Source organism: Bubalus kerabau, chromosome 17 (genome assembly GCF_029407905.1).
Source record: "Bubalus kerabau isolate K-KA32 ecotype Philippines breed swamp buffalo chromosome 17, PCC_UOA_SB_1v2, whole genome shotgun sequence".
Classification (NCBI taxonomy): Eukaryota; Metazoa; Chordata; class Mammalia; order Artiodactyla; family Bovidae; genus Bubalus; species Bubalus kerabau.
Genome location: NC_073640.1, coordinates 55,045,935 through 55,168,644, shown reverse-complemented (window position 1 = coordinate 55,168,644; position 122,710 = coordinate 55,045,935). Strand labels below are relative to the sequence as shown.

The following is a 122,710-nucleotide window of genomic DNA, read 5'->3' as shown; positions in this document are numbered from 1 at the left end:
ATGTTTTTCTGGAACCCTCTTGCTTTTTCCATGATCCAGCGGATGTTGGCAATTTGATCTCTGGTTCCTCTGCCTTTTCTAAAACCAGCTTGAACATCAGGAATTTCATGGTTCACATATTGCTGAAGCCTGGCTTGGAGAATTTTGAGCATTACTTTACTAGCATGTGAGATGAGTGCATTTGTGCGGTAGTTTGAGCATTCTTTGGCATTGCCTTTCTTTAATATCCACAAATCAATCAATGTAATATACCACATTAACAAATTGAAAAATAAAAGCCATATGATTATCTCAATAGATGCAGAGAAAGCCTTTGAGAAAATTCAGCATCCATTTATGATAAAAACTCTCCAGAAAGCAGGAATAGAAGGAACATACCTCAACATAATAAAAGCTATATATGACAAACCCACAGCAAACATTATCCTCAATGGTGAAAAATTGAAAGCATTTCCCCTAAAGTCAGGAACAAGACAAAGGTGCCCACTTTCACCACTACTATTCAACATAGTTTTGGAAGTTTTGGTCACAGCAATCAGAGAAGAAAAAGAAATAAAAGGAATCCAAATTGGAAAAGAAGAAGTAAAACTCTCACTGTTTGCAGATGACATGATCCTCTTCATAGAAAACCCTAAAGACTCCACCAGAAAATTACTAGAGCTAATTAATGAATATAGTAAAGGTGCAGGATATAAAATCAACACACAGAAATCCCTTGCATTCCTATACACTAATAATGAGAAAATAGAAAGAGAAATTAAGGAAACAATTCCATTCACCACTGCAACGAAAAGAATAAAATACTTAGGAATATATCTACCTAAAGAAACTAAAGACCTATATATAGAAAACTGTAATAAAACACTGGTGAAAGAAATCAAAGAGGACACTAATAGATGAGAAATATACCATGTTCATGGATCGGAAGAATCAATGTAGTGAAAATGAGTATACTACCCAAAGCAATCTATAGATTCAATGCAATCCCTATCAAGCTACCAACGGTATTTTTCACAGAGCTAGAACAAATAATTTCACAATTTGTATGGAAATACAAAAAACTTCGAATAGCCAAAGCAATCTTCAGAAAGAAGAATGGAACTGGAGGAATCAACCTGCCTGACTTCAGGCTCTACTACAAAGCCACAGTCATCAAGACAGTATGGTACTGGCACAAAGACAGAAATATAGATCAATGGAACAAAATAGAAAGCCCAGAGATAAACCCACACACCTATGGACACCTTATCTTTGACAAAGGAGCAAGAATATACAATGGAGAAAAGACAATCTCTTTAACAAGTGGTGCTGGGAAAACTGGAAAACCACTTGTGAAAGAATGAAACTAGAACACTTTCTAACACTTTCTAACACCATACACAAAAATAAACTCAAAATGGATTAAAGATCTAAATGTCAGACCAGAAACTATAAAACTCCTAGAGGAGAACATAAGCAAAACACTCTCCGACATAAATCACAGCAGGATCCTCTATGACCCACCTCCCAGAATATTGGAAATAAAAGCAAAAATAAACAAATGGGACCTAATTAAGCTTAAAAGCTTCTGCACAACAAAGGAAACTATAAGCAAGGTGAAAAGACAGCCTTCAGAATGGGAGAAAATAATAGCAAATGAAGCAACTGACAAGCAACTAATCTCAAAAATATAAAGCAACTCCTGCAGCTCAATTCCAGAAAAATAAACGACCCAATCAAAAAATGGGCCAAAGAACTAAATAGACATTTCTCCAAAGAAGATATACAGATGGCTAAAAAACACATGAAAAGATGCTCAACATCACTCACTATCAGAGAAATGCAAATCAAAACCACAATGAGGTACCATTTCACACCAGTCAGAATGGCTGCGATCCAAAAGTCTACAAGCAATAAATGCTGGAGAGGGTGTGGAGAAAAGGGAACCCTCTTACACTGTTGGTGGGAATGCAAACTAGTACAGCCACTATGGAGAACAGTGTGGAGATTCCTTAAAAAACTGGAAATAGAACTGCCATATGACCCAGCAATCCCACTGCTGGGCATACACATCGAGGAATCCAGAATTGAAAGAGAAACGTGTACCCCAATGTTCATTGCAGCACCGTTTATAATAGCCAGGACATGGAAGCAACCTAGATGCCCATCAGCAGATGAATGGATAAGAAAGCTGTGGTCAATATACAGAATGGAATACTACTCAGCCATTAAAAAGAATACATTTGAATCAGTTCTAATGAGGTGGATGAAACTGGAGCCTATTATACAGAGTGAAGTAAGCCAGAAAGAAAAACACGAATACAGTATACTAATGCATATATATGGAATTTAGAAAGATGGTAATGATAACCCTTGTAAGCGAGACAGCAAAAGAGACACAGATGTATAGAACAGTCTTTTGGACTCTGTGGGAGAGGGATGGGGGGGGGGATGATTTGGGAGAATGGCATTGAAACATGCATAATATCATATAAGAAACAAATCGCCAGTCCAGGTTTGATGCAGGATACAGGAAGCTTGGGGCTGGTGCACTGCGATTGCCCAGAGGGATGGTATGGGGAGGGAGGTGGGACGGGGTTCAGCATGGGGAACACGTGTACACCCATGGCGGATGCATGTTGATGTATGGCAAAACCAATACAATATTGTAAAGTAAAAAAAATAATAAAAATTAAAATTAAAAAAAATAATTGTAGTGAGCGTGAACTTTTAAAATTAATCAATTTTATTGGGATATAGTTCCTTTATAATATTGTGTTAGTCTCCACTGTGCAGCAAAGTGAATCAGCTGCATGTACACACCTATCTCCTCCCTCCTGGATTTCCTCCCCATTTAGGTCAGCACAGAGCCCTGAGTGCAGCGCCCCGTGCTGTACAGTAGGTTCTCATCAGCTGTCTCTGCTGGACAGGGTATCAGGAGGATACACGTTTCAGTCCCAATGTCCCAGTCCACCCCACCTCCCTGGACCTTAAACGATTTTCTTACTTGGGAAAATCGAGGGACTTGGCTGTTCATGATTAGTTGATTTCATTTTCTTAGATTGCTGCTGCTGCTGCTGCTAAGTCGCTTCAGTCTTGTCTGACTCTGTGCAACCCCATAGATGGCAGCCCACCAGGCTTCCCCGTCCCTGGGATTCTCCAGGCAAGAACACTGGAGTGGGTTGCCATTTCCTTCTCCAACGCATGAAAGTGAAAAGTGAAAGTGAAGTCGCTCAGTCGTGTCTGACTCTTTGCGACCCCATGGACTGCAGCCTACCAGGCTCCTCCGTTCATGGTATTTGCCGGGCAAGAGTACTGGAGTGGGGTGCCATTGCCTTCATCAACTCTGGCTTAAATTTTGATTGGTTCACTAAAGCTACCTAAGGCGTTAGAGTCACCCAGTCTAATGGCTTCCTTGATTAAAATTTTACATAAAATCAAACATCTTGGGGCAATTAAAAAAAAAAACTTATTGGCAAACAGATTCAGATCCAAATTCCACCTTTAAATTATGAAAAGAGTCAATGCATTTTTGGCTAAAACTGTATCTAATCTGGTATGTGGATCTTTATTATTCATCTCTTATCTACCTAGAAAAGTGGAATGGTCAGCTCAGGACTTTATGTTTGCAGAGGGAGGAAACGCTTATGTCAGTAGTCTCTCATTCCCTTGAGGTTTTTTTTAAATTATTATTACTACAATTTATTTGTCAGTTTTGGCTGCCCAGGTCTTCATTGCTGAGCATGTGCTTTCTCTAGTGTCAGCGAGTGGAGTTTACTCTCGTTGCGGTGTGCGGGCTTCTCATACAAAGGCTTTGCTTATTGCGGAGCACAGGCTTTTGGTGCCTGGAGTCAGTAGTTGTGCTGCTCGGGCTCAGTTAGTTGCCCTGAGGCATGTGGGATCTTCCCAGACCTGGGATGGAAACTGAGAGCCCTGCACTGGCAGGTGGATTCTTACCCACTTACTTGTATATTGTGTGTTTCGTAATATCAGTTTGTTGTAGTTCAGTACCTTAGTCGTGCCCGGCTCTTGTGACCCCATGGAGCACAGCATGCCAGGCTTCCCTGTCCTTCACCGGCTCCTGGAGTTTGCTCAGACTCATGTCCATTGAGTCAGTGAGTCCACAATGCCATCTAAACTCTCACCCTCTGCTGCCCTGTTTGTGTTTTGCCGTCACTCTTTCCCAGCATCAGTGAAAGTGGAAGTCACTCAGTTGTGTATGACGCTTTCCAAGCCCATTGACTGTGGAATTCTCCAGGCCAGAATACTGGAGTGGGCAGCTATGCCCTTCTGCACAGGATCTTCCCACCCCAGGGATCGAACCCATTGTGGGTGGATTCTTTATCATCTGAGGCACCAAGGACGCCCTCCTAACATCAGGGTCTTTTCCAATGAGTCAGCTCTTCACATCAGGTGGCCATAGTATTGGCACTTCAGCATCAGTCCTTCCAATGAATATTCAGGGGTGATTTACTTTAGGATTGACTGGATTAATCTCCTTGCAGTCCAAGGGACTCTCAAGAGTCTTCCCCAGCACCACAGTTTGAAAGCATCAACTCTTTGCTGCTCAGCCTTCTTTATGGTCCAAAGCTCACGTCCATACATGACTACTGGAAAAACCATAGCTTTCACTATATGGACCTTTGTCAGCAAAGTGATGTCTCTGCTTCTGAATACGATGTGTAGGTGTGTCATTGCTTTTCTTCCAAGGAGCAAGCATCTTTTAATTTCATGGCTGCAGTTACTGTCCCAGCAATTTTGAAGCCCAAGAAAATACAGTCTGTCACTCTTTCCAGTTTTCCCCCATCAATATATGCAATCTTTGTGTGTCTGAGTCTGGGTAATTCCACTCTTGGGTAATATATTGGTGGAAATTCTTTGAGGGGCTGGTTTGAAGTACATTCCTCCAAAGACGATCTGCCCCAGCACCAGGTGATACTACATATATGGCACCACTTAGAGTTTTCAACTTGGGTCTTTCCGCACTGACAACTAGTTAGGATTTTTGCTCCAAATCGTTGACAGTAAAAATCATGGATGAGAATACTGCAGTGTGTTGCCATTTCCTTCTCTGGGGGGTCTTCTGGACCTAGGGATTGAATCCGGGTCTCCTGCATTGCAGGCAGATTCTTTACCATCAGAGCCCCGAGGGAAGCCATTATTGGCTAGGAGTCTGCAGAGAGGCAGAGAGAAGTTTTCATGTTTTGTCTCCTGTCTGCCCAGAGCGAAGGCCTCCCACGGACTCCCCCCACAAGGCACATTTCTCCTTCATTTACCCACAGCAGGAGAGCTCAGCTCTCTGCACTCCTGAGAGTTCAGGGGTGTCTCCTGAGAGGCCTGTCTTCCTGAGTGGGTGCTCAGGCTTTGTTTCCCGTCCTCTCCTGCTCCCGCCACATTGTCGTTCAGTCGCTAAGTCCTGTCCGCCTCTTTGAGACCCCATGGACTGGAGTGTCCCAGGCTTCCCTCTTCTTCACTATATCCGAGAGTCTGCTCAAATTCATGTCTGTTGAGTCGGTGATTCCATCCAACCATCTCATCCTCTGTCACCCGCTTCTCCTCCTGCCCTCAACCTTTCCCAGCATCAGGAGCTTTCCCAGTGAGTCAGCTCTTCACATCTGATCGCCAAAGTATTCCTACCACCTAGAGCCCTTTGAAAATCAAGCTCTGTGCCACTTGAATCAGTGACAAGGCAGACACCAACTCAGTGCCACCCATTGCATCAGTCAGGGTCCCAGCAGAAGGCTGAAACCACAGCAGTTAGTTTACCAGAGAATTAATATAAAGAATTAGTCAGGAGGTGGCTCAGTCAGTAAGAATCTGCCTTCAATGTAGGGGACACAAGTTGGATTCCGGGTGTGGGAAGATGTCCTGGAGGAGGAAAGGGCAGCCCAGTCCAGTATAATTGTGTGGAGAATTCCATGGACTGAGGAGCCTGGCAGGCTATATTCCATGGGGTCGCAGAGTCGGACACGACTTCGTGACTAAAGCACCACCATTGACTAAAGAGGACAGAAGACGCAGGTAGAACACAGAAGCAAGTGCTGGGAGCAGCCACCACCCTCAGGGTTGGAGGAAGAAAAGGAAGCGGTACAATTACATAAAAGTGGGTGTTTTGAAGCTTGAAGGTGAACCCTTGGGGCTGAAACTCAGATCCTGAGGAGGGGGTGATCCCCAGCTGATTCTGGTCTTACCCTGAGAACGTGTGGTGAGGCTAGTTCTGCAGGTCCTGGGACACTGCAAACTGGATTCACCTGCGCGACCCCGCCCCGACCCCCCTCACCCCCGCTACCAAAGCAGCCTCAAAGCACACCTGGGGTGCTGAACACGTGACCTGCAGGATTCCCGCCTCCCTTCACCAGCCATGCAGCAGCCCAGGCTCTCTCTCTGGCTCCCCCTGCTGGCGGAGCCTGTCGAGGAGCAGCTGGGGATTAGTGCTGTGCCAGCATCCCAAGCATCCAGGGCGCGCGGCACTCGCCGTCCTGGTGCAGGCGCTGGTCGAGATGCGCGCAGACGCCAAGGCAGTGCTGGCGCTGCAGGTGCCTGTGCAGTGAGAGCTGGGCTAAGGGCCTGGGCTTCCGCGTGTGCCCAGGGCCCTAGGTGCCTGGCTCTGCCAGGGGCTGAGGTCTCAAGACCTGGTGAGAGGGAGAGGGCACGGGGCCCAGACTCTAGCATGGGATGTCTGGGCCTGAGACATCACAGCGAGGGGTCGGCCGTCTGAATCCTGGGTGCTTGAAGGGAATGAGGGCCCTGACTAAGGGCTGAAGTGGGTGACATCTGGTCACCAGGATTCCTGGGTCATGAAGGGAAATAGAGTTTTAGGGACGGGATTCCTTATTTCTCTGGGTACCATCAGACTATGGAACTCCTCAAGGGAGTTGAGGGTTTGGACTCCTGGAATGGGGCTATCTTGGTCTTTCAAGAGTAGAAAGTAGGTTTAATAGGTGTCTAGTCCCTCTGTGGAGGAGGAGATGCATGCCCTAATTGCTGATGAAGGTGGTCTCCTTCACACTGGGGATTCTGACATGAAGGAGGGGGCTCTGGGTTCCCCAGGGAGCTGGAATCCTTGGGCTTCTGAGCCACAAAGGGTATACGATGTAGGTTTCTAGGGTTAGGGGATAGGCCTGTATCCAAAGAAGGCTTTAAATCTTCTTTGGGGGACAGGGAATCTCAGAACTCCTGGCTCCCCAGAGGGCTGTGCACCTTGCTTCATGATTCATGGCTGCTGAAAGGTCTCCATGGAGAGGAGGGAATTGGGGTCCGTGTGGGAGAACTGGGGGCCCTTTGGTCCCTTTTGGGGAATAGGAATTCCACCTGCAAGTTGGTAGTGATGCATCTCTCTCTGGGAGCACCCAAACAGAAAAGACTGAAGACTCCCTTGTGGAGGGATCACTAGCTGACCTCAGGGTGAGTCTACGCGGCACCTGCAGGCTGGCAGGCCCTTGAAGGCAGAAATTCAAGGAAAGAAATTCAGTGTTGCCACTGGCAGAAGCAGAGGAGGTCCAAAAGCCTCATCAGCTTAGCTGAATTTCCTCCTTCTCTGGATAACGATAAATGTGTGTCCATTGAGGTGAGGAACCATGAAGCCCAGAGAATCAAGGGGGTGCTTTGCCTGTGGGATTTTTTTTTGGAGGAGTGAATAAAAAAGTAGAAATTCTGTTGTGGGTCTGTCTTTGGGGTTTCAGGGGGGTGGAAGGTGCTTGGGATTCTCTCAACTGGAAGCCTAGACATCTGGGTCTGAGGGAGGAGAGATCCAGGGTGAGGAGTCCTGGGTCTCTGGAGAGGAGGGATGCTGGGGTTGTGTGCAGGATAGAACTCCTGCTCACCCCCAAACCTCCGCAGGGACCTTTGGTGCACCTGGGTTCTGTGCCCCTGTGCCATGAGAAGGACGTTAACCACGGAGTCACAATCCCAGAAGGCTCTGGAACCCACGGAGAAGAACTAGAGTCCACCTCCCAAACTGGAGCCAAACCCACCAGCCCACAGCCAGAAACAGAGCCACCCCAGATACCTACAAACCCTTAGGAAGAAGAATGTTTCCTTTTATAAGTCTCAAATTGGGCTTGGTTTGTTACAGACATTTGTACAGCATGAACAGACTAATAGAACTTTGTTGTTTGAAACCACTGAGTTTAGGGACTTGTTTGTTCCTGTAGCATAATCCAGACTATCCTGATAGATGCCAAGATCTAGCAGCTGCCAAACATGGCTACTGAGTAAGTAGTGGCTATTAGGGTCGTTAAGTATTTGGCCAGACACATTGTCTCCAGAGCCCACAGTGTCTTAAAGGTGCTAGTGCAGCGTGCTCAGCCACTCAGTGGGGTCTGACTCTGTGACTCCATGGACTGGAGCCTGTTAGACTCCTCTGTCCATGGGATTTTCCAGTCAAAAATAATGGAGTGGGTTGCCAGGCCCTTCTCCAGAGGATCTTACACACCCAGGCATGGAACCCACGTCTCCCACATTGGCAGGCAGATTCTTTCCTGTCTGAGCCACCAGGGAAGCCCCTGAAAGGTGCTAGGCACTGCACTAAGGCCTTTTTCCTTTTCCTTTCATTTGACTCTTAAGACAGCCCTTTGAGGTTATAGCTATTATATCCACATTTTACGAACATGAACTCTGGGGCAAAAACAGGTTAACTAGGAGAGGTGATTGTGGACTCCGGAGTCTGACCCTCCCAGCTCTTTGACTGAAGGCAAGTGACACCACAATCCGTGCCTCAGTGTGTTCCTCTGTAAAATGGGGGCAATACTTTCAGTGTCATAGAGTTGTGATTATGAAATGAGGTACCGCATGGAAAACACTTAGCATGGGGACTAGGCAGGAAGTAACCCCTTAAGAAAAGGTAGCATCTCCCCTTTCTTTCTTCCGAAGAGAGGGTTCCCAAGGGTTCAGACCCCTGCTTTTTGCATCCCATCTCCCCGAAATTCAGCACATCACAGACTCAGGATAGTTCTGTTAACTTGTTTAATTTATAGACCCATGGGAACCATAGGAATTTCTAGAACCGTAGCTGAGAAGGAATGGAGGCCAAACACCACATGGGCCTCAGTTCTTCACTCAGCCTTGCCAGAAGCCTGGGGGCTTCAAAGACAGCTGGTCTTGTTGATGGTGAACAAACGAGCGCCTGAGGGCACCAGGGTCCCGGGCTTGGTGTGGCAGGCGGTCTTGGTACCACAGCCCTGGATGGCAAATTTGTCACCTGCTGGAGGGGATTTTAGACTACAGTCAGGATCGCCAATGCCTCCCCACTCCTAGTCCAGGGTCATATGGCCCAGCCACCTTCTCCCCCAGATCTTTGGAGCCACTCTCTCCCTTAGAATCTGGAAGCATGAGGCTCCAGTTCTGGGCCTGTCTGGAACCCCTGTGCCCTCCCCCCGAATTCCAGGTGCCCCTTACCAGGCCGCACGAGGCCAGACACGGCGACACAGTGGGTTTCCTCGCCAACGCAGAGCGCTTCCGCAGTCGCAGTGCATGTTTCCGTAAAGGCAGCGATGCAGGAAGGACATCGAAGGCCATTCTCTGTATGGTTTCTCACGAACGCTGAAGAGGAGGGTGGAGGGTAAGGTAATCGGAGACAAGAGTCCCTTTCCCAACCTCCCAACCACTCAGGGGACAGCTGTTGGTAACGGACACTGCATTTTCAGAAAACAATCTTTATTTGGCTGTGTTGGATCTTAATTGTGGCCTGTGGAATCGAGTTCCCTGACCAGGGATCCAACCCCTGCATAGGGAGCATGGAGGCTTCGTCAGTGGACCACCAGGGACGTCCCTGGATGCTGCAGTTTACAGGAGAAGAAACCGAGGCTCAGCGCAAGGAAGACGCTTGCCCCGGTGACAGCGCAGGTCAGTGACAGGTGCTCACAGCTGGCTCTGGTGGGGGAGGGGCGGGCAGGGAGGGACTCCAGCATGGGGCTCAGCTGGGGCTTACCGGGCAGGGGGTCCTGGTTGCAGCCATCCTTCTGGCAGCAGCGCCTCTTGGAGCCCATGTAGTTCTCAGGGTTCACGGTGATACCGAAGAATCCGGACTCACACTGGCTGGATTTCGCACACCCCTTGTAGCTGGTCACCGCCAAGGAGGCCTCTGCAGGATGGCCGTGGGCAGAGGGCCCAGTGGGCCTTGGTCCTCCCCACCTAAGAGTTGCCCCAGCCACTACTGTCTAGAGAGGTCTCTTCCACCTCCCCAAATTCAGATCCCTTTTCTGTCTGGGGTATCATCTGAATGGTTCATTACTTATGCAACCCATCCTCCCCTAGCCCCCAGGCTGTGCTGGACTCTCCAGGGTAGCCCTTTCAGCCCCAAGGCCACCCCACTGCCATCCTTCAGGGGTTGCACCTGGAATGGTCTTTTCCAGACCACCTGTGACTACCCCCATGCCTGTATGAATGGTCTGTTCCAGTCTTCAGCCTTCCCCTGACCCCTGGAATTCCTTCCACCAAATGCTGGGATTGGGCTGCCATCCCCACCTGCTGTAACACCCATTTCCTTCTCCATCTAAGGTAGACACTTCCAGATTTCCCAGGGTCACTCCCCAGACTTCCTAGCTATGATCTCTTGCTGCCCTCCTTGGCTACTCTCAGGTCTTCCTAAAGTGGTCTCTTCCAGTCTCCCTGGCCTTACCCTTCCTGACCATAGACGGGGTGTGCTCCTCCAAGCCTAGGGATTCTGCTCTTTACCACCCGTGCTTGGGTGTGTGGGTGCTCAGTTGTGCCTGATTCTTTGCAACTTCATGGAGTGTGCCCAGGGCTCATCTGTCCTTATACGTCTCTCTCTCTATGACAATATTGGGACTTCCCTGGTGGTGCAGTGGTAAAGAACTGCCCTGCCAATGTAGGAGATGCGAGAAACATGAGTTCCATCCCCGGGTGGGGAAGATCCCCTGGAGAAGGAAATGGCAAGCCTCTCCAGTATTCTTGCCTGGAAAATCCCAAGGACAGAGGAGCCTGGCGGGTTACACTCCAGGGGGTCACAAAGAGTCAGACACAACTGAGCTTGCACCCAACTCAACCAGCCCCAGTAGCACCCGCTTTCTCTTGTCAGGAACAGTCTCTTCCAGCCCGCATCTCTGGGAGACCCCTCGCAGCCCCTGAGAATCAACCTGATCACATTCTTTCCAACTCACCCAAGTCTCTTTTACACCCATCCCTTCACCTTTGACATGTTAGATTTCCCCCTTCTCTGGATTTCACTCTTCTCCCATGTCCTTTGCTTTCCTAATTCCTTCTTTGGAAAGAAAGTCTGTATCTGCACTTCCCTATCCTCTCTTTGGAGTCTCATCTTCAGAAATCCTTGGCAAGAGTGGTTTCTGTCATTCCACCGGATTCTCTGTCCACCACCCACCTCGAGATTGCCTTTCCCTCTTTCCTGACATAATCATCACTCAAGGTCCCTCCCAGCGCCTGGCGGTACCTGCCACCGTGAAGGCGCCCCCACCTCCCAGCATGTGATACCAGCCCCTGCCCTCTTACTTCTGTTGGTCTCAGTCTGGACAACTATGCAGGAGTCCTCATCCGGGGCTCAAGTCTGCAGTTTTCTTCTGCAACTGGGACTGTCACCAACACACACCTCACAGCTCAGTGGGTACCCTGCAATTAGAGAGCGGGGCTCTAGTGAAAGGTGCCGTAGTCTGTGGGCCATGACTCCCGGATCCAGACGGGGATGGGGTGGAGGGGTCTGCAGGAAGAAGGACTGCTGTCTCCTTGGTTTTCATGGGTGGGACACTGGCCGCTGAATAGGGATCTGTCTGAAGCTCGGCAGGGATGCCAAGGTGCTGTGAGCAAAGCTGCTTTCTGGGGCAGGGCAGAAAGCAACTCCGATCAGGGAGCAAGTTTATCTAATTACAAGGCTGGGAACTTTGGATGCTAGACCCCATGATAAACCTTGAGGGATTCTACTGAAGATACCATGGACTTTAAAAATATTCTTTATATTATTAATTTTCTTTTTTCTATTGTTGGCTCTGCTGGGTGCCTGCTTCCTGTTGGTTTTTCTCTAGCTGTAGTGAGTAGATGCTACTTCCTACTTGCGGTTTTGGGGTTTCTCATTTGTGCTGGTTTCTCCGGTTGCAGAGCACAGGCTCTAGGGCATGAGCTCAGTAGTTGTGGTGAAGGGTCTTATTTGCCCCAGTGCACGTGAAAGCTTCCTGGACCAGGGATCGCACCCCTGTCCCCCACTTTGGCAGGCAGATTGTGCCCTGAACCAGTGGGCAAGTCCTTCATGGACTTTTGTGAACCTTCAGGTGCAGCTGGTTCTCGGAAGTGGGATCACCTTCCTTGTGGGGACCAGGCTGTCTATGTCTGGTAGGCAGTGGGCGCTCAGGCAGGGGTACCTGAGAGGAGATCTGCATCCCAGGTCAAGAAGAAAGATCGAGGACTAAGAGGATAAGGGCCTGGACTCCTTGGTCCTGAGACAGGAGGCAACTGCGGGCCCAGACACAAGGCATCTGGGTCCTGGAGAAAGTCGAGCTGCCTGAACTCCTACATCTAAGGAAGAAAACACCGGGGACCTGAACTGCTTAGAGTCCTGGGAGAAAGGAAATGTCTTGACCTCGCCTCATTTTTTTTCATACTAATTAAAAATCCTAATCATACTCTCATGTGATTTTCTAGAATTCAGGTGTCTTATTTTGAGACACTACCTGGGATACAGGGAGCAGAGCCCATCCAAACCCCTCTTTTCTCAGAGATTTAAACCCACATGTTTTTTAGCTCTTCCTCCCTTGGGGACCCAGGCTTTCTCTCCTTTACACTCTGCCTTCTCCATGAATTTCAATTCCCAAGATACCTCCTCTTTCCCTTTTCCCTTGAGGACCTGGCAGAATGTTCTCTCATACTCCTTGTATTAAGGGTCCCAGGAGTCCGGAGCCCTAGTCACTTATCCAGACCCAGGAGGGTGCAGAGCAGAGAGGAGGCCACCAGGAAGGTCTCAGGTTTCATGGAAGGCTTCATGATGGATGGATAGTGACCCTGCAGGCCTGGGTCCCCAGCTGTTCTTATAGGAAGCTGAGAAGGGGCGGGTCTGGACCTCCCTTACCCCTAGGCTAAGAAATGATGATGTAAGCCCTGGGGGTAGGTCTCTGCAGCTCTGAGTGGGGGAGTTGGAACCAGATTCCAAAAGGAGCAGTGGCATCTTGTGCCCACCCCCCTCCTCCATGCAGCCCCAGGCATCTGGGCTTCCAACCCTCTCTTCTATCAGGTTCCACTGCCCTAACCCTAACCCCCTTTTTTTCCAACATGAAGCCCAAGATGAGAATCAGGTCATTTTTTTTTCTGTAGGGTAGAGCAGCTGCTAGGACTCAGGTGTCCTCTCCCTTCTCTCCGTCCCCAAGAGGTGCCCAGTGTGGGTGAGGCCCTTCCTGTGAGTGCCCAGCAAGGCCAGGCTTGTTTTGCAGGGGCAGGCATAGCTCATACTCCCTTTTCTGTGTTTGGTCTCTCTCCATTTCCGACGCCACCCCACGATGCACTTGGGTCTCTCAGAGACTGAACAGAGGGGTGCTTGTTCAAGGCATGGGGATGGTAGTGGTCAGATGGAAAAGTGACGTATGGTTGGAAGCAGTCAAGTCTGGGTGTGTGTCTGGTTCGGGCACATACTTTGTGTTTTATTGAGGCCCTTTACACACTGTCTCTGCCTCAGGCCTGATCTTCAGGGATCAGAGATTTTCTCGTGTGTGCGTGTCCGTGTGTGTGTCTGTGTGTGTTGGGCGTGGGGAGGGTAGCCAGCCAGCCAGCCATGGAGGGGATCCTGTTGCGGTAGGCTCCCGGCTTCCTGAAAAAATCCACTCAAAATTGCTGGCCTCTTGCTTTCCAGGCTTCAGTTGGGGCGCTGAGGATGGGGAATTTCTGCTGGGGACCAATCCTGCGGGCCAAGCCGGTTGCTAGGAAGTGACCGGGAGGAGGGGCGAGAGAGCGGTTGGCCAGAGCGAGGCGGGAAAAGCGCGTTGCTAGGGAACTCGGCGCCTCTCGCCGCTCTCCGGGGAGATGAACTAGGCATGCGCCGTGGTGACGTAACCGCCGGCGCGCCGCGGTTTGAAAGGCCCGAGCTTCGTGCGCTTGCGCAGTAAAGGCCGCCCGGGGCGCACCCCCTCTGAGCCCCACAAACTCAGACCTTCGTGCATCTCTTGGGTCAGGCGAAGCCCACACGACGTTGACATGCCGGAGATCCGCCTCCGCCATGTGGTGTCCTGCAGTAGCCAGGACTCGGTGAGGGACTGGCGTGGGGGAGGGTGGAAGAAGTAAAGGAATTCGTCAGCGGGCTCTAGAACTTTTGGAATCTCAAAGGTGTTGAAAAATATTCCGTATGCGGGGTGCTAAGAAAGAGCGTTATTGGGGTTCTTAAGAATTGCAGTTTGGGAGACACAGATTCCAGTAAACGGAGTGTTGGCAGAGGGAATCAGGGGCTTGTGAGGACAGAGGTCAGCAGGTTGTTAAAGCCGTGTGGAGAGAATTCTAATTGACTGTGATACACGGAAAGAAATATTTGGCTTTAAAGAAGAAGCTGTCCTGAGTTACCAGAGGGTAAGGGTCTGATAAGTACCTTGAGTTTCTGGCACATATTCTGGATGCCTGTGTGAATACAATAAGTGGTTAAAAGGTCAGATTCCACTGCAGCTGTGACCCGCTTGGTCAGAATTCCTCAGTGGCCCCCCGGTCAATTTTAGAGAACACTTTTAGCAATACGGCCTTCATTTTGGTTTTCCTTTCACAAAGTGGACTTTGTGGAATTCTAGGAGAGTCATGGGAGAATTTCTGGGAGGCCATAGGGAATTCTGGAGAAATGTGGATAGAGGAATTTGCTGAGAGAAAAGGAGGGTGTTTTGCCCCCTGGGAAGGAGCAGAGGTGAATTTCTAGGGGAGAATGTTGGAGGGGGCTCAAGGTAGAGTGTGGGGGATTTATTATTTTAACACTAGAAGGTTTTGTATTGGGGTACAGCCAGATAACAATGTTGTAAGTTTCAGGTGAACACCAAAGGGACTCACATACATATACATGTATCCATTCTTCCTGAAACCCCAGAGTGTGGGGGGATTAATAAGGAAACTGAAACCTGGGTGATGTCAGAGGGCTTGGGAGAACTCTCAGACTAATCTGAGAGCTGGGGACATAGCTCTCATCTCTGAACCCTAACGTTCCCTTTTCTACTCTTCTCTCCAGACTTACTGTGCAGAAAACCTTCTCAAGGCAGACACTTACCGTAAATGGCGGGCAGCCAAGGCGGGTGAGAAGACCATCTCTGTGGTGCTCCAGGTGATTCTTCCAACCGCCCCCTACCATCTTTCCCGCCCCCCCCCCCTTGCTGGGTGGTCTGTGGGATCTTAGTTCTCTGACCAGGAACGGAACTGGAGCCCCCTGCCCTGGAAGCTCAGAGTCTTAACTAGTGGACCCCCAGAGAAGTCTCCCTCCCTCCATCTCCTTAATAGAAATCTGTAGGTCCAGGGTCCAGACTCTACTCTGGAGTTAACTGGCAGTGAGTTGAGGCACTGTCTTTTTGGTCCCCACCACCTCACCTGGACAATGAGCAGTGTGGTCCCTGTGCCCTTAGCAGAGGAGATGGGTGATGCAAGGACTAGGCCAGGAATGAATCCGTGTGTGGTCCAGGCAGGTTGCTGCTCTTTTCAGAGCCTTATCATCCTCAGTTGGAAGAAAGTAAACCATTGCCACGCATTCTGCTTCTCAAGGCCCTGGGCTTAGGACTGGAAGGTGTCTCATATCATCTAAGGCAATCAACCTCATTTTAAAGATGGGGAAACTGAGGCCTAGGAAGGGCCAAAGTGAAGTGGCCAGTCTTAGTGACCATTGTGGAATGCAGAGTGCTTTGGTACATGCTTGGTGAAGTGGAAGGAGCAAAGGGAAAAGGGGACCTTGACCCAGGATGGTGACAGACTTCCCAACAGGCTGTTCCCATCAGGCATGAGGAACTGGTGGGAGAAGCGAGCTGGCGTGTTCCCAGGGGCTGCCTGGGTGTTGCCCTGCGGGATCTGCGCTCCAGGGAGTCGGGCGGTGGTGGGGCTGTCATCACCCCTTATACATGGCGGTGCTGAGAGCTGAACCCAGTGTGGGCGCTCTAGCCACCTTTTTCTTGCTTCTTTGTGTCCGTATGTTGACTTCTTTTCTCTTTTATATTTATTCATATTTGGCTGCATTGGGTCTTAGTTATGGCATGTGGGATCTAGTTAGCTGGCCAGGGTTGGGAACCTGGGCGCCCTGCATTGGGAGCATGGAGTCGTATCAACTGAACCTCCTGGGAAGTCACTGTCTTTTTTTTTTTTTTTTTTTAAATTTTTGGCCATACCACATGACACTTTGGAGCCTTAGTTCCTCAGCCGCGGATTGAACCTGCCCCCAGACCCCTGCCCTGTTGGAGGCATGGATTATTAACCGCTGGACCACCAGGGAAGTCCTCCACTTCTTGATTTTGGCTACATTCATCCCTCCAATATAAGGGTGTTTGGGGAGTGATGCTGGGGGCAAGGCCTACCAGATTGTGTTAAATATATTATTGTCTGTCTTACCCTGTGGCTCTGCAAATGTTTTGGTTCATAAAGCTTTTTGCAAATTAGAGAGAAACTGAGAATTCTCCTCCCAGGAATTATACTCAAAGTCACAAGATTTTGTGAGTTATTTTTGGACTTTTAATATTTCATAGTTCCCTAAGGTAGTATAGTCAGAATTATGAGAGCTAAGAATTTATTCAGAGTTACTACTGTTTGGGAATACCCTGGTGGCCAGTGCTTAGGATTCCACTCCATGCCACGAGGCCCAGGTTCAATGCCCAACTTGGGAAAATGCCCCCCACCCCAGAATAAAAAAAACCCTGGCAGTTACCATTCTAAATGCCTCATATGGGTTAGTTCATTGAATCCTCATAAAAATCCCATCACCTCCAATCTATTATTATCCCGTTGAATGATGAAGAAACTAGGCCCAGAGAGATTATACAATTTGCCTAGAGCCGGTATTTTCAACTGAGAGAGAGATGCAGGCGGCTGACAAGTTAATCTCAGGTGGAATTCAAGTCCCCATCTCTCCCTCTTACTCTCCCTGTGACCTCAGGCAAATGGTTTCATTTCTCAGAAGCTGTTTTCTCATCTGTCCGTGGAAGATAATGTGATGGGAGCCCAAGGTTACCGTGAAAATCTGGTGACATAATGTTTGCAGAAGTGCCGTGTCACCACGCAGGTGTTTGTTTGTAAAGGGGGGGATTCATGTGTGTATTCCTGGATGATCTTGCTGGGCTCTTTTATGATCAAGAACATCTCGTTTAATTCTGTACCGCTGTTGCAGTGGGAGCAGGAAGAGACAGGAAGTGGGGAGTGAGAGCCAGAGGAACCAGATGAGGCTCAGGCTTCTCTGGCCTGGGAGACCGACGGGGACATGGCAGGACCTAGAGCAGGGGGGCAGCCTTAGAAGGTCATCCGCTGGTTGGGATGCCAGCTTTGCCATGGCTTTGGATTTCTAGTCCACCGCCTTAACCGCTCGGCCACGACTACTGCTTGCCATGGCTTTGGGACACACAAGGAACAGTATCCAAGGGACAGTTAGGGATTGGGCCTGGAGCCGGAGACAGAGCTGTGGGAGTTGTCAGCGCAGATCAGGCCCTGGAGGCCTGAGAGTGGATGGACTCATGCGTTGCTGCATTCATCGCAGCGCCTTCTGCAGGCCCAGTGCTGTTGTGGGCACACAGTGCCGCAGACATCACAAGACAAACGTCTGACCTGTGGAGAGTTTACATTTGCAAGGAAAGACTGACAGAGCAGTAAGTCAAACGTATGTCAGATGACGAGTGCTGGGGAGGATATTACACAGTCAGGAGGAATGAGGAATGTCTCCAGTGGGAGAGGAGGCAGTGGCAAGGAGTTTTTTGACTTTAAACATATATATATCTATTTATTTATTTGGCTGAGTTGGGTCTTACTGGTGGCATGCAGTATCCTTTAGTTGTGGGATGTGGGATGTTCCCTGACCAGGGATGGAACTTGGGTCCCCTGTGTTGGGAGGGTGGGAGTCCAAGCCCCTGGACCACCAAGCAAGTTCCAAGATGTTGAGGTTTTACCACAAGGATTGAAACTGTGGAGTTGGAAAGCACTGTTGGCGTGTAGTCTGGCAGTTGGTCTGAATTTCTCTGCCGGTCATTACCTGTGTGTGACACGTGAGGCATTGATTTTCCTGTCTGCATCTCGGTTTCCCCATCTGTAAGGCTGGGGGAGTTAGCTGACCCTTCCTCCCCGTGTGGTCGTGAGGATTCAGTGATGCCCGGCCCAGGAAGAGCTTTGCTCAGCGTGGTAGACAGAATAACAGCCCCCTAAAGGTATCACAGTCTTCGCTGGTGACTCAGTGGTAAAGAATCTGCCTGCTGATGCAGGAAACACAGGTTTAATCCCTGGGTTGGGAAGATCCCCTGGAGAAGGAAAGAGCAACCCACTCCAGTATTCTTGCCAGGGACGTTGCATGGACAGAGGAGCCCAGTGGGCTACAGTCCCTGGGGTGGCAAAGAGCTGGACATGACTGGGCAGCTGAGTGCGCACACACACAAAGTTGTCTGCATCCTAACCCCCAGAACCTGTGCATGTGTCCTTTACATGGAGAAAGAGACTTTGGGAGCATTTTTAAAAATACTTACTTATTTGGCGGCATCGAGTCTTAGCTGGGGCATGCGGGATCTTCCGTCTTCGTTGTGGTGTGCGCAGTCCTTTAGCTGGAGCCTGTGAACTCTTAGCTGCAGCTTGCGGGATGTGGTTCCCCGACCAGGGTTCAAACCCAGACCCTCTGCATTGGGAGGGCAGAGTGTTAGCCACTGCACCACCAGGGAAGTCCCTGGAAGGGTCTCGAGGAGGGGGATGGGCCTGGATGAACTGGGGGAAGCAGTGTCTTCACAAGGGTCCTTATCAGGGAAGGAGGGCGACAGGAGAACCGGAGAGGAGCTGTGGGGATGGAAGCAGAGGCTGGAGCGATGCCACTGCTGGCTCTGGAGCTGGAGGAAGGGGCCGCCACCGAGGAGGGCAGGGGGCTCTAGAAGCTCAGACAAGAGGAGGAAACGATTCTCCCCCAGAACGTCTAGAAGGAACGCAGCCCAGCTGTCACTGGCTTTAGCCCAGCCTCGTGACCTCTGGGAAGTTACACAGCTGCCTCCTGTCTCAGTGGCTCGCCTATGAAGTGGAGATCAAGATAGATCCTGGCTCCAGAGGTGTTGGCGGTCTTACAGGTACTGCAGGGCTGCCACACTGTTCACACTTAGATGCCGCCACAGTGGCTGTGCGTTGTGATGATTAGCATTCCGTGTCCTGTCAACTCCTTTCAGAAGTGGGGAGGCCCCCTTCCCTCATGAGGAAACTGCAGCTCAGAGAGGTTTTATGTTACCCAGGGCTGCACAGCTTGGCAGTGGCAGGGCTGGGTTTGAACTCGGGCTGGCCTCCTCACAAGCCCAGGCTCCTTCCTCTGATGTAGGGACGTTCCTGTCTGTAGCAGGGTGCCAGCAGAGTCTCCAGGCCACCTCCCGGCTGGGAGGTGACATTGCAAATTGGGCCATCACATGTTCCTGGCTGTGTGGGGTGGTGGACTAGGAACTTTTGGGGGGTCACAGTCACTTCTAATTCTGTGAGCCAAATCAAACAACCCCAGAAACTTTCCAGGTAGTCCAGTGGTTAAGAATCCTTGCAATACAGGGGCTACAGGTGTGATCCCTAGTCCGGGATCTAAGATCCCATGTGCCTTGGAGTAACTAAACTCAGTCATCCAAACAAAGGATCCTACAGTGAAGATCCCCAGTGTCGCAACTGAGACCCGAGTTAGCCAAATAAATAAATAATAATATTAAAAGCCCCAGGATGGAAAGTAGGAGATCGCTTCAGCCCCTGTAGCTGCCTCAACGCCCACATGACTTTCTATGCGTTTACATCAGACGGGACTGTCAGAGACTTTGGGGGAAGACCTCCTACAGTCAGTTCTTGTTTTTGGCTGTGCCAGGTCTTCATTGCTTTAGCGTGGCCTTCCTCTAGTTGCATCGAGCAGGGGCTACTCTCTAGTTGCAGTGCGTGGGCTTCTTACTGCAGCGGCTTCTCTTGTTTCGGAGCACGGGACACAGGCTTCAGTAGTTACGGCACATGGGTCAGCAGTTGCACCTCACGGGCTCTAGAGCACAGGCTCAGTAGTTTTGGCTCATGGGCTTAGTTGCTCTGTGACATGTGGAATCTTCCCGAGCCAGGGGTCAAACCCCTACACTGGCAAGCGGACTCTTATCCCCCGAGCCACCAGGGAAATTCAGTTCTTTCCTTCTTTCAACAAATAATCATTGAGCAGTGACTAATAACACTTCCTGACTGGTAGCTACAGGGTGCCTGCTGCATGCCATGCCCTGTGAATGTGGTATTTATGTGCATAATCCTACATAGGATGATCATCCCCACTTTACAGATGAGGAAACTGAGGCTCCAAAAGCTGAGCTGACAAGGCCCTATAGCTAGGGAGTGGCAGAGATGAGACTCAAACCCAGAGTCCCTGGTGAGCCAAACCAGACCAGGCCCCTACCCTCAGGGAGCATCCATGGGATCCTGTGTAATTGCCGGCAGGGGCAACTGGTGTGCCCTTTGTCTGCATAGCGCTGCCAAGGAGAGCTCCGTGGTGCCGGGTCAGAAGCCGGTCAGGCAGAGTCTGGTGGAGCCGGCAACGTGGGTGCCGGGTTGTAGGCAGTCGGTCAGCGTCTGTTTTCCAACTCTGACTCCACATCCTGTGCTGTGTACAGGGGACACGGTGGCAGCCTGCAGCCCTGCCCCCTCTGTCACTGAGTTGACTTGGCAACGAGACAGGGTGGCCCGGATGGGGATCATCCATGTTCTGAGGTCCCACAGGGAAGCCAGGTGGGGCGTGGAACAGAGCGGCACTGACCTGGGCCTTGCCTCCCCTGCAGTTGGAGAAGGAGGAACAGATCCACAGTGTGGACATCGGGAATGACGGCTCGGCCTTCGTGGAGGTGCTGGTGGGCAGCTCGGCCGGAGGTGCCGGGGAGCAGGACTATGAGGTGAGCTGGGCCTTGAGGTGTGTCCCCTGCTGATCCCCGCCCCAGATGCCCCCATTGCCGCCCCAGGGTTTCCTAGCCCCTGGGCCACCTCAGCCCTTCAGAGGAGCCCAGGGCTCAAAGAGATAAAGAGCTGACTCAGGTAATAAGCTGTGTGCCAAAACGGCATCACAGTTGCAGAAAGAACCAAAGGCACCTCTGTGTTTTACGACTCGGGCATCTTAGTGGCTCAGCTGGTAAAGAATCTGCCTGCAATGCAGGAGGCCCAGGTTCAATCTCTGGGTTGAGAACATCCCCTGGAGGAGGGCATGGCAACCCACTCCAGTATTCTTGGGCTTCCCAGGGGGCTCAGTGGTAAAGAATCTGCCTGCAATGCAGGAGACCCAGGTTCAATCCCTGGATCGGGAAGATCCCCTGGAGAGGGGAATGGCAACCCACTACAGTATTCCTGCCTGGAGAATCCTATGGACAGAGGAGCCAGGTAGGTTACAGTCCATGGGGTCGTGAAGAGTCAGACACGACTGAGCGACTTCCCTTTCACTTTCACTTTCATGTATTGGAGAAGGAAATGGCAACCCACTCCAGTGTTCTTGCCTGGAGAATCCCAGGGATGGCAGAGCCTGGTGGGCTGCCGTCTGTGGGGTCGCACAGAGTCGGACACGACTGAAGTGACTTAGCAGCAGCAGCAGCAGCTTGAGAGCAAAACTGCTTTTATCTGGTCCCAGAACTTCTCCAAGATGTCCTGGCAAATTGACATTCCAAATTGCTTGCGGCGCCTCTGTGAGCTACTTGATTCGTGACAAATGTGTATGAGTCTCTTGCTGTATTACGAATATTTTAAATGTTGACCCAATCCCTTTACACCAGTTGAATTAATGCAAGCAGGACTGGGGAGATCATAGTGAGACAGCTGGTGAGTCAGCCAAATGTTTTGGGGAAAAAGAAACATATTGTGAAAAAGAAAGTTTATAATTTTAAGTGAATGAATCTGTTTTCTACAAGAAATGGTTTTTTCCTCGCCGTGAGAAATTGTTTTTAATTGAGGTATATTTTGCGTGTAATAAAACGCACAGGTCATCGTTCTGACAGATGTACATACCTGGGTAACCATCCCCAAGATCGAGACATAAAACACTGGACTTCCCTGGTGTTCCAGTGGTTCAGACTCTGCCTTCCAATGCAGAAGTCCTGGGTTCGATCCCTGGTCGGGGAACTAAGGCCCCACATACTTTGGAGTGTGGCCCAAAAAAAAGAAAAAAAAAAAAAATGACACAGAGCATCTCTGGCCTACCTGCAAGCTCCCTCATGTCACTTGGGTCACTTCTCCCACCCTCAGCTCAGGCTGCCACACCTCTTTTCTGTCACTGCAGACTAGTTTTGCCTTTCCTAGAATTACATATAAATGGCGTTACAGTATGCGGTCTTCAGGTATTTCTGTGTGTGTGGCTGGCTTCTTTTACTCTATACTGTTTTTTGAGGGTCTAACATACTGGGTGTAGGTTAACGGTCTGTTCCACCTTATTGCTGAGAAGTGTCACTGGAAGCGTAGATCTCAACTTGTTCTCCATTCTCTTGTTGACGAGCCTCTGGACTGTTGCCACTTTTTGGTGGCTGTTTTTGTCCACACCTCGAGGCTTTCAGGATCTTAGTTCTCCAGGCAGGGTTTGAATGCAGACCCCAAGAGTGCAGAGTGCAAAGGAATGAAAGTGCAAAGTCCTCTCAACAGTAGACCACCAGGGAACTCCCCACCACTTTTTGATTATTATGAACACAACTGCTGTGAACCTTCTTGTACAAGCCTCTGGATAGACATCTCTTTGGGGTAAATACTTAAAAGAGTTGAATTGCAGTGTCTTCAGGTAGATCTCTGTTTTAACCTTATTGGAAACGTGAAAGTGAAGTCGCTCAGTCATGTCCGACTCTTTGCGACCCCATGGACGGTAGCCTACCAGGCTCCGCAGTCCATGGGATTTTCCAGGCAAGAATAGTGGAGTGGGCTGCCATTTCCTTCTCCAGGGGATCTTCCCAACCCAAGGATCAAAGCCGGGTCTCCTGCATTGCAGACAGACGCTTTACCGTCTGAGCCACTAGGGAAGCCCAAACTACAGTTTCTAGTATTGTGGTGGTTTAGTCACTAAAGTCTTGTCCGACTCTTGCAACGCCATGGACTGTAGCCTGCTAGGTTCCTCTGTCCATGGGATTCTCCAGGCAAGAATACTGGAGTGGGTTGCCATTTCCTTCTCCAGCCTTATTAGAAATGGATAGTTTTCCAGAGTGGTTTATTCCATTTTACATTCCCTTCAGCAGTATGTGAGCTCCACACCCTTATTTATACTTGATGTTGCCAGTCTTTATTTATGTCGCTGGGCCAGGTCTTAGTTGTGGTCATATGTGGCATGCAGGATCTAGTTCCTTGACCAGGGATCAAACCCAGGCTCCTTGCATTGGAAGTGCAGAGTCCTAGCCACTGGACCACCAGTGAGGTCCTGCCAGTCTTTTAAATGAATATGTGTGTTGAATTTTATCAAGTACTTTTTCCATCATGCAAGGTACATTCCAACCAGTGAGGTTTTCCTTGAACACACATTCTTATTCTAAAGGTTCTAGGGGATTCCCTGGTGGTCCAGTGGTTAGGATAGGAGGGCATGGCAACCCACTCCAGTATTCTTGCCTGGAGAGTCCCATGGGCAGAGGAGCCTGGAAGGCTACGGTCCATAGGATCACAAAGAGTCGGACATGACTGAAGTGACTTAGTTAGCATGCACACATGTCCAGTGTTTACGATGCCACTGTCACTGCCAGGGGCCCAGATTCAATCCATCTCTGGTTGGGGAACTAAAATCCCACAGGCTGCGCAGTGTGACGAAAAATAACAATAATAAAATAAAGGTTTTATAAGGTGCGAAAAGGCAAATTGATGGCACGTTATGTTTTAAAGAGTTTATTTAAGCTGACAACTTGAATCAAAAACTAGGTAGCCAAAACTAAAAAATTATTAGAGGTGCTTTGTGGGTGGGCTAGGACAGAGGTTTTTAGAGCGAAAACAGGAAAGCAGAGCAGAGCAATTATTTAATTGGCTTGAGTGTGAACTTTTTAAATTAATCAGTTTTATTGGGATATAGTTCCTTTACAATGTTGTGTTAGTCTCCACTGTGCAGCAAAGTGAATCAGCTGCACGTGCACACAGATCCCCTCACTCCTGGATTTCCTCCCCATTGAGGTCAGCACAGAGCCCTGAGTGCAGCGCCCTGCGCTGTACAGAAGGATCTCATCAGCCGTCTCTGCTGGACAGGGTATCAGGAGGATACGTGTGTCAGTCCCAATGTCCCAGTCCACCCCACCTCCCTGGAGCTTAAACAGTTGCCTTACTTGGGAAAATCGAGGGACTTGGCAATTCACGATTAGTTGATTTCATTTTCTTAGATTTGAGTTCATCAACTCTTGCTTAAATTTTGATTGATTTACTGAAGCTACCGAAGGCTTTAGAGTCACCCAATCTAATGGCCTCCTTGTTTAAAATTTTACATAAAATCAACCATCTTTGGGGCAATTAAAAAAAAAGTTCTCTCTTCTTCTTGGCAAACAGATTCAGATCAAAATTCCACTTTTTAATTATGAGAAGAGCCAGTGCATTTTTTGCTAAAACTGTATCTAATCTGGCATGTGGGTCTTTATTGTAAACCTCTTGTCTACCTAGAAAAGTGGAATGGTCAGCTCAGGACTTTATGTTTGCAGAGTCTGGAAACCTTTATGTCAGTAGTCTCCCATTCCCTTGAGGTTTTTTTTTAATTTTATAGTTTTATAATTTGGTTGCCAGTTTGGCTGCGCCATGCCCTCATCTCTGTGCGCGGCTTTCTCTAGCTGCACCGGCGGGCTTTACTCTGCTTGTGGTGCACGGGCTCAGTAATTGCTCCTGGGCTCAGTTGCCCCGAGACGTGTGCGTCTTCCCAGACCTGGGGTCGAAACCATGACCCCTGCACTGCAGGTAGATTCTTAACCACTGGACCACCAGGGAAGTTGCACACTTACTTTTATGTTGTATGTTTGATAATATCAATATGTTGTTGTTCAGTTGCTAAGTCCTGTCTGACTCTTTGTGACCCCATGGGCTGCAGCACATCAGGCTCCCCTGTCCTTCACTGTCTCCCAGAGTTTGCTCAACTCATGTCCATTGAGTAGGTAATGCCATCCAACCATCTCATCCTCTGTCGCCTCCTTCTCCTCCTGCCCTCAATCTTTCCCGGCATCAGGGTCTCTTGCAGTGAGTCAGCTCTTCCCATCAGCTGGCCAAAGTATTGGAGCTTCAGCTTCAGCCTCAGTCCTTCCAGTGAGTAGTCAGGGTTGGTTTCCTTTAGGATTGACTGATTTGATTTCCTTGCTGTCCAAGGGACTCTCAAGAGTCTTCTCCAGCACCACAATTTGAAAGCATCAGTTCTTCGGCTGAGCGCCTTCTTTTTGGTCCAGCGCTCACATTCATTAATGACTACTGGAAAAACCATAGCTTTCACTATACAGACCTTTGTCAGCAAAGTGATGTCTCTGCTTTTGAATATGACGTGTAGGTTGTCATAGCTTTTCTTCCAAGGAGCAAGCGTCTTTTGATTTCATGGCTTCAGTCACCATCCACAGTGATTTTGGAGCCAAAGAAAATAAAGTCTGTCACTCTTTCCAGTTTTTCCCCATCAATATATGCACTCTTTGTGTGTCTGAGTCTGCAGTTTGTGGTTTTTGCTGACCTTAAATCATGGCAGCCTGTTTCCTCATGCCTAATGGTGTGTGTGTGTGTGCTAATTCCACCCTTGGGTAATATATAGGTGGAAGTTCTATGAGGGCCTGTTTTGAAGTACATTCCTCCAAAGAGGATGTGCTCCAGCCAGCACCAGGTGATACTACATGCATGGGACCACTTGCGTTTCAACTTGGGTTTTCCCATTCTGATAACTAGTGTGGACTTTTGCTTCAAATCCTTGAGAGTAGAGATCTCAGGCAAGAATACTGTAGTGGGTTGCCACTCTGTTCTCCAGGGCATCTTCCCAACCTGGGGATTGAACCCAGGCCTCCTACATTGCAGGCAGATTCTTTACCATCAGAGCTACCAGGGAAACCCATCTGGGGATAGGAGTCTGCAGAAAGAATTTTTCTTCTTTTCTCAGCTGGGAGAGAGCTCTGGCCAGAGCTAAGGGCTCCCACTGACTCTCCCCACAAGACACATTTCTCCCTAATTTACTCATGAAAGGAAGGTCCAGCCCTCTGCACAGGAGTGTCTCCTGAGATGCCTTTCTTCCTGAGTTGGAGCTCATGCTTTGAACTCCCTGTTCTCCCTGCTCACATCACGTTGTTGTTCAGTCACTAAATCCCTTCTGACTCTTTTCAACCCTATGGACTGCGGCACTCCAGGCTTCCCTGTTCTTCACTGTCTCCCAGAGATTGCTCAAACTCTTGTCCATTGAGTCAGTGATGCCATCCAACCACCTCATCCTCTGTCACCCACTTCTCCACTTGCCCTCAGTCTTTCCCAGCATCAAGGTCTTTTCCACCGAGTTGGCTGTTTCTATCAGGTGGCCAAAGTATTCCTGCCATGTAGAACCCTTTGATTCAATCAGGCTCTGTGCCACCTGAAGTCGGTAACAAGGCAGACACCAACATGAGTGCCACCCACTGTATCAGTCAGGGTCCCACCAGAAGGCAGAAATCACCCCAGTTAGTTTAACAGAGAGAATTAATATAAAGAATTAGTAACTAAGTATTGAACTAAAGAGGCCAGAAGACACAGGTAGAACACAGAAGCAACTGCTGGGAGCAGCCACCACCCTTAGGGTTGGAGGAACAAAAGGAAGAGGTTGGAATTGTTGAAATGTGGGTGTTTTGAAGCTTGGAGGTGAACCCTTGGGGCTGAAACTCAGATCCTGAGGAGCGGGTGATCCCTAGCTGGTTCTGGTCTACCCTGAGAATGTGCGGTGAAGCTAGTTCTGCAGGTCCTGGGATGCTGCAAACTGAATTCACCTGTGCAACTCCCCCCACCGCCCCCCCAACCTCCCGGGAAGAACTGCTGCACAAGCGGCAGCAAAGCACACCTGAGATGCTGCCCACCTGATCTGCAAGAATCCACCTCCCTTCTTCGGCCTTGCAGCCTCTCTCTCCAGCTCCCCCTGCTGGCGGAGCCTGACAAGGAGCGGCTGTCAATTAGAAATGTCCCCAGCATCCCAGAGCTGAGCCACCAGTGTGGAATTTGTTTTTTTTAAGATAAAAAAATAGTTTTTTAAATTTTTTCTTCTTTTTGATTTTTTCCATTATATTCCTTTATTATTTTATTTATTTGATTTTTTATTTTTCAAAGATGGGTCTGAACTGAGAAACAGTCAAAAAATTTTTTAAATTAATTAATATATTTGTTCGGCTGTGCCAGGTCTTAGTCGTGACACACTAAGATCTTCAGTCTTCATTACAGTACGTGGGATCCAGTTCCCTGACTAGGGATCGAACCCAGGCCCCCTGCATTGGGAATGGAGTCTTAGCCACTGGGCCGCCAGGGAGGTCCAGAGACAGTCAGTTAATAGTGGGTGTGTCTCCCCTGCTCTTTGGTTTCTGGGCTGTTCCTTCAGGCCCTAACACTTCCCTTCTGCTCCCTCAGTTGTGCATTTCTGAAAAGTCATTGTGAATATCCTCTGCTGGGGCCCGCCCATCTGGGAGGGTTCCCAAGGCTGTGCAGCCTCTGCATGTCCAGATATAGAAGACTCTGGAGGGATTTAGAGAAGGGTGGTTCAGGTCTAGGAGTGGAAGGATCCCTCTGTGGCCTGTGTCAGGGAAGGACCGACAGGACATGCAGGAAGAAGAGAAGTGTCTGGAAACCTTGAGGAGCACTGAGGCAGAGCTGGGTCTGGAGACCCCCTAGTCTCTGCTCAGGGCCCTGTACTCTTCCAGTCCCTAGGAGGTGTCATTGCCACCAGCCAGGCCTGGTCCTTAGCCACTCTGCCTTTTCCCAGGTCCTTCTGGTCACCTCATCTTTCATGTCCCCTGCCGAGAGTCGCAGTGGCTCAAACTCCAACCGCGTTCGTATCTTTGGGCCTGACAAGCTGGTCCGGGCAGCAGCAGAGAAGCGCTGGGACCGAGTCAAAATTGTCTGCAGCCAGCCCTACAGCAAGGTACCCAGGGTGGGAGCGGGGTCCTTGGTCCTGCGCCACAGGAGAGGCGAGAGGCTGATACTGAGTCCCCGAGAACTGGGAGGGCCGGACAGTCCGCCTCCCAGGGGAATTACGAGGAGGCTGGGCCCCTGCGTTCTCTGAAACTGGCTTTCCGTCCTCCCCATATAGGAATCTTGGTTTCCTGCAGGGAGATTGGGAAGGGTGACCTGCAAGTTCTCACGGGAATTGGGAGGGGGATCTGCTGACTTGTGGGAGATGTGTGGCTTCTTAGAGCGAGGCCTCAGGGTTAGCATCGTGAGATCTGGAGTCAGAACGCTGGTTTAAAACCTGGCTGCTGCACTCCTTAGCTCTGTGATCTCGGGCTAGTGACTTCACCTTTCTGGCCATTTTGGGATCCAGGTTCCTTCCATCTCATGGTTCTGCGTCCATCCAGAAGAGGAGGAAAGAGCCGGGAGCATTTCTGAGTCACGGAAGTGGCACACAGCCCTCCTTCCCATTCCATGGGCAGGAAATTGACAGGCAGAGTGGATTTGCCTAGACACCCTGCAGCCTTTGCCAGTTGCTCTGAGGCTCAAGGGCTGAGCATGTAAAGGGCTTTGTGCCGAACCTGACCCCAAGTTAGGGCTCAGTGACAGCTTGTGGTTATTATCCTTGTCATGATCAACCAGGCAGCTCCCCAGATGTGTGTATCCATTGGAGGGAAAGAGTCAGGAAGGGGTTTCTCTAAACGAAAGGGATGGGGGCCAAGCCTTTGTCCTTGGCCAGACTCCCTGACTCCCACCCCTCCTCTCCCAGGATGCCCCCTATGGCCTGAGTTTTGTACGGTTTCACAGCCCCCCAGACAAAGACGAGGCTGAGGCCTCATCCCAGGTAAGCTCTGCCTGCCCCTGCCCAGAGCCTTCTCCCCACCTCTTCACCCTCACCTGCCAATAGCCCTCCCACTGCACTGACCTTGTGGGACCTTAGAAGGTGACCAAGCTCGGCCAGTTCCGTGTGAAGGAGGAGGATGAGAGTGCCAGCTCTCTGAAACCTGGGGCTCTCTTCTTCAGTCGTATCAACAAGACACCCCCAGGTGAGGACGGAAAGCCTGGGTCCTGAGCAAATAAAGGCTGGGGGCCTGGATCCTGGGCCTGAGGGAGTGGGGGCTGGGGCCTGGACCCTTGGTCACTGCTGGGTCTTGGGAACAACACTTTGTGACCCATGGATAGGAAGGAGCCAGAAGGCCTGAGGGTCCAGCCCCTTCATCCTGGATCCACTCTCCCCCTCTGCAGTGACAGCCAGTGACCCGACAGGACCCAGCTATGCAGCGGCTACACTGCAGGCCTCCAGCGCCGCCTCCTCAGCCTCCCCGGCCTCCAAGGCAGCAGGCAGCGCCTTCAAGGTGAGATCACCAGACCCTGGGGGAGCGGAAAAGGAGGAGAGGAGCTGGAGGCCTCAGCACAACCCACCCCCTAAGCCTCAGGAGTCCCCCAAAGGCAAGAGGAAGCTGGATTTAAACCAAGAAGAAAAGAAGACCCCCAGCAAACCATCAGCTCAGCCCTCACTCCCTGCCCTCAAAAGACCCAAATGTGAGCAAACTGTATTCCTTGTTCCCACAGAGGGTCCGAGGGTGGAGGGGCGGGGATCCTGGGTCTGAGGGAAGAGGGCCTGGGGGTCTGAACTCCTGGGTCTCAGAGAGGAGGTGCTGGGAGCCTGAACTCCTGGGTGTGAAAGAGGAGAGGTGGGGGTGTAGCCCTACATTTTCTAACTGAATCCACTCTCTGGCTTCCCCAGTGCCAGCTCCCACCCGTACCCCAGCCACTCCCCGCCCCCCTGCCCCAGCACGAGGCGCAGCACCAGGGAAGCCCCGAGGAGAAGGCGCTGAGCCCAAGGCCCCCCGCGCAGGCCCGCAGGAGCTGGGGAAGATCCTCCAGGGTGTGGTGGTGGTGCTGAGTGGCTTCCAGAACCCCTTCCGCTCGGAGCTCCGGGACAAGGCCCTTGAGCTGGGGGCCAAGTATCGACCGGACTGGACTCCAGACAGCACACACCTCATGTAGGCCCGCGTCCCCTCCTGTCACTCCCCGCTGCCCCTTCTCCGACTTTTCCATCTGCTCCGTCCTGCTCTCTCTCTGTCACCTCGCCTCTCTGTATCCTCTGCCTCTTGTTCTCTTTCTTTTCCTCCCTCTGCCCCTCTGTCTCTCTCCCGTGCCCCTTGTCTCTTTGCCTTTGCTGCTCAGACCGCCCTCCATTCTGCTCCCCACCAGCTGCGCCTTTGCCAACACCCCCAAGTACAGCCAGGTCCTCGGCCTCGGAGGCCGAATCGTGCGCAAAGAGTGGGTGCTGGACTGTCACCGCATGCGGCGGCGGCTGCCCTCGCGGAGGTGAGGCCTCTCTGCACACGTGTGGTTTACACACGCACACGCACACCCCGACCCTGCCCCTCATCCCCGTGCCGGGCAGTGCCAGGCATCTGGGGAGAAATGAGACTGTGGCCTGCCAGCCCGGAGTCAGCCGACTTCCCAGAGGAGGAGGGGCAGGGCTGGGAGACGGGGAGGAGAGGGAGGGCATCCCCAGGGGTCCCAGGAGGGCTCTGGGAAGCCTGCTTAGCAAGGGAAAAAGCTGCAGGCTGGAGAAACAGTGTTCACAAAGGCTCAGGGCGGAGAATGAAGTGTTGGGACCTGTTGACATTCATTCATCTGAAACCCCTGTGCGGTGTCAGGCTGGGCTGCCCACTGCTGGACCCCAGACATCGGTCCCTCCTTTTGAGAGCCTGTGACTTTGATGAGGGGGCCAGACTTATTGTGAAACACTTTGGAGGAGGGCCCACAGGGAGAACTGCAGTGAGCCAGGGTTCTTCAAGGAGGAGAAGAGGTTCGCCAGGCTGAGCAGAGGCAGGAGCCAAGGCTGGGTCAGCCTGGTGTCTGTCGGGAGGAGGGGCTCCCTTAGCAGTCTGAGCCCCTGGACCACCAGGGAAGGCCCCACCACTTTAAGTCTTCTGAGTCTTCCCACGAGCCATGGCTCTACAGTGAGGGTGACTTACCCGAAAAGGGCGTCACCAGGCTGGAAACAACCATATCACGTGCAGAAGGGTCTTAATGTGGGCGCCAGGGCAGCACCGCCAGCAGGTTCACTTGCTTCTGCTGCGTGCGCACTCTGCCCTGGATTTGGGGCCACTTGATCTCTCTGGGCCTCCATTTCCTCATCTGTAAAATGGGGCTAAAAATAGCACCTGCCTCAGGAGTCAGCGACTCTGAACCTGTCGAGTGTTGGCAGCAGTGCCTGGCACATAGAAGTTTGCTTTTGAGATTTTCCCCGTCATCAGTAGACGTTCTCCTAATGAGAAACTGACCTTGATGCTTGAAGGAGAGAGTTATTTCTCATTTCTTTTGTTTGTTTATGAAATGAGACATTTCTTCCCTCAGAGGGAGGGGAAGCCAGGGATTGCTGTGGTCTATGGTGTGGGTGGCTGAAGGCCTTCTGGAGCTGGGAGAAGGGGCAGACCAGGAGGGAGACCACAACTGCACCCTGAGGATTTGTTTATTAGTAAATTCCAGCACCTGCTGCTTCTTAAGCCCCCTCCCCACCTCCCCTGGAGGACACATCTGCTGTTGGTCTGAGGCCCAATCCCTCCCCCAGGTACCTCATGGCTGGGTCAGGCTCGAGCAGCGAGGACGAGGGGGGCTCTCACAGCGGCGACAGTGGGAATGAAGCCCCCAAGGCTCCCCGAAAGGTCCATGTCCCCTGCCCGGCACGGGGGAGGGTGGAGTCGGGGGCACATGGTACCCCAAACTCTCCTGTCTCCTGTGGGCACACACTCACACCCTCATTGCCCCTTCCCTCCTCCCTGACCCACCCTCCCTCCTCAGCGCCCCCAGACCAAAGCCAAGCCCCCTCAGGCAGCAGGACCTAGCTCACCCCAGAGACCCCCAACCCCAGAAGAGACCAAACCAGCCTCACCAGGGGCCCAGGAAGATAATGACGACACTGAGGCGGAGCAGTCAGGTCAGAGTCTGAGGGAGGAGTGGCTGAAGACCCAGACTCCCTCATCTAAAAGGGGAAGGAGTTCCAAGTCTGAGCTCCTGGGTCCAGCGAGATGGGGCTGGATCCCAGACAGTGGATCTGGGGGGCGGGGGGGAGGCTGCCCCCTCAATCCCAACTGAATCTGGGGACCGATTGAGTTGGGGGTTGGGACACCCCACCTGTGCGCAGGTGTGAGGCTGGGAGGTAGAGGCCTCAAGCTGACTAAGCGTCTGCTCACAAAAGGACAGGACAACGGGGCAGAAGACTCTGGGGACACCGAGGACGAGCTGAGAAGGTAGGGTGGGGCTGGGTGGTCGGGGTGGCCCCGGCCTTGGGTGGAGGGGGAGCCGGTCTGCATGCTCCTTCCCCACCCTTGGCCTCCCCAGGGTGGCCGAGCAGAAGGAAGAAAGGCAGCCCCCTGGTCAGGAGGAGAATGGCGAGGACCCGTACGCGGGATCCACAGATGAGAACACGGACCACGAGGGCCCCCCGGAGTCTCCTGACCTGCCAGTTCCCGAGCTCCCAGGTGGGAACCCCTCCTCCCAATGTGGGGTTTGCCCTGTCACTTGGCTGAGGTGACTTGCCCCAGGCCCCCCGGGATGGCTGCTGCCCACTCTTACTTGTCTCCCAGGCTCCTCGCCCTCCTCCCTGACCTTTGCCACCTCCGTATCCTATCAGGCCTGTTCCCTTCCTGTCAGCATCCTTTCTTGTCTGTCCCATCCTGATTTCCGCTGCTATGACCACCTCCCTCACAGCCCAGCCCCCCGCCAGACCCCCTTTAGCTTCTCACCCCTGACGACAGGGGCCTCCCACTCCCTTGGCTTCAAGACCAACCCGGGGGCTTTAAGAATCTGCAGGTACTCCGGCTGCACCCCCGGGTTCAGCTTTGTCGGTGGGGGTGGGGCTCAGGGAATACAGATGCACCGATCTCTGTTGGGACCCGCCTTGCTATTCATCACCCCAGACGTGGGGGCAGGCATTGGAGCCTCTTCTGGTCAAGAATGAAAGGAGAGGGACTCCCCAGGTGGTCCAGTGGTTAACACTCCAGGTTTCCTGTGCAGGGGGCTCAGGTTTGATCCCTGGTCAAGGAACTAAGATCCCGTGTGTGGCGTGGCGCAGCCAAAAGAGAATGAAAGGAGAGCCGGACAGTCAGAGGCTCTTGAGTGGAGGTGAGGGTCTGTGGCCACTGGAAATAGCCATTTCCACCTGGTTCCTCACAAGTGATGGGCAGGAACATACTCTGATCCTCCTCCAAAGCCCCAAACGTGACCTTGGCAACTTAACAGAAAATCATGTTAAACTGGAATGAAGAGCCACCCCGAAGGGCAGCGCCAGAGAAGGCACTGGTTAAAAGGAGTGGGCCAGCCAGTCGAGGAAGTGGCAGGATGTGAAATTTCCAACCCAGACCAAGTTAAGGAACTGACTGACTTGGTGTAAGAAACACATTGCCACTAATAGTATCTTTTACCATCAATATAAAACAAAACCCCGTTAGGCCTCCCTAGAACCACTGCTTGTCAGGGATGGCTTCTGAGTCAGAGTGTCCACGGACATTCCTCACCCCATCCAGCCGCTGCGCCTGCCTTCTTGTCCAGTCTGAGTGTCCCGTGGCTCCTGGCTGGCACCCCGGGACTCCAGGGGTTCACGTTGGCTCTCCCCGCCCCATCTCTCCCCTGCAGACTTTTTCCAGGGCAAACGCTTCTTCCTTTACGGGGAGTTCCCAGGGGACGAGCGGCGGACGCTCAGACGCTATGTCACAGCCTTCAACGGGTCAGTCTCCAGGGGCAGGGGGTGGGGGGTGGAAGGTCATGGGGAAGATGGAGAAGGGATGTACCCTGAGGGTCGACACAGGCTGTGGAGCTCCGTGCCAGCCCTGCTCGCTGTGCTGGGGCCCTGGATGCATAGCTTCCCGCACCACACCCCCAAACTCCCCACCCCCGACCCCTTGACTCCCATTTCCTCTTCTCTAAAGTGAGGCTCCTCACCGCCCTTATGAAAGGATTGGTGCTGGCAGGAGCTGGCGGTTTCATGGATACGGCGAGCCTGGCACGTGGGAGTGGGGGACCCACGGGTGGCCCACAGGGGCGATGGGTGGGCATGGAGAGAGGACGGCTTCAGAGTGGTTGGGGAGGAGGGCGTCAAGAGAAGGGGCGCCGATTCTCCGCCTCTTCGCGTCCCCTGCCAGGGAGCTTGAGGACTACATGAGTGAGCGGGTCCAGTTTGTGATCACCGCGCAGGAGTGGGACCCCAGCTTTGAGGAGGTGAGTGCTGGAGGGGCAGGGAGAGGGAGGCCCCGCCTGTCCCAGCACATCCCCCAGCCCCTCCTGGCTGACACGTTCCTGCCTGTACCCGTCCCACTGCCCCCGCCCTTTGCAGGCCCTGACGGACAACCCCTCCCTGGTGTTCGTCCGCCCCCGCTGGATCTACAGTTGCAACGAGAAGCAGAAGTTACTTCCCCACCAGCTCTACGGGGTGGTGCCCCAGGCGTGAAATGTGTGCGCACACACATGGATGCATACACACACGCACGCACATATGTGCACGCATACACACACACCCACACGAGTTTAATAAAGGAGACTTGGCTTGGAGCAGCTGCCCTTCCCTCTCGCGCTTCTGAGAACCCTCTCAGGCTCCCTGCTTTCTGTCTCAGGTTTGGTTCCACTCGCCTCTGAAGGCCGGGTCTGTGGGCCACCTGATGACTCCTGTCCTCGAGTCTGCGGAAGAGCTCTCTGTCCGGGGCCTGGTTGGGGAGGAGCTTCTTGTTACTCTCCCTGGTGCCTCCCCGCTTTGGCAGCAGGTGGCAGGGGATTGGGAATCTGACACTCAGCACCACCCCTCAGCTGGTTTGGATCCCCAGAGCCCATCCCCGTATCTCGGTTGTCCCTCTAGGGGTCCTGGGATGCTCAGGGGGTGGCCTCCCTCGAAGTCTCAGTTCCCCTGGGCCAAGGACATTTCCCTTTCTCCAGGGCTCTCAGAAGTAGCTGTGAAACCATCTCCAGCCTGGTTTGACGTCACCACATTTGGGAGGGAGAGCTAGGGAAGGGGCATTTAAATCACCCTCCACAAATCCCAGACCCCCTTTAAGGCTCCACCATATTTAAGGTGGGAACTGACCTGGGTGTTAGAGAATCAGGGTAGAAGGTGGGGGTGGGATGGGGGACTTATCTGGTGGTCCAGTGGTTAAGACTCTGTGCTCCCAATGCAGGGACATGGGTTCAATCCCTGGTTGGGAGAGATCCAGCATGCCATGTAGCACAGCCAAAAAAGTACAAAACAAAATAAACACAACCACCTTTAGGACTTCCCTGGTGGTCCAGTGGTTAGGACTATGCAATTCCATTGCAGGGAAGATGGGTTCAGTCCCTGGTCAGGGAACTAAGATCCTGCATGCCATTCGGTGTGGCAAAAAACAAAAACTTGGCAACAGTGAAATGAACAATTCACTTCCTCAGCCACACTGGCCGTACTTCCAGTGCCCACTGGCTGCTGCTCTGGACAGTGCCGATGGAGAGCCTTCCCTCACTGTAGAAAGCAGAAGGACAGGGCAGCCCTGCAGTGCAGTGGATGGGAGCCTAGAAGCTCGAACTTCATCCTAGGGAGGGCAAAGGGCAGGATCAGAGCTGGGGAGCAAATGACCACAAACTTGTTGTCTTAAAGGTTATAACCTAGATTTGGGGTCCAAAATGGGTCTCGCCAGGCTAACCATCAAGGCACAGGCAGGGCTCTGCTCCTCCTGGGCCTCTGGGAGAGAATATGTCCTTATCTTTCCCAACTTCCAGCCCATGACCCATGCCCCTTCCATCTTCAAAGCCAGCAACGGCCGGTGGAGTTGTTCTCACGCTGCATCACTCTGACACTGACTTCTTGGGATTATGCTGAGCCCACCTGGATAACCTGGGATAATCTCCCGGTTTTAAAGTCAGCCCGTTAGCAACCTTCCTTCCTTATGCTGTCTTTAAAATCTTTTATTTATTTCTGACTGTGCTAGGTCTTCGTTGCTGTGTGGGCTTTTCTCTTGTTGCACCAAGTGGGGACTACTCCAGTTGAGTTGCCCGGGCTTCTCATTGCGGTGGCTTCTCTCATTGCTCAGCACAGGCTCTAGGGTGGGCGAGCTTCAACAGTTGGGGCACATGGGCTCAATAGTTGTGGTCCCAGGCTTAGTTGCTCTGAGGCCTGTGGGATCTTCCCAGGTCAGGGGTCGAACATGTGTTTCCTGCATTGGCAGGTGGATTCTTTACCACTGAGCCATCAGGGAAGCCCCCTTATGCTCTCTTTAATTCACCTTTGCCATGTAACATATCCACAGGTTCCAGGGGTTAGGCTGTGGGTGTCTTTGGGGGGTCATTACTGTGCCAAGCACACCCACACACTGGGGCTCTGGTGTGCCAAATGAGACATGAGTCCCTGCTCTCATGGGGCTGACATTCTGCTTGGGGTCAGAGATGGCGAGTGTCTTGCAGCATGGCAATAAACCCCGTGTGAGCAGAAAAAGCTGGGTGGGGTTATCCAGCGATGAGAGTGCCAGGGTCATGGGGAAGGCATCTCAGAGCACTCACCCATCGGCAGGGACTCGGAAGAAGCAAGGGAGGGTCTGGGGGAACCATTCCAGGCAGAGGAAAAGCAAGGCAGGAACACATGCAAGGAGCAGCAGGGCATTGGGATGTCAGGAAAACGGAACCCACCGACTCAACACTGCCCCCTTGTTTGTATGCGTGCGCAGTCCTGTCTGAGAGTTAGGCCTTGAGGAGCTATTGTTTGAGCTCAGATCTGAGAGGTGGGGAGGGTGGAATGCAAGGTGGTTTGTGGAATCTCCAGCACCAGGGGCATGATGCGTGTGTGTGCGGAGTCCTGTCCGACTCTCTGATCCCATGGACTGTAGCCTGCCAGGCTCCTCTGTCTATAGGAATTTGCAGGCAAGAATACTGGAGTGGGTTGCCATGCCCTCCTCCAGGAGACCTTCCCAATCCAGGGGTCAAACCCGTTTATCGTGTGTCTCCTGAATTGGCAGGCTGGGTTCTTCACCAATAGCGCCACCTGGGAAGCCCTGTCCTCTTGTTTGGGTATGACCAAATCCCATCTCTCCAGGAGTCAGCTCTCTGGTCTAGACAAGCTAAGGTTGGACCAGATGGACACATCCCAAATGAGTTTGTGTCCTTGAGATTCGGATAGCGGTGTGGTTGCTTCCCAGAAGACCTGCCAAGGCAGGCTCCATGGTAAACATGGGCACAGGCCATGCTGCCGACTTCCGAGGAGAGATCCTGCCCCTTGGCTGTCCCTCCCCCAGGGAGGGGAGCCCACCATCCTGTGGCCTCGTTTTCATTTGTCTGGAGCCTGATGCTGGAGATTCCACAAACCACCTCACATTCCATCCTCCCTACCTTTCAGATCCGAGCTCAAATAATAGCTCCTCAAGAAGACCTTTCCTAACTCTGTATCTGACAGCATATGCCAGGTATACACTCATAATGAGCTTCCCTGGTAGCTCAGCTGCTAAAGAATCTGCTTGCAGTGCAGGAGACATAGAGACACAGGTTTGATCCCTGGGAAGATCCCTTGGAGGAGGGCATGGCAACCCACTCCAGTATTCTTGCCTGGAGAATCCTACAAACAGTGGAGCCAGGCAGGGAACAGTCCATAGGGTTGCAAAGAGTCAGACACAACTGAAGCGACTTAGCATGCATACACTTATAATACTGTATCTTTGGACCTTCCCTCCTGGTCCAGCAGTTAGGACTGCATCCCCAAAGCAGGGGGCATGGGTTTGATCCCTGGACAGGGAACTAAAATCCCACATGCCATATGATGGGGCAAAAAAAAAAAAAAAACAAACAAAAAAAACAACCTTTATGTATCTTTATCATAGTTGTAACTTGGTTTGCTTATGATCAGAATCACCAGTCTTTTCCTCTACAATTTATACTTTTTGTGTCAGTTTCTCTGTCTCTGAGGTTACTAAGATATTTTTTTATTCCCATCCAAATGCTCCAGAGTCTTGTGTCTCAAACTTAGATCTTAAATCACTAGGAACTTAATTTTTGTGTATGCTGTAAGGTGGAGAGCTGTATTCATTTCTACACTGCTGTAACAAATTACCAAGATCACAGGATTTAAACAATACAACTTTATTTTCTTACAGTTCTGGAGGTCAGTAAACCAAAATCAGTCTAAGTTGGGGTAAAAACTTGGTGATGTCTGGGCTGTGTTCCTTCTGTCTTTTAAAATTTTTTTAATTTTATGTATGTACTTAAAATTTTATTTTGTTGTGTTTCTTCTGGAAGTTCTAGGGGAGAATCCATTTCCTCGCCTTTTCTAGCCTTGAGAAGCTGCCTGCATTCCTTGACTCGTGGCCCCCCATCACTCCAGTCTTTGCTTCCATTGTCACATCTCTGGCTCCTGTGCCTCCGTCTTTCCCATGTAAGGACCCTTGTGATTACATTGAGCCCACTGGAATAATCAGGATAATCTCCCATCTCAAGATGAGATCCTTTGTCATGTATGCAAAGTCCCCTCTGCTGTGTGGAAGCCAACACAAACTCAGGTTCCAGGGATTAGGACGTGGACGTCTTTGGGGGACCATTATTCTGCCGGGTCTCATTTAATTTTCTTCTCTTATCTCTCAGCTCATTTGCAGATTAGCTATTCTGCCCCGGCTCGTCTGTGGTTGGGACTGGCAAACTACAGTCCATGGGCTGAATCCGCCCACTGGCTGTTTGTAAATAACATTTTATCGGAACACGGCCACGCTCATCCTTATATCCTAATGTGGCTGTCTGCTTTTGCAGCACAGCAGCAGAGCTGGGCAGTGATGGCAGACCCTGTATGGCCTGCAAAACCTAATTAGATCTGCTGCCCGGCCCTTTACAGAAAAAATTTGCCAGCCTCTGAGTATACAGGTGGGGAGCATCTCCTGACAGGACCTTGTAAGCACAGGTCTGTTTCTGAGCTCGCAGTGCCGTCCCTCCAGCCTGTTCCCAAGCCAACATCACCGGCCTCATTATGACAGCTGTGTAATAATTGTTCGAATCGGGGGGAGGTGAGGCTCGCCTACTTGTTCAAAGTGGGCTTGGCTTCTTTACTTTTTTTTTTAACCTATATGTTGTACAGTACTGTTTTTAGACAATATTTATTTGGCTACACCAGGAGATAGTGGAGGACAGGGAAGCCTAGCGTGCTGCAGTCCACGGGGTCACAAAGAGTAGGATGCGACTTAGCCACTGAAGGACAACAAGGTCTTAGTTGCAGCACATGGGCTCTTTGATCTTCATTGCAGCTGGTGGGATCTAGTTCTCTGACCAAGGATCAAACCTGGGGACTCTGCATTGGACACATGGAGTCTTAGCCACTGGGCCACCAGAGAAGTTCCTTGGCTTCTTTCTCTTGTTTTTGCAACTCTGGCTGGTGTCCACCCCCTCACTAGACCAGGTCTGTCTTGTCCACTGTCCTGTTCCTAACACCCTGTGCAGGGCCCAGCTCACAGTACCTGCCTAATACATGTCTGTAGAATGAAGAGCAGTCCACTGTTAGCTCAGTCATCCTTGTTAGCTCAGTCATCCTTGTTTTATAGCAGGAGAAACGGGCTCCAAAAGGGGAACCATCTTTGCCCAAAAAGATGCTTGTAAAGGCCTTATAATACTCCCATTTGGAAATTCCCTGGCAGTCCAGTGGTTAGGACTCGGCACTTTCACTCCAGCAGCCTGGGTTCAGTCCCTGGTTGGGTATCTAAGATTGCGAAAGTTGTGCAGTGTGGCCAAAATTTAAAAAAAAATTCCCATTTTATAGATAAAGCATCTAAGTCCAGAGAAATCACAAAACTTGTCTGAGGCCCTGAGGCTTTTAAGTAGTGGGTCAAAGATGGCTCCAAAGCTTGGGCTTTAAAAAAATTTTTATACTTCTGGTAGTACACCCTTTGTGCTTGCTTTTGTGATGTAGTATGCCTTGGGAATTCTACATGTCAGTACATGTAGAGCTGACTTTCCCCCCTGCAGCTACATGTTCCATTCTGTGGCTGCACTGTAATTCCTTAGCTGGTCCCCTATCAATGGGCACTCAGGTTATTTCTCCTCTTTGGCACTACCATTGTACTGCAGTGAACGTCCTTAATCTTATATCCTTTTTTTTTTCCCCAAGTGCTAGGATAAATTCTTAGACGTGGAATAGCTGACATGAACATAGACACATTCAAACTTCTTTACACCTATAGTCGGGGGTTCCCTGGTGGCTCAGACGGTAAAGAATCTGCCCACAGTGCAGGAGACCAGGTTCAATCTCTGGGTCAAGAAGATCCCCTAGAGAAAGGAATGGCTACCCACTCCAGTATTCTTGCCTGGAGAATTCCATAGACAGAGGAGCTTGGTGGGCTACAGGGATCTATGGGGTCGAAGAGTCGGACACGACTGACTAACACGCACACACAGTCAATGGCCAAAGTGGAGGCACTAATTTAAACTCACAAGGAGAGCTTGTCTCCACACTCCTCAGCAGCACACAATGCTAGCAGTTTAACCTTTGCCATATGAATAGGTGGGGGGCAAACCAGAGCCAAGACCTTTCTAACCACACCTCCAGGTCCATGGTTGGGACTCAGTGCAAACTCTTATGGATGACACTTTACTTTCCCCCAAACAAAGGATTCCTCCGCCTCTAAGTTTGAGCCCAATGCGGGGTCAACTTCCCTTTCGTCTACCTGGAAGAGGCAAGTCCATACAGCCTGGCTTAGAGATGCCACCTCTTTATTGACGGGGGCTGGCAGCAGAAGGAGCCAGTGAGCCAAGAGGAGCGTTCACTCCCGCTCCCCGGGGCTCTCCGGCTGGTGGCTGCGCTGGTGAACGAGTAGGAGGCGTCTCTGGCCAAACGCCTGACTGCAGCTGGAGCAGCGGTGCCGCGCCGTGGCCTGGCTGCCCGGCGCGGTCGGGGGGTCGTGGCACAGGCGATGGGCCGCCAGTTTGGAGGGGAATGAAAAAGCCTTGGGGCAGTGTGGGCAAGGATAGGGGCGGGCGTCGGTGGCATGGTGCGTGTGGCGGTGGGCTGCCAGCTTGGAGGGGTAGCAGAAGGACTTGGGGCAGTCGGGGCATGGGTAGGGGCGGGTGGGCGCGTGGGTCCAGAGGTGGGCTGCCAGCTTGGAGCGGTGGCCAAAGGCCTTTGGGCAGTGCGGGCACGGGTGCGGGCGGGCGCCGCTGTGCGTGAGGCGGTGGGCAGCCAGCTTGGAGGGGTAGGAGAAGGCTTTGGGGCAGTCGGGGCATGGGTGGGGGCGGGCGCCGCCGTGTGCCAACCGGTGGGTGGCCAGCTTGGACGGGTACGAGAACGCCTTGTCACAGTCGGGGCAGCGGTGCGGGCGCTGGGGCGGGGGTCGCCGACGGGGTCGGGAAGGCGCCCCCGTGGAGGCAGCGGGCTCTGGAACAGACTGGCTGGGCTTCTGCGGCGGGCCCTGGTCGGGAGCTAGGGAACAGGCGGGTTGGTGGGCTCCAGAAAGCAGCCAATGCCCTGAATCTAGACCAGACTCCCCCTAGACCTTGACATTCTAGGGTATCTGGACACCAACAGGGTCATATTGAGGTTCCCCAAATGGCTTGATCCTGTTCCTCACCCACTGCCATCCATTCTCCTAAGGCAGGCTCCAAAGAGTTACGTCTCTGGAACCTCAGACCTAAGCTTTCCCAAAGCCACTAAAGTGTTCGTTTCCAGTATCCTCCCAAGTGATAACCCTGAAATCCCTACAGAGGATCACTGAGGTCCCCCAAAGACAACCTGGAGGATTCCCCAGAACATTGCGTTTTGGGGATCCGAAATGGTTATCACCCTGGGCCTTCAAACTGTCATCCTAAGGTTCCCACAATACGTGACTCTCTTGGCCCCAATTCCTGGAGAACGCCCCCAACCCCGGGTGGAGACGCCCTCACCTTCTCTTTTGATCACAGGCTCCTTGTCAGTGGGACTAGGCTCGGCGCCCCCGGCCGCAGACTCCGTCTCTCGCTCCAGCATCCTGCTGACCCAGAAACCTAGAGGGAGGACCTAGCCGGGAGAGGGGGCGACGCCGGGGGTTATCAGGCTGTTGGGGATAGGACTGAGAGCCCATATTCAGGGGTTAGTTTGTTCAGGAGCAGGGTCTATCACGTCGGGTCCTAGAAGGCGAGGGTGGGTGGAGCCTAAGGGCGCAGAGGGCGGGGTTACGCAAACCCGACCCAGAAGCAGTCTGGAACCTAGACCCCGCGATTGAGCCTTCCGGCGGAGTGGGTGGGGCTTCTACTCCTTTAACTCCCAGACGCCCCGGGCGCGGAGCAGGCGGGGCTTAAGCCCAGGGTGGGCGGGACCGGCCGCGGATGGGTGGAGCTATACAATTAAGGCCCGAAGTCGGTTGCTCAGCAACTCTGTCCCAGGGGAGGGGCCTACGAGCTCTGTGTGCGGGAATACACACCCAATAGGTAGCTTTACCCGGCTCTTGGCTCAGTCTCAGTCCATTGACGCCGCGTGCACTGCCTTTCAACCCCGGAGTGGAGCTGGAGACGTGGAGAGGAGAGGGGAGACCTGGAGAAAGACACAGAAAGAGCGTGGCTCGTGTGTTGCGATCCAGAGACCCATAATGGACTTCTCCCTCGAGGTCGCAAGCGTCCGAGCCTTCACGCACCCCTTGGGATCATGGCATTCGGGCATCAATGTACCCTCCCAAGGCTCAGGCGGCAATGCAGCCCCTCCGGAACCTATGCATCAGGACCCCAGTGGGTCCTTCTCCGGGAACTGTGGCGTGCAGGCCCAACTCCACTTCCCGAGACCCAGGTGTCTGGGTCCGAACCCCTGCCCCCTCACCTGCGGACGGCCCCTCCCTGGGGGCGGGGCTCCGGGCCCCTCCCTCGGCGGCCGTGGCCACTGCAGAGCTGCCTTCGGATGCTGGGGAGCTGCACCACCCGGCGCGCGCCCAACGACGGGAGGGAAAAGGAGGGAGCGCGCGCGAGCTGCTGGGCCCAGCCTCATTTCCATCCCCTCCTCCCACGCCGAGACGTTGGGGGCGTCAGTTCGCATGCGCAGTCGCGGCTCGCGGGGGCTGCTGCGGAGGAGATGGAGAGGAAGGAGAGGGTGGGTGCGCCAGGCCAGCGAGTTGGCGAGCAGGCGCACAGCTAACAGGCCGAAGGACCGGAGGAAAGTGTTCTGCGGCTTGCGGGGCCTACGGTGGCTGACTGGGGTCAAGCACGTGCAGGAGTTAACCTAACTCGGAGATCACTGAGACAGCCTTCTCTTTTTATGTTCCCCTTCTTTTCGAGAATTCCGCTGGGAGCTTGAGTTCCGTCTCACGAATCAGTTTCAAGAACCTGCTTCCTATTCTCCCCTTAAAGGCATTGGCAAGGAAAGGGTAGCCATTTCCTCGAGAGAGGGCGGAAGCGGGACTCCGGGCTCAGAGGGAGCCGATGCCCAGTGCAAGTCACGTTATTTGCACAGCGCCCGACACTTTTCGCCGTTGGGTGATTCAGGATTCTCAGCCCCTCGCACCCCAATGCTAAGGCCCTGGGGCAGGGAGGGCGGCAGTGTCCACGTTTCCCGGGCCCCCGCGTTCCTGGCTGGAGCTCCTGAAGCTAGGCCCAGGGTGGCTTGCTTGGCACCATTACGTGACGGTGCACCTTCCCGCCCCGCACAGGAATGATCGTGAACTACCCCCTCATGGGTGGGTCTTCAGTTTGATAATCCACAAGATCTGGCAAACCCTGGCAGTCAAGGGAGTTATAAGGAAGGATTATTTGGGCTCATTTCCCCACCCACTCCTCCCAGGTGATTTTTGAAGTTATATACCAGGCCTCCTATTCCATAAAAATATTTTTATTATGCTTGGTTTGTTTGAATCAGTAGTTAAACAAGATCCACACGTTGGATTTGTTTGCTGTGAGTCTTCAGTCTCTTCTTTAACATTTTAAAAGGTTCATTTAATAGGTTTAAAAGGTTACTGCATGGAAAATGGATCATCGGGAGGCAGAGTGGAAGACAATTCAGTGAGGCGGCTGTTATATATTAATTATATTAACTCTTAAAAATAATATAATTTTGTAATAATTATATTATCATTACAGCATCTGATCTTTTATATCAGAAATTGTCCTGAGTGCTTTATAGATGTTCATTCATTTAATTCTGACAGCAGTTTTCTCGAGAGGAGGCGCTACTATGATAAAAATGATGCACAGTGGGACTTCCCCGGTCTAGTAGTCTAGTGGTTAAAAATCTGCCTGCCAATCCAGAGGACATGGTTTCCATTCCTGGTCCAGGAAGAGCTCACATCTTTCTTCGTTGCGGTGAGACAGCTAAGGCCATGTGCCGCAGCTAGTAAGCCGGCCGCTAGAGCCTGCGCACTGGCAACTGGAGAGTAGCTTCCACTGGCTGCTACTACAGAAAGCCCGCGCATAGGGACGAGGACATGCGCCCCAAGGAAGATACAGCACAGCCAAAAATAAAAAGGAATTCTTTTTCAAAAATGAGGCACTGGGCCTTCCCTGGTGATCCCGTGGCTTAAACACCATGCCCCCAATGCGGGAGGCTCAGGATCAAACCCTGGTCAGGGAACTAGATCCCACATGCTGCAACTAGGAGTCTCATGCCACAACTGAAGATACTGTATACTGCAACTAAGACCCAGAACAGCCGAAAGAAAAAAAGAGGCACGAAGACTTATTCAAGCAGAAAGAAGCAGGGCCAGGATTTGAACCCTTGCAGCCTAGCCCTGGAATCCGTGTCATTTACGTTCTTGCTTTGCTGCCTCTGTGACTGGGGCAGAGGGCATGATGATGCAAAAGTGATCTGATTGGAGAGGTTAATTCAACATGGCTTAGTAATGAATGGAGAGGAAGTAGTAAAAGGAGGAAGGAGCCAAGGATGATGAAATAAGGAGAGCCACCTCCCTGGGAGCAAAACACCTAGAAATTGTTCTGTGCCAGATGATCTGTCAACCTTTTTGCAAGCGTGCACTCATTTGCTTTTTTTCTAAATTGAAATATAGTTGCTGACAAGAGTATATAAATCACAAGTGTATAGTGATTCAGTTTATTGAATATAAAGGTTATATTCCATTTATAGTTATTATGAAATATTGGCTATATTCTCCATTTGCATTGTATATCCTTGTAGCGTATTTTGCACCTAATAGTTTATACTTCTTAATCCTCTACCCATGTAATGCCCCTCCCCTCTTCTTGCTCCCCAGTGGTAACCACTAGTTTGTACTTATCTGTGAGTCTGCTTCTTCTTTTTTTTTTTTCTGTTACATTCAGCAGCTTGTTGTATTTTTTTGATTCCACATATAAGTGATAGCAGTATTTGGGAGAAGGCAATGGCACCCCACTCCAGTACTCTTGCCTGGAAAATCCCATGGACACAGGAGCCTGGTAGGCAGCAGTCCATGGGGTCCCTAAGAGTCAGACATGACTGAGCGACTTCACTTTCACTTTTCACTTTCATGCATTGGAGAAGGAAATGGCAACCAACTCCAGTGTTCTTGCCTGGAGAATCCCAGGGACGGGAGAGCCTGGTAGGCTGCCATCTATGGGGTCGCACAGAGTCGGACACGACTGAAACGACTTAGCAGCAGCAGCAGCAGCAGCAGCAGCATGCAGTATTTGCCTTTCCCTGTCTGATTTATTTCACTTGGCAGAATGCCCTTCAAGTCAATCCATGTTGCTGCAAACAGCAAAAAAAATTTTTTTATGGCTGAGTAGTATTCCATTGTATATATACACCACATCTTCCTTAGCCATTCCTCTGTGGCTGCACACTTAGGTGGCTTCCATATCTTGGCAATTGTAAATAATGCTGCTGTGAACATTGGGATGCTTGTTATCTTTTCTTAGATCTTCACAGTGAGGGAGGAACTATTTTCAGCCACAATTTACAGATGAGAAAACAGAGGCCCAGAAGAGGTTAAGTTTTGAGCCTGAGCTCACACAGTTGGGAAGAGTGATGGTAGTTTCTAACTCTTAGGATGCCTCACAGCTAATGCTACAAAACCCCCAGAGGGCGTGCATGCCTTCAAGGGACAGGTTACTGTCTAGAGATCCTGCCAGAACAGTTAGGAATGGGCCCCAGGGCTGAGGAGGTTTTATTTGGGGGATCCTCACAGTAAAGTGCCTGAGGGTCCCTGGTTTCCTGGCCTCTGTCTCCCCTGAGCTCCTGGCCATCCCTGTACCTCTCCTCCTTGTTTTAGGCCTGATGTCTGCTCCTCTTTCCCCACCAGCCAGACTGAGGACTCACCTCTGCATCTCCAGCTTCACCCAGCTTGAGCCAAACATTCAGGACACCTCAATGTGAGGATAACTGAAGCAGGTTCTCTCCTTGAGTCTGAGCCTGTCTTTCTGCCTGTTTCTCCATTCTCTGGGTGTTTCCCTGTTCTGACAGGCTCTCCTTCCTGTACATTTCTCCCTGCTCTAATGTTCCCTGCTTCCCACATCTCTTCCCATCTCCACAATCTTCTAGAATCTCCAAGTATATCTTTTTTTGTTTTGTTTTGGCTGTGCCATGTTCCATTCATGATCTTATTCCCTGAGAGAAAGTGAAAATGAAAGTCACTCAGTCGTGTCTGACTCTTTGCAACCTCATGGACTACACAGTCCATGGAATTCTCCAGGCCAGAATACTGGAGTGGGTAGCCTTTTCCTTCTCCAGGGGATCTTCCTAACCCAGGAATCGAACTGGCGTCTCCTGCATTGCAGGTGGATTCTTTACCAACTGAGGCTGACCAGGGATCAAACCTGTGCCCCCTGCAGTGGAAGCACAGAGTCTTAACCCCTGGACAGCCAGTAAAGTCCCTCCAGGTATATCTTTGTGACCATATTCCTTTTGACCCACACCCCATTTCAACCCTATGCCTCTCCATGTATCTCTGAAACTCTCCAGATCTCTCTCTCTCTCTCAGTATGACTGAGTCTCTGCATCTTCCTTGTCTCTGAGTCTCTCCCCTCATAAAGTCCATCATAAACACACTAGGAGTCTGGCAAAGTTGGCTAAGGGGAGAGGACCAAAGATGGAGCACTGGTTGTCTCCCCAAACATAGGGAGAATTACAGTCATCCCTCAGTATCCACAGGCTTCCCCAGTGGCTCAGCAGTAAAGAACCCACCTGCAATCCTGGAGACAGAGAAGATGCTGGTTCGATCCCTGGGTCGGGAAGTTCTGGTGGAGGAGGGCATGGCAGCCGACTCCAGTATTCTTGCCTGGAGAATCCCATTGATAGAGGAACCTGGTGGGTTACAGTCCATGGGCTCATGAAGAGTAGGACGGGACTGAAACTACTGGGCATGAATATGAGTTCAGTATCCGCAGGATGGGGTGGGAGTGCTTAGTTCCAGGACCCCTCTTGGCTACCAGAATGGGGAATGCTAATGTATCTCATATAAAATGATGTGGTACAGTTGACCTCTGAATCTGTGACCAAGGTGAGGGCGGGGTGCGCTATTCTCGCTATTGATATGATTCCAAAGAGCAAACTTTCAGACTGCCCATGACTAAACGTATTTCAACTCTAGGTCCTTGGTGTAAATGAACAAAAGCCATTTTTAGAAGTTCACATTCCAAAAGAAGCCAAATGATTCCAAACCCGATTTTGCAAGGCATCATGGAAAGTTATTTGTTTATTTGGGGCTTCCAGGTGGTACTAACGGTAAAGAACCTGCCTACCAATGCAGGAGACTAAGAGATGAGGATTTGATCCCTGGGTAGGAAAGATCCCCTGGAGAAGGAAATGGTAACCCACTCCAATATTCTTGCCTGGAGAATCCCATGGACAGAGGAGCCAGTCCATAGGGTGGCAAAGAGTCAGACATGACTGAAGAAACTTAGCAAGCATTTATTTATTTATTTAGCTGCACAGCAATATGTGAACCATGAACTTCCAGATGTTCAAGCTGGTTTTAGAAAAGGCAGAGGAACCAGAGATCAAATTGCCAACATCCGCTGGATCATCGAAAAACCAAAAGAGTTCCAGAAAAACATCTATTTCTGCTTTATTGACTATGTCAAAGCCTTTGACTGTGTGGATCACAATAAACTGTGGAAAATTCTGAAAGAGATGGGAATACCAGACCACCTGACCTGCCTCTTGAGAAACCTGTATGCAGGTCAGGAAGCAACAGTTAGAACTGGACATGGAACAACAGACTGGGTCCAAATAGGAAAAGGAGTATGTCAAGGTTGTATATTGTCACCCTGCTTATTTAACTTCTATGCAGAGTACATCATGAGAAACGCTGGACTGGAAGAAGCACAAGCTGGAATCAAGATTTCCAGGAGAAATATCAATAACCTCAGATATGCAGATGACACCACCCTTATGGCAGAAAGTGAAGAGGAACTAAAAAGCCTCTTGTGAAAGTGAAAGAGGAGAGTGAAAAGTTGGCTTAAAGCTCAACATTCAGAAAACAAAGATCATGGCATCCGGTCCCACCACTTCATGGGAAATAGATGGGGAAACAGTGGAAACAGTGTCAGACTTTATTTTGGGGGGCTCCAAAATCACTACAGATGGTGATTGCAGCCATGGAATTAAAAGATGCTTACTCCTTGGAAGGGAAGTTATAACCAACTCAAAAGCAGAGACATTGCTTTGCCAACAAAGGTCCGTCTAGTCAAGGCTATGGTTTTTCCTGTGGTCATGTATGGATGTGAGAGTTGGACTGTGAAGAAGGCTGAGCACTGAAGAATTGATGCTTTTGAACTGTGGTGTTGGAGAAGACTCTTGAGAGTCCTTGGACTGCAAGGAGATCCAACCAGTCCATTCTAAAGGAGATTAGTCCTGGGTATTCTTTGGAAGGAATGATGCTAAAGCTGAAACTCCAGTACTTTGGCCACCTCATGCGAAGAGTTGACTCATTGGAAAAGACTGATGCTGGGAAGGATTGGGGGCAGGAGGAAAAGGGGACGACAGAGGATGAGATGACTGGATGGCATCATCGACTTGATGGACCTGAGTTTGAGTGAACTCCGGGAGTTGGTGATGGACAGGGAGGCCTGGCGTGCTGCGATTCATGGTGTCGCAAACAGTCAGACACGACTGAGGGACTGAACTGAACTGAACTGAACTGAATGGCTTGTGGGATCTTTGACCTGTCGATGGTGAAAGTGCCAAGTCTTAACCACTGAATGGCCAGGGAATTCTGGAAAATTATTTTTAAAATTATTTTTTCCTGGGAAGAGATAAACATTCCTGATAAAATACTTTAGCGAATTTTAAATAAATTTTAATTGGATAATATGTTGTTCTGAAGCCAGGCACCCACCCAACAGCCCCTCAGGACACTAATGACATTGCACCAAACTTTTTTTTTTTCCAAAAATGAGTGTCCAACCGCCTGGTTTTCCTATAAAATAGCCCAGGAGCTATGAGTGTACTGGGTCTCTTTTTGGTTTCCTACTTCTCCAGAGAAAGAAGTCTATGCTTCTCCCAATGTACCTCCCTTGACCTTTGAGTATCTCCCTATGTTTTGTTTTTCTGATTTTTTAAAAAATTAATTTTTATTTTATATTGGAGTATAGTTGATTTATAATGTTGTGTTAGTTTCCGGTGCACAGCAAAATGATTCGTTTATACGTGATACACACATCCATTCTTTTCAGAGTCTTCTCTTATATAGGTTATTACAGAATATTTAGTAGGGTTCCCTGGGCTATACAGTAGGACCTTGTTGTTTATCTATTTTATATCTAGTAGTGGTACCCCACTCCAGTACTCTTGCCTGGAAAATCCCATGGACGGAGGAGCCTGGTAGGCTGCAGTCCATGGGGTCGCTAAGAGTCGGACACGACTGAGCGACTTCACTTTCACTTTTCACTTTCATGCATTGGAGAAGGAAATGGCAACCAACTCCAGTGTTCTTGCCTGGAGAATCCCAGGGACGGGGGAGCCTGGTGGCTGCCGTCTGTGGGGTCCACCGAATCAGACAAGACTGAAGTGACTTAGCAGCATCAGCAGCAGCAGCAGCAGCAGTGTGTGTATGTTAACCCCTAATTTATCCCTCCTCTCAACCTTTCCCCTTGGGGGCAAGAGGAGAAGGGGACGACAGAGGATGAGATGGCTGGATAGCATCACCGACTCAATGGACGTGAGTTTGAGTGAACTCCGGGAGTTGGTGATGGACAGGGAGGCCTGGCGTGCTGCGATTCATGGGGTTGCAAAGAGTCGGACACGACTGAGCAACTGAACTGAACTGAAGCATACATTTGTTTTCAAAGTCTGTGACTCTGTTTCTGTTTTGTAAATAAGTTCATTTGTATCATTTTTTAAGATTCCACATATAAGTGATAACACATGATATTTATCTTTCTCTCTGACTTACTTCAGGCAGTTAGATGATCTCTAGGTCTATTCATGTTGCATTATTTCATTTTTAATGGCTGAGTAATATTCCCTTTTATTTATGTGCCACACTTTCTTTATCCATTCCCCCAGCTGATGGACATTTAGATTACTTCCTGTTTTGGCTGTTGTACATAGTGCTGCAGTGTAGATTGGAGTGCATATGTCTTTTCAAATTGTGGTTTTCTCTGGATATATGCCCCTGGAGGGGGAATGCTGGATCATATGGTAGTTTTATTTTTATTTATTTATTATTTTTGAAGTGAAGAAGTGAAGTGAAGTCGCTCAGTCGTGTCCCACTCTTTGTGACCCCATGGACTGTACAGTACCAAGCTCCTCCGTCCACGGGATTTTCCATGCTAGAGTACTGGAGTGGGTTGCCATTTCCTTCTCCAGGGGATCTTCCGCACCCAGGGATTGAATCCAGGTCTCCCACATTGTAGGCAGACGCTTTTTTTTCTTTTAAGGAACCTTTGTACTGTTCTCCACATAGTGGTTGTAACTCTTCCAACAGTGTAGGAGGGTTCCCTTTTCTCCGCACCTTCTCTATCATTTATTGTTCATAGACTTTTTGATGATGGCCATTCAGGCCAGTGTGAGGTGACTGTTCTTTGTTTCTCTGGGACTTTCCAAACTCGCCAGCCTCGCTCTGCTCAGCCCCGCCCTCGGTCCGCGCAGTCGCGGCTCCTTTAAGGCGGGCCCCGCCCCCGCCCTGCCCCTCCGGGGTCAGCCAGCGGAGCACCCGGCTTCCGCGGGCATTCGTCCTCGGCTCCGTCCCTACTCTGCCTCGGGCACGATGGCGGGGTCTATACTGAAGATCGCCGGCCGGCGGCTCAGTCAACACACAGGGTCTGGAGCCCCCGTTCTCCTACGGCAGGTTCGCTGTGGCTGGACCCGGGAGCAAGATTACTGGGTCCTGAGCGGGTGCAAGGGCGGAACTCCTGGGTCCTTTAAATCCGGAGAGATACCCTGGCCCCGATCCTGGATCTTTGAGGAAGGGGTGTGGGGCTAGACTCTTGCGTCCTTTAAAGGTGGTGGGGGTGGGGGTGGGGGTGGGGGGTGGTGGGGTGGTTCTGGAATCCTCCGGACTTGGGGCCGGAATCCTGCTTCTATTTCAGAATGGGTGATGGGGACCCAAATTTGGGGACGGATGGATGTTGGGATTCTTTCCTTTAGACAAAGTAAGGTGCAGGGGTCCCAGACTCCTGACTCCTGGAGTAAAACGGGTCTGGAGTTTCTGGGCCGGGATCTTAGGAAGACAATCGAGAGGCCTGGACTCCTGGGTCCGCAATGAGTGGAAGTCCGGTTCTGCGCTCTCAGCTGTACCCGCCCCGCTTCCCAGATGTTTGAGCCCAAGAGCTGCACCTATACTTATCTTCTGGGGGACCGAGAGTCCCGAGAGGCGGTTCTGATCGACCCGGTTCTGGAGACAGCGCAACGAGATGCCCAGTTGGTCAAGGAGCTGGGGCTGCGGCTGCTGTATGCGGGTCAGTGTGGAGCTCCTGGGGTCTGAGGGCATGGGGCCGCAGCTTGGAGCGGGAAGCCGGAGACCCGGACTCCTGGGTCTCAGGGAGGGCGGGGGCTTGGGGCTGGGGATCCCGGGTCCTCTCTGTGCCCTCCCGGACCTGGCCCTCCTCTCTCTCCCAGTGAATACCCACTGCCATGCGGACCACATTACCGGCTCCGGGCTCCTCCGGTCCCTACTTCCCGGCTGTCAGTCTGTCATCTCCCGCCTTAGCGGGGCCCAGGCTGACTGGCACATTGAGGATGGAGACTCCATCCAGTTCGGGCGCTTCGTGAGTTGGATGCTGGGTCTAAGAGGGTGGTGGCCTGGACTTCTTGGGCTAAAGGGAAGTGGGGATGGAGGCCTGGGCTTCTGAGACCTGCTGTAGGAGGGGCGGCCAGGCCTGAGTTCCTGATCTGTCTCTGGGAGGAGGGCACCATAAACCCAGGTGGAAAAGTGGGCCAAGAGTCTCTCACAGGTGTGTCTCTGACCGAACCCCTTAAGTCAACAACACTTAAAGAGTTTTCTGTAACCTTGTGGCAACTCCTTTGGCCTTGGAGTCTCATAATATTTGACTGGGAGCTGGAATTCCAAGGTCACCGTTGAGGGAGAGACCCAGCCCCGGCTTCCTAAAATCATTGATGGAAGAAGGTGCGGATAGTAGCCCCAGAGCAAGGACTAACTAGGATGAGGCAAGAGAGGTGCCTCCCGCGCAACACTTAAGGAGGCGCTCATTCTCACATCTGTGAAATGTCAGGGCTGGCACCTTCAAGTGGGTGCCTCCTTAAATGTTGCGCCCCTTCAGGAGCCTGCTTGCCTCACCCTAACTCCAGCCCCGCTATTGCCTCACACAGCAATGGTCTGAAGATTCCTACCTCCTTTTTTTGCAACCAGTAATATCAGCAGGGTTCCGGCCAGAATTTTAACCCAGGGCAATATGATGGGTGAGGCGGGTGCTAGGGGGAGTTGCCCTCAGGGGGAAGGGGAAACAGCTGGCAGAACTCTTTTCTGATCAGAGTTGCTAAAGACTGAAGAGAGTTTGGCTGGCTTTGTAGACAGAATGTTAGATGACAGGGTGAGGACTTTGCCTCAAGGTTTTGCTAAACGAGGTCAGTTTATCTGAGCCAGGATTTTGCGGAAATGAGGTCTGTGTGTGGGATCGGAAGGTTTATTATTACTTTTTAAATTTAATTTTTATTTTATATTGGCGTTTAGTTGATTTACAATATTGTGTTAATTTCAGGTGTACAGCAAAGTGATTCAGTTACCCATTCTTTTTCAGATTCTTTTCCCATATCGAGTTATGACAAAATATTGAGTAGGATTCCCTGTGCTATACAGTAGGTCTTTGTTGGTTACCTATTTTCTGTATAGTAGTGTGTATATGTTAATCTCAGACTCCTAATTTGGAATCAGAGGGTTTAGCTCCACTGATTACAGCCTCTTTATTTCAAGTCTTTTCCTGGAAGGAAGTAAAAAGAAAATGCATTGGGCATTTATATACACTGTGTTTAATAGGCAGGTTCTAACAAGCATTAGAGGTGTTAGAAACAGTTGGAGTTATGTGTCAAGGTGAGCCCTTTGTTATGTTGGCTGAGTGATGTTTTCAGTTAATCAATGTGGAAGGCTCTAGCTATGGAAGATTGTTCTAGTGCTTTTCTTTTTTTGGTTGTGTGGAGCAGCTTGCAGGATCTTAGTTCCCTGATCAGGGATTAAACCGGGGCCACAGCCCTGGGCTCACAGCCCTGGGCTTGCCTTGTGGCTCAGCTGGTAAAGAATCCACCAGCAATGCGGGAGACCTGGGTTTGATCCCTGGGTTGGGAAGATCCCCTGGAGAAGGGAAAGGCTACCCACTCCAGTATTCTGACCTGGAGAATTCCATGGACTGTATGGACCCATGGGGTCACAAAGAATCGAACACGACTGAGTCACTTTCACTTTTCACAGCAGTGGAAGCATGGAGTTCAGACCACTGGGCCACCAGGGAACTCTCAGTGCTTGGTTTTTTTAAACAGCTTTATTGATATAGCTCACATACCATCCAGTTCACCCATTTGAAATACATATTCAGTGACTTAGTATATTCGGAGTTGCACACCCTTCACCACAGTTCATTTTAGAATATTTTCATCACTCCAGAAAGAAGATTCTGCACCCCTTAGCTGTCACCCCAGTGTGTCCTTCTTTCGCTCCCACGGCTGCAGGCAACCACTAATCTGTTTTCAGTCTCTACAGATTTGCTTATTCTGGATATTTCATAGAAATGCTATCATATAATATATGGTCTTTGTGACTGTAACACTTACCACAATTTGTCAAGGTTCATCCATGTTGTAACATGTATCCAGTGTTTTGTTTCTTTTTATTACTGAATAATATTCCATTGAATGGATATATCACATTTTATTTATTCATCAGTTGATGGGCAGTTAAATTGTTTCCACTTTAAGGGTATTGTGAATAATGCTGCTATGAATATTCATGTACAAGTTTTGTGGGGGTGTATGTTTTCATCTCTCTTGGGTGTATACATGGGATGGAATTGCTGGATCATATGCTAACTTTGTTTAACAGTTTGAGAAACTGTTATCAGAAACTGTTACCCAGGGCTTCCCTGGTGGTCCACTGGCTAGAACTCTGCATTACCAGTGCAGAGGGCACAGGTTTGATCCCTAGTCAGGGACCTAAATCCCACATGCCATACCTAAGAGTTCACATTGCCTCAACCAAGATCCAGTGCAGCCAAATAAATAAATTAAAAAAAAAAAACCAAAAAACTGTTACCCAAAGTGTCTACACAATTTTATTTTTTTCAAATTGATCTTTAAAAAAAAATGTGTGTGTGTTAGTCGCTCAGTCATGTCCAACTCTTTGTGACCCCATGGACTGAGGAGCCCACCTGGCTCCTCATGGAAGAATTCCTCATGGAATTCTTCAGGCAAGAATACTGGAGTGGGTTGCCCTTCTCTTCTCCAGGGGATCTTTCCAACCCACGGACTGAACCTGGGTCTCCTGCATTTCAGGCAGGTTCTTTGCCATCTGGGCCACCAGAGAAGCCCTTAAATAAACATTTTTTAAAATATGTATTTATTTGGCTGTGTTGGGTCTTAGTTGAGGCATGTGGGATCTTTCATCGTGGCCACAGGCTTCTCTCTAGGTGTGGCGTGTGGGCTCTGGAGCTCACAGGCTCACTAGTGGCGGCGCACGAGCGTAGCTGCCCGGAGGCATATGGGAACTTAGTTCCCTGACCAGGGATCAAACCCACATCCTGTGCATCAGCAGGCAGATTCTTAACCACTGGACCACCGGGGAAGTCCTGGCTGTACCATCTTATGTTCCCATCACCTGTGTGAAGGTTGCAGTTCCTCCAACATCCTCGCCAACACTTTTTACTATCTGTCTTTATGATTAGTCAGCATTTTTGTTTGTTTTTCATCTGAGTTCTTTATAAGCCTTTGGAGATGGGCACTTTTCTTCCCCTCTCACTTCTCTCCCCTCCACTTTAAAAATTTTAATTGTAACATGCATATTATAATAACAAGGGCTCATATTATACACGTGCAGCCTGGTCATTTGTTACATATGTCTATACAGGAGTATCCACCGCCCAGATTCAAATCAAGCCCACTGGCCCAAAAGTCTTCCGTGTCCCCCTTCCTGGCCATTGACAGTCACACGAAGGGACCATTCTGACTTAAAAATCAGACTAGTTCTGTCTGTTCTGGACTTGATAAACAGGGGTCCGTGTGTACTCTTTGTGTCTGCTTCCTTCACTCTACATATGCTTCTGTATAATTGCAGTTCTTTCCTTTCGTGTTGTACAGCAGTAGCTGGCACACTTTTCTGCCCAGACCAGATAGTAAACCTTTCTGGTTTTGCAGGCCACATGATCCCTGTTGTAACTACTTAATGCTCCTGCTGCTGTGAAAGCAGTCATAGACAGTGCAGGCATGAATAAGCACAGCTGGGCTCCACTAAAGCCTTATTTATGGCCCCTGAAAATTTGATTTCAATAATTTCCAAGTGTCATGAAATGCTATTCTTATTTTGATTTTTTTTCCCCCAACCATGGAAAAGAAAAACCATTCTTAGTTCCCAGGGCTTATAAAAGCCAGTGGCAGGCCAAATGCAGTGCAGTTTGCCAGCCCCTGCAGTAGAGCATTTTATCATGTGACTTGATGACAGTTTATATTTATTATCCTTTTGATGGTTGATTTCAGTCTTGGCCTATTATGTAGAACACTGCTTTGGAGATTCTTGAACATCACCCTCAATGGTAATGGCGGGCATTACCCTCAATTCCAGGGAGTGGACTTGCTGGATCTTAGAACTGACACATATTTAACTTTAGTAGAAACCACCAGCTTTTTGAACCGGCTGTAGATTTTATACTCACAGTGGGCCACATTTGGATGGTTTTATTGTAGAATGGACTTTCCGTTTTATTAAGCAATGATTGAGACTTAAACCTTTCAGCAGCTCCCATGAGGGGTGGCAGATTCCGAAAGTTAGTCTTTCCAGTTACATATATTGATGTAGCTTCCCGGATAGCTCAGTTGGTAAAGAATCCACCTGCAATGCAGGAGACCCCGGTGTGATTCCTGGGTCAGAAAGATCTGCTGGAGAGGAGGTAGGCTACCCATTCCAGTATTCTTGGGCTTCCCTGGTGGCTCAGCTGGTAAAGAATCCGCCTGCAATATGGGAGACCTGGGTTCGATCCCTGAGTTGGGAAGATTCCCTGGAGAGGGGAAAGACTACCCACTCCAGGATTCTGGCCTGGAGAAGCCCACGGGGTCGCAAAGGGTCAGACACGACTGAGCGACTTTCATATATTGATGCAGAGAGGTTGCTGCTCAAGATACTAATCCCCGGGTCCCACTTAAGAGATTCTGATTTACTTGTTTGAGGCAGACACCAGAAATCAGTATATTTTAAAGCCTCACAGGTGATTCTCATTTGGCCCACCTGAGGATTTCAGTGGTTCTTCCTGTTTGGAATGAAATATTGTAGAACAGGTCTGTGGGCTGTGCTTAGTCGCTCAGTTGTGTCCGACTCTTTGTGATCTCATGGACTGTAGCCTGCCAAGCTCCTCTGTCCATGGATTCTCCAGGTAAGAATACTTCAGTGGGTTGCCATGCCCTCCTCCAGGGGAACTTCCCAACCCAGAGATCAAACCCAGGTCTCCCACATTGCAGGTGGATTCTTTACCTTCTGAGCCATCAGGGAAGCCCAAGAATACTGGAGTGGGGATTCTCCATGGGATCTTCCCAACCCAGGAATCGAACTGGGGTCTCCTGCATTGCAGGTGGATTCTTTACCAGCTGAGCTACCAGGAAGCCCCAGAACAAGTCTAACCCCCGCCACCAACATTTTTATGAAAAACTTGCAGCATACATAAAAGTTGAAAAAACGTTTACAGCATATGCCTCTATCTATCCATCACTTAATCTTATTTTTTTAATTGAAGTATAGTTGGTTTACAGTATCTTGTTAGTTTCATGTGTACAACACAGCGTCCATCTTATTTTTTTATGCATTTTTAAGTACCTGGTCCCCTAAGCAGAATAAATTTAATTTTTTTCGCAAAAGAAAGAAAGTTTAGCTGATGAAACTTCAGAGTATTTAGCTACAATGGAAAATGACACTTTAGATCTTCAAGTTTATCGGGTATAGAAACAGCAGTTAGTTATACCATAACCAAGTGCTTTTTAAATAATGGAGCAGAGAAATGAACTTGGGAACCAAGTGGGAAAAGGCTAGCGCTTACTTGCCACCAGGGGGCAGTGCGGGCCATGGGAACTGCCAGGCGAAGGAGCCTCGTGCTTGCGTGCATCTCTTGTGTTGAGTTTCGCTGATGGTTGTGTAAGGCACCACATCTGCAGGAAGGGCTTCCCAGGTGTGATCCTGCCTGCCTTCCGAGGCTAGGTCGTAACAGGCAGTTGGTGGCGCAATGGTCAAGAACCTGCCTGCCAGTGCAAGAGGCGTAAGAAATGTGGATTCGATCCCTGGGTGGAGAAGATCCCCTGGAGAAGGGCATGGCAACCCGCTCCAGTTTTCTTGCTTGGAGAATCCCATGGACAGAGGAGCCTGGCGGCTGCAGTTCATAGGGTCACAAAGAGTCAGACACGACTGAAGCCGATTTAGCAGGCACATTTCTGCAGGAAATAGGCGAAAGGGCAGCTATGGAGCTGTATTACGCCCTTGATGCATCATGAACGGGAAGAATAAATTTTTGAAAAGAATGTGGGGTTAGGCGGGTCCCACAGAATCCCTGCAGAGGATTACTCAGGTTTCAGGAACAGGTGAGGCTGGGCTGGGTCACCATGTTAGCTGCCCCCACCCACAACTTTTTATTTTTAGTATTTTCAAAACTGTAGTAAATCAAAAGAGTAGTACAGTTAATAGTCTCATATCTTTTCTCTGATGTTTACCTGTTGCTGACATTTTTACTACTTTGCTTTATTTCTCTCTCTTGTGTATATATTAATACTTTTTTCCTCCTTTTGTAGTCAAAAGCTAAGTTGCAGACTTTTCCCCCCTAAAGACTTCTAAGATTGCTTTCCTATATCAGCGGTTCTCAAACTCAAACGTTTTGATCCGAGGATTCCTTAACCCTCTTAAAAGTTATAAAGGGCCTCCCTGGTGGCTCAGATAGTAAAAAATATGCCTGCATTGTGGGAGGTGGGGGTTTGATCCCTAAGTTGGGAAGACCCCCTGGAGAAGGGAATGGCTACCCACTCCAGTATTCTTGCCTGGGAATTCTCATGGACAGAGGAGACTGGTGGGCTGCAGTTCATGGGGTTTATGGAGGGCCCTAAAAAGCTCTTGTTTACCTGGATTCTGTCTGTTAATATTTACTGTATTGGTTATATGTCAATCATATCTCAGTTTTAAATAGAAAACATAAGTATTCTGATATGCAAAAAGCATTTACTGTATCAGAAGTTGAAACTGAGACTTTTTTAAAAGCACAAGAATACACAAGCACCCAGCTGTCAGAGTGATGACATCATCACAGGTTATGTAGCTTCTGGAAAACTCCACTGAATTCTCATGGGAGTGAAAAAGGACAAACGGCCTCTTCACACCATTGTGAAAATAGTTTAATAGTGTTGATCTTGCAGACCCTGAGGGTTCCCCCTACGACACCACCTTGAGAACCATTCTTTTTAAAAAATCTCTGTCATGTCTAACAACATAGACATGTTCTTAAATTCTTAAATAGTTCTGAAATCTAGCCCATGTTCAAATTTCCCCATTTTCTCAGGAATCATTTTTATCAGTTCAGTTCAGTCTCTCAGTCACGTCTGACTCTGCGACCCCATGAACTGCAACACTCCAGGCCTCCCTGTCCATCACCAACTCTTGGAGTCCACCCAAACCCATGTCCTTTGAGTCGGTGATGCCATCCAGCCATCTCATCTTCTGTCGTCCCCTTCTCCTCCTGCCCTCAATCTTTCCTAGCATCAGGGTCTTTTCAAATCAGTCAGCACTTTGCATCAGGTGGCCAAAGTATTGGAGTTTTAGCTTCAACATCAGTCCTTCCAATGAACACCCAGGACTGATCTCCTTTAGGATGAACTGGTTGGATCTCCTAGCAGTCCAAGGGACTCTCAAGAGTCTTCTCCAACACCACAGTTCAAAAGCATAATTTTTATAGCTATTCTTTTATTAAATAGGACCCAATCAAAGTTCATACATGGCATTTGGCTGGTATGTGTATTTAGTCTCCTTTAGTCTAGAACTCAATGTACATGAGTTTGAGCAAACTCTATGAGATAGTGAAGGATAAGGAAGCCTGGTGTGCTGCAGTCCATAGGATCTCAAAGAGTTCAGTAGTCGCTGCACGTGGGCTCAATGGTTTCGACTCCCAGGCTCTGAGCGACTCATAGGCTCGGTAGTTGTAGCACAAGGGCTCCATGGCATGTGGGATCTTCCTGGATGAGGAATCAAACTCATGTCTCCTGCATTGGCAGGAGGATTCTTCACCACTGAGCCACCAGGGAAGCCCTTCTCTCAGTCTTTTTTTAAAATTAGAAGCTACAAATATACATTTTTGAGAAATCCTCCAAATGATAAGGGTCAACAGCAAATTCAAACTTTTAATAACTACTGAGCAGTCCAGACGAAGCATTACTATGGCTGAACCTGGTTCTTGACCCTCCACTGTGTCTTCTCTGACAGATAAATCTCATTAAACCTTCCTAACCACGTAGTAGGGATTCCCTGATGGCTCAGGGGTAAAGAAGCCGCCTGCAATGCAGGAGACGCAAGTTAGATCCCTGGGTTGGGAAGATCCCCTTGGAGAAGGAAATGGCCACCCACTGCAGTATTCTTGCCTGGGAAATCCCATGGACAGAGGAGCCTGGTGAGCTACAGTCCATGGGGTCGCAAAGAGACAGACACGACTTTGTGACTAAACAACAACATCCCTGTAGTTAGATCAGAAGTATTTTCCCATTTTACAGAGAAGGGAGTGCAGAGAGGAAAAGTGATTTGCCCAAAAGTTATACTGAGAAAGTTGGCTGAGCCAGGATTTGAACCCAAGAGGCTTGGTGGTTCCACTAGATCAGTATTTTAGAATTTTAAAACATTATTATTATTTATAATACAGAAATTATTGTATGTCAGGCATTTTAATTTTTTGGCTGCACCACTTGGCTTGTAGGATCTTAGTTACCTGCTGCTGCTGCTGCTAAGTCACTTCAGTCATGTCTGACTCTGTGCGACCCCGTAGACAGCAGCCCACCAGGCTCCCCCGTCCCTGTGACCAGGGATCAAACCCTGGCCCTTGGCAGGGAGGATGTGGAGTCCTAACCACGGAATTGTCAGGGAATTTCCTGAGCATTTTTAAAATGCTTTACATACGTGAAATAATTTAATCTTTATAATAGCCCTATGACGTGGGGACAATTATTATCCCCATTTTACAAATGAGCAGAGAAGCCCAGAGAGGTGAAATAGCTTGCCCAAGGTCACACAGCTAATAATAGCAGAGCCAAATTTACAGCCCATGTCATATGGCTCCAGGGACTGCTCTTAACCACTAATCCATGCGCTTTCACTGAGAGAGAAATATTTTACATCTGGGGTCAGCACTGAAACCTCAGCTTCATGAAATACCACTTACCTTCCTGTGCACCAGGCAGTCTGAGATTTCCCACTTCATCCTCTGCCTCTCCACTTCCCTCTTTATGTCTGCCCCACTTTTTTGTTTAGGCTCATGGTTATGTCTGTGAGATTCATCCATATCGTCACATGTAGTTCGTTCATTTGCATCCCGTGCCTCAGTTTCCTCATCTGTAGAGTGGGGACAGGAATGATGCTTACCGAGTAATGATGTGTGAGGTCTGAATGAATTCAGTCATGTCAAGGCCTTAGAAGAGAGCCTTGACAAAGGAAAAGGAGTCAATCAGGCTCGTAAAAAGTAGGCAGACCAGACTGATGGGAGAAGAGGGAATTGCAGGGACAAAATGTGTGGCGAAGCCTGGTGTTTTCTGGCAATGACTCTGGGATTCAAAGTAGCTGGGGAAAGGCGGATGTCATAGGACATGGGACTGGAAACGTGAGCAGGCACCAGAGCCGGGGCTGAAGAGCTGAAACTCTGTCCCGGGGCCACTGGGAGCCTGGGAAAGGTTTTTTTGTTTTTTAATTGTTGGATTGAAAAACAATTATTTATTTTTAATTGGAGGATAATTGCTTTAAAACATGGTATTCATTTCTGCCATGTGTCAACATGAATCAGCCATAGGAATATATGTGTCCCCTCCCTCTTGAACCCCCCTCCCCCAGGACGGGTTTTGAGCAGAGAGGGACAAAACTGGATCTGAGTAGTAGAAAAGCTCCCTTAGGTCATGTAGGAGGTAGATTGGAGGCTGGTAGGCCAGGGAGGAGGCTGGTGGTTGGCCCAAGCAGGTGAGGCCTGGGATGGACAGGATTATGGGGGTTGATAGAGATGGCAAATTCTAGATATTCCAGAGAAGGGAAAGATAAATAGGGAGGCTGACCATTAGCAAAGCCACCTGTGGCACAGCCTTGGTCATTAAGGGCCTAGGAGGTTTTGATCCCTGTGGCAAGCAGGATTGTGTTCAATTTATATTAAAATTTTGTTTAATTTATACACATCACATAATTAATATGCCATATACTGTTGACCCTTGAACAACTCAGGGAGTTAGGGCCACTGACCCTCCCCACATTCAAAAATCGGGATATATCTTAATACAGTCGGTCCTTCCATCTGTGTTTTCTCCACATCCATGGATTCACTAAGCCAGATTGGGTAGTACTGTAGTTCTTACTACTGAAAAAAAATCCTCCTATATATGGACTTGCACAGTTCAAATCTGAGTTATTCAAGGGTCAACTGTACATGCTCTAACTGTTGTTTAGTTGCTCCGATTCTTTTGCAACCCTGTGGACCCAGCCAGGCTCCTCTGTCCATGGGGTTTCCCAGGCAAGAATACTGGAGTGGGTTGCCATTTCCTTCTCCAGGGGATCTTCCCGACCCAGGGACTGAACCCAGGGCTTCTGCATTGCAGGCGGATTCTCTGCGGCTGAGCCACCAGGGAAGCCCCTATATACTCTAATTACTGGTTGTTTACAACTGACGCCCTTCTGATTGGCCAATACCCATGTTATTTGTTGTTGTTGTTATTCAGTTGCCAAGTTATGTCCAACTCTTTGTGGCCCCACGGATTGCAGGACGCCAGGCTTCCCTGCCTCTCACCATCTCCCCGAGTTTACCCAAGTCCATGTCCATTGAATCGGTGATACCATCCAGCTATCTCATCCTTTGTCACCCTCATCTCCTTCTGCCTTCAATCTTTCCAGCATCAGGGTCTTTTCTAATGAGTCAGCTGTTTGCATCAGGTAGACAAAGTATTGAAACTTCAGCTTCAGCATCAGACCTTCCAAAGAGTATTCAGGGTTGGTTTCCTTTAAGATTGACTGGTTTGATCTCCTTGCTTTCCAAGGGACTCTCAAGAGTCTTCTCCAGCATCACAGTTCAAAAGCATCAATTCTTCTGTGCTCAGCCTTCTTTAGTGTTCAGCTCTCACATCTGTACATGACTAATGGAAACACCATAGCCTTGACCATATGGACCTTTTTCACCAAAGTAATGTCTTTGCTTTTTAACACACTGTCTAGGTTTGTCATAGCTTTGTTATAACCAAAGTTAAATATTTTGAACATTTCTCCTGAATATCCATCCCCTTTTTTAGTTCAAAAATTTCCATGCTTTTTGTTTAAAAAATTCAGAGAGTATGGAAACATACAAAATAAAAAGTGAAATATCATTCCTCTGCTACCAAAAGGCAATATTAATTTGAGGGGCCAGGGGATGTGCTTTTTCCCACAAGATTTTGCAAGATTTGTGATTTCCCTTTGCACTTATATACCCTAGTTTGGCAGATAGTAACTGAAAAAAACATACAGTGGCTTGAACAAACAGTTTTACTTTTTCCTGTGACAGGAAATTTGGAAGAAGGTAGTTATTCTCTGATTTGGCATCACCATCATTTGTGGGATTGATTATCTTGGCTTTTTTTCCTTCATGGTTGCAAGATAGCTGCTGCAACTCCAGCCATCACATCTTGTGTTCAGAGCCAGATGAAGTGGAAAGGGCAAGTGCCAGTCCCTTTTTATCAGGAAGGGAGAAGCTTTCCCAGAATTTCTCAGGATACTTGCTGAGATTTTATTGGCCAGAGAACTGTGCCAGAGGCCACCCAAGCTGTCAGGGAGACTGGGAAAGTGCTTCTGCTGGGCACACTGATGCCCCAAACCAAACTGGGGATCTGTGAGTGGGGAAGGTTAAAACAGATATCGGGTGTGGATATAGAGTCTGCACATAGTGTCCTTTGATAATTAGCAGATGACTGCCCTGGACAAGGATGCTAACTGGTGGGAGGAGCCTCTGTTAAGAGAGGAGGAGTGATATGTGAGTGGAAACTAATCTCATACGTGATTGTTAGATCACTGGGGTAATAATTTTTTTTCTGACAGTTGCTTCACTGAACTGAGTGTGGGGATTTAGATAATCAGGGCTCCCTGGGTGGTGTCTTTGTGCTCATGTGTTGGTTGTTCTTAACAGCAAGGCCTTAGTAGTGGCTTTGAGAGGTCAGAAAATATGTGCCTTTGAGATGTTGCTAGACGCTGCTTGCTGCTGCTGCTAAGTCACTTCAGTCGTGTCCGACTCTGTGCGACCCCATAGATGGCAGCCCACCAGGCTCCCCCGTCCCTGGGATTCTCCAGGCAAGAACATTGGAGTGGGTTGCCATTTCCTTCTCCAATGCATGCAAGTGAAAAGTGAAAGTGAAGTCGCTCAGTCGTGTCCGACTCTTAGCGACCCCGTGGACTGCAGCCTACCAGGTGAAAGGGTTTGTCTCAAACACCCTGAGCAACTCTGACAGTTGCCAATCTGATAAATGAAAAATAAAGGTTTTAAAATTTATTTTAAACCTCTCTCTCCCTGCCCTTTTTTAGAGGGGATCAAACATCTTTTCAGATGTTTGTTCCCTCTTCCCTGAATTGCCTGTTCTTTTATTTAGCCAGTTTTCTTTGGGGGTTCTTATTGATGTTTAGGAGCTGTTCAGATATTCTGGTTTTATAACACTTTCTTATACATGCTGCTAATATTGTCTCTGAGTTTTTTTGTTTTGTCACTCTGATTTTCCTTTTCTATAATGAAGTTAAACTATGTGGCCCCTGTTTTTCCTTGTGGCCTCAGGATTTCCTACTGTCTTAGAAAAACTTTTTCTACCTCAAGGTTTTATGTATATACATATATAATATATATGCATAATGTTATATAAACATAAATATAATATGCATCTATAAATATAGATCTATTCTTTTATATTTCCTTCTAGAGTTTTGGGGTGTTTTTTTTAGTGTTTATTTAGTTTATCCTGAATTTTGTGTTTTATTTTTGATTACAAAATGGCATGTTCACTGTAAAACAAGAAGATAATATAGGAGGAGTCCAAAGAAAAAAATATTTTGAGTTAATTAATAAATTTTTAAAAATAGACATTGTTTAAGTTGCTTTGTAACCTGTTTTTTTGCACTTACTGGCTAGTAAACATCTTTCATGCCATTAAATATTTGTGTATGGCATCATTAAATTTTATTTCAATGACATAATTTTAAATGACTGTTCAGTATTTCATATTTATTAGTGTGCTTACCTTTTTCTTACTGATATGTAAGATCCATTCGTACATAAAGTATCCTGACTACTGTCTGGTATGTATGTGCTACAAAAATATTTTGCCAGCATGTTGATTTCCTTTAAATTTTGTTTATGATGTTGTTGCCATTCTGAAACCTCAAATTTATTAAAATTCAAACCACTGATCTTTCCCTTAATGATTTAAGCCTTTTAAGATGAATGTTCTTCTCTAACCAGAGATCATATATCGAGTTGGCTAAAAACTTCATGAGTGAACTTCTTGGCCAGCCTACTATTTCTTTGTATGTTTGTTGTTCTAGTTTTATGATTTTATTTCCTTGTTTTAAGTTTGTAATTCATTGGGGGTTTACTCTGGAGTGACGTTTGAGTCTAGGATCTTACATTTTTTTTTTAATCAAAAAAAAGTACACATTATCTAAATGTGACCCTGGGATGAGGTGGGAGCATCTGAGGCCAGTTTTACCATGAGTGTAAAACCATAGGCTTATTGGTGACTCTTTGTACTTTCCTTCTCTGCCAGGCCTTGGAGACCCGGGCCAGCCCTGGCCACACCCCTGGCTGTGTCACCTTCGTCTTGAATGACCACAGCATGGCCTTCACTGGAGACGCCCTGCTTATCCGAGGGTGTGGGCGGACAGATTTCCAGCAAGGTCACAGGCCCTTTTCCCTGACCCAAGATTTTAGTATGGTTATGTGAATGCCAGGATTTTAAGTGTCCGTTGTAAGAATGAATGAACAAATGTTAGATTTTTAGGGGATTAGCCTTAGATTGAAGGAGTTTAGCTGCTAGGAGGTGGTTAGGTTCAGTGGTTTAATTGCTAGGGGGTGATGTTACATTGGGCTCCCCTGGTGGCTCAGCAGTAAAGAATCTTCCTGCCAATTCAGGAGACTCAGGAGATGCTGGTTTGATCCCTGGATCAGGAAGATCCCCTGGAGGAGGAAATTGCAATCCACTCCAGAATTCTTGCCTGAAAAATCCCATAGGCAGAGGAACTTGACAAGCTACAGTCCATGGGGTTTCAAAGAGTTGGACACCACTGAGTGACTGAGCATGCATGCACGATGTTACATTTGGGGTATAGCTGCTGGGGGCAGTTACATTAAGGAGTTTCACTATGGGAAGGGTGTTTAGTTTCACAGTGTCAGGGTTCAACTGCCCTTTGAGTATGTGTGTGAATGTGGTGGACACTAGATTGGGAGGATTCAGCCACCTTGCAGGGTGACGCTGGATGAGAGAAAAGAGACAGCCCTAGTGAGCTGGCTGTGGGTAGCCACGTCCCCAGGCTGCTTCTTGCTTCCTCTTTCCTTATCTTTCCATCTTGGTCTCTGTCTTTTTCTCTCTGAAGCTCCTAATCTTCCATTTATTCATCCCCACCACAGTCATGAGATCAAAGAAAAGATGGCAGAACATTCTGAGAGGTTTGCACCTGTCCCAATTTAGGACTCGCAGCTTCTTGCCAAAACTATGGCTCTATCCTCCTTTGCCTCATGTCTTCAATTTCTTACCTTCTAGTCCACTTTCCCTGCCCAGAATCCTTTCTTAGCCCCCCCAGAGTGACGGGACTTGGTGCTTCAGGGTCCTATCCCAACCTTCTTTACAGTCATGCTGAATTCTTACCATTCCCCAAGTCTTTGCATGTGTTGTTCCACTTACCTAGAATTCCCTTCGCTCTCCTCTACACAAAGGGTTGGCTACTGACAGAAAATGAGGGAGAAGGTTTAGCTACAGTGATTTTTATCCTCCTGTCTTCTTCCTGAAGGGAAGCAGTTTGGGAGCTTCTCTCAACCTGTTGTTCCACTGACCTCTGACTTTTCCTTCCCCAGGCTGTGCTAAGACCTTGTACCACTCAGTTCATGAAAAGATCTTCACTCTTCCAGGAAACTGTCTGATCTACCCTGCTCATGATTACCACGGTGAGGGCTTCCTGGAGGAGGTGTGGGATTTACATAATTTAGCATTTGAGAGGGAGCACTGAACTGCTGTAACCCTCGTGTGGCTCTCAGACTACAATTCCCAGGAATTCCTCTGGCTAAAAAGATCAAGTGCTGAGGTATACTGAGGGTCAGTTCAGTTCAGTAGCTCAGTTGTGTCCGACTCTTTGCAACCCCATGAATCGCAGCACGCCAGGCCTCCCTGTCCATCACCAACTCCTGGAGTTCACTCAGACTCACGTCCATTGAGTCAGTGATGCCATCCATCCATCTCATCCTCTGTCATCCCCTTCTTCTCCTGCCCCCAATCCCTCCCAGCATCAGAGTCTTTTCCAATGAGTCAACTCTTCGCATGAGGTGGCCAAAGTACTGGAGTTTTAGCTTTAACATCATTCCTTCCAAAGAAATCCCAGGACTGATCTCCTTTGGGATGGACTGGTTGGATCTCCTTGCAGTCCAAGGGACTCTCAAGAGTCTTCTCCAACACCACAGTTCAAAAGCATCAATTCTTCGGCCCTCAGCCTTCTTCACAGTCCAACTCTCACATCCATACATGACCACAGGAAAAACCATAGCTTTGACTAGACGGACCTTTGTTGGCAAAGCCTAGAATTCTGGAAGGCATGGGCTTTCCTGGGACTTTCTTATAGAACCTATGGAACTGGGAAACTACATTTCCCATAGTGCCTATTGGCTAGGGGGAAAGCAATCTGTTAGTCCTGGGCCAGAAAGATACCCTGAGGCCTCCTGGGAAATGTAGTTCTGGGAGGCCAGAGGCACTGGACAATTTGACATTCCTCCCCACTCCCTTGGCCATTAGGGCTCACAGTGTCCACTGTGGAGGAGGAGCGGACTCTGAACCCTCGGCTCACCCTCAGCTGTGAGGAGTTTGTCAAGGTCATGAACAAACTGAACCTGCCTAAACCTCAGCAGATAGGTGAGTGGCTGAGGATCTGGACTCCTGGATCTGAGGGAAGGAGCTGGGGGTCTGGACACCTGGGTGTGAGGGAGGAGGTGCTGAGGGTCTGGACTCTTAGTTTCTCAAAGAAGAAGAGCTATTAGGACGTCTGGGTCCTCAGTGGGGCAGAGGGGAAGCCGGATGGTCTGCTTGGGCCCCTTTGTTTCACTATTGGCTTCTTCGTTTCAGACTTTGCTGTTCCAGCTAACATGCGCTGTGGGATCCAGACACCTCCTTCCTGACCGACCCTGACTCTCAGGCGCTCACAGCTCACATCCGTTAAGAATGCACTAGGTGGGGTGAGGGGAGCCGTGCCATCACTGGGGCCTCTCTCCTCTTCCCCTCCCTTACTAGCCCCCTCAAGCTTCTTAAATAAACATCTTTTTTTTTTTCCCTCCTCTGAATCTGACTTCTGTTTTCTGGGGGAACCAGTGGGTTTCTGGGCTGAGGTATCTGCGGTTAGTTCTGGTCCCTGGAGAGGTCAGGGAGCAAGGCAAGATAAAGGTCCTGGGAGCCTGGAAGGAGGAGATTTTTGTAACTCATAAGAGAGAAGCAAACAGATATGTGGGGCAGGGTTTCTCAGCTCCTTGGATTAGAACAGTCTTGAGTTTAAACCACTTGCCCCGTGAGACCCAGAATAAAGTACTTCAATTCTCCCAGCCTCAGTTTCTTCATCTGTAAAATGGGAATAATAGAAATAATAATAGGGTGTTGTGATGATCCAATGAGTTCATATACATGAAGTGCTTGGCACACTGCCTACACAGCAGATTTCCTATCAGTGTTAACTATTATTGTTACTATCTTTCCGAATGATCTCTCAGGGACTTCCTGGCTTGAATGACAGTAAGCGTAATGGTAAAGACTGGATTTTCCAGAGAACAGATACGTTGCTCACATCAACAACATGTGTAGACTCTGGGTACGCTTGCCCCCCTCAGCCTCAGTTTCCTGACTATAAAATGGAGATAGTAATTTCTCTGTAAGCTGCTGTCAAGATGAAATAAATTAATGTGTATAAAATGTTTATACTTTATATAGGCAGCTCCTGACATCCAAAAATCCTTTCTCACACAGCAGTTATTTTCCTGTTTTTGCCTAGAGAGGAAAGGGTCTGGCTGAGACCTTTAACCTCTGCCCTCCACCCATAGCAAGGTGGGGGGGGGGGGCCACACTTCCCGCTGTCTCTGGGCGGGGCTCTGACTCAGCTCAGGGCACCCCCTCCTCTTGTCCAGCTCCCCAAACCGGTTAGGGCCCTTCTAAAGTGCTCATTAGAGGGGAGAGGTCCCTACCTCCATTCCCCTCTTCCTGTCAGGATTCTCAGGGTCTGGGCATTAGGGAGGCGCTTTTACACAGGTGACCAAGGCGCCTGGCCCCCCGGGGGCAGGACTGGGGGTGCTGGAGGCAGAGCTGGGGGGTCGTCATGCTGGGTTTTCCTAGGGTGGCGCCGGTGGGGCCAGGATGGCCCGATGCCGCGGCTGCGGGCGGGGCGAGCTGGTCGCTCCCTCCTCCCTCGAGAGCTGTTGGACCTGTTGTCCCCCCCCCCCTCCACTTCCGGGCTGCTGGGGAGGGGGACCGAGCAGCCTGTCTCTCCTCCCTCTTCCCCAGCCACCTGTCCAGTGGGCAGAAACTGCTGCGCCGGAGCGCAGAACGCAGCGCGCCGAAGCCTGAGCCGGTGAGGGGGCCGGGGCTGTGGGGGTCTCGGGGGCTGGAGTTCTGGAATCTCGCTCCCGAGGACCCTAGGACTCAAGGCTCCTGGTTTGTCCAGAGAGGGAGACCAGGAGACCCGACTCTCCGATTCCTGGGTGAGGCGGAAGGGGCACGGCTCCCTTACACAGGGGGGTCGGAGCTGAGACTACGGGGCTCCAGAGAGGACAGGACAGATCCTGAGTCCGCGAAGCAGATGGTGATGGGGTCGCTCTAAAGTGGTCCAAGGGGATAGTCGGGGGAGGGTGGGAAAAGTACAAGGCTCGACACCTAGATAGCAGGGAGACGCCAGTAGGGGGCGTACTAGGACCCGGACTCAAATTCCGGTCCCGCCTCTTGGGGCGTGACGTTCTAGGAGCCACGAACCCCGCCCCTAGAAGCTCCAGGCCCCGCCTGTGGAATGTTCAGTCCCATCCTTTGAACTCTCAGGCCCCGCCTCTGGAGCGCTCACCATAGCTATAGGGAGGGACGCGCCGGCCCCCTGGGCCACGCCCCCAACGCCTCCGGAACCCCAGGCCCCGCCCACCCGACGGGAATTCTCAGCGGCCATGGGGACGCGGAGCAGCCCGGACCTGGGGGCCCCGCCGTCGGCGGTCCCGGAGTGCGACACAGAGGTCCGATCTCAAGGGGCCTCCAAGCCCCGGGGGCACCCCAAAGACTCCCGCGAGCGGGAGGCGCCCGAGGCCCCGGCAGAGCTTCCGAGCGGCCAAGGAGCTGAGCAGCAGGCGAAGGAAGAGGAAGAAGTGGGAGAAGGCAGCAGCACCGAAAGCAGCCACGATGCGGTGAGGGACCCGGGGCGCGAGAGTTATTGGGTGGGTGGGTGGGTGGGGGGGATCCAGAGGAGCAGACCCAAGCGGGTGACAGAGACACATTGAGCCAGGTATAGGGAGACCAGATAGAGACCGAGAGACGGGGAAACTGGGAGACAAAGATCCAAAGGAGTCAAGGGACACTGCGAGACCAGAGAAAAGAGACTCAGAGAGTTGAGGATAGACACAGACAGAAACCCAGAAACAGTGATGCTCAGAGAAACAGAAAGAGAGACAGAGAAACCTTGAGACAGGGAGATACTCCGAGGGAGAAAGAAACATAGCGATTCAGAGACAGAAGACATACTGAATCAGGAAAATGAAGCCGAGAAAAAAGGGGGGAAGACTCAGAGACCCGGGGAGAGAGAAAGAGATGCAGAACCTTCGAAGACATGAGGCCAAGACAATGGGAAACAGCATCCTTGAGTCGGCGTTGTGCCCCCTCCGCGAACTGCGAGTCCCTGAGCCACCTCCTGGGGCCGAGCGGTCATCGGACCTGCACCCTCCCCGCCTCGGATAAAAGAGCTTGGTGGTTAAGGGTCGCTAACGCAGACTCCCACCCCCATCCCCCGCCCCAGGGACCTATTTAGTGACGGCAGGGGGCGAGTCCTCCCCAACTGACTAGCCCTCTTCAACCTCAGGCGGAGGCTCCGTCTCCAGTTCAGACCCCGGCCACGCCCCCCGCACCCGCTCTGTCTGGAGAAGGGGTGCGAGGGGCGGCGCGGCGGCTTCGCGCGCAGCAGCTGGAGGCACTGACTCGCGTGGCTCTGATGGAGCAGCGAGTGAAGGAGCTACAGCGTCAGAGGAAGGAACTGAGGATCGAGGTGAGGCTGCAGACCCCTTGGGAAGTCTGGCCCCAACTCGTGGGGAACCCCGTCAGGCCAGGCTCCCAGTCCTTTACAACCATGGGAGCCGAGTCTCAGGCCTCCAGCTCCATACTCTCTTCGAATCCAGGAGTTCGGATTCCCAGGTTCTTCGCTCAGACCCAGGCAGGCGTCCTCGCGCCAGCACGCCTTCCTTACTCTCAGATCCAGGCCTCTGGGTCCCAGCTCTTGCCTTCTCTCTGCAGATGGAGGTGGAGGTGGCCCTGCTGCGGGGTGAGCTGGCTGGGGAGCGAGTGGCCGCTCGGCGGGAGGAGGAGCAGCTTCGCGAGCTGCTAGGGCAGCAGGTGGACTCAGAGAAGGGCGGCCAGGAGCAGCAGCGGGAACAGGTGTGTTAGCCCTCCTGAATCTTCATCGTCGGTTCTCTTCCTTGTTGGACAGACTTTCCTGTGGTGCTCCTGGGACCTGGGGCCGGGGTTACACCCCTCGTTGCCCAAGCCATGATGATACTGGGGCTGGGGGTGGGCAGTGGCAGGGACCTATGCCTCTCTCTGTTTCCCTCCTCCCTCCCTCCTCTATGACTTTGGGGCCTGACTCACTGGGGCGTGTTCCATCTCTCTTTGCTCTCTAAATGTCATTTTGTGAAAAATGTCAAACCAACAAAAAATAGACGGTTGCCATGTGATGTACTCCCCAGTTCAGCTGCGATGAATCCTCCATTCCTGTTTCATGTCCTCCAGTTGGCTTCCCTGTCCCTAGATTTGAAATCCAGTACCAGACATCATGTTGACAGTAGATACTTTAGTTCTTTAAGAACTCTTTTAAGAAAACATCACCCCTATGTCATTATCACATCTGAAGTATTACTATCTCATCTCCAGTCAGTTTCCATGGGTCCCAGACTGTCTCAAAACAATGGCTAACGGCTGGCTGTTTGAATCGGGTTCCCCGCAGGCCAGTATATTGTAATGGGTTGAAATGCCTTGTGTGTGTTGTTTCTCCTCTAATGGTCCCTGCCTACTGTTTTTTTCCCCCCGAACTCTTTGTTGAAGAAACCAAATCCTCTGTCCCATGGTCAGTATGTGACCAGTTGCACACCGGGGGTGTCCTTTAACTTGTTTCGCTTCCTGGAAGCAGGTGGTTGATTAAATGTATAAGATGGATCAGATTCAGATGTGCTGTGGTGCTTTGGGGGCACTGGGCCAGGGGGATGTTGTCTCTGATTCTCCAGACCTCAGTGAGGTCACTCTGATCCCTTCCTAATAGTTATTTACCTAAAGGCTTTAACATCCATTGGTGGTCATTGCTTTACCCGAGCATGCTGCAGGTTGGAAAATGATAACTTTGTAATTCTGTCAGTCTCTCTCTTTGCCCTTATCTTACATATTGGAATTTCCTGGGGTTGGATCCTAAGTCTTCAGTTACCTCAAAGAGCCTGTATTTCTCCCAGCCCTGATTTCTCTCTCAAAATCTAGACCTATGTGTCCTGATTTCTAGGACATTGGTTCCTAGATGCTCCTTCTTCCCCTAGGACCTGGGTTTTCAGACCCCAGCCCCTCCTGCCTTAGATCCAGGAGTCTGGCCCCTTCTCATTCACCATATCCAGTGCTGACCTCAGCAACTCCCTTTTCCACACCGTCCCTGTCTCACTGTCCCTTTGGTCACCAGGCCAGAGTCCTGAGCCTCGCTCTGCACGCCTCCTTATCTCTCACCCCAAGCCTGTCAGTCACCACGTCCTGTTCTTTGTTCTCCCTGAATCTCTCTTGCTAGTCTATCTCCTTTATATCTGCCCTGCCTAGACCTCGGGCGAGGTCACATTCTTTTTTTTTAATTTTTATTATTTACTAATTTTTGGATAGACTTGGTCTTCGCTGCTGCGTGCAGGCTTTCTCTAATTGCGGTGAGCAGGGGCTACTCTCTGGTTGTAGTGCTGGGGCTTCTTGTTGCTGTGGCCTTCTCTTGTTGCTGTGGCCTTCTCTTGTTGCGGTACTTGGGCTCTAGAGTTCAGGCTTCAGTAGTTGACCTACGGCATGTGGGATCTTCCCAGACCACAGATTGAACCCATGTCCCCTGTGTTGGCAGGTGGATTCTTAACCACTGGGCCACCAGGGAAGTCGAAGGTCTCATTCTTATTGCCCGGAGGACTCAGGAAGGAGCTGGCCTCAACCCCTCGAACCTATCTCCCAGAGGGATGGTTCCACACCCAGATCCTACCCCAGCCTTTCAATCTTGCCGTGACTCCCCACTGACCCCAGATAGGGTTCCTCAGCCTGGTGGTCCAAACCGCACCTGAGCTCCATCTTGTCTGCCTTTCCACTGTCGTCTCTCACCTGTATTCCCCATCTCTTCCCTCCATCCCACCTTCTTTCTTCTTGACTGCAGTCTGCCCTTACACTTCCTTTACTTTTCTTTTCTCTTTTATTAAGTATTTATTTTTATTTATTTATTTGGCTCTGCTGAGTCTTAGTTGGGGCACTTGGCATGTGGAAATTTTTAGTTGTGATATGCAAACTCTTAGGCTTCCTTGGTGGCTCAAGTGGTAAAGAATCTGCCCGCAATGCAGGAGCCTCAGGAGACACTGGTTTGATCCCTGGGTCGGGGAGGTCTCCTGGAGGAGGAAATGGCAACCTACTCCAGTGTTCTTGCCTGGGAAATCCCATGGACAGAGGAGACTGGTGGGCTACAGTCCATGGGGCTGCAAAGAGTCAGACACAACTGAAGCAGTTTAGCATGCAGCACGCCTGCAAACTCTTCTTTGTGGCATGTGGAATCTAGTGTCCTGAGCAGGGATCAAACCCAGGTCCCCTACATTGGGAGCTCAGAGTCTTAGCCAGTGGACCACCAGGAAAGTCCCTCCTGTACTGTTCAACTTCCATTCATTTGCACCATGCTGTTCCCTCAGTCCAGAAAGCCCTTCCAGCCCTCTCTAGCTCCCCAGGTCTCAATGTTCCCTGGTTTTTGTGGCTCATCTTAAAATCTTCACATCCAGGAAGCCTAGGCTTACCCTGGTAGAAATTGTTCCCCCCATTCTGGTTCCCACAGAATCTGCATTTCACTGCCCTGATTGTCCCAGGCTATAACTGGCTGTGTCCCCTGCTGGAGTACAGGGCCCAGGTCCGACCCCCTTCTGGGTCCCCAGTATCAATCACCAAGTCTGGATATGTTTAGCATTCATTCCCTCATTCGTTTCTTTTTTAAACATTTATTGAAGAATAGTTGATTTACAATGTTGTGTTAACTTCTGCTGTACAACAAAGTGATTCAGTTTTTTATATATATATATATATATATTCTTTATTTTTTTTTTTTTTGCCATGTAGCTCAGCATGTGGGATCTTAGGTCCCTGACCAGGATCTAACCCATGCCCCCTGCAGTGGAAGTACACTGTCTTAACCACTGGACCGAGGGGAAGACTCCTCATATTCTTTTCCATTACAATTTATCACAGAATATTGAATACAGTTCCCTGCGCTAACAAGTCTGTTCTCTATGACTGTGAGTTTGTTTGTTACATAGATTAGTTAACTTGTGTCAAATTTTAGATGGCACATATGATTATTATTCTATGATATTTATCTTTCTCCTTCTGACTTACTTCACTTGGTATGCTAATCTCTAATTCCATCCATGTTGCTGCAAATGGCATTATTTCTTTCTTTTTCATGGCCGAGTAATATTCCACTGTGTATGTGTACCACATCTTTATCCATTCATCTGTCCCCTCCTTCATTTCTTAAAAAGCTGTTTACTTGGTCTGCTCTGGGTGGGCCTGTACAGCATGAACCAGAGAGACAGGGTCCCTGCCCTCATAGAGCCAACACCCCAGACTTGGAAGGGGGGGACTTCCCAGGTGAGTAGGAGCTTGAGATCTGGCTGGCCTAGCCCCATCTGGCCTCTGTTTCCCTCCCTGTGCTCAGGCTGAGGCTAAGAGCCTGATTGCTGTTGATGCAGGAACAGAGGCGGCTGAGCCAGGAGAGGGATCGTGTGGAGGGTCTTCGCCAAAGACTCCAGGAGGCCCAGGAGCAGCTTGACTCACAGCCTGAAGACCAGCATGAGCGGCTTCTGCAGGGAATGCAGGAGGTAAGGGGACCCGGTATCTAGGCCACTCAGGACCCAGCCATCCAGGCCCTCAGTCCCCTCCTCTCTCACTCACCTAGGAGCTCAGGCCCCAAGCGCCTAACCCGAAGGACGCCGGAGTCTAGATCCGCAGCCCCTCCTCCCTCCTTGTCCAGGAGTCGTGGCTCCAGCCCTCCACCCTCCTGGTTCTTAGAGGTCCAGGCCTCCAATCCTTTTGTGTTCCTTCCACAGATGAGGGAACAACTGGACATGGCCCAACGTGCCTATGAGGACCTGGAGTTCCAGCAGCTGGAGCGCGAGAGCCGGCAGGAGGAAGAAGATCGGGACAGTCCTGGGGCTGGTGCGCCAGACCCCAAGGTCCAGGAGCTCCAGGCCAGTGTGGCGCAGCACAGGGTGAGTTGGTCTGGGCTCACCCTGCCTCCCTCGCCATTGCCCTCTGGCTCCTCCATTCACTTGTCTCGTCCCTTCTCTGTCCTGGTGGCCTCCCTGTGTCATGTTCTTCAAAACGGTCATGATGGTCGCTGATGTTTATTGAGCACTGACCATGGGCCGGGCATGATCCTAAACATTTCATGGCTATTAAGTCATCGAATCCTTACAACAGTCCTGGGAGACAGGTCTTCATATCTTTTCCTGCATTTTCTAAATGAACAAACTCAAGGTCAAGCTGCTCAAGTTATCTTTTCCAAGGTCACTTTGTTCCCAAAGGATCGAACTGGAATCTGAACCTGCTAGGTCTTCGCCACTACACTCCCCATGTCTCAGCCCTTATCTCAAATCATGCTCCCACCAGTCCTTTCTGGGAGCTTCACTTTCAAGGGTCTGAAAAGTCCTGCTGGAAAAAGCTACAAATTTGACTATATTTTGGAAAAGGAAATGGCAACCCACTCCAGTACTCTTGCCTGGAGAATTCCATGGATGGGCTACAGTCCATGGGACCGCAAAGAGTCGGACATGACTGTGTGACTAACTTTCAACTTTTGACTGTATTTAATACAAAGGTTCCCAGAGTTTCAGATTAGAAAGTTCCGATGTGGGTCTCCTTTCCCATTCCTGCCTCACAGGCTCTGTCTGTTTCTGTTCTCCCTCTGTCTTGGCTCTTCTATTCTGTATCTTTTCCGGTTTATCTCTGTCTTTCCCTTTCTCTCTGTTCTTTTTTCTTTTTAATATTTATTATTTAGTTGGCTGTGCTGGGTCTTAGAGGAGGCATGTGGGATCTTCGATCTTCATGGCAGCATGTAAGATCTTTTTAGCTCTGGCATGTGGGATCTAGTTCCCTGACCAGGGATCAAACCCAGGCCCCCTGGATTGCACGAACCCAGCGTCTTAGCCATTCTACCACCAGGAAAGTCCCTCTCTCTCTCTGTTCTTGGCAATGTCGACTTTCTCTGGGTCTCTGTCTTCCTCAGCCTCTGGATGTTTGAACCTCCATCCCTCCAGCTCACCCCAGGTCTCTTCTAGGCCCTCAAAGGGGAGAAGGGCACTAGCGAAGGTTAACTCTGAGTCCCCCATGCCCTCCCGGGCATCCAGATGCCAGGGTCTCTGTATGGGGTGGAGCACACCCCAGGCTCTCAAGGAGGGCCTGGTTCTGGGCGTACCAGCCCGGGACCCGGGGTCAGCTGAGTAACCCGGGCCTTGGCGGGTGCCCCGCAGCGCCGGATCCAGGTCTTGGAGGAGCAGCTCAAGTCTCTGGGGGAGCAGATGGCTGCTGAGAGCCGGGGGCTGAGCCGAAAGAAGGAGGAGGCCCTTCAGGCCCTGACACAGGTCAGTTCACTGCCGACACCTGTCCTACATCCCCACTTCCTGCTGGGGCGTACCGTTGCCTCGCCTGCACCCCATATGTCCCCTGAGGTGTAGGAGTTGCTCATGTCTTGCCCTCCCCAGGAACGGAGCCGACTGCTCGAGCTTAACTGCCTTCAGGGAACCCCTGGCAGGGACTTCTCTGAGCCCAACCAGGCTCTCACCAAGGTATGGAGATTTCGTGTGCCTTTCAGCCCCCTCCTCTCTCAGACCCAGGAATCTAGGCCGCCCACCTCCATTCTCCCTTGGGATCTACCATTCTCAACCCCTAATCCCTTTTCCCCCTGGGCCTCAGGAGTGCAGACCTCCAGAGCCTCCTCAGAGAACCAGCAGTCTGCACACAAGTCCTCCTTCCCTGAGACTGCATTCCCACTCTCTTGGGGCCTTGAGCCTTTCCTTTTCCATCCAAGAAATGGGCTGGCTCTGGAGGCCTGGGCCAGAGCATCCTGGCAGCAGGCATCCATGCTCTGGAGGCCTGGGCCAGAGCATCCTGGCAGCAGGCATCCATGCTCTGGAGGCCAGAGCATCCTGGCAGCAGCCCTCCACCCCACCCCTTCTCCTGCAGCTCCTCTTCACCCAGAAGACAGACCGCCAGTTGCTGGTTCTCCAGGATCCCACTGCCCACACGGCCGCCGCCACCTCTTCCTGCCTCTTCTCTGTTCACAGCTCCCTCCAGGTGCACCCCCCCCACCACCCCCAAATACCTCATCACCCGGGGGGTCTCGCTGGTCACCGTGGCTTTCTCTGCTGTGGGCATGGGGGAGAGAGGGAGGGAGAGGGGAGGCTGATCAAGCCGCATTTTTAACTTTCACCAAGCTCCAGCTTTATTATTCTTTTTCTATCTTCTGCCTAACATCTTACCTCTCCTCCCCTGGAGAAATGGAACCAGGCCTGCCCAGATGTTAATTTTATTTAGTTAGTTTTAAAAAGATTTTATTTGTTTATTAATTTTTGGCTGTGCTGAGCCTTCGTGGCGATGCTTGGGCTTTTCTCTAGTTGCGGCGAGCAGGGGTTACTTTTCATTGTAGTGCCTGGGCTTCTCATCGCGCTGGCTTCTCTTGTTGTGAACCAAGGTCTCTAGGGTGCATGGACTTCCGTAGTTGTGGCACGTGGGCTTAGCTGCTCCTTGGCATGTGGGATCTTTCCGGACCAGGGAACAAACCTGTGTCTCCTGCATTGGCGGGTGGGTTCTTAACCACTAAATCACCAGGGAGGCCCCCAGATGTAAATTTTAAAAGCCACCCAACAGAGCATATTGATAATCAGTCCTCCTCTCCCCAGCTCAATGAGCCGTGGCCCTCCTCCTCCTCAGAACTGGGCAGCTATTTGTTTCTTTTTCTTTTTTAGTATTTGTATTTATTTATTTGGCTATACCTGATCTTAGTTGCAGCATGTGGGATCTAGTTCCCTGACCAGGGATCAAACCCGGGGCCCCCTGCACTGGGAGCGCGGAGTCTTAGCCAGTGGGCCACCAGGGAGGTCCTGGTAGCTATTTCTTTCTTTCTTCCAGGTTTTCTGAAAAATGGGGGTTCCAACTTATGAATGGGTTAAAACATTTATTGAATATGTTGCTAGCAACTTTAAATGAAATGGAGTAGACAGTGGCAGAGTGCTGTGCCCGGAGGTAGGGTTGTTGTAGGGATGTGGGGTCAGCCCTTAGAAAGGGTGAGCGCTTGTTCAATCGTGTAAATGTTTTTTCAAAAACATGTGTATTAGCTACTGCTGCTGCTGCTAAGTCGCTTCAGTCGTGTCCGACTCTGCGCGACCCCATAGACAGCAGCCCACCAGGCTCTGCCGTCCCTGGGATTCTCCAGGCAAGAACACTGGAGTGGGTTGCCATTTCCTTCTCCAATGCATGAAAGTGAAAAGTGAAAGTGAAGTTGCTCAGTCGTGTCCAACACTTCGTGACCCCATGGACTGCAGCCTACCAGGCTCCTCTGCCCATGGGATTTTCCAGGCAAGAGTACTGGAGTGGGGTGCCATTGCCTTCTCCAGTATTAGCTACTAGTTGGCTTTTTTTCCCCTAGCTCAAGACTGTGGTGGAGATTTTTTTCTTTTGATACATTTAGAGGTGCCTCTTCCTTCAATGGCTCTGTAATGATATAAACAGTAACAATCATAAAGACTGCTAAAATGTGTGAAGCCCTTTTTTTTTTTTTTCTGGAGTCTTTATAGTGTGCCAGGCACTGTTTTATTTTATGAATTAAAAACCTTTTTTTCTCTTTTGGCTGTGCTGGATCTTCCCTGTGGCCCACAGGCTCAGTAGTTGCTGGGTGTGGGCTTAGATGCCCCAAGGCTGCGGGATCTTAGTTCCCCCTGTTCCCTGCATTGGAAGGTGGATTCTTAACCACTGGACCACCTGGGAAGTCCCCAGGCACTGTTTTAAATGTTTATGTGGATTCACTCATTTAGTCATTGCAACAACTCTACAAGCTGGGTTCTTCTTATCGTTTTATCAGGAAGAAACTGAGGCAGCTGAGGTTTCTTAATCAGCTAGTATACAGCAAGGCTGGGATTTGAACTCAGCACTGCATTCAGAGCCCACGCTCTGAACCACTCTGAGCTTCTGTGCACACACAATTCTGTATGGGCGCCTGGAGCTCCTCTCTGAGGATGGCAGATGGAGTTTTGTGCAGTTTAAGCAATGACGTTATGAAGATCCATGTCTGTCTGTCTTTGTACCCACAATAATAACATAATATTGTTGTTGCTGTTGTTAGTTGCTCAGTCGTATCCAACTCCTTGTGACCCATGGACTGTAGCCCGCCAGGTTCCTCTGTCCATGGGATTTCCCAGGCAAGAATACTGGAGTGGGTTGCCATTTCCTTCTCCAGGAGATCTTCCTGACCCAGGGACTGAACAAACTTGGGCCTCCTGCATTGCAGGCAGATTCTTTACTGTCTGAGCCACCAGGAAAGCTCAAAAGTTAATATTAATAAATTAATTATATTGTATATTATAATATTTACCTGTTGATTATATTATATTATATGCAACATATCTTAATAGTAACAATATAATATTAATATATTATTAACTATTGCTAAAATATAATTGATATTAATATTTAAGAGCTTAATGTAGGCCAGGGTCTGCTTAAAGCCATCTCATCACTTTGAACCACATGGAATTGCTATTATTTGAGGGTGAAAGTTGCTCAGTTGTGTCTGACTCTTTGCAACCCCATGGATGCAAAGCCAGTTCCTTCTGACCCAAAAATAAAATTTTATATTAGGTGCATATACAATTTCATACATATATAATATATATTATTGAATTATATATTCATGAAACATATAATTTCTGGCTCCTCTGTCCATGGAATTCTCCAGGCAAGAATCCTGGAGTGGGTTACCATTCCCCTCTCCAGGGGATCTTCCTGATCCAGGGGTCAAACCCCAGTCTCCCACACTTCAGGCTTCTTTACCATCTGTGTCACCAGGGAAGCCCATTTGAAGGTGAGAAACAGTCAAATACTGACAGTTTGACATGCTTCAACTCTATATATTTTATATTAAAATTATATGTTTCTTGAATATATAATCAAGAATATATGTTATATATGTATGAAATTGCAAATGCACCTGATATAAAATTCATTTTTTGGTCAGAAGAAACTGTAGCAGTGGGTCCTATTATTGTCCAGGTAAAGGGTTAGCAGAGCTTTTGTAACTTTCTAGCTGGAAGGCTGATAAAGGTGGATTGTCAGCTCTGTTGCCAGGCAACGTGCCTTTGAGTAAATATGACCCTTATAATTAAACTGCATATCTATAAAGACTTGGTGGGAAGCCGGGCCATTCCTATGGAGTCCTCATCTGAGTTAGTGGCTTCTGTGGACACGGAGCCTCTAAGGCCAGGTGGACCCTGTACCCACTGGCGTGGACCCCACACCCACCTTGCATGTGGGTGTCACCACGTGTCTGGCCCTTGGACACTGGTGACCGTGCCAGGCACTCTTTTGTGTATTTTGCATGAGGTCAGCGTATGAATCTTTGCATTAGCTACGGCAGGGCAGCAGGACCTTGCTCACTTTACAGAGGGGGAGTTGCCCTGAGAAGAGACATGACTTGCTAAAGTCACACACCTAACTAAGCGGCAGAGCTCGGTGTGAACCAAAGCTGCCTGATTCCTCAGCCTGTGCCTTTCAGAGACGAGGGTTTCTCAAGGAAACTTGAGAACCCAAGTGGGCACCTGGTTAACACGAGCTCAAAGGCAGTGACGAAGGACCTCAGGGATGACGAAGAGCTTGTATGTGCGTGCTTGCTAGGGTTGCTTCAGTTGTGTCTGACTTTGTTCAACCCTATGGACTGTAGCCTGCCAGGCTCCTCAGTCCATGGGATTCTCCAGGCAGAAATACCAGAGTGGGTTGCTATGGCCTCCTCCAGGGGATCGAACCTGAATCTCCTGAGTCTCCTGCATTGCAGGCGGATTCTTTAACCCCTGAGCCACAGGGGGAAGCCCCACAAAGAACACAGGGAGTGTTTGTTTATGCAGCCAGAGAAACAGTAGACAAGCAGATAAATGCAGGGATTAACAAATCACTCCCTCTTGCCCCTGCCCCCCTCTCCCTCCAAGTCCTATTAAATCCTTCTCAAATCCCACCCCTTCTTTCCAGGATCATGTGACGCCTAAGAGTACTGACTCTGCTTGGATTCCAGTACCTGTTGTGCCACTTCCTAGCTGGTTGACATGAGATACGGCTCCGTGCCTCAGTTTACTTAGCTTTGAAATGGGAATAATAACAGCATTCATTGGCTAATGCATTAAAGTACTTGGTGTGATGCCTGGCACATAGCAGGTGCTTAGTAAACGTGGGCATCTGTTGCTCTAGTTATATAATGATTAATATTATTATATTTTTTAATGAGGGAAGACCAGCTTTTTAAAAAAAAATTCATTTTTGGCTGCATCGGGCTAGTTAGTTGCAGTACGTGGACTTCTCTCTAGTTGTGGTTTAAGGGCTTAGTTGCCCCGCAGCATGTGGGATCTTAGCTCTCCAACCAGGCATTGAATCCATGTCCCGCGAATTGGAAGGTGGATTCTTAACCATTGGACCACCAGGGCGGTCCTTGATTGATATTGTTATAATTATTATAATTCTTATTCCACCCACTGCCACCCTCATTTCTGGCTTTTGTGACCTTCTACCAGCCTCCTCACTGACTTTCTCCACCTTAGTTTTTGGCTCCCAAACAACAGCCAGAGTGATCTTCATCCCTCCTACTTCAGCCCTTCCCCCCAGAAGCCTTCCATGGTTCCCCCAGGCTCCTTGGTGTGGCCCACAAGTCCTTGTGTGGTCTGACCCCTGCCCACCTCTCAGCATCCCCCTCCCTGTACTGACTCTGTTCAGCTGCAGGGGCACTAACCCCCCAGCACACCGTGCTGGCTCCTGCCTCAGGGCCTTCGCACTTGCCGATCCTGCGACCTGGAACACCCTTCGCCTCAGTCAACCCTGGCCAACTCTTAGCCTTTGGGCCTCAGGGTCAGTGTCCAGAAGGCTGTTCCTGGTCTTCCAGTTGCAGGTGATCCTTTTTTATATTACCCTTTTATAACACTCTTTTGTAACACTCTTCACTCACAGCGATGTCAGATGATATGCGTCTTGTATGATGACTCATTCAGTTCCTTGAGGCTTCCCAGGTGGTGCAGTGGTAAAGAATCTGCCTGCCAGTGCAGGAGATGCAAGAGACTCAGGCTCAACCCCTGGGTTGGGAAGATCCCCTGGAGTAGGAAAAGGCAACCCACTCCAGTATTCTTGGCTGGAAAATTCCACAGACAGAGGAGCCTGGCAGGCTACAGTCCATGGAGTTGCAGAGTCTGACACGACTGGACACACACACACACATACCCGTCACTCAGTCCCTACAGTGTCAGCTCCATGCAGACGAGACTTGGTGCTCTCTTGACAGTGTGTGTTAGTAGCCTGCCAGGCTCCTCTGTCCATGGAATTCTCCCAGGCTAGAATATTGGAGTGGGTTGCCATTCCCTTCTCCAGGGAACCTCCCCAACCCAGGGATGGAACTCTGGTCTCCTGCGTTGGCAGGCAGATTCTTTATGGTCTCGGCCACCAGGAAAGACTGAGTCTCTCTTACCTACATGCTTCCTCAGTGCCAACAATCTCTCAGCTGGGAAGTGCTGGGAATATGAGTTGAGGGAAGGGAAGAGTGAAGAACCACAGGAACTTGGGGCTCATTTTCATCTTTTTGAAGTGGTGTGAACCTTTCCTGACTCCCAGGGCTTCTAGAAGCTTCAATGGGTCTGTGGTGTGCCACATACACTCTTAGGTAAAGACTGAGCACTTGGTAAATCCTGGTTATTATTTTTATTATTATTATTTTTTAATCTTCTGAATGAAGCTGCGTGGCATGTAGAATTGTATTCTCAAACCAGGGATTAAACCTGCACCCCCTGTAGTGGAAGTGTAGAGTCTTAACCACTAGACCGCCAGGGGAGTCCCATGGTTTTGTGTGTGTGCGTGTGTGTGTGTGTGTGTGTGTGTGTGTGTGTGTGTGCTTAGCTGTGCCCGGCTCTTTGCGACCCCATGGACTGTAGCCCGCCACGCTCCTCTGTTCATAGAATTTTCCAGGTAATAATACTGGAGTGGGTTGCCATTTCCTACTCCAGGAGCTCTTCGGGACTCAGGGATCAAACCCACGTCTCCTGCATTGACAGGCAGATTCTTAACCACTGAGCCACCTGGGAAGCCCAGTAGTCCCATGGTTACTATTTTTAAAAAATGTTTTAAAATAATACAGACAAAGAGAATCACATCGAGCACACGCACAGCTTAATGATTATTATTGGGAAGACTCGGGTGACAGCCCCAGGTGTCAGGTCACGACGTACCCCCGCTCAATGGTGACCCCTATCGGTCTCCCGGAGAATAACCACTAGCCTGACGTTTATCCCTGTCGTCTAACGTTGAAAGTTCCATCAGTGGAAAGTTCCATCCACAGTGTCTATCGCTAAACGCTATAGTTTAAACTTCGTGTGTGTGTGGCTATGGGCTTCCCTGGTGGCTCAGACGGTAAAGAATCCGCCTGCAATGCGGGAGACCTGGCTCCGATCACTGGGTTGGGAAAATCCCCTGGAGGAGGGCATGGCAACCCACTCTGGTATTCTTGCTTGGAGAATCCCCGTGGACAGAGGAGCCTGACGGGCTACAGTCCATGGCGTCTCAAAGAGTCGAATAAGACTGAGCGACTAAGCACAGCGCATCTCTTTTAAATCTCCTAGAATCCACAGAGAAGGCAATGGCAACCCACTCCAGTACTCTTACCTGGGAAATCTCATGGAAGAAGGAGCCTGGTAGGCTGCAGTCCATGGGTCGCGAAGAGTCGGACACGACTGAGCGACTTCACTTTCACTTTTCACTTTCGTGCACTGGAGAGGGAAATGGCAAACCACTCTAGTAGGACACGACTGATGCGACTTAGCAGCAGCAGCAGCATCCACAGACTCCCATTTCTTCTATTGTCCCTCTTGAAATCTGTTTGGTGAAGAAACCAGGCAGTTGCTCTGTAGTTTCGCAGGCAGGGTCTGCCGATTGCATGTGTGGGGGTCAACACCACCTTGCTCTGCCTCTTTATTTCCTGTAAAGTTGGATGTGGGAGGCTGAGCAGTTGCATGATTGGCATTTTGGCAAATCATCCTGGGAGCATGTGTCTCTTTTTTTGTGGCATACATTGATTGATTCCCTGGAGGTCATGAGTGGGAAAATCCCATCTGTCATTACTTCATTTATTTTTATTGTTTTTTTTTTTTTTTAATTTAGTTAAAGAAATCTTAAAACAAAAAAAGCAGTTATTATTTTTTGGCTGCCCACTCAGCATGTGGGATCTTAGTTCCCTGACCAGAAATGGAACCTGTACCCCGTGCATTGGAAGTGCAGAGTCTTAACCACTGGCTTGCCAGGGAAGTCCTCCTTCTTCAATTTTTTCTAAAGAGGGACTTGCCTTTATGGATTATTTGGTTACCCAGGGATATGGTTTTTGTAGGAAAAGAAAGTGCTTGACGATTTCGCTTCATTCACCTACCTTCAAAATAAAGAGTTGGTTCTTTTGGTGACCAGTTCGATTTTTCTTTTAGTATTAACTCATGAATTACATATATTTGATGAGTTAATATCTTTAGCAGTGAGCATACATATTGGTGGGCTTCCCTGGTTGCTCCTTGGTAAAGAATCTGCTGGAAATGCTGGAGATGCAGGAGACTTGGGTTTGATCCCTGGGCCAGGAGGAGGGCCTGGCAACTCACTCTAGTATTCTTGCCTGGAGAATCCCATGGGCAGAGGAGCTGCCGGTCACAGACCATGAGGTTGCAAAAGAGTCTTACTCGACTGAAGCAGCTTGGCACGCACGATATGTGTTGGTGCTCAAATTATACAACTTATTTATTCTTATTATTTTTTGTTATCCAAGCAGAGTTTTTGCTGTTTTTTTAAAGAAATGATTTTAGTTTGCTTTCTTTGTTAACTCTCAAATAAGTTTACTTTCATTTGGGGGGTAGTTTTTTATTATTTTATTTTGAAAAGATTTAAGACTTACAGGAAAATTGCAGGAGGAGCAGAAAGTATTCCTGTCTACCTGTCACCCAGATCGTGTGACTAACATGTTACCACATTTGGCATTTGCTTTATCATTCTCTGTACACACACACCCACACGCACACACACAGTTTATTCTTCTTTTCTGAAGCATGATTCCCCTTTACCCCTAAATGCTTTTACTTTTTATCATCTGAGGTCAAGGCCATTCCCAGATGCAACCACAGTACAGCAATCACATTCAGGGAGCTAACATTGAGACAATACTATTCAAGTCCACAAATGTTATTCATATATATATATTTTTTTTAATTATCTAATTTTGGCTGTGCTGGGTCTTCATTGCTGCTCTTGGTTTTCTCTAGCCGTGGTGAGGGGGTTACTCTGGAGCAGCAGTCTTCTCGTTGCAGTGGCTTCTCTTGTGGCAGAGCACGGGCTCTAGGGCTCATGGGCTTCAGTGTGGCAGGAGGGCTCGGTGGTTGCAGCTCCCGGGCTCTAGATGTCAATGACTGTGGTACACAGGCTTAGTTGCTCCCTGGCATGTGGGGTCTTCCTGGACCAGGCCTGGAACCCATGTCTCCTGAATTATTAGCAGGCAGATTCTTTACCACTGAGCCACCAGGGAAGCTCTTGTTATTCATATTTTTGTCAGTTGTCCCGCAGATGTTTTTTGTTAGCAAAAAACAACAACAACAAAAAATTGTTTTTTCTGGTCCAGGAACACAGGTTGCACTTGGTTGTCATGTTTATTTTATTATTAAAAAAAAAAAAGATTCCTCTTGTTCTGAGTTCAAAGGGAGGACATTCAGAGAAAAGATCTATCTTGCCACTGTTTCCGTCCACTCAATTCACCTCCCAGGGGTAGCCAGGGTTACCAGTGTCTCCTGTCTTCCCAGAGATGTACTGTATTTTTTAAAAAGTATTTATTTTTACTTATTTACTTATTTGGGCTTCCCTGATAGCTCAACTGGTAAAGAATCTGCCTGCAATGCAGGAGACCTGGGTTCGATCCCTGGGTTGGGAAGATCCCCTGGAGAAGGGAAAGGTTACCCACTCCAGTATTCTGGCCTAGAGAATTCCATGGACTGTATAGTCAATGGGGTTGCAAAGAGTTGAACACAACTGAACGACTTTCATTGTACATTGGATATTTACTTATTTGGCTATGCTGGTCTTAGTTGCCACATTCGGGATCAGGTTCCCTGACCAGGGATTGAACCCGTGCCCCCTCCATTGGGAGGTCAGAGTCTTAGCCACTGGACCACCAGGGAAGTCCCAATACTCTGTACTGAATCAGTCAGGCATGTATACACTCTCCCCCTCTCTTTATGGGTAGGTGGTATCCTCTTCACACTCTCTGTACTTGCTTATACCGTAAAGATTGTTTTCTAGCTGATATAAACAGCATCCTTTGCCTTTTATCTGCTTTGGGATTTTCCTCCATGTGGATGACCTCAGGTTTATTGAGCCTGTCTCCTTTTGATGGGCACTTAGGTGGTCTCCTAGGTGGTCTCTTCCTTACTTAGGTAAGGAATCTGCCTGCAATGCAGGAGATGCAAGAGACTCAGGTTTGACTTCTGGGTTGGGAAGATCCCCTGGAGAAGGGAATGGCTACCCACTCCAGGATTCTTGCCTGGGAAATCCCATGGACAGAGGAGCCTGGTGGGCTCCAGTCCATGGGGTTGCAAAGAGTTGGACACAACTGAGCGACTAACACTAACTAACTAACTAGGTGGTCTCCAGGCATCTGTGGGAATTAACCTTGAACTCAGGTCATTTTGCACATGTCTGAGTGTACCCACAAGATACAGTCCTAGAAATGGAGTTGGGGCTCAAAAGTTTTATACATTTGTCATTTTGATTTTATTTCCTTTCTTTTTAAAAATTCATTTTATTTTTCTTTTTTCCCATTTTTATTTTTTAAAAAGAGCCAAACAGACCTCCATAAATTTTTTCCAATAAAACAGCCCTCAGCCTTGTGGGCGGAGAAGGCAATGGCACTCCACTCCAGTACTCTTGCCTGGAAAATCCCATGGACGGTGGAGCCTGGTGGGCTGCAGTCCATGGGGTCGCACAGAGTCGGACACGACTGAAGCAACTTAGCAGCAGCAGCCTTGTGGGAGAACGTCTGGGTTTCCCACATCTCCCCTGATACAGTGGGCTTAAAAAAAAACAACAACAACCAGTTTTATGTAGATCTATAATTCACCTACCCTACAATTCACCCATTAAAAGTGTTTTTCAGTGGTTTTCAGTGTAGTCATAGAGTTGTGCAAACATTACCATCAGCAATTTTAGAGAATATTCAGGAGGGAATGACCACCCACTCCAGTGTTCTCTCCTGGAGAATCCCCATGGACAGAGGAGCCTGGTGGGCAACAGTCCATGAGGTTGCAAGGAGTCGGACATGACTGAAGTGACTTAGCACGCATGCACAAAGAAACCCTGTACCCTTGAGCCGTCACCCCTCAATTCCCCTCTCCTCGCAGCCCCCGGCAACCACTGTCTCTCTGGATTTGCCCATTCTGATCAGTACACTGTGTGGTCCTTTGTGACTCCTGCATTCACTCAGCATTGCGTTTACAGTGGCTTTCTGATCCGTGCCAATGAGATGGTGGTTTCTTTTTTTTAAAAAAATATTTATTTATTTGGCTGCGCCGGGTTGCTCGGGGATCTTCGATCTTCACTGGGGCATGCAGGATCTTTAGTTGCCATCTGCAAACTCTTAGTTGCGGCATGTGGGATCTAGTTCCCTGACCAGGGATGGAACCCGGGCCCCTTGCATGGGGAGCTCGAAGTCTTCATCCTTGGGCCACCCGGGAAGTCTCAAGATGGTGGTTTTCCTTGGCGGTTCTCTGATCTAATGGTGGAGACTGAGCATCTTTTCCTGTGTGCCTGGGCTGTGTGTGTTTTCAGGGCTCCATTGGCCTCCAGAGGACTGGAAGCCTGTCCCGGAAGAGGGGAGAGAGAGCCAGTCAGAGAGGATGTCCCCGGCCTCTGTCGCTCCATTGTACTGGTGAGTACCAACTTCACCCCACATATCCTCTTCTCCCATCACCACCCTCCCTGTGCACAGGATGGAGAAACCTGGATGCCCCCGTTGGGGGAGAGAGGGAGAGGCTTAGGCCAGGAAGCATCCCAGCCCATTGCCCTGGCCCTTCTCCCCCCAGGATCCCTGGAGGCCTCAGCCCTCCCGCCTGAAGCTGGAGACTCCGGGAGACACCCTCTCTATCAGCTGCTGAACTGCGGCCCCGGGAATAGGTGAGACGTCAGGGAGAAGGTGGGGAGACGGGGGGGAAGAGACTGGGCTCCTCTCACTGGCCCCGTCTCTTCCCTGCTCCCAGCTGCAGGGCCCTCTACCCAGACATTGCCCGAATGGAGCAGCTCCTGCAGCAGGCTGTGGCGGAGAGGGAGCGGCTGCTGCAGGCCAGGGTGAGACCCAGCCCCTCCTCCCTCGGACCCAGGAGTCCAGGCCCCCAGCCCCTCCTCCCTTGGACCAGGAGTCCAGGCCCCCAGCCCCTCCTCCCTCGGACCCAGGAACGCAGTACATTTCCCCTACTTCTTATTGGTTTGCAGTCTCGTTGACACTTTCCTTCTGCACCCACAGGAAGGGACAAGAAGAAGCAAGGAAGATTCCTCAGGGCCCCCTGTACCTGCCATCATGGTGAGTCTTGCCCCTGCCCCCACTTCCCCTGGCCTCTGCCCTTTGACATCTCACCCTCTCCTGTCCTCCAAAAAGTGTCCTGGGCTTGGCAAGGGAAGGGGAACTCTGAAGACCTAGTTTCTGTTCCCATCAGGGTCATCTGAATCCATGGTATGTGACATGCTCAGTTCTCTGTGCCTCGGTTTCCTCTTCTGTAAGTGGGTACCGGTGTCGGCAGTTACTGCAGTATGAGGGTAACCATAAGCTGGGGCTTTTAAATAGTATTTAAAATTTTGTTTTATTTGATTCTTAAAAAACAACAACCAAAAAAACCCTTTTTACTTAAGAAATAGTCAAACATATTGTTCAAAGTTTGACTAGATTAATAACCTCCCATGTGCCCACCACGCAGCTCATGACCGTTGTTTAGTTGGTCAGTCATGTCCGGCTCTTTTGTGACCCCATGGACTGTAGCCCGCCAGGCTCCTCTGGCCATGGGATTCTCCAGGCAAGAATACTGGAGTGGGTTGCCATTTCCATCTCCAGGGGATCTTCCCGACACAGGGATTGAACCTGTGACTCCCGCATTCGCAGGCAGATTCTTTACCACTGAGCCACCAGGGAAGCCCTCCATGTCGCTCCAGTGATTATCAATATTGAATCTTATTTTACTTACTAACTTTGTTGTACTGGACCTGCACTTACTTCCCATTCTGCAGAAGAATATTTTAAAGCCAATTCCAGATATTTTATCATTCCTTCCATATATCAGTATGTACCTACTATATATATACATATTTAACGTAAGTTCCACTGTCATAGCTTATGAAATTATGACTAATTCTGTAACATTCTAATACCTGGTCCATATTAACATTTGGTGAGCACTTCCTCTCTAGAAGCTTCAGTTTCCTCCTCTGTGAAATGGGGACAATAATGGGTTGTTTTGGAGAGGCAGTAAGGTGATCATGATCACTGGGCACAGTGCTGGCCACAGAGCAGACCTTCAGTACATGGTGATCACTTAGGGTTACTGTGTGGAGATGGCAGGATGACCCAGTGGGTGCCCTCTTAACCACCCCTTCCCCTCCTGTGCGTTCCCCAGCTCCTCCCCCCACCCCCTCCTCACTCTCCTTGTCTCCGTGCAATTCAGCTCACCTCTATTTCTCATCCTTTCTTGCTTTGGCCTTACTTCAGTGTTTTCAGCCCTCAATACTCATAGTGTGGTCCATGGACCAGCAGCATTGAATCCCTGAGCTTCATTCCCCTCCAGACCCCCACCCTGGAATGACTGAATCCCAGTCTGCATTTTAACAAAATCCCTAATTGTCTCCAAATTGTCTCCAAAATAGATTTTGATAGTTGGTTATTCAAATCTGGATCCAAACAAAGCACACACAGTGCCTTTAGTAAAAATGTCATAAATCTCTGAGATTGAGTCCTCCCTCCCTGCTTTTTTTAAAAAAATGCCATTTATTGGGTGGAAAAGTCATTTATCTTGTAGAATTTCTCACACTCTGAGTTTAGCTGACAGCTCCTCATTAAGCTTTTATTTCTACCTATACTAAGAATATGAATACTTTTTTGTTACAACATACACCTTATTTATTTATTTTTGTGGCCTCCCCGGGTGGCACGTGGGATTTTAGTTCCCCAACCAGGTATTGAACCCATGCACCCTGCAGAGGGAGGGCAGAGTGCCAGTGAAGTTCTCCCAACCGGGAGGCGCAAGTGTTTTCTGTCATGGAGGAGGCTTTAAATCTGTGTTTATACTTTTCCACATTCACTGGTCAAACTGCATTTGGTGAATTTATGTTCCTCACAAACAAGCACATGGTTCCCAACCCACTGTCTGGTTCTCTCAAACATGAGGCCTTTCCTTATTCATTTCAACCCAGTATTTATGGAGTGCCTCTTTATGGTGGCCTTCCCAAGTGGCTCAGTGATAATGAATCTGCCTGTCAATGCAGAAGATGCAGGAGATTCGGGTTCCGTCACTGGGTGGGGAAGATGCCCTGGAGGAGGGCATGGCAACCCACTGCAGCACTCATGCCTAGAGAATCCCACGGACAGAGGAGCCTGGCGGGCTACAGTCCATGGGGTCGCAAAGAGTCGGGCGTGACTGAGTGACTGAGCTCGCACTGTGTGGTAGACCCTGGGTGACAGCAGAGTGACAATCCCTGCCTTTTGGAAGCTGGCATTTAGCAGGGGAGCGAGACAGAAAGCAGCATCGATAAGTAAAGTAAGTAGCAGGTCAGGTGCTGATGAGAGCCGGGAATAAAATAAAGCAGGAAGGCTGGTGGAGCCTTCCGGGTTGTCAGGCATAAGCTCTGCCTCATTAAAAATGAAACACTCCTGCTGTGTAGCACCATCATTTATTAACCAGTCCCCTGCTGACTGCATTGTCCCCCATCCCCACCCCCTCACACCTCGAGCAGCCTTCTCGCGTCCATGAGCAAGCGTGTCCTTGGGGTTTGCGCCTGGGGGTGGACTCACCAGGTGACAACAGCGAGCTCATCCATGAAACAGCTGGGATGAGGAATACCAAGACTTGGAGAGGGGCAGGCGTTCCCTGGAGGTGACACGGGTGGGCAGTGGGGGAGTTGCCAGTCCCAAGCCCATCCCTGCTCTCCTTGACTGGGGCCCGGCTCCACCCATGTCCTACCTGGGCAACCTTGGTGAGTCACTTCCTCTTTAAGAGCCTCAGTTTCCTCCTCTGTGAAATGGGGACAATAATGGGTTGTTTTGGAGAAGCAGCGAGGTGATCACTTGGCACAGTGCTGGCCGCAGAGTGAACCTTCAATACATGGTGACCACTTAGTGTTACTGTGTGGAGTTGGCAGGATGACCCAGTGGGTGCCCTTTTAACCATCCTTTCCCCTCCTGTGCATTCCCCAGCTCCTCCCCCCACCGCCTCCTCACCTCCCTTATCTCCATGCAATTCTTCTCACCTCTATTTCTCATCCTTTCTTGCTTCAGCCTTACTTCAGTGTTTTCAACCCTCAATACTCATAGAGTGGTCCATGGACCAGCGGCATCAGCATCCCTGAACTGAATCCCAGGCTGTATTTTAACAAAATCCCTTAGGGGTCTGCTTGCCTGCTGGAGTCTGAGGCCTCAGTGTGACCTTGGGATCATATACCATTCTTTGCAGGAAGCATTCGGGAAGAACAGGTTTGGTCAGGCTAGACCTCGTAACAGTAGACACTTTGATTGCCTTCATTCTGCTCCACTTTATGGCCACCTGAGATGACCACTCTGTCTGGGGAGTCCTGGCTCGTCAGCTCTGGCTGTGTGACTTGGGCCTGTGACTTAACCTCTCCGAATCTTGGTTTCCACATCTGTAAAATGGGGACAATGACGTACCTACCTCCTGAGGAGAAGGGGGGCAAAGGATTATAAAGTGTGTGTGTATGTGTTTTAGCACAGGTAATGATCACCAATTTCATCACAGCAAGAATGCTATCTACAACAATAATAATAATGGAATCAGCGCTCTCCTTATAACCACTCATTATCTGGTTCCTGTTTTACAGATACAGTAGATGAGGGCTTACTGGGGTTTATCACTTTTCTAACACATCTCTGGTATTTCAGGGTGAGCGCTAAGGTCAGGAAGACCTGGGTTCACATCCCTACTCTGTCACTTAGAAGCTCTTTGTGACCTCAGATGGATTGTTTCTCTCTGTACCTCAGTGTGCTCATCTGAAAAACGGGACTTATAGTAGCCTTGACCCAAGAGTGGCCATTGAGGGGGGTTGAGGAATGGATGCTGGTAAAGGCCTGGGCAGTGTGCAGTCAATCGGAGTAGCTGTCAGAAATACCGTCTTAATCCTCATTGCCAAAGTTAAAGGCTGTGCTGGTCCTTAACGCTTGAGCTACTCCGACTGGCTCCCCTCCAGGACCCAGGCTACAGACTTCCCTCCCAGCTCTTGACCCTATGACGTCACAGCCCCCTTCTCTTCCCTCCCCAGGCCCCGCCCGCGCCGCCATCCAGCCCTGCTGGCCCTCGGGTCTTGGATCTCCGGCAGCACCTGGAGCGCTGGGGCCACAATCCGGAAAACTGCCCGCACTTACGGGTGTCCGGGGGCTGCTGCCGCGGACCCCTGGTGAAGATGGGTGGCCGTATCAAGACCTGGAGGAAGCGATGGTTCTGCTTTGACCGCCAGGCCCGCCGCCTGGCCTACTACGCAGGTAAGCGCAGCCCTGCTGCCTGAGGTGCCTGGGCCCCCAGGCCTGTGAAAGAGACCACTCCAGACCTTCACCCCAGAGACCTAGCAGCCCCACCCCCAGGTCTCTCCTCTCTTAGGTCCATGTATGTGCCTGGACCCCCAGTCGCTTCCTCCTTTAGAGGCCCAGCCCTCATTGGGTATCACTTGTGTACCATTCTAGCTCTCCAGATCCCAGTTTCCCCATACCCAGGAGGAGCATTATCAGTGCCCAGCCCCCAGATCTAGGGTTCCAAGCTTCTCCTCCTTCCTCTCTAGGGTAATCGATGATTCTGAACCTCTTCTTGAGTCTCTGCCCTTCTCAGGGGCCAAGGGACTTGGGGACCTAGGATTCCAGCTCCCCAGACCCCACCTCCCAGCCTTATCCATTCACCACACCAGTCTCCCATCGACATTCACTCACCTCCTAACCACAGTGCTTTAGGGACCTTCAGATTCTATCACCATGCCCCTCACCTCAACCCCAGTCTCTGGACTTGGGCTCAGAGACTCCTCTCCCCCTTGGTACCCTCCCCGCCAACCCCAACCCATCTCTCACTGGCTCTGTTTCTCCCTCACCCCCCTCCATCAGACAAGGAAGAGACCAAGCTCAAAGGCGTCATCTACTTCCAGGCCATCGAGGAAGTCTACTACGACCACTTACGCTGTGCCTTCAAGGTGAAGCCCCTGTTTGGTGCTGCCCTGCCCTGATGGTTGGAGCCCCGCCAGTCAAATCTTAGCTTATCCCCTGGGGAAGGGCCAACCACAGCCCCTATTGTCAGGGTACTCCATCCAGCACAGGAAACCCAGACAGATTATTTCACTGCAGGGACCAAAAATTAAGAGCTCAGTCTCTGGCTCTCAGCCACAGTTATTTTTCTTAGAACAAAAGTTTGAGAGCAGAAATTTGGGAAACTCAGATGCCAAGTCAAGAATGAATGACTGAATTGGGCAAGGTGGGGACTGAGGCCGCCTGGGAGCATCAAAAGGAGAGGATCATTTCTTAGTGTCTTCTCACAATTGCCAAATGGGAATGGGTCCCCTGGTGTCATATCAGATTTATTTTTCCCCAGAGAATTCTGGAATTGGAACATTTATAAAAGTGCAGTGCCAGAAACTGATACAATGTTTAGAAAGCTCTGGAGAGTAACTGTGTCTTTAGAGCTTAGGTTGGAATCCCAGCTGTGGGACATCAGAAAAGTGACTTCCATTCTCCAGCCTCAGTGTTTTCACCTGCAGAATGGGCACTTTTAAACCCATGTCTCCACAGTTGGGGTTAAAGACAGAAAATGGACGTAAAGGCTTTACTTAATTTGGGGTTGGCAAGTAGGTACTCAATAAATAGGTTGTAGACTAAAGTTTTCCCAGTTACGAACCAGGGAGACCTAGATTTGGAAGAGGGGAAATTTGAATGCTTGTATTTCTAATATATGGACTTCCTAGGGGACTCAGTAGGGCTTCCGTGGTGGCTCAGATGGTAAAGAATCCGCCTGCAATGCAGGAGACCTGGATTTGATCCCTGGGTTGGGAAGATCCCCTGGAGGAGGGCATGGCCACCTACTAAAGTATTCTTGCCTGGAGAATCCCCTTGGACAGGGAGCCTGGCAGGCTACAGTCAATGGCTCGCAAACAGTTGGACATGACTTAGCAACTAAGCATAAGGGGGCTCAGTGGTAAAGGATCCGCCTGCAGTGCAGGAGACGCAGGAGACACAAGTTCAGATTCCTGGGTCGGGAAGACCCACTGGAGGAGGAAATGGCAACCCACTCCAATATTCTTGCCTGGGAAATCCCTGGACAGAGGAGCCGAGCCTGGCAGGCTACAGTCCTTGGGATCACAAAAGAGTTCGACACGACTTAGCGACTGAACAACAGCAACAATTTCTAATATAGGAGAAGGTAGAGAAGGCAATGGCACCCCACTCCAGTACTCTTGCCTGGAAAATCCCATGGATGGAGGAGCCTGGTAGGCTGCAATCCATGGGGTCGCTAAGAGTTGGATACGACTGAGCGACTTCACTTTCACTTTTCACTTTCATGCATTGGAGAAGGAAATGGCAACCCACTCCAGTGTTCTTGCCTGGAGAATCCCAGGGATGGGGGAGCCTGGTGGGCTGCCGTCTATGGGGTCGCACAGAGTCGGACACGACTGAAGCGACTTAGCAGCCGCAGCAGCAGAGCTGGGGGATTGGGACATGGGTCCTTCCTTTAAATTTCTCTTGCTCCCATAATTCTCAGCGCCTTCCTGTGTTAATTCATTTAACCCCCATAACCCATCGAAGGAGGTAACATCATTTAGGAGGACAGATCCGCATACATTCAGGGATTTTAAATTACTTGCCCAACCCTACACAGCCTGTAAATAGCAAGGCTGGAATTTGAACTAGGGTGGAGTCATATCTGTTCTCTTAACCACCTCCACTCCGCTACTTATTCCAGAGCCCGAACCCTCGCCTAACGTTCTGTGTCAAAACCTACGAACGCCTTTTCTACATGGTGGCTCCCAGCCCAGAGGCCGTGCGTATTTGGATGGACGTCATCGTTACAGCGGCTGATGAGAACCACGCCCCCTAATTGATCACACCCTCTGAGGGGACATCTCAGTGAAGCTCCGCCCCCGCGCACTGCCTCGAAGCCACGCCCACTGCCGGGAAGCCTGGGCGCGCCCCTTTAACTCTCCGGGGAGTTTTGTGGGTTTGTTGGCTCAGCTGGTCTGAGCTGCGACTTTTCCGGGCTGCAGGTGCCTTCTCCGGATGGGAAGCCAGCCCCTCGGGCTCTGCCCCGGGCTGGAGGAAGATTGCAGGGGCGGGAAGAAACTATTTATTGTTGCTCATGTGATACCGAATTAAACATGGAAGAAAACAGTTTGCTGAGGTTCCCAGCACAGACGTATGGGACCCCTCGAACCCTAGGCAAGGCATCTGAGTTACGGGTACCCAAGACAACCAACCATCCCTCAGCTGGTTCTGCCCTTAAGGAATGGAGATCTTCTTCAACCCCATGGTCTTGGATGGGAGCAGGGGGTGGGTGTAGAGAGGCGTGTGGCAATTTTGTTTTTTCACTTTGTGGGTTCGCCTGCTTCCACCCTTTTCGACCTGACTGGGCAATTTCTAGGCAATTGGCAATTTCTAGGAACTCCTAGGCTCCTGCCTTTATTCCCTTAACCAGCTAGCTCCTTGTTCTTAACATCTTAATTGGATTGTTGCCTTCTACAGGCAACCCTTCCTGACTCCCCCACTTGGATCAAATACACCCTCTCCTTTGAGCTCCCCTGGGCTACAGTCCATTGGGTCACAAAGAGTTGGACACGACTGAAGCAACTTAGCAGTCACGCATGCACGGTCCATTCCTGAACATCCTGGGTCATCATTGGTGATGGATCTATGTCCCGACAGACTGGGAGCTCCAAGAAGGCAGAGCCAGGGCTGCCCTGGTCATAGCTGTATTCCCAGCACCATAGGGCACATTTCATTCCATGAAAGGGAAAAAAAAAAGTTATCCTTTCATCTCTCAGTCTTGGTAATAATATACCCAATGTTCCCTTTGCTAAGTCACCTTTCCCCACTCCACCCTACTCCTCATCATTTAGGTCATAACTCAGATGGTTCCTTCTCCAGGAAGCCTTCTCTGATTCTTCTGACTGAGTCAGATGTTTCCTCAGGGCTTCCCGTCCCAGCCCTGATCATTCTGCCTGCACCTTCCCCACTGGAGCCTTGACTACTCTGGGTCATCCTTGCTGTGTTTCTTGTGCTGGGCAGAGGGGAGCTCCAGGAGGCAGGGGTTGGAATGTTTCCATCACTACTGAGTCCTTGGCACACAACAAAGCGCCCGTATGCAAACTAGGTATTGAGGGAATGTCTGATGGTTGAAAAATTGATGAGAGAGATGCTGAGGATGGGGCGGTGGTAAACAGGACAGACAGAACTTTTTACCCTTTAGGTCTCACCCAAGGTGTCCCCTTGGAAAAGACCCCTATGCTGGGAAAGATTGAGGGTGGGAGGAGGAGGGAGCGACAGAGGATGAAATGGTTGGATGTCATCACCGAGTCAATAGACATGAGTCTGAGCAAACTCCAGGAGATAGTGAAGGACAGGGAAGCCTGGTGTGCTGCAGTTCATGGTACGCAGAGTTGGACACGACTGAGTGACCTAACAGCTACAACAGCAGCAACAAGGTGTCCCCTCCTTCAGGAAGCTCTCCTCGATCCCTGGTGGGCTTCCACAGTCCCTTGAGCTCCCCAGATATAACCTTGACCACTTTAGGCTGTCCCTGTGTGGAATAGGCCTTTTCCTCCCTTAAACTTCTCTGGAACTAGGCATTCAATTCTTCTGGTTCCCATCTCCTCTGGTCCTGGGTGTCCTGTCCCAGGATTCCTTAAGGATCTAGTTGTCCTCCTGAAACCCCAGAATGCAAACAACCCAAACCCCAGGCCTTTGGGGACCCCAGCTGTTCCTTGGCCTCTACCTCCAGGTATGAGATATCTGGATCTTTGGATTATTTCATCCCTCAGCCCCTCTGCAAACTGGGTCTCCTTACAGAGACCAGCTTTCCAGGCATATGACTCATGGGGTTGACAGGTCCCTGCATTCAGAAGAGCCCTCTTGGATTTAATCATCTGTGATTGCCATCTGGAAATTCTTAATTTTGCATTTGAATTTGCATTTTGGAAGTGAAGTCTGAAGGGACATGGAGATTGATCTGGGGGGATTGGGGCCTCGGCTCAAACAAAGTCCCACATCTGTCATCTCCCACCTCCCTGGGATAGGTTCTGTCTGCCTTCCCCTCCTCGCTCCTGCCCTGTGACCTCTGCCATCCACAAGGCCTGGCAGGGGCCGGGAGCCCACAGGAGAGTCAGACACTTGTGCCTCCTAGCATCTCAGGTGGGGCACAGCAGCGGGCAACTGGTGGAAGGGGAACCCAGCAACCAGAATGCTTTAGTTGTGGGGCAGGGTCTCTAAACACCTGTGAGGGTCTGTGCTTGTCCCATGAGTATCCCTGTGCACAAGGGAACATGACATTAGACAATAGACCCAGGGAACATGACACATGGGGTTGGGAGAGACAGAGAAAGAAAGGAAAGTAGCATTTATTAAAAATTTTTTTTTCCTTTGGCCATGCGATGTGATGTGGGATCTTAGTTCCCAAATCAAGGATGGAACCCATGACACCCCTGCAGTAGAAGCTCAGGGTCTGGACTGGACTGCCAGGAAGTCCCCAGCATTTCTACTTTAGTACCTTTCATTACACTCTTTCCTGCCCTTTGAACCAGGTCCCCATATTTTCATTTTGCACTGAGCCCAGCAAATTATGTAGCCGGCCCTGGCTCTGACCCCTCCCCTTCTCTGACACATCCAAGAGGGAGTGGGTCTGAGGGAGGCTGGGAACATCACCGGGCCCAGAGCCTACCCTTCCCTAGGGGACAGGAAACCCATAGTGCAGATGGCCCCAGGCTTGTCTGACACCCTGGCATGACCTCTGGGGCTGGGGACCTGGTGCCTCCACACTGACCCTCTGTTCATCTCTCTGGGGAACAGATTCTCAACCTGTTTGCATTGACCCCTGTGGAGGAGAGCTGGGGAGAGTCATAGAGTAGTTATAAGCATAGACCCTGCATTTAAACCTCCCTGTGTTCTCTGGTCACAGGCCATGTTGCGGGGGTGGGTGGGGGGAGCAGGCTGTCAGCACTCAGGATGCGGGCAGGCCTGAGCAAGAGGAAACTCCCCACCCTGGGTCCCACTCCCTCCCAAGACGCCAGCTCTTCTGGTCTGGCCAGTTGGGGTTCCTCCCTGAAACTCTCCCACGCAGCTGGGGCCTGCAGGGCCTCCTGCTCTGGAGCACACAATAATAATTGTATTGTCACCCTGCCTCACTCCATCCCTCAGGAGATAGGGGGTTTCAGACCCACTTGGCAAAGGAGGCAGCTGAAATTCAGAGAGGGAGATGGTGTGGCTGGAGGTCACAGAATGAGAGGATGGCAGAGGCAGGGGTAAAATTTTAGTCTGTCCAACTCTGAACTTGAAATTTTGTCCACTGCCTCGATCCACCATGAAAGATTCTTCTCTCTTTATTATAAGACACCTCAGAGGCTCAGAGAGGTGAAGATGCTTAGGTAGGGTCACACAGCAAACCATAAGTGGGGCTGAGATTCCAAGGCTGGGAGGCAGGAAGGTTAGGGGGCAGTGCTGAATGACTTCACAGTCATTCACTTTCTCTCTCTGAGCTGTGGCATGATGCCAAGTGACCCAGCCTAGGTGACTGAGGTGCTAGTCATTGTTGGCAGTGTGTGGGGGGGAGGTACCCCATGGGGTCCAGGGAACGGATAAAATTTTTATGAACACAGCCGCTATTTTCCTGCCACAGGTAAATCTCATCATCTATTAGGAGAAACAAAGTAAGATTACAGCTGTAGCTTTAAATAATAATAGAATATAAATAATATATAATATACATAGTCACTTATATTAGTTTATATACGGGGATGTTTAGTCACTCTGGTTTGCCCAGAGTTCTTATTTGTTTCTGTGTTCAGACGTGGGAGGCAGTGGTCCTGACTGTGTCTCACTCCATCAGGGTCACAGTGCGGGCCTCATCTGTGTTGGTGCAGGGGTGGGACGGAGCACACAGGCCTCCAACTCCCAATCATTAGGGTTGTTGCTGTCCTTCTCACCCAGGAGACTGCCCTGCTCCCTCCCTGGTCCCCTGCCCTCCTTTTCTCACCCCTACTATGGTCTCTTCATTTTTTACAGAGGCCACAGTGGCATTCCACCCTGCCTTTATCCCTTTCTTTTTTTAATACTGAAGAAGGAAATGGCAACCCACTCTAGTATTCATGCCTGGAGAATCCCTTGGACCAAGGAGCCTGGTGGGCTACAGTCCATGGGGTTGCAAACAGTCAGACACGACTCAGTGACTTCACTTTTCTTTTTTACTTTTTCTTTAATACAGTTTTTTTTTTTAAGATTTTTTTTCGATGTGGACCATTTTAAAGTCTTTATTGAATTTGTTACAATATTTTTTCTGTTTTGGTATTTTGGCCATGAGACGTGTGAGATCTTAGCTCCTCAATCAGGGATCGAACCCACACTCCTTGCATAGGAAGGCAAAGTCTTAACCACTGCATTGTCAAGAAAGACCCTTTCCTTTCTTTTTGTAAGAATAGTGTACATACAGTAAAGTGCATAAATATACAGCATATGGTTTGGTGATTTTTTTAAGTATTTGTAGTTACATGTGTAACCACCACCCAGATGAAGACAGGAGGGGCTACTTACTATCACTCTTTTGGGGCAATACCTTCCTAAAATGACCCTGATTTCTATCACCACTGATTAGCTTTGCCTGTTCTAGCACTTTCATAGAAATGGAGTCACATGGTATCTTTTATTTGTTTGAGAGTTCTTGAGCTCAACATAAAGTTTTTGAGATTCACGTTGCTGCCCAGGCCAGTAGTTGGCCCATTTTCATTGCTGGGTAATTCCTTGGGTTTAGTGAATTCATTTCTTGAGAAGTTTTTGCATCATGTGCCAGACTGACAGATCAAAAAGGAAATCTGAGTGTATCCCCCAGATGTAGACCCCCAGAAACATTCTCCATCTTGTTCAAAATTAACTCAGATCTCTCTGCGGGGCTTGGCATGCCTAGAACAGTGTGACCCCTGCCTGGCTCTTGTGCCTCAGTTTCCCTCTCACTCCCCTCACCTTCTGAGCCCCAGGGGCACTGCTCTCCTCTCTGGGTTTGAATGGTCCATGTTGCTTCCCACCGAGGGCTTTGCCATGTGCTCTGACCCCATCCCAACCTGCTTCACTGTTTAAACTTCCAAGTCTTTAAGATTATCAGGCAACTCAGTGATTTACATCTCCAGGGATGCTTCACTGATCAGCGCCCTACTTCTAGACTCCACACCTCCTTTTAGCTCCCTCCTTTTCTTCCTTCATTGTCTTGGCTGGAAATAACAATTTGGATGATTATTTAATTCATATCTTTCTCCCCCATCAGAAAGTGACCTCTGGGAGGACCAGCACTGGTTCTGTTTAGTCTCCAGCATCACCCGACCCCAAACCTGCACTCATTCAATATTTACTGGATGCTGAGCTTTGAGTAGACCCCTTCTGTGAGCCTCAATACTCTCCTCTCTCCCCCGTCTCAGATCCCAAACACAGACTTTCTCCTGGGAACTGCCAGGGAACCATGACTCCCGCCCTTTCCCTCCTTGGCAGCTGTGGGTGACGACGCACCCAGGGGCGGGTGTCACGCCCCACAGCGGACGCTGATTTGGCCCGGTTGGGCAAGGCCAGGGTTGCCTGGGGGGAGGTTACTCATCCCGGGCTCAGGTAAGAGGGCCTGGGTTGGGAGGCGGCACACCTAGGGGGTAAGCCGAGAGAGCAGGACGGAACCATGGACCCCGCCAGGAAAGCAGGCTCCTGGGCAGTGATCTGGACTACTGGCTGGCTGCTCCTGCTGTTGCTGCTGCTTCCAGAAGGTGAGTCTGTTGCCAGAAGAGGGCGGAGGGGGCACAGTGGGAGCTCTAAGGAAGAGTCTGCACCCCCCACCCCGCCACCCCTCAATGGAGAGGGCTGCGGGAAGAATCTCCTGTCCAGAGCAGAGGGAGCTGTGGGGAAAATTCTTCCACTTGGAACAGGGGGATTGTGGGAAAGATCATCTGCTTCGGTGGAGGAGGGGGTGCTCTAGGAAGGATTTGCTACCGTGGGCAGAAGGGACTATGGAAACTTTCTTCCATCCTGAGTAGACGTCGCGGGGTGGGTGGGGGGTGGTGGGGAGGGATGTCTCACCTAATGACTTGACTGTGGGTAAAATTCTCCCATCCTAAGTGGAGAACTGAAAGAAAGAGTCCCCCCATTTAAGTCAGGGATCCCCCACCTTGGGCATAAGGGTCTGTGAAAAAGATACTCCCACTGTAGGAATGAAAGGGACACAGTGTATCTCCTGGTCTCAGATTTGCGGCTACGTTTTCCTTGTCCCTGAGGAGGGCATGCAATCCACTCCAGTATTCTTGCTTGGAGAATCCCTTGGACAGAGGAGCCTGGCGGGCTACAGTCCAAAAGGTAGCAAAGAGTTGGACACGACTGAAACGACTTAGCGCGCACACATTTCCTTATCTCCCTGCCCTGGAAAAGGATGTGCGGTACAGTTGCACAGGGGTGGAGGGACTAGGAAGGACTATTTCCTCTTTGAGGAGGAGACTTCAGTTGGGATCGCTTAGTTCTACTTGCCTCTGCACCCCCAGGAGCGAAGGCCCTGGAGTGTTACAGCTGTGTGCAGAACGCAGACGACGGGTGCTCGCCGCAGAAGATGAAGACGGTGAAGTGTGCACCAGGCGTGGAAGTCTGCACAGAGGCTGTGGGGGCCGTGGAGACTAGTGAGTCCGGGCCCCGCCTTCTTATAGTCAGCCTCTCCTTCTGACTTTGGCCACACCCACTCGAACGCATCCCCATTCTTCCCTTTCTGTCTGCAAGGGCCTGGGCCTTTCAACACACCCACGCCTTTAGGGCTCAGAGAGGTGAGGACTGAGCACTGCGCAGGGGTGAGGTGACCTGGGAGAATCCAGACCTGGGACCTCGTCTCCTTCAAGGGCACAGCCTGGCTCACTGAGATCTCGCTATCGCCTTCTGACCCTTGCCTCCCCCATCCAATGGGGCCCTTGGTGATGGAGACCCATCCTAGAGATACTCTCCTAGGGTCCCAAGGCTGAGGTTTCGGGTCCCTCTGACCCGCCCTTGTCTGAGGTCACAGCTCCTAGGAGGCTCCATCTATCTCTGATCCTGTGCCTTTTTCGTCAGTCTCAAGCTCTTTCTGATGTTGCTTTCCGGGTGAGACTCCCTGTGGTCGTGCCCCTTATCTCCACTCTTACCCCATCCCAGCTTTTGTGTACAGTATCTGTCAGCTTCTCTGTCCCCTCATACTCAGATCTCTCAAGTCTGTTGTTCTTTCCCCTCAGATCTGCTCTTTCTGAACCCCCTCTCCCCGGCGCTCCCACCTTGGCCTGCCTATCTTCTGGGGCCGATTTATTCGAGGCCCCGCCCAGGGGCCACGCCCCTCTGACCCCGCCCCCTCCCCTCTTCGCAGTCCACGGGCAATTCTCGGTGGCAGTGCGGGGCTGCGGTTCGGGAATCCCCGGCAAGAATGACCGCGGACTGGACCTTTACGGGATTCTGGCCTTCATCCAGCTGCAGCAGTGCCCCCAGGACCGCTGCAACGCGAAACTCAACCTCACCTCGCGAGCGCTCAACCCGGCAGGTCGGTAGGGGCGGAGCCACCGCCCCGGGGGCGGAGCCACGCCTGGGCCGAGCGGCTGGGGGGCGGCCGCAAGCAGGAGGCGGAAAAAATCCTCAAGGGCTGGGGGCGGGGTCACACCCTGGGGGCGGGGTTAGAGGCGGAGCTGCGTGTCCGTCGAGGGGCGGGGACGTGGACTTGGACGCGGAGCAGATCAGTGCTTCCTGAACCCCCTGGACCGCTTCCTTCCTTCTTGCCCGCCTCGCAGGCAATGAGAGTGCCTACCAGCCCAACGGCGTCGAGTGCTACAGCTGCGTGGGGCTGAGCCGCAAGGAGTGCCAGGGCAGGGCGCCGCCCGTCGTGAGCTGCTACAATGCCAGCGACCATTTCTACAAGGGCTGTTTCGATGGCAATGTCACCTTGACAGCAGGTGAGCGGAGCTCCAAAGTACCTGGCCTGCACGGGTCGTGGTAGCCTTTTCTGAGGCCTCATGGGTGGTAGGTAATAGTACCCCTTTCCCCAAAGGGTTCCCCCACCTTCCCGCGCCTTCTGGGAAACGTAGGCCTAAGTTGGTGGCTTGTCCTAGAGCATCATGAGAAATGCAGTCCTGTTCCCAGGATAGCACGGGAATAGGAATACTTTTGTCCCAGAGTTTTGGAGGAAATATGTTTTCACAGAGGCTTGCCAGGTGCAGAATGGGAGGATGTGCAATGGGAAATTTATTTAAGTCTCTAAGATTCTGCCCAGGCATCGTGGGGAATCTAGTCCTTAAAACTCAAAGGTTAGTGTCTGCTAATACTTTGTCCCACCCCAAAGTATTAGGAGAGATGTGGTTCAGCCTCCAGGTCTCTGCCTCAGGGAACCATGAGTTCTTGAAATCCCATCCTCTGCAGGGTGTATTATGGGAGATGAAGGACCCTGATGCTGGAAAAGATTGAAGGTGGGAGGAGAAGGGGATGACAGAGGATGAGATGGTTAGATGGCATCGCCGACTCAATGGACATGAGTCTGAGTACACTGTGGGAGTTGGTGATGGACAGGGAGGCCTGACATGCTGCAGTCCATGGGGTTGCAAAGAGTCAGACACTACCAAGCGACTGAACTGAACTGAGTTCTGACTCTAAGACTGAATTTTGGCAACGGTGGCGTCAGGGGAGGAAGAGGGAGGCAATGCTCTCCTCTTTCGTCCTGTTGAGAGGTGTTGTATCCCAGTTCAAATGTTTCTTCCAAAGCACTGTGGAACTTGTAGTTCATTCTACACATTTTTCCTCTTAAGTCCTATGGGAAATGTGGTCTACCGAGTACAAAAGACAGCAGGACAGTGTTTCTCAAAGTGGGGTCCAGATGGAGACATAGGAACTAATGGATGCAGAGCCCTTCCGTCCCCTGTTTTAGATGTTCTTGCTCTCGTGTTGCCCCTAAGTTTTGTTCTGGCTGTGCCTACCCCCTACCCCCAACCATGGACCTACTCATGTTTCTCTCCTGCAGCTAATGTGACCGTGTCCTTGCCTGTCCGGGGCTGCGTCCAGGACGAGTTCTGCACCCGGGATTCGGCGACAGGCCCAGGGTTCACGCTCAGCGGCTCCTGCTGCCAGGGGTCCCGCTGTAACTCGGACCTCCGCAACAAGACCTATTTCTCCCCTCAATTCCCACCTCTCGTCTTGCTGCCCCCACCTCGGTCCACCACTCTGGCCCCAGCCAAATCTGTCAGTACTTCCACCTCAGCCCCATCCTCCACCGTCACCACCAAAGCTACCCCAGTCCCCACCACCACCCGGTCCACCACCAAAGCCATCACCCCAGCTCAGACCAACCAGACTTCTCCACAAAAGGTGGGACATGAGACCTTCCAGGAAGAGGAAGCTAGCTTGGCTGGAGGTGCTAGTGGCCACCAGGACCGCAGAAATATGGGGCAGTACCCCACAAAAGATGTGACCCATAGTAAAGGCTCTGTGGCTCCTTGGGCGGGATGGGTAACTCTCCTGTTGGCTGTGGCTGCTGGCGCCCTACTATGAGCTTCTCCACCTCTTGCCCTACCCCCTGGGCCCTGGATACCTCCCTTTCCGTTACTTCTTTTCGCACCCCCTGGACTGGGCTGGCCCAGCCCCTGTTCTCCCCAGCTTTTGCTGCACTGGTTTGCGGCTTTGGGACACAAAGTTACCATTGTACATATATATATATATATCCTGCCGGGATGTTCTAGCTTTTTGAGGGCAGCAGCTGTATCCCCCGCATCTTTGTCTCTCCCTGGTGTCCTCCTGATGCTTAGGACAGTGGGAAGTCAGAGCTGTCCCAGGGAAGGAGGGAGAGACGGTGATAAGCTCTCTGTTCTCTGTTCCAGCCAACCTGGAATAGGAGAGGCGGTGGGGTTGATGGCTCTGCCCCCCGCCCCCCCCCAGGCCCCTCCATCTTTGTGGGAATCATTTTTTTGGTATCTTCTCTTTTCTAGACTGTGAGCTCCTCAAGAGCAGGGCCCGTGCCATGTCTGGCGCATAAAGGCTTCAATAAAAGTTTGATTACTTTTATAGTGTTTTATTTGTTTTAAAATTAAAAAAAAAATTTATTTATTTGACTGTGCCCGGTCTTAGTTGTGAGGGATCTTTGAGTTTCGGCACATGGGATCTACTTTCCTGACCAAGGGTCAAACCTGGGCCCTCTGCCTTGAAGGAGTCTAAGCGTGTGGAGTCTTAGCCACTGCACCACCAGGGAAGTCCTGTGTAGTATTTTATAGAAGTATTCCTAGTTCACTGCCTACACCAGACTCGTGGGAAGTTGACCTAGGGTGTGATTGCCAAGACCGAGATAGAGAAACTGAGATCCAGAGTTACAGCTCCTGGGGGAAGTCGTGTTTGAACACCTTTCACCTCCTGAGTTGAGCAGCGCACATGGGCTGTCCCACCCGGTGAGAGGGAGACCGGGTGAGACCTCTGAGCAATGTGGAGGAGTGAATGGGACTCTTAGCAATGCTTGGGAGCAGAGGGGAGTTTTGTTTCATGGGTTTACCTACCTTGCTATCTATCTGGTTTCTTGAGAATCATTGCACAACACGAGGAATATAGCCACTATTTTTTTAATAACTGTAAATGGAAAGTAACCTTTAAAAATTATATAGGAAAACATAGCCTAGCTTCATGATGAAAAGAAAAAAGAATCATTCAGTGGCTCGGTCATGGCATCCCACCTGTCCAAAGGGCTGGCAGATGCTGCTGTCGGTCTTTGCTTCCTGTTGGGAACTTGGGGCCTGATCCTCACCACCACCTTCTCCAATCAGATGAAGGGTTGGGGGTCCAGCGAGGAAAAGCCTGGCTTGGGAAGGAGAAACCCTGGCAGGCTTCTGGACTGACTGACAGAGGAGGACCAGATGTGCAGAATAGTGAGATAGTAATACTGGGAATTCGCTGGCAGTCCTGTGGTTAGGATTCCGTGCTTTCTTTTTTTTGACTGCACCTCATGGCATGTGGGATCTTAGTTCCCCCACCAGGGATTGAACGTGTGCCCTCTCATTGGGAGTGCAGAGTCTTAATCACTGGACTGCCCGGGAAGTCCTAAGGACTCTGTGCTTTCACTGCAGAGGGCTGGGCTTCAATCCCTGGTGGGGGAACTAAGATCCCATAAGCGGTTTGGGGTGGCTTAAAAAAAAAAAAAGTAATATTGCTGATATTACTATTCATAATAGGGAGTATGTGAGTTAATAATAAGAGTAAATAGTGGTTATTATAACAAAATAGGGAATAAGAGCCTGAGCAACAAATAATACAAGTATCAGTAATGGTAGCTATAGTTACGGGAATACTGGTCCTTTAAAAGAGTCTTACCAGATGCCAGGCTTGGGCTAAGGTTGTGTGCATCCATCTTCTCATTTAATTTTCCATATAATTCTTAGATGGCATGATTTGGGGAAATGCAGGCTAAGAACGGCAAAGTAATTTAACCCACAGCAAGTCATATATTTATTATGTACCAGGTAGTGGTTTAAGGGCTGTACTTGGATTAACATATTTAATCTAACCAACCATCCTGTGAATTAAGTATTGTTGTCGTTCAGTTGATAAGTCATGTCCAACTTTTTGTGAACCCATGGATTGCAGCACACCAGGTTTCCCTGTCCCTCACCATCTCCCAGTGCTTGCTCAAACTCATGTCCATTGATTTGGTGACACCATCTAACCATCTTGTCCTCTGTCATCCCCTTCTCCTCCTGCCTTCAATCTTCCCTAGCATAATGGCTTTTTCCAATGAGTCGGCTCTTCACATCAGGTGGACAAGGTATTGGAGCTTCAGCTTCAACATCAGTCCTTCCAATGAATATTCAGGGTTGATTTCCTTTAGGATTGACTGGTTTGATTTCCTTGCAGTCCAAGGGACTCTCAAGGGTCTTCTCCAGCAGCACGATTTGAAAGCATCAGTTCACTGGTGCTCAACCTTCTTTATGGTTCAACTCTCACATCTGGACATGACTACTGGAAAAACCATAGCTTTGACTATATGGACCTTCGTTGGCAAAGTGATGGCTTTGCTTTTTGAATTAAATATTAATGAATTAAGTAGTAATCATCGGCTTTTTATAAGATGAGAAACTAGGCCCAGAGAGGTCGAGTAACTTACCTCGTGTCACCCAGCTAATAAGCAATGGAGTTCAAGTTTGAACCCAGGCTGACCAGCCTTATAGAGCATGATCACAAGCGCTGTAACTTTTCCCTCAGCTTAACTAAATTTTAGATAGACTTTTCCTGCCTCTAAACCACTGTACTCCCTCTCACCCTCATCCCTTCCAGAATCCAGACAGCCTAACCACAGATGCCCCCGACCTCCTGTTTCTTAGAGCATGTACTTTAGAAGACTTGTCGTCATAAATTCTTTGCCCTTTTGAGATGGATGCGTGCATGCTAAGTCACTTCAGTCAAGTCTGACTCTTTGTAATCCTATGGACTGTAGCCTGCCAGGCTCCTCTGTCCAAGGGATTCTCCAGTCAAGAATACTGAAGTGGGTTGCATATAAATCTCTAAAAGCCTCTTGCCAGTTTTACAACCCAGAAACTGTCATTAGAAAGGACCTGGGATCTATCTCTTTGAAATATAAACATCAAAGGAGACAGTACGTCTGTCTCCCAGTTTCCTGACTTCAGTGGGGGCCTTTCTCCAAGTTGTGACTCTGCTCCTTGTCCTGATGTTGCAAGACAGTTTCCTTTTCCCGTGGGTGAAGACAATTAGCAAACAGAGATGACCTGCCACCCCTACTTCCCACCCCAATTCTTAAAAACTCAACGGCCTGTGTTTCAGCCAAGTTGAGTTCAGACTGAATTCTAGCCTCTGTCTCTTAATTGGAATGGCTTTTTTTTTTTTCCTTCTATTTTTTGGCCATGCTGGGAGGCATGTGGGATCTGTTTCCTGACCAGGGCTTAAACCGTGTTCCTTGCAGTGGAAGCACTGTGTCTTAACCACTGGACCACCAGGAGAAGTCCACCTTATTGGAACATCTTTTTTTTTTAATTACTATTATCTAATTTTATTTATTTTTGTATTTATTTGGCTGCATTGGGTCTCTGTTGCTGAATGTCGGCTTTCTCTGGTTGCGGCAAGAGGGGGCTACTCTGCATTGCAGTGCTTGGGCTTCCTGCTGCGGAGGCTTCTTTTGTTGCTGAGCGTGGGCTCGAGGGCACGGGATTGATAGTTGTGGCCCCCAGGCTCAGTTGCTCCATGGCATGTGAGATCTTCCCAGATCAGGGATTAAACTCCCATCTCCTGCATTGGCAGGCGGATTGTTTACCACTGAGCCAAGAGGGAAGTCCTGGAACACCTTGGAATGAAGATTGTTAACTTAACCTGTGTGATTTTCGCTTTGATAAGCAAGACCTGCTAACCAGTGTGTTACACTCTTTAGAGGTAACTCTGAGTCTGTATTTTACCGTCTTTGTAGTCTAAGTCAGAGGACTCCTGGGTTTTGAGGGTGTTGAGACTGGAAATCATCCTCTTATCACCTCTCATTCTGTGGGCATGGGAGTTTTCTAATTTTTGGAAGAAATTCCAAATTCGGGAAGTGGGTGCTGATGGATAATATTTTTCAAGAAGTAAAATCAGCTCTTACACAGATCCAGAATGTCCAAGATTTTATTTAACTCATTTATGAATGAGAGGACCCTTACGTAAAATGTTGCAACCAGTTCAAAGGAGAATTCAAGAGCACATGCATATAGGCGATCGGGAATGCTAAAAGAACTGGTCAGTATCCAGAGAGAAATAGTCAACGATAATCTGCCAGGCAGGAATATTTGCACTGTTATCAGTTTATATCATTTTAGTATTAACTATCATAGTTAATTTTTTTTTCATTTGTTTTGATGTGGACCTTTTTTAAAGTCTTTATTGAATTTGTTACAATGTTGCTTCTGCTTTATGTTTTAGTGTTTTGACTGCAAGGCATGTGGATCTTAGTTCCCTGACCAGGGATCCACCCTGGAGCCTGCTCCCCTGCTGCTTTGGAAAGCAAAGTCTTAACCACTGGACCTTTAGTGATTAAGATAACAGAAATTTATTGACTCACAGTTCGGACATTGCAAATAATTTTTTTTTGGTAAAGAAAATAATTTCTGACAGAATGACTTCTGCCCAGTAAACAATAAAGCCCCAGAGAGTAAGGTTTTATCACTCTGTAAGACAAGAATTCATGTCGAATCTCATTTTTTAAAGAGTCTTTTTTATGTGGACCATTTTTTAAAAAGTATTTATTCGATTTGCTTCAATATTGTTTCTGTTCTCTGTTTTTTTTTTTTGGTTTTTTTGTTTTTATTTGCCACTAGGCATGTGGTTATCTTAGCTCCCCAACCAGGGATGAGATCCAAACCCCTGCATTGGAAGGTGAACAGTCTTAACCACTGGACTGCCAGGGACATTTCAGCATTCTTTCTTTTGTTGACTAAATATACTTCCATCTGGTCTACAGGCTTTTATTTATATATTTTTATATTTGACTCTGCTGGGTTTTATATTTGTGCTGGGCACCCAGGCACCTTTTTACAGTCGGGATTCTGGCCCGCCCCCGGCTGGCTACGCCCCCCAGGTTCCCCACACCCCGAGGTTCCCCACAGCCCCCCAGGTTTCCCCACAGGAAAGCTGTGTGTGGGCTTTCTCTGATTGCAGCGAGCGGGGCTACTCCTCATTGTGGTGCTCGGGCTTCTCACTGTAGTGGCTTCTCTTTGTTTCCAAGCACTGGGCTCTAGGTGTATGGGCTCGGCTTAGCAGCCTCGAGGCATGTTCGATCCCCGCTCATCTACAGGCTTTTGAATTAGCTGTATTCCTTGCGTTTAAATCTCAGCTCTGTTACTACTCTATACCAGTCTTCTTATCATTTGTAAAGTTAATATCTAAACTTTACGGAATTTGAGCCCTAATCAATAATAAATAAGAAGACATATCCCTATTACCCACAGAGAATCAGATAATCCCTGAATGGGTCTGTTATATGTGGTTCCCCTTTTATCTTATTTCTAAGTTTTAGGCCATTATGGCCCAACAGAAGTATATTGCAAAACACACTTAAATTGCATATGTAAATAACAATTTTACAGTATTCATGTTAAACAGGTAAAAAGAGAAGATCCAATTCTTTTTTATATGATCTTTGTAGTTAAAAAATATTTTACGGTGCATACATATTTAATCTTGAGAGCCTTTTGGACCGCAAGGAGATCCAACCAGTCCATCCTAAAGGAGATCAGTCTTGGGTGTTCATTGGAAGGACTGATGTTGAGGCTGAAACTCCAATACTTGGGCCACCTGATACGAAGAGTTGACTCATTGGAAAAGACCCTGATGCTGGGAAAGATTGAGGGCAGGAGAAGAAGGGGACAACAGAGGATGAGATGGTTGGATGGCATCACCGACTCAATGGACATGGGTTTGGGTGGACTCCAGGAGTCCTGGACTCCCGTGATGGACAGGGAGGCCTGGCGTGCTGCGGTTCATGGGGTCGCAAAGAGTCAGACACGAATGAGCAACTGAACTGAATATGTTTAATATTATCACAACAAAACAGTATTTCTTCTTATACAATATTCTGAACAGCCACAAAAAAATGAAAACCTAAATCCAGTCTTTTGAACCAAATCTGGGACATCAAAATGCTTTTTCCTCATAGTCTTATGTGCACACTATTTAATACATAATAGAAATTATATTATAACAAATACAAGAGTGAACATTAAGTGTATTTGTTGTGTTGTCTCTTACCTGTGGCTGGCTTCCCAGGTGGCGCTGGGGGTAAAGAGCTTGCCTGCCAATGCAGGAGATGTAGAGACTCGGGTTCAATCCCTAGGTTGAGAAAAATTCCCTGGCGAAGGGCATGGCAACCCACTCCAATATACGTGCCTGGGAAATCCCATGGACAGAGGAGCCTGGCGGGCTACAGTCCATGGAGATCTCAGAGTCAGACCAGGACTGAGCGACCAAAGCCTTCACTTTTCATTATCATTTAAATATATAGTCAATGTGAAAGCATTATTCATAAGATATTTTGGGGGTGTTTGTACTAAGTCTTCAGAGTCCAATGTGTGTCTTATGCTTATGTTACATTTCAGTTCCCACTAGCCACATTTTACGTGCTCAATATCTAAAGCTTTAGAGCTTTGTATAAATGAAGATATATTGTGTATCCTTTTGGGGGAAAGGCTTCTTTCACTCAGTGAAATATGGTATTGTCACGGTTTGTTTGTTCATTCTTCTATTGCTGGACACCTGTTTCCAGTTTGGGGCTGTTATGTTATAAAGCTAGTGTGAGTGTTCTTGTATATTTGTTTTTACAAACACAGGCTTTCATTTCTCTGGCATAAATATTGAATGGAATTTCTGTGTCAAAGGATGGGGGTATATTAAGTTTAATAAGAAACTAGCAGACCCTTTTCAAAATCGGCTATCCACCTCCTGCTATGGAAATGTGGAGTCTTAACCACTGGACTGCCAGAAAGTGAAAGTGAAAGTCTCTCAGTTGTGTCCGACTCTTTGCAACCCCATGGACTATACAGTCAGTCTATAGCATCCTCCAGGCCGGAATACTTTCCCTTCTCCAGGGGATCTTCCCAACCCAGGGGTCGAACCCAAGTCTCCCTGTTGCAGGTGGATTCTTTACCAGCTGAGCCACCAGGGAAGCCCTAGTCCCTAATCATTTGGAGTAACCTTTCACTAGTGTGGTATCTAAGAGGATAATGGGAGGAGCTTCGTGGAGCGTTGAGAAGAAATAAAATAGGAGAGCATGCAAGTATATGGGACCAGAAAAGTCTAGGCTGATTTCTAGGCAGAATTAAGGGCCAAATGAAGGTTATATATCATAGATTTAAAGTCAGAATTTTCAACAGGGTCAAGTGATTTTCTTCTAGTTTGAGAGAAAGGTGAAAATGGAGTTGGTCTTATGGTTGTCCAGGGGAAGGATGGGGAGAAGGGATAGTTAGGGAGTTTGGAATATAGTGCAGTACAGACTGCTGTATTTAAAATGGATAACCAAGAAGGACCTACCATATAGCAAATGGAACTCTGCTCATTGTTTTGTGCAGCCTGGATGGAAGAGGAGTTGGGGGAGACAGGACGCATATGTGTATGGCTGAGTCCCTTCGCTGTTCATCTGAGACTAGTTCATCTGCTATGCCCCAATACAAATAAAAAGTTTTTATAAAATGGAATTGGTATTGCTAAGCGAGGACTCTGAAATGAAGCCAGGAGGCTAGTAAGGAAGTGTGACTTCTGCACGCTGAGCCTGGATGGAATCTAATCTTTTGATTAGATCACCTGCCAGAAATTCAAGATACTTACCACACACTGCCCTAAAGTGACTCATGACCATCTGTCTACTTGTTGGACTTCTACCCTAAAACAACTTGTGATTCCCTAAGGACAAATATTTTCTGACTCTAGTTAGAGTCAGTCACAATTCTCACCCGGCAGCTTTTAACAACCTTGTGGCTTTTTGTCTTTATGAGCCCCTGACTTTTCCTCTTCCTTGGAACACTCTTTTGCCTTTACCTGGTCCGTGTCTCCCAAATTGCAATTTGTAAAACCACCAATAAACTCTTTTTTAAAAATTTGCAGCCTCCTGCGTTCTTTTTTTGGGGTTGACACCAGCTCTGGTCACTTACATCACTCTGGTACAAGCACTGAGTGGGTAGAAAGTTGGATATTGGCAGATTGCCTTACAAACACGATCAAGTCAGGGACTTGAGAGTATATGCAAAAATGTGATTCTAAGGCTGAAGAGTGGAATTTAAGGTTGAACAGGAGGGACTTTAGGACCTGAGGGCCATGGCAGACAATCTATTCATTTGTTTAACATCCAGTTCCAGTTCAGTCGCGTGTCTGACTCTTTGCGACCCCATGAATTGCAGCACGCCAGGCCTCCCTGTCCATCACCAACTCCTAGAGTTCATCCAAACTAATGTCCATCGAGTCGGTGATGCCATCCAGCCATCTCATCCTCTGTCGTCCCCTTCTCCTCCTGCCCCCAATCCCTCCCAGCATCAGGGTCTTTTCCAATGAGTCAACTCTTTGCATGAGGTGGCCAAAGTATTGGAATTTCAGCTTTAGCATCAGTCCTTCCAATGAACACCCAGGACTGATCTCCTTTAGGATGGACTGGTTGGATCTCCTTGCAGTCCAAGGGACTCTCAAGAGTCTTCTCCAACACCACAGTTCAAAAGCATCAATACTTCAGCGCTCAGCTTTCTTCACAGTCCAACTCTCACATCCATACATGACCAATGGAAAAACCATAGCCTTGACTAGACGGACCTTTGTTGGCAAAGTAATGTCTCTGCTTTTGAATATGCTGTCTAGGTTGGTCATAACTTTCCTTCCAAGGAGTAAGCGTCTTTTAATTTCATGGCTGCAATCACCATCTGCAGTGAATTTGGAGCCCAGAAAAATAAAGTCTGACACTGTTTCCACTGTTTCCCCATCTATTTGCCATGAAGTGATGGGACCAGATGCTGTGATCTTCATTTTTTGAATATTGAGCTTTAAGCCAACTTTTTCACTCTCCTCTTTCACTTTCGTCACTTTCATTGTTTAACATATTTATATTTAATACTTACCATGGGTAAGGCACCATGCCGAGTGGTGGGAATATAGCTTTGAACAAGAAGTCATGGTTTATCTGAAAAAGAATATAGATATAGATATGTATGTATCTGCATCACATCGCTGCACACTTGAAACTATCACAACATTGTAAATCAACTATGCTTCAGTTAAAAAAAGAATCCCAGAATAAATCCAAGCATGTATACTTAACATCTATGTGTGTGTATGTGCTTGGTTGCTCAGTCGTGTCTGACTCTTTGCCACCCCATGAACTGTAGCCCACCAAGCTCCTCTGTCCATGGGATTTTTTTCTCTGGCAAGAATACTGGAGCAGGTTGCCATTTCTTCCTTCAGGGTATCTTCCTGACCCAGGGATCAAACCCTCATCTCCTGCATTGGCAGGCAGAGTCTATACCACAGAGCCACCTGGGAAGCCCACTTTATATATATATATATATATATATATAAAGGGGAATTCCCTGGCTGTCCAGTGGTTAGGGCACCACATTCTCACTGCTGGCATCCAGGCTTCAATCCCTGGTCAGGGAACTAGCTACCAAGAAAAAGCCACGATTCCTGCCCCTGTGAGGTGGAATATGGTTGAGTGGTTAAGAGCTTGGATTCTGGAACCACACTGCTTGCTTTCAAATCTTGGTTCTGCCAATTAACATCAGGACCACTTGGGCAAGTTATTCAACTTCCTTGTGCCTCAGTTTCTCCATCTTTAAGAGAAAAGCAATCTGGGTAAGGAAATACTCAAAAAATGATGGGGATGTCAGAAGGACGCAGGAAGACATCTTAAAGAGGCTTCTTATGACCAAATCTGGAACAAATTGAACATCAGATTAAATAAAGATAGTAAAGGGCTTCCCTGGTGGCATGTTGGTAAAGAATTCACCTGCCAATGCAGGAGACTTGAGTTTGATTCCTGGGTTGGGAAGTTTCCCCTGGAGAAGGAAACGGCAGTCCACTCCAGTATTCTTGCCTGGGAAATCCCATGGACAGAGGAGCCTGGCAGGTCCCAGTCCATGGTGTTGCAAAAGAGTTGGACACAACTTAGCCACTAAACAACAGCAACAAAAAAAGGATTATACTCCACTAAATGAACAAGAATTCGTGACTACAGACTGATTTAAAATAAAAGGAGCAAAAGCACATTCCTAGAGTTACAAATTAAAGAATGATGTAGAAGGAATAGTTATGATTGTAAAGGTCACCATTTGACAACCTTTATAATGACAATTCAAGCAAGATTCAACCATAGATACTGTGATATTGTGATTTATAATCAGAAACCTATATTTGTCTTCATCCTGGTTTCTGACGCAGAGCTCCTAAAACGCTTGGAAATTCCTAAGTGATAAGAGTGGTAAAAGAGTCTTGATATTTATAATAAACCCCTTTAAACCACACCTGAGTTTATGCTTACGAGGTGACTTTTGGAAAGCACCTGAGGATGGGGGCAGTTACCTGGGGAATCAACCATGTAATTAGAGAGGTTGGAATTTTCAGGCCCTCCCAACCCCCACCTCCCAGCAAGAGAGAGGGGCTGGAGGTTGAAATCAATCACCAATGGCCAATGATTTAATCAATTGTGTCTAGGTAATGAAGCCTCCACCCCAAACCCCCAAAGCCTTCACCAAAACCCCCAAAAAGATGGGGTTCAGAGAGCTTCCGGGTCGATGAACTGTGGAGGTGTTAGGAGGATGGTGTGTCTGGAACTCCCCCGCCCCCTCCTGGGATCTTGCCTTGTGCATCTCCTCCTTCTGGCTGTTTCTGAGTTACATCCTTTGTAATAAACCAGTAATCCAGTAAGTAAAATGTCTTTCTGAGTTCTTTATTAAAATTTTTTTTAAGTTGATTATGTTGTATTTTCATTTTATTCAATTCAAGGCATTATCTTTTTCCCCTCCTTCTTCTATTTTGGCAACACAGCATGCAGGATCTTTGTTCCCCAAACAGGAATCAAACTCAGGCTCCCTGCATTGGGAGAGAGGAGTCTTAACTAACCACTGGACCACCAAGGAAGTCCCTCTCTGAGTTCTTTGAGTTGCTCGAGCAAATTAACCAACACCAAGGAGAGGATTGTGGGAACCTCTGAGCTATAGCCCATCAGTCAGAAGCACAGGTGACAACCTGGACTTGCGATTGACATCCGTAGTTGGTAGCGGCTGAGCTTTTAACCTGTGGAATCCGATGCTATCTCTCAGTAGATAGTGTCAGAATTGAGTTACTTGCTTGTAGTGTTGGAAAAAAACATACAGGTTTAAACTAGTGGATTTAACCCTCCTACACTGTTGGTGGGACTCTAAATTGGTACAGCCACTGTGGAGAACAGTATGGAGGTTCCTTAAAGAACTAAAAATAGAACTATCACTCCTGGGCATACATCCAGAAAAAATCATAATTCAAAAAGATACATGCACCCTAATATTCACTGGGGCTATTTACAATACCCAGAATATGATATCATATGATATTTGTCTTTCTCTGACTTACTTCACTTTAATACGATAATTTCTAGGTCCATCCATGTTGCTGCAAATGACATTATTTCATTCTTTTTATGGCTGAGTAATACTCCATTATATATATATATATGTACATATATATATATATGTTACAGATGCAAACACTGAGGTACAAGCAAGATTAAGTGCTTCCTCAAAGTTTCAAAACCAGAACAGAGATCTGGACCCAGGGAGTCTGACCTCAGACGGTGCCCCTTAAACAACTAGTTCACACGTTAGGTTTTGGGGGACGCAAATGGGAAAGCCCTGCCCTAACTTCTGCGTCTTGCCATTTAGTGCCGTGCTGTTCAATACGGCAGCCACTAGCCACATGTGCCACGTGTATCTAACTTTTTTTGGTTTCCATTTCCTGTTCTTTTAAAACTTTATTTTGGCTGTGCTAGGTCTTCATTGCAGCCAGAAGGCTTTCTCTAGTTGTGGTTGAGCGGGAGTTAATCTCTAGCCCCTGTGCTCCGGCTTCTGATTGCGGCAGCCTCTCCTGTTGCAGAGCATGGGCTCAGTAGTTGTGGCGCTTGGCCTTAGTTGCCGTGAGGCATGTGGGATCTTCCTAGACCAGGGATCGAACCTGTGACCCACGAATTGGCAGGCAGATTCAGGGAAGTCCTGTCCCTACATTTAACTTTAAATGATTAAAATTAAATAAAAAATGTAAATTCAATTTCTCGGTGCTCTTTGAGTGCTCAGATAACCACCTGTGGCCGTTGTATGAACAGTTTCAGACATAAAACTTCCCATTATTACAGCTGTCAGTGGACATAAGCAATAAACAAACTGTAATAGGAATAGAAAATTTTAAGTTTCTGTTTGAGCCAAACAGAGCAATAGCCCAGGAGACACAGATTCAAGAAGCACTTGAATTGTGTTTCGCTAGACTACAAAAAGAGGGAGGCTTGTAAGAGCAAAAACCACAAAATTACATAAATTGTTTGTCAAGAGTCAGGACTGGAACTAGCGAGAAGTAAGGGTGCTGTTTAAGCAAGGATTGGTTGGGATCCAAAGTGGGTTGCTTAGTTACAACGGGAGTTCTTGAGACCATAAGGTTGCAGCTGGCAGCTGCTAGCGGATATTGCTTTGAAAACGGCTGGTGGTATCCTCAAATCCAGTACAGTTCAGAAAATGCAAGTTCTCAAGTGATGCAGGAATGTGTCTGAAACCACATCCGCAGTGGCCACTCAGCTCCATTTTGAATGACTGAACCACAGTTACCCCATTTGAATTTTTAAATGCATTTTATTTCATGGTTAAAGCAGATGAACTTCTTCTGATGTGCCACAAAACTTGCTGATCTTTAAAATTTAAGTTAGCTTGTGAATTCCCTGGTGGTCCAGTGGTTAGGACTCTGCGCTTTCACTGCTGAGGGTCTGGGTTCGATACCTGGTGGGGGAACTAAGATCCCACATGTCAAGCAGTGAGGCCAAAAAAAGAGAAAGTTTGTTAGCTCATATATAAGCCAGAATGAGTTCCTGGAATCTCAATATATGAAAATTTCTTCCATCACAGCGCTGGACCCTACTGGATAAGATGGAAAAGGTATATAATTTCAATCCCCAAGGCAGAGGTGATGTTGATGAGCAATGGGGCTGGGTTAGGTGGTGTGTCAACAACAGACTGGGGAAAAATTTAGCCAGCTGGACATTGCCTCTCCTCACTCTTAGCTTTAATCTTTATTATTATTTTTTTTGCAGGCTTTTCATCTGCCCCCATACACCTGTTATTTTTTCCTACTCTCCACCCTCCCTCTGACATATCTATCATCAGCATAAATTCAGTTATCCGTCTATTGTAATCCTAATTGCTTGGATCCATATCATGATGAATTTCCAGTGGGCTGAATCAGAATTATTTTTGTGCTAGAATTGTGTCTCTCCTTGGTTTGCTTTAGGTTGCATGCATGCTAAGTCGCTTCATTTGTGTCCATCTCTGTGCGACCTTAGCATCCTCTGTTCATGGAATTCTCCAGGCAAGAATACTGGACTGGGTTGCCATGCCCCTTCCGGGGGATCTTCCTGACCCAGGGATCAAACTCAGGTGTCCTGCATTGGCAGGCCGGTTCTTTACCCCTAGCGCAAGCTGGGAAACCTTTCTTTAGATTAGGTAAAGGAAGAAGATGAATGTGGAGTTTGAGGTGGAGCGATCTAGTTTGCATTCTATATTTATTACCTGTGTGGATTTGGGCAGGTGACTTTACCTCTGTGAGCCACTGTGCCTCATTTTGTAAAATGAAGATCATCACATGTGCTTCCTAGGGGTTAAAGTGAAAGTCGCTCAGTCGTGTCCGACTCTTTACAGTCCATGGAATTCTCCAGGCCAGAATACTGGAGTGGGTAGCCTCTCCCTTCTCCAGGGAAACTTCCCAACCCAGGAATCAAACCCAAGTCTCCCTCACTGCAGGTGGATTCTTTACCAGCTGAGCCACAGGGGAAGCCCAAGAATACTGGAGTGGGTAGCCTGTCCCTTCTCCAGTGGATCTTTCCGACCCAGGAATCAACCCGGGGTCTTTTGCATTGCAGGCAGATTCTTTACCAACTGAGCTATCAGGGAAGCCCTCTTAGGGTTAGCATGAAAATAGTGACAATTAGGTCTGTAACAGCCCTAGGTGGGTAGAACATTTAATGACTGGTAGCTGCTGTCATTTGCAGACACTTTGCTTTCTGAGTTCTGCACTTGTAATTCTTCAGGGCAATACATACATCATGTGGCACAGAATGCCACATTCAGAAGCAAGATCTGGGGTTTCAAGCCACTGGATTAGAAATCTACAAGGTGGGACTTCCTTGGTGGTAGTTAAGACTTGGAGCTTCCACTGCAAGGGGTGGAGGTTCGATCCCTGATTGGGGAAGTTCCACATGCCAGAAAAAACAAACAAAAACAAAAAAGAAATTTATAAGGTGGGAATTTACAAATGCCATCAGCAATCACGGCTACGGATTGAAACCCAAGTTGGAGTTGGAGTTTGTGGACTTTATTTACTTACTACCTTGTTAGTTTATATGAAAAATCTGACAATGTGACTTCAATGAATGAAAAAAAGTGAAAGCAAAAGATGCTCAGTCATGTCTTAGTGAGCCCATGGACTGTAGCCCGCCAGACTTCTCTGTCCCTGGGATTTCCCGGGCAAGAATACTGGAGTGGGTTGCCATTTTCTTCTCCAAGGGATCTTCCTGATCCAGGGATACAACCTGGGTCTCTTGAATTATAGGCAGATTTTTTTTTACTATCTGAGCCACCAGGGAAGCCCGTGACTTTAATAAAAACACTTAAATGTGGTTGTTAGAAAAAAATCTGATAGGATGTGCTCTAGCATATATTAAAGAAAATCCAGACTATCCCAGTCCCTGCTTTTGGAAAAACAATTGTAAAGCCCTTGCAAGGCAATCTCTAGATTCCACCCTGTCCAACAGAACCTCCAGTGACCATGGAAATGGTCTGTAGCCTATGTTGTGCACTGTGCTAGCAATGAGCTCATGGGTGCATGTTTAAAGGTGGTGAGTGAGAGACATCAAAGTTTTAATTTTGTTTAATTTGAATTAAATTTAACCAGCCGCTCGTGGCCTGTGACTACCTTGTTGGACAGCGAAGCTCTGGTCCGACAGCCTGAGTGCTGGTGAAAGGAGGCTTGTTCTTGTAACCGGGTTGGATGAGCAAACAGTGGCTCCTGGTTCGGGATCTGAGCACTGACATCGTTTCTCCCTGATTATGCAAGTCTGTTCTTGAGGACTAGTCTCTGCTTTCAGAATCAGCCTGGCCATTGAGTTTCTCTGAGCCTTGGTTACCCAATCTGTCAAATGAGGGATAATCATATTCCTTTTGCAAGGCCGTTTGTGAAGGCAGCCTAAAATTCTAAGCCAGCCTTTTCTTGGCTGCGTGACCTTGGGCACATTACTTAACCTTTTTCGGCTTTAGTATCATTACCTTTAAGATGGGAGTGAATGTTACCTTCCTCCTAAGATTGTTGTGAGGATTAAGCAGTATTTGTCAAGTACTTAGAGCAGCGCCCAGGGCGTGATACAACCTATATATGTATTTGCTCTTATATTAATAATATGCTTGTGGACAAAATCTGTAGGCCAGGAAGTCAATTTAGTAAGTCTTCACCAGTGCTTTTGGAGTCTGTTTCTTTTCTGTGTGTCTTAGAATTTCTTTTTCCTGTGTTATGTTAACCATTTATAAAACCACATTTGATATTACCTTTTTTAAAAGACTGAAGTTGATATATAACATTTCAGGTGTACATTCTTATTTTCAGATTATTTTCCATTGTACGTTATTACAAGATAGTGAATATAGTTCCCCATGCTATACAGTAGGTTCTTGTTGTTTATATTTTATATGTAATAGTGTGTATCTTGGAGAAGGAAATGGCAACCCACTCCAGTGTTCTTGCCTGGAGAATCCCAGGGACGGGGGAGCCTGGTAGGTCTATGGGGTCACACAGAGTCGGACACGACTGAAGTGACTTAGCAGCAGCAGTAGCAGCAGCAGTATGTATCTGTTAATCCCAAACTCCCAGTTTATCCCTCCCCTCTTTCCCCTTTGGTAACCATGAGTTTGTTTCCTGTGTCTGTGTGTCTGTTTCTGTTTTATAAATTTATCTGTATTAGTTTTTAGATTCCACATATAAGTGATATCATATAATATTTGTCTTTGTCTGGCTTACTTCACTTAATATGATAATCCATTCACTATTATATATATTTTTAAATTTATTTTATTGAAGTATATTTGATTTATGTGTTATGATCTTTTTGAGCAAGGCTATGCTTTGTTTCATGATGTATTTCTTTGAGTTTCACAAATATGTTTTGTACCGTTTTTGGTGTCAAATACATTTCTTACCCCAATGTGTTCAAACAGATTTCAAAAGCACTGCTTTAATATTTTTAAATTGCAAAGATCTCAAAGTTGCTGAAAAGTTGCAAGTACAGTACAAAGAAATTATTTTTCCCAAACCGTATGAAAATGAGTTGCCAAACTTATGCTCCAACACTTACAGATATTTAATGTATTTCCTATACACAGGATCATCTCTTACATAACCAAAGTATAACCTCAGAAATAAAAACATATTAGCAGTGATGAATTACTACCATCTAATCTTCATGCTGGGACTTCCCAAGTGGCTCAATAGTAAAGAACCTGCCTTCCAACGCAGGAGATGTAAGATACTCAGGTTCAATTCCTGGGTCAGGAAGATGCCCTGGAGAAGGAAATGGCAACCCACTCCAGTAATCTTGCCTGGAAAATCCC

General features: G+C 49.1%; 6 protein-coding genes across 20 annotated transcripts; 4 read left to right on the top strand and 2 right to left on the bottom strand.

Moving 5' to 3' along the window:
* Positions 1-8,952: 8,952 nt before the first annotated feature.
* LOC129631905 (phospholipase A2 inhibitor and Ly6/PLAUR domain-containing protein-like) lies at positions 8,953-12,820 on the bottom strand. 3 transcript variants are annotated; one of them, XM_055553197.1, is made up of 5 exons: positions 12,788-12,820; positions 11,446-11,562; positions 9,908-10,060; positions 9,376-9,519; positions 8,953-9,178 (listed from the first exon to the last, which is right to left on the bottom strand). In XM_055553197.1, the coding sequence occupies exons 3-5, from the start codon at positions 9,963-9,965 to the stop codon at positions 9,063-9,065; spliced, it is 318 nt and encodes a 105-aa protein (XP_055409172.1). In that variant the 5' UTR covers positions 9,966-10,060; positions 11,446-11,562; positions 12,788-12,820; the 3' UTR covers positions 8,953-9,062. The 3 variants fall into 3 exon arrangements, with proteins under 3 accessions (XP_055409172.1, XP_055409170.1, XP_055409171.1); XM_055553195.1 differs by lacking the exon at positions 12,788-12,820 and having other exon boundaries at positions 8,953-9,181; XM_055553196.1 differs by lacking the exon at positions 12,788-12,820 and having other exon boundaries at positions 8,953-9,181; positions 9,908-10,014; positions 11,446-11,496.
* Positions 12,821-13,987: 1,167 nt separating this feature from the next.
* On the top strand, positions 13,988-34,716 carry XRCC1 (X-ray repair cross complementing 1). 6 transcript variants are annotated; one of them, XM_055552813.1, is made up of 17 exons: positions 13,988-14,175; positions 15,128-15,220; positions 20,877-20,987; positions 27,968-28,126; positions 28,922-28,996; positions 29,093-29,198; positions 29,398-29,507; positions 29,583-29,694; positions 29,900-30,158; positions 30,370-30,486; positions 31,742-31,835; positions 31,972-32,107; positions 32,369-32,420; positions 32,512-32,651; positions 33,805-33,895; positions 34,311-34,386; positions 34,502-34,716. In XM_055552813.1, exons 1-17 carry the CDS (start codon positions 14,125-14,127, stop codon positions 34,613-34,615), a joined length of 1,896 nt encoding a protein of 631 aa, XP_055408788.1. In that variant the 5' UTR covers positions 13,988-14,124; the 3' UTR covers positions 34,616-34,716. The 6 variants fall into 6 exon arrangements, with proteins under 6 accessions (XP_055408788.1, XP_055408787.1, XP_055408786.1 ...); XM_055552811.1 differs by having other exon boundaries at positions 14,000-14,175; positions 29,589-29,694; positions 32,315-32,420; XM_055552810.1 differs by having other exon boundaries at positions 14,000-14,175; positions 32,315-32,420.
* Positions 34,717-38,234: 3,518 nt separating this feature from the next.
* Positions 38,235-43,280, bottom strand: ZNF575 (zinc finger protein 575). 4 transcript variants are annotated; one of them, XM_055552776.1, is made up of 4 exons: positions 42,929-43,280; positions 42,540-42,649; positions 42,025-42,136; positions 38,235-41,563 (listed from the first exon to the last, which is right to left on the bottom strand). In XM_055552776.1, the coding sequence occupies exons 3-4, from the start codon at positions 42,104-42,106 to the stop codon at positions 40,908-40,910; spliced, it is 738 nt and encodes a 245-aa protein (XP_055408751.1). In that variant the 5' UTR covers positions 42,107-42,136; positions 42,540-42,649; positions 42,929-43,280; the 3' UTR covers positions 38,235-40,907. The 4 variants fall into 4 exon arrangements, with proteins under 4 accessions (XP_055408751.1, XP_055408752.1, XP_055408750.1 ...); XM_055552777.1 differs by having other exon boundaries at positions 42,557-42,649; XM_055552775.1 differs by lacking the exon at positions 42,929-43,280 and adding an exon at positions 42,750-42,884.
* Positions 43,281-51,163: 7,883 nt separating this feature from the next.
* On the top strand, positions 51,164-68,434 carry ETHE1 (ETHE1 persulfide dioxygenase). 4 transcript variants are annotated; one of them, XM_055553161.1, is made up of 7 exons: positions 51,164-51,320; positions 51,786-51,930; positions 52,091-52,239; positions 65,663-65,792; positions 66,967-67,056; positions 67,895-68,011; positions 68,222-68,434. In XM_055553161.1, exons 1-7 carry the CDS (start codon positions 51,240-51,242, stop codon positions 68,272-68,274), a joined length of 765 nt encoding a protein of 254 aa, XP_055409136.1. In that variant the 5' UTR covers positions 51,164-51,239; the 3' UTR covers positions 68,275-68,434. The 4 variants fall into 4 exon arrangements, with proteins under 4 accessions (XP_055409136.1, XP_055409137.1, XP_055409138.1 ...); XM_055553162.1 differs by lacking the exon at positions 66,967-67,056; XM_055553163.1 differs by lacking the exon at positions 67,895-68,011.
* Positions 68,435-69,731: 1,297 nt separating this feature from the next.
* PHLDB3 (pleckstrin homology like domain family B member 3) lies at positions 69,732-96,509 on the top strand. Of its 2 annotated transcripts, none has more exons than XM_055553111.1 (15): positions 69,732-70,521; positions 71,190-71,372; positions 71,618-71,758; positions 75,322-75,450; positions 75,679-75,840; positions 77,101-77,211; positions 77,332-77,415; positions 77,813-77,923; positions 88,709-88,808; positions 88,963-89,053; positions 89,143-89,224; positions 89,400-89,456; positions 93,410-93,629; positions 94,236-94,321; positions 96,082-96,509. In XM_055553111.1, exons 1-15 carry the CDS (start codon positions 70,288-70,290, stop codon positions 96,214-96,216), a joined length of 1,926 nt encoding a protein of 641 aa, XP_055409086.1. In that variant the 5' UTR covers positions 69,732-70,287; the 3' UTR covers positions 96,217-96,509. The 2 variants fall into 2 exon arrangements, with proteins under 2 accessions (XP_055409086.1, XP_055409085.1); XM_055553110.1 differs by having other exon boundaries at positions 69,733-70,521; positions 89,137-89,224.
* Positions 96,510-101,855: 5,346 nt separating this feature from the next.
* On the top strand, positions 101,856-106,404 carry LYPD3 (LY6/PLAUR domain containing 3). Its single transcript, XM_055552771.1, has 5 exons — positions 101,856-102,121; positions 102,887-103,018; positions 103,726-103,896; positions 104,141-104,302; positions 105,361-106,404. The coding sequence occupies exons 1-5, from the start codon at positions 102,037-102,039 to the stop codon at positions 105,885-105,887; spliced, it is 1,077 nt and encodes a 358-aa protein (XP_055408746.1). The 5' UTR covers positions 101,856-102,036; the 3' UTR covers positions 105,888-106,404.
* The last annotated feature ends 16,306 nt before the right edge of the window (positions 106,405-122,710 follow it).

Coding starts and splice junctions, on each gene's coding strand:
- LOC129631905 (XM_055553195.1), bottom strand. CDS start 9,965: ATGGGCTCCAAGAGGCGCTGCTGCCAGAAGGATGGCTGCAACCAGGAC. Junction 9,520..9,907: donor CAACCAGGACCCCCTGCCCG/GTAAGCCCCAGC, acceptor CCTCCTCTTCAG/CGTTCGTGAGAAACCATACA. Junction 9,182..9,375: donor GTCTGGCCTCGTGCGGCCTG/GTAAGGGGCACC, acceptor AATCCCCTCCAG/CAGGTGACAAATTTGCCATC.
- XRCC1 (XM_055552812.1), top strand. CDS start 14,125: ATGCCGGAGATCCGCCTCCGCCATGTGGTGTCCTGCAGTAGCCAGGAC. Junction 33,896..34,310: donor TATGTCACAGCCTTCAACGG/GTCAGTCTCCAG, acceptor GTCCCCTGCCAG/GGAGCTTGAGGACTACATGA. Junction 34,387..34,501: donor GGGACCCCAGCTTTGAGGAG/GTGAGTGCTGGA, acceptor CGCCCTTTGCAG/GCCCTGACGGACAACCCCTC.
- ZNF575 (XM_055552775.1), bottom strand. Junction 42,137..42,539: donor CGGGTAAAGCTACCTATTGG/GTGTGTATTCCC, acceptor TCTCCCGGCTAG/GTCCTCCCTCTAGGTTTCTG. Junction 41,564..42,024: donor GCCTGTGATCAAAAGAGAAG/GTGAGGGCGTCT, acceptor CCTGTTCCCTAG/CTCCCGACCAGGGCCCGCCG.
- ETHE1 (XM_055553161.1), top strand. CDS start 51,240: ATGGCGGGGTCTATACTGAAGATCGCCGGCCGGCGGCTCAGTCAACAC. Junction 51,321..51,785: donor CCCCCGTTCTCCTACGGCAG/GTTCGCTGTGGC, acceptor CCCGCTTCCCAG/ATGTTTGAGCCCAAGAGCTG. Junction 68,012..68,221: donor GCCTAAACCTCAGCAGATAG/GTGAGTGGCTGA, acceptor TCTTCGTTTCAG/ACTTTGCTGTTCCAGCTAAC.
- PHLDB3 (XM_055553110.1), top strand. CDS start 70,288: ATGGGGACGCGGAGCAGCCCGGACCTGGGGGCCCCGCCGTCGGCGGTC. Junction 70,522..71,189: donor CCGAAAGCAGCCACGATGCG/GTGAGGGACCCG, acceptor CTTCAACCTCAG/GCGGAGGCTCCGTCTCCAGT. Junction 89,457..93,409: donor CCCCTGTACCTGCCATCATG/GTGAGTCTTGCC, acceptor TTCCCTCCCCAG/GCCCCGCCCGCGCCGCCATC.
- LYPD3 (XM_055552771.1), top strand. CDS start 102,037: ATGGACCCCGCCAGGAAAGCAGGCTCCTGGGCAGTGATCTGGACTACT. Junction 103,897..104,140: donor GCGAGCGCTCAACCCGGCAG/GTCGGTAGGGGC, acceptor CCCGCCTCGCAG/GCAATGAGAGTGCCTACCAG. Junction 104,303..105,360: donor CAATGTCACCTTGACAGCAG/GTGAGCGGAGCT, acceptor TCTCTCCTGCAG/CTAATGTGACCGTGTCCTTG.